Here is a 144,179-nt window from a genome sequence, read left to right on the forward strand (position 1 = left end):
GAAGTAGCAGGGAAGACCCAGAGAGAACAAAATCAAATCTGTGCTATATACATGTCTCTGTCTAGGAAACTTCTATAGAGCATGTCTTATGGGCCGGAAGTTATTCTAAATTTGAGAGTTTGAAAGATGAGTAAGATGTGGTTCTGAGGGGAACTCATGAACAGTTGTTTTCAATATGATACATTGTCATTTAGGGATCTTTGGATGCAAGCAACAGAAACTGACTAAAAATTTTATTGGTGAAGCTACTAACATGAATAATTCCAGATTAATGTTTCTTTAGAAATTTCTAATTAAGGCTAAAGGAAGAAGGTTGTCATTATTGTAAGGGATTTGGGCACTGAAAAACAAAACTGATTTCCTGTTAAATTCAGAAGGAAAATTTTAAAAACTCAGATTTTATAATGATTCTCCTTTGGGAGACCTAGAGTTACTTAAAATATGTTTTGTTTCCTTAACTGATTAATATTCTTTATAGATACTGGCTCTCTATTTCTACTTTAGTCACTGCTGCTTTATCACAACTTGCTCTTCTGCTTTGCACAAGAGTTGATAAAATCTATCTATTGATCTACCTACATATCAGTCAATCATCTATCCATCCATCCATCCATCAGCAAATAAATTGGTATAACTTATCTTTCACCAAAGTGGATCAAATATTCAGATTATAATATCTCCTTAATTAAATGGAGCAAGCTTATAGAGACAATATTAAGTGTTTATATATATGTTAAGTACAAAAAACTCAAATATGTCTAAACTACTGATTCTCAACTGGGAGCAATTTTGTCTCCCCAGGGGACATCTGGTAATATCTGGACATATTTTTGGTTGTCACAACTGGATGTGTGTATGCTACTGATATGTGTTACCTAATATTTTGTGCTTGACTTCTTACCATAATGTTTTTGAGATTCACCTATGTTATTGTATGTATTTTGTTTGTTTGTATTGATGAGTAGTGGTCCATGGTATAGTTATACCACAATTTTTTTACCCATTCACCTCTTGGTGAACATTTGGCTTCCAGTTTTGGGCTATTATGAATAATGTTGCTTTGAACATTCAATTACCTGTTTTGTGTGGACATACGTTTCGTTTCTTCTTGGGTAAATACTCAGATGAGAAGAATTACTGGATCACATGGTAAATGTGTGTTTAACTTTATAAGGTACTGCATACTGTTTTCCAAATTGGTTGTACTATTTTACATCTCAAGGTACAAAATTTCAAGCTGTTACACATCCTTGTCAACACCTAGGATTTTCACTCTTTTAAATTTTAGCCACTCTTTTGGGTATGTAGTAGTATCACATTGTGTTTTAGCTTACATTTTTCTGATGACTAATGTGGAGCATATTTTTACGTGTTTATTGGCTATTTGTAGATCTTCTTTGTGAAATGTCTGTTAAAATATTTTGCCCATTTTGATTTGGTTGTAGGTCATCTAATTATTGAATTGTAAAAGTTATTTACATATTCTGGATACAATTCCTTTGTTGAATATATGTGTGGCAAAAATGTTTTCCAAATGTATGGATTGCCATTTAGTCCTTTTAAAAAAATTTTATTGATTTAATTTATTTATTTTTGGCTGTGTTGGGTCTTCGTTGCTCTGCCTGGGCTTTCTCTAGTTGCGGTGAGCAGGGGCTACTTGTCATTGTGGTGCGTGGGCTTCTCATTGTGATGTCTACTTTTGTTGCAGTTGCAGAGCACAGGCTATAGTCGCATGGGCTTCAGTAGTTGTGGTGCATGGGCTCAGTAGTTGTGGCTCATGGGCTCTAGAGTGCAGGCTCAGTAGTTGTGGCGCACAGGCTTAGTTGCTCCAGGCATGTGGGATCTTCCTGGACCAGGGCTCGAACCCATGTCCCCTGCATTGGCAGGCGGATTCTTAACCACTGCACCACCAGGGAAGCCCGCCATTTAGTCTTCTTAAGTGTGTCTTTGGAAAAAGAAAAAAGTTTTTAATCTTGATGAAGTTGATATTTATCATTTTTTCTTTTATACTTTGTTCTTTAGAATGTCTTGTTTAAGAAATCTTTATCTAACTCAGTGTCACAAAGATTTTATGCTATGTTCTCTTCTATAATTTTAATAGTTTTAACTCATACATTTAGATCTATGATCTATTTTTAAAGTTGATTTTATATGTAATGGAAGAGTTGGGGTTTATTTTTTCCATAGAGAGATCTAATTTTTCCAGCACCATTTTTTTTCTCCATTGGATAGCTTTGGCAACTTCTGTTGAGAATCAAACTATACTACAAATCTACAGTAATTCAAAAAGTATGTTACTGGCATTAGAATAGACAAATAGACCAATCCAATGGAACAGAGAGCCCAGAAATAATCCCCTGCATATACAGTCAACTAATATTTGACAAGTGTGCCAGAACACTCAATTGGGAAAGGACAGTCCCTTTAATAAACCTTGCTGGTAAAGCTGGATTTGCAGAAAAATAAAATTGGACCCCCACCTTATACTGCTCACAAAAATTAACTCGCAGTGGATTAAAGACTTTAACATAAGACCTGATACCATAATTCCTAAAAGAAAACAGGGAGGAAACTTCTTGATATCAGTGTTGGCAATTAACTTTTTGGTATGACATCTAAAGCACAAGCAACAAAGGAAAAAGTTAGCAAGTGAGACTACATCAAACTAAAAAGCTTCTGCACAGCAACAGGAACAGTCAACAAAATGAATGCAATATATGGAATGGAGAAAATATTTGAAAATCATATATTGGATAAAAGATTAATATCCAAAATATATAAAGAACTCATACAACTTAACAACACCAACAAACAACCCAAATAAAGAATGGGCAGAGGAACTGGATAGATATTTTTCCAAAGAAGAAATACAAATGGCTAATAGGTACATGAGAAAATGCTCAACATCACTAATCATCAGGGAAATGCAAATCAAAACCATGATGAGATACAACCTCACATCTGCTAGAATGGCTATCATCAAGAAAAGAAGAACCCTGAGAAAACCATAATTCAAAAAGAGTCATGTACCAAAATGTTCATTGCAGCTCTGTTTACAATAGCCAGGACATGGAAGCAACCTAAATGTCCATCAACAGATGAATGGATAAAGAAGATGTGGCACATATATACAATGGAATATTACTCGGCCATAAAAAGGGATAAAACTGAGTTGTTTGTAGTGAGGTGGATGGACCTAGAGACTGTCATGCAGTGTGAAGTAAGTCAGAAAGAGAAAAACAAATACCGTATATGGAATCTAAAAAAAAAAAAAGGTCAGAAGAATCTAGGGGCAAGATGGGAATAAAGATGCAGACCTACTAGAGAATGGACTTGAGGATATGGGGAGGGGGAAGTTAAGCTGGGACAAAGTGAGAGAGTGGCATGGACATATATACACTACCAAATGTAAAATAGATAGCTAGTGGGAAGCAGCTGCATAGAAAAGGGAGATCAACTTGGTGCTTTGTGACCACCTAGAGGAGTGGGATAGGGAGGGTGGGAGGGAGGGAGATGCAAGAGGGAAGAAATATGGAGACATATGTATGTGTATAACTGATTCACTTTGTTAATAAAGCAGAAACTAACACACCATTGTAAAGCAATTATACTCTAATAAAGATGTTAAAAAAAAAAGAAAGAAAAGAAGAGATAATAAGTGTTTGCAAAGATGTGGAGGAAAGGGAACACTTGTACACTGTTGGTGGGAATGTAAATTAGTTTAGCCACTATGGAAAACTATAGAAGTTCCTCAAAAAATTAAAAATGGAACTACCATAAGATCCAGCTTTTGGATATATATCCAAAGAGTATGGAAACAGGATATCAAAAATATATCTGCACTCCTGTGTTTATTGAAGCATTATTTTACAGTAGCCAAGATATGAAAACAACCTAAGTTTCTATCAGTGGATGAATGGATTAGGAAGATGTAGTATACATATACAATAGAATATTATTCTGCCACTCGTGACAACATGGATGGACCTTGAGGGTATTATGCTGAGTAAGATAACTGAGACAGAGAAAGACAAATGTTGCATGATATCACTTATATGTGAAATGTAAAAAGCTGAACTCATAGGAATGGAGAGTAGAATGGTGGTTACCAGGGTCTGGGGTGTGGGGGAATCGGGGAGAAGGTGTTAAAGGGTACAAATATACAACTAGTAAATGAATAAGTTCTGGAGATCTAATGCACAACATAGTGACTTATCTTTTCCCTTTCTTGATGGTATTACTCACAGAAAAGGTTTTAGTGTCAATGAAGCCAGTTTATCTATTTTTCTTTTGTCACTTGTACTTTGTGTCATAGCTAAGAAATCATTGTCTAATATAAGGTCATGAAGATATACACCTCTGTTTTCTTCTAAGAGTTTTATAGTTTTAACTCTCATTTTATGTGTTTGATCAATTTTGAGTTAATTTTTGTATATGGTGTAAGGTAGGGGTCCAATTTCATTCTTTTGCATATAGATATCCATTTGCACCAAGACCAGTTGAAAAGTCTACTCCTTTCCCATTGAATGATCTTGGCACTCTTGTTGAAAATCAATTGACGATAGAGGGTATGAACTGATATTTGGACTCTCAGTTCTATTCCATTGGTCTATATGTTATTATGCTGGTACCACATTGTCTTGATAATTGTTTCTTGGTAGTAAGTTTTGAAGTTGGGAAATACTAGTCCTTCCATTTTTTTCTTCTTTTTAAAGATTGTTTTGTCTATTCTGGGTCCCTTGCATTTCCACGTGGATTTTAGGCTTAACTTTACCATTTCTGAAAAAAATCAGTTAAGATTTTGATAGGAATTGAGCCAAATATGTAGATCAGTTTAGAGAGTGTATTAGTCTGCTCAGGTTGCCATAACAAAATATCGTTGACTGGGTGTCTTAAACAGGAATTTGTTTTCACAATTATGAAGATTAGACAGCAAAGATGAAGGTACTAGCAAGGTTGGTGTCTGGCAAGACATCTCTCCCTGGGTTGCAGATGACTGCCTTCTCAATGTGTCCTCACATAGGGCTGTAGTGGGGAGAGAGAGAGAGAGAGAGAGAGACTGAGAGATCTTCTTCTCAAAAGGTCACAGTCCTATATCTGATGAGAGCTCCATACTTATGACCTCATTTAACCTTATCACCTCCTAAAGACCCTATCTTCAGATACAATCACATTGGGGGTTAGGGTTTCAACATATGAATTTTGTGAAAGCACAATTTACTCTATAGCAGAGAGCATGACATCTAAATAATGTTAAGTCTTTCAACCCATGAACTTGGGATATCTTTCCATTTATTTAAATGTTCTTTAATATCTTTCAACAATGTTTGTAGTTTTCAGTGTACAAGTCCTTTTGTTAAAATTTTACCTTAGTATTTTTTTTTTGGTGCTATTGTAAAAGAATTGTTTTAGTAATTTCATTTCAGGTTTTCATTGCTAGTTTATAGAAATACAATTGATTTTTGTATACTCTTCCTGTATCCTGCAACCTTGCTGAACTCACTTATTTGTTCTAATAGTTTTTAGTAGATTGTTTATCATTTTTTTTTTGCGGTACGCGGGCCTCTCACTGTTGTGGCCTCTCCCGTTGTGGAGTACAGGGTCCGGATGTGCAGGCTCAGCAGCCATGCTCACAGGCCCAGCCGCTCCGCAGCATGTGGGATCTTCCTGGACTGGGGCATGAACCCATATCCCCTGCATTGACAGGTGGACTGTCAACCACTGCGCCACCAGGGAAGCCCTTGCTTATCATTTTTATATATAAGATCATGTCATTTGTGAATATAGTTTTACTTCTTTCTTTCCAAACTGTTCCCACCATCTAACTCTTCTGTGTTTTGTTCTTGTCATTCCTTTCCTGTTCCCTTCCTTTAGAATTATTTGATTTTTTAAAGATTTTATTTTAATTTTCCTGTTGAATTTATAGCTTTTTAAAATTGAGGTATAGTTGACATATAACATTATATTAGTCTCAGGTATACAACATAGTGATTTGGTATTTGTATATATTGTGAAATGATCACCACAATAAGTCTAGTTAACATCCAGGCCCATATATAGTAGTTAATCTTTATTGCATTTTTATAGGGTTGCCCTGTGGACTTCAATTACATTCATAATTTTCACAGTATAGTTGTAGTTCTATAACTACATATGGTTATATAGAACTATAGTGCAGTTATAGTTATATGCTTCACTTAAAAGATAGAAATATTATAGATAAACAACTTATTGAATATAGTTCCCTGTGCTGCACAGGGAACTATATTTAATATCCTGTAATAAACCATAATGGAGAAGAATATGAAAAAGAATATATATATATATATGTAAAACTGAATCACTTTGCTATACACCAGAAACTAACACAACATTGTAAATCAACTATATACTTCAATAAAAAAAAATTAAAAAAAGAAATCTTGCAAACTTATAAACTCATATCTCTTCACCCTTTATGTTATGATTGTTATATGTGGTATAATAACATACATTAAAACTTCATAAAATAGTGTAATACTTTTAGCTTTAAACAGTTATATGGATTAAAGAATACTAAGAAGAAAAAGGCAAAAATAGGTTTTTTTATTATATTTATCCAGATGTCCATTTCTTTCTTTCTTTTTTTTTCATCAGTGATGTGTTTATTGCTGTGGAAAAATAAAGCTCGGGTTGGGCAAAGAGAACAGGAATTTATCACCAGGGCAAGTATCAGTTCACATAAGAAAGACACTTTTATTTGTCCAGAATGAATCTCTCTGGAATCCACAGCTAGAAATCAGGTTGTGTTAGTCAAGGAAGCAGTGATAAATGGTTAACTGTTTTCAGTAAAGCTGCTTGGTTCAAACATTGGAGGAAATATGGTTTCCCAAACATGCATTTCAGAAAATTACACTTACCCTCCTGATTAACACACGATCATGTATTCATCACAGATGTCTTTGTTTTCATTCAGTTTCTTTTTTTAAATTAATTTTTATTGGAGTATAGTTGATTTACAATGTTGTATAGATGTCCATTTCTGATGCTCTACATTTTTTTCTGAAGATCCATATTTTAATCAAGTATGTTTTCCCTTCAGCCAAAAGAACTTTCTTTACCATTTATTGTAGTGAAGTTATGAATCTTCATAGTTTTTGTTTATCTGAAAATATTTTACCCTCATTATTGAATAATATTTTTGCTGGATATAGTATTCCGGGCATATATTATTTTCTTTCAGCATTTTAAAGATCTCCTCTGATTTACATGTTTTCTGATGAGAAGTTAGCTGTTAATCAGATTGTTGCTCTCCTCTCTATAATGTTGTTTTTATATTGCCGCTTTTATTATTTGTTCTTTATTTTTGACCTTAATAAGTTAAATATGATTTGCTTCAGCATGGGCTTCTTTGTGTTTTTCTGCTTGTTGCTCATTGAATACCTTGAATCTGTCAATTTCTGTCTTTTATCAGTTTGGGGAATATTTCAGCCATTATTTCTTTGCATACTTTTAATGCCCCAATCTGTGTCTTTTGTCCTTGTCTGTTAAGTTGTATAGATTATGGGTTGTATTATTTTTCTCTCATGAATATTATTTCCTTTGTTTTAGATGGTAATTTCCCTGTCTGGTCTTGAACTTCAAACTTTCTTTTGTTTTGTTCAGAACTTTTGTCTTAAGCTGAATTGCTTTGAATCTGTTCTGCATGTGTGCAGATGCGGGTAGACAGAATTTGGGGATTCCCTCTCTGGCTCTTTCCTTTCCAGGAATATGGTAGGTTTTTCCCCATGTGTCTGTGTTGCTGCTGTGTAGATGATTCAGACTGCACTTAGGCCAGACTAAGAGTCTCAGAAAAGAGGAACTTATGCCTATAGCTGTCCACATCCCCCTTCCATGTGAACATAAACTCCCCATCAGTATCTGTCTGCTGCTGTTTATTCTCCAGTACCTTCAGGTAGGTTTTCTTCCTCTTAGGTTTTTTTTTCTTTTATTTACTTATTTATTTATTTTATTTATTTTTTGGCTGCGTTGGGTCTTCATTGCTGCACGTGGGCTTTCTCTAGTTGCGGCGAGTGGGGGCTACTCTTTGTTGTGGTGCGTGGGCTTCTCATTGCAGTGGCTTCTCTTGTTGAGGAGCACGGGCTCTAGGTGTGTGGGCTTCAGTAGTTGTGGCTCACAGGCTCTAGAGCGCAGGCTCAGTAATTGTGGCGCACAGGCTTAGTTGCTCCATGGCATGTGGGATCTTCCCAGACCAGGGCTCGAACCCATGTCCCCTGCATTGGCAGGCAGATTCCCAACCACTGCACCACCAGGGAAATCCTGCTCTTAGGTTTTATCATTGCTTTTTGGCGTGTGTATGTGTGTTTGTGTGTCTGGCAGAATATTAGTCCATCATGATACCTGGTAGCAAATCTCCTTATCTTCATAAAAATGAAGGATATTTTCAATGGATATGAAATTCTTGGTTGAAAAAACTTTTTCTTTCAGCATTTTAAATATTTCATCATCCTCTGGCTTACATATTTTCTGAGAAATCTGTTGTACTTATTGCCTTTGTCCCTCTATGTCTTTTTTTTCTGGCTACTTAAGGTTTTCCCTTTTATCGCTGGTTCTCAGCAATTTGGTTATGAAATACCTTGGTGTGATTTGAGTGTGTGTGTTTATCTTGCTTGAGGTTTATCAAGGTTCTTGAATTTGTAAGATGGGGTTCTCATCAAATCTGGAAAGTCTTCAAATATTATTTCTTCATTTTTTTTTCTGTCACTCTTCCTTTTTTTTATGGGATTCTATCTATTGTTAGACTTTTTGATATTGTCCAACAGGTCACTGAGTCTCCATTCATTTCTTCCTCCCCCTACAACCCCAATCTCATTTTTCTCTGTTAGAAATCTCATAATTCTTTTAGATTATTTTTATTATGATGTCTTCAAATTTACTAATCTTTTCTTGTGAAATGTCTAGCCTATTATTAATCACATCCAGGGAATTTTTCACTTCAAACTTTTTCATTGTTGTAAGTTCCATTCTTATATTTTCCATTTATCTCATTATGTTAATTTTTTAAAAACCTTAAGCATATTGAGTATACTTAAAATAGGTATTTTAGGGTATTTGTCTGTTAATCCAGCATCTCTGTCATTTCTGGGTCTGTTTCTGTTGACCGATTTTCCTCTTGGTTATGTGACACATTTTTTTGCTTCTTGATGTGTGTAGTGCAGAATTAAATTTATCCAAAGAGAGGTCTGGTCTTTGTGCCAGTTCCTTGGGGATAGCCTCTAAACCCTTGGGATAAAGAATTTGGTTAGCCCTTTCCCCAGTTCTGGAAAGTGGCCCCGAAATCCTTGGAATTTCCTTAGTGATAGGAGTATCTTTGCTGTTCATGGGGGCCCTGATAGTTTATACTAAGTAGATGACTCAGAATGGGGGCTGGCCATGCCAGAATGACCAACTATGTGATTAGAGGGTTGGGATTTGAGCCACGTGATATCAGCCTGACCTCTGAGGAGCAGAGCAGGGCTGGAGATTGAGTTCAGTCACATAGCCAGTGATCGATCAATTGTGAATGAAACCTTAATAAAAAATATGGACACTGAAGCTTGGATGAGCTTTCCTGGTAGGCAAGCTACTGCAATTGTCACACACTGATGTGCTGAGAAGGTAGTGGATCCTGACTCCATGGGGAGAGGACAAGAAAACTTCATGTTTGGGACCACCCCCCTTGACCTAATCTCTTCTTTTGGCTAGCTCTGATTTATGTCTTTTTGCTATAGTAAAGCTGTAATCATCAATATATTACTTTCCTGAGTTCTGTGAGTTGCTCTAGAGAATTACTGAACCTGAAGGTTTAGTGGGAACCCTCATATTTGTAGTGAGCTGTTCAGAAGTATGTGTGGCCTGGAGACCCCTGAAGTTACTTGTATCTGAAGTGAGGGCAGTCTTGTGGAGGACTGTGTCCTGAACCTCTGAAGTTTGGCTCAGCTTGAGTAGTTGGTGTCAGAAGTCAACACAACATGTCTAGTAACTTGGGGGATGTTGGATATTGTGAAGGCTACATTGTTACTTGTCTGTATGTAATTGTCTCCCTTTAAAGAGGGTTGGACATTGTTAAATTACTTGTGAATCATCTTGATCTTTTGGGGGGATTGATTGAACATTTTGTTAGGAAGGTAGTCTTCACTGTAAAAATAAATTATTCCTACCACTAAAGCATGACCTTCTGGGATCACTACTGAATTTCCCAGGTGATCTCTTTCTTTCTCTGACACACACACACACACACACACACACACAAACACACACATGCACACACCAGCCATACCCCAATCATCTCTTACATCAAGCTCTGGACCACTATTCGCCTGACTTAATCACCCCAGTGCCAGGTACCAGCCAACTAGAAATAACCCCTACAACCAACAGCCCACTGAAAATATTCAAACTAGCCAATCCTAAGTCTGCTTACCTTACCTTGTCCATTCCTTCCTGCAGAAACCACAATAAAGCTCTTGTCCATGATTTCCTGTCACTCCCTCTGCCTACTGACTGAGCCTGATTCTTCCCTGTGTTGTCTTGTGTGGCTTTCTGTGTCTCCTGTTTCTGGGGATCTGTGAGTATAAACTTCCTTCATGATGGTCATTTCCATGTCTGCATGCCTCACCATACTGATTAAAATAAATTTCCAGTACCATTAAAACACACACGAAAAGTAAATACTGTATGATTATATTATGTAAAGTTCAAAAGCTGGCATAACTAATTATGATGTCAGAAGTCAGGGTGGTGGTTATTCTGGGAGGGGATGTAAGGAGGCCTGAGGGGAGGATGTAAGGAGGTCTGAGGGGAGCTTCTGGTGTGCTAGCAATCAGTTTCTTGACTTAGGTGCTGGTTGCAAGAATGTGTTCAGGTTGTGCAAATCAATCAAGTTGTATATTTCCAATCTGAGCACTTTCTTTATGCATGTAATTCAGAGCAGTTGCATTACTGGTTCCAATTCTCTACCTCTCCCTGTATCCCTGTCCTTTGCCATGTAACTTTGCAATACTTTCCCATTCTGACTGTGGAATCCACGATGTGACTTGATTTGGACAACAGAAAAAGTACAAAATAAGAGTGTACTAGTTCTTGGCCTGAGCCTCAAGAGGTCTTTTGTGTTTCTTGTCCTCTTGTACTTCTGTTATTGAGACTGTGTAGATATGGTGGGGCTAGCTCACTTATGCTAGGACCAGAGCCATGTGGAACAGAGCTGTCTCAGCTAAGGTTCTCCATCCAAACCCAGCCTGGAGCAGGCCTCTCAGTTGCTCAGCAGATGAATGAGTGAGCATAGGCAAGATCAGCCAGGCCTAGCCTAGGACAGCTGACCTCCAGCTGACTCACAGATGCATAATCTGAAGATAACTGACTTTTAGGGTAGTTTGTTATGCAGCAAAAGCTAACTGATACAGTAGTGGAAATAAGATGATGAGGACCAAAATTGGGCAAAGTTGTAAGAAAAGAGAGGAGAGAATTGGGACAGGAGAAATTTCATTAAAAAAAAAAGTATTCCATCAAGTTGGGTTTGAAATGTCACACTGCCTATTATCCTGATACTGTATGTTATCAAGAAATATAGGGACTTCCCTGGCAGTCCAGTGGTTAAGACTTCACCTTCCAATGCAGGGGGTGCGGGTTTGATCCCTGGTCTGGGAGCTAAGATCCCACATGCCTCATGGCCAAAAACCAAAACATAAAATAAAAGAAGCAATACTGTAACAAATTCAGTAAAAACTTCAGAAAGATCCACATCAAAAAAATGTTAAAAAAAAAAAAAGAAATCTAGAATTTCCTGAGTCTGCAAGCCAGCCTCCCAGGAGGCTATGGCTATTTCGGACAGAGAAGAGGTAACCAAGAACACACAGGGAGGATCTGGGTGTGGGTGGAGGAGAGTGGAGGGGAAGATAAATGGGTTTAGTTTTGGGTAGGGTTGAATTTGAGGTCTCTGAAGGACATCCAAGTAGAGTTGTCCAGCAGGGAAGAAACGCAGATGAGAAGCTCCAATCTTTGCTGGAGGTCTAGATTTGGGTGTTCTCAACTAGCAAGTAGTAAATAAGGAATCTGGGACTGGATCTGGAAAGCCAGTGCAAATACAGCTCTAGGTATCTGTGAGAGCTGAGCCTGGCCACTCCATGGAGAGTGCTTCAGCCAATATGGGTGGTTCCTACAGGGTGGTCAACTGAAAACTGAAGCCTATTTACCATTTAATTTTTAACCTAACAGGAAAGTGGTGAATACCTCTTCAGCAAGCAGAGGGCATCACCATACACCACTGTGTCCCAGGAATCAGGAAACAACCTCAAACTGGGCAGGTGAAACACTATGTACCTTTCATTGGAATAGCTGGTAGGACAGGGCAGGAGTGGATGGAGTAATACTGAGTGGGGCTTCTGAGCGGCAGTTAGTGGGAACAAAGGACGAAGGATGAAGAAAGCGCCCAAGAAAGGGGAGGGAGAGCAAGGGAAAGATGGGTGGAGCCTGAAGTAGGGACAAGAGAAGAAAATTAACAGAGATGAAGCAATCAAGGGAGGTGGGACAAGAAGATGAGGAGGCAAACAGCAGGTGGGAAGAGGAGGCCAACCTGGGAGGAGAAAACTGGATTAAAGAAAGAAGAGGGAAAAAGGGGTACAAAATATATGAAGAAGGCAGTTAAGCAAGTCTGGATACTGAATCAGAGAAGGAAAGAGGAAACATAATGAACGAGGGGGTGAAGAATGACAGGAGGGCAGCAAATAGAAGGGAGAGAGAAAGAACCGCGTCTTAGGTGTTCTGGAGCCCAGCTGCACTTCAAAGGGCAACATCATATGGGACTCGATTCATCCGCTCCAGGAGATGGGAGAGGGTGTCCCGCGGCTGAAGCCCTAGACATGAGCCTGAATCTGGACCAGCTCGGGAAGTTCCCAGGAAGAGGAGAGGCTAGGGCAGACAGACAGGATCACTACTCAGGGTCGAAATCCGTGCTTCCACGCCCACGCTCAGTCGACTCGTCTCTTCAAAGCAGAGAGAAAGCAGAGGAAATAAGGGTGGGGAGAGGCTGGTACCTGCCTGGGGGCGAGGTGGTGTGGAGGGGCCACTAATGCCGAAAGTGGCCAAGGAGAGAGGCGCCCCACCGCAGAAGGCCTGGGGGACGCTGGAAGTGGCTGGAGGCTGGGCCCAGAGTCGAAGGAAGGATTCAGGGTTGAGTGGAAGCTGGCGGAGAGTGAAGGAGCACAGGGAACCGGAGGGGTTGGGGAGATTCTGGCTGCGGATGGTCAGAGGGTGGGGACCACACAGAGGGTGTGTGTTAGAGCGGAAGAACTACCCTGGCTAAGTCGTACCTGTAGTTTTCTATTTCCTAGTCCCAGAAGTTGCAGCATCAGAGGTTGATGGGTGAAGAACAAATCTTCGAAGGGTAGTTAGAAGGAGAGAACAGTGGCAGGATGTGGAGAGGGGCGGACGCGCGGGCGACGGCGCGAATATGGGCTAAAGGAAGGGCGCAGGACACTAAGTTGGCTCCACGAAAGCCTTCATCCACTCTCCGCCTGGCTGCTTTCCGAAGTGCCAGCCCTGCGAAAGGGGCATCGCTGCTGAGCCTAGCCAGGGCTGGCCACTTTGAGATGGGAGGTAGGATAGAGGGGCGGGAGCCAGGGCCGAAGGGGCGGACACGGGGTGGCGTCTAGCTCTCCATAAAGGGGCGACGAGGGCCGCGCTCTCTTCTGCGCTGGCAGCGGCCACCAGCGGGGAACAGGGCGCAATGTCCGTTCGCTGCCAGGAGAGTCCGGTGCTGGCAGGCAGCGCCACTTTGGCCGTCCTGGGGGCACTGGTTGTGTGCCTCGCGGAGCCCGCCGGCTACGGGAAGTACACGGAGAGCCGGATGCCCGTGGCTACCCGCCTGTCCGCGCGCGCCGCCTGGTTCCTGCAGGAGCTGCCCTCCTTCGCGGTGCCCGCGGGGATCCTCGCCGGGCAGCCCCGCTCTCTCTTCGGCCAGCCTGCGACTGTGCTTCTGGGCCTCTTCTGCGCACATTACTTCCACAGGTAGCATAGCGTTTTCCCTTGAGGGTGCGGAGCGCAGCGCACTGCCAGGCTCCCGGCGTCCAGGAGCGCAGCGCGCGGCGCGAGCCGCTGCAAGAAACGCGGAGTGCGGCGCGAGGGGAGCACCTGGCCGGGCCGGGGCTGCGGGCCAGACGCGGGCTAGTGGAGGAGAGATCGCGGGCAGACGCCGCCTTCACTCTCCATGGCCCCGCGCGCGTCTCGGGTCCGCTTCGAATCCTTGGCCTGCTCCGGGGAAAGCGGTGGAGCAGGGCGGGAGGCAAGCTGGAAAGCCCAAGCTGGGCAGAGCTCTTGGCTCAGGTACCTCTCCAACTCCGCGCCGTCCCGTGTCACCTGTGGCGTCTTGCCCACCACCCCTTCTCGTTCTTCCTTCACCTTTCCTTTGCAGGGTGGGGGCGGGCTTGTTCTGAGATCTTGAGGGAGTCTAAGTATTGGCATCTCCCGAAGGAAACTAGGCTCAGAGGGACTGGATCAACGTATCTCCGCAGGGAGATGGGCAGACCCAGACCCTGGACTTAACGGTGAGAAAGAGAACGTGATGGGAACCCACTGACCTGAGCAGAGTCCCACTTCTCAGGAAGCACCGAAAAGGGACCGCGCTCACCACCAACTCGTTGCAAGTTCCGCTGGCACTAAAGTGTGGATGGGTTGAAGTTAACTTAGAGCTCAAATGTTCTTCTGAATTAAAAATCCCAAATTCAGGAGAACTTTACCTTCTGCTCTGAGAAGGAAAGACAGGAAAGAAACCAAGGGCTTTCAAGATTCGGAGAATAGATGTTCAAGAGACTCCTAGGGGAAGAGAAGAGCTTAAGATTCAGTTGCCTACCATGCCTAGTCATTTACCGTCTGTCGTCCCATGTAGCCCCATAGTAACCTCGTGAGATATGTATTTACTGTGCCCACTTTATAGACAAAGGAACTGAGGCTGTGTAAGGTTAAGTGACTGAATGAAGATGATACAGCTAGTGCCCAGCCAAATTCAAATCTAAGCCTGTGAAACTCCATGGTTTAAGACTTTCCCACCATGTTAAGCAGGCGGATACTCTGCAAGGAGAAAACAGAATCCATGGACAGAAAAGTTGCCAAACCAAATCAAGAACTGGAACAGAGGCACAGCCTTATTTTGCATAGAGAATTTATGGGGTAAAAAAAATCAAGGAAATCTAGATTAGAAATTAGGGCAAAGAATTCCTCTGGAAGCTGAAAGGCATGATCCTCTCTCATAAGGGAAAAGTGATGCCTCATTTTGGGAAAAGGAAGTGTAGAGAAACAAGTTTTAACCTCTCTTTCCATATAATGCTTTCTTATCTTCTGGATCTTTTTTATTGGTCAAGATTTAATATTTATGCAATTTTAACTGGATTCTCACTTTTTTAATAATTATTGCCAAGCAACCATTTCACAAATGGGTGTCCTTTCTGGAGCTATTTACTAACCATTTTATTTTATCCAGATTTAGGTGGTTTAATTTGCACAGAAAGAAGGATATTGGGTGTAGGAGATGAGACCAGCTTTTGATTTCACTGTTTTTGGAAAAGACATTTGACAGAAAAATGTGATTTTATCAGGCAATTACTTTTAACTTCTAAAACTACTGTCTATTAGCACCATAAACAATATTTTTATGAGTTCATTTCATCTTACAGTATTGATTAGTGCTTTCTGACACTCCTATTAACATAAGTTTTAGACTTGTTTTTAAAGCCAAAAGGTACTTTGGCTTAATAAATTATGACAAGTACATTTAAAAAACCAAGGAAGTAATTACTCATAAAATGAATATCAACATACTGTTCACCTTCTTCAGGGGAAAATTTAAAATGTAAAATTTAGAGGATTTGGGGATTGATTCTGCCTGGGGGAAAATTCCCCACAGAAAACACCACTTAGGGTGAGTGAGTTGTCCCTAAGGAATGAAGATGTGATGTTTGTCCACCATTCCCTTTGTGTGAACTCTTTCTTTGTGGCCACTGGACTGTTGAATCTATTATCATTTTGAGTGCTTACAAGGGGTTACGCTCTGTGCTAAACACTATGTGAGTTATCTACTAATCCTCATACCAGCCCATTGAGGAAGCACTATTATCACCCCCATTTTGCAGGTGGGAAACTGGGGCGAGAAAAGCTTAAATAACTTGCCCAAGGTCACAAAGTAACCAGGGAGCCAGGGTTCAGATCCAGGGAATCTGAATCCAGATCTCAGGCTCTTAGCTACCATGATAAACTGTTTTATATTTGTTCTTGCTGCCTTGTTCTTGCTTTTTAAAAACTATATTTAGGCTTAAAATTATTTTTTAATTATAAAAATAATGAATGTTTACTAAAGAAAAAATGAAAAGTACAAAAGTAGAAAAATTCCCATAATTTCAACACTTAAGTACATTAATTGTTAATGTTTTGGAACATTTCCATCAAGGTTCTTTTTTTTTTTTATCTTTATTGGGGTATAATTGCTTTACAATGGTGTGTTAGTTTCTGCTTTATAACAAAGTGAATCAGTTATACATATACATATGTTCCCATATCTCTTCCCTCTTGCGTCTCCCTCCATCAAGGTTCTAATTTTTCTTGGTCAATTTTTATACATGCTTGCTATATTGAATATATGTAGGTTTTAGTTCGCTTGATTACTGTCTATAATAAATATTTTTCCACATTATCATAGAATCTTAGTAAATATCATCTTAGTGGCTGCTTGTTATTTCATCTAAAAACAATAATTTATCCATTAATCTATAGTTTTTTGATAATTTTAATATTTTAATATTAAATATTTAAATTTAATATTAAATTGGACATTTAATTTGTGTTTCTATTTTGGCTAAATAAAGTTATGATGTACATTTTTGCACCTAAATTTTTTTCAGAAGTCATCACTATTCTCTTAGCCAGGATTCCCAGAAGTGGTTCAAAGTTATGAGCATTTTTGCCTTGAGGTTTTAGGAGTCATTAGGCTTGATAGTGAGGGCACATTAAGGAAAAAGCTCCAGGCTGCCTTGGCTTTACCCTGTGCTGTGTGTAGCTATGACACAGAGAATACGATGGAGGAACAGGGGTTCAGGAGAAAGCTGGCTCAGCTGTGGCTTAGACTCTTTTGCAAAATGTCCCTTGGGGGCTATTCAGAAAAGCAATATGTCCCATTGGATAGAAGGTGAAACTCTGCACTTTTCTCCATACAAGGGTGACATGCTAGAATGTGAGTCCCACAAGGGCAAGGATTTTTATCTCATTTGTTCATGGCTGTGTCCTCAGTGTATAGAAAAGTGCCAGTACATATTTGGTACTCACTAAAATTTGTTGAATGCATGAATGAACTCTACTTCTGACATCAGTACAGGCAGTCAGAATTGTGGGAGGGCTAGCAATTACTTAGGAATCATTGCTGAGATTGCATGGCTAGGTCAACTCAGATCATTCTCTTCCCTTCAGAATCTATTGTTGTGGATATTTGGTTGGTTTAGCTACATGAAAATGACTGCTGTGTAAGCATGTTGTCTAATCCCACATCTAAAGTTGTTTGAAGTCAGAGTTATCTCACCTCTTGTTGACCTTGACTACGGCCTGGAATGATCCTTTCCCCCCACTCTCTGATTCATCATTTTCTCAAGATGCCTTGGTGTCTCACGCAATGGTCATCACAACACCTATGCCTGTGGGAGCTTATGTTTTTTCAAGACCTGGGTGTGACCTTGGTATTTAGGTGAAAAAGAAAACTGTTTTCAAATAAAGGTGACTATTTTGTAAAAAGTTGCTGGCAGTGTGACCTTCCTTGATGCACATGCAGAAGCAGAGGGCAATGCACACATTAGAGTCTGTTTGAATTTGGAAAGAACTTTCCTGGGGTTTTGATGCTGAAAATAGTGACATTTTCTATTCAGCCTAATAAAATGATGGATTAAATGGGAGGCCTTTTTTTTCTTTCTTTGAATTTTATTTTATTTATTTTTTTATACAGCAGGTTATTATTAGTTATCCATTTTATATATATCAGTGTATATATGTCAATCGCAATCTCCCAGTTCATCACACCACACCCCGCCCCCCCACCACTTTTCCCCCTTTGTGTCCATACATTTGTTCTCTACATCTGTGTCTCTATTTCTGCCCTGGAAACAGGTTCGTCTGTACCATTTTTCTAGGTTTCACATATATGCGTTAATATACGATATTTGTTTTTCTCTTTCTGATGTACTTCACTCTGTATGACAGTCTCTAGATCCATCCACGTCTCTACAAAATGAGCCAATTTCGTTCCTTTTTATGGCTGAGTAATATTCCATTGTATATATGTACCACATCTTCTTTTTTTTTTTTGCGGTACGCGGACCTCTCACTGTTGTGGCCTCTCCCGTTGTGGAGCACAGGCTCTGGACACACAGGCTCAGCGGCCATGGCTCACGGGCCTAGCCGCTCTGTGGCATGTGGGATCTTCCCAGACCGGGGCACGAACCCATGTCCCCTGCATCGGCAGGCAGACTCTCAACCACTGCGCCACGAGGGAAGCCCCCACATCTTCTTTATCCATTTGTCCGTTGATGGGCATTTAGGTTGCTTCCATGACCTGGCTATTGTACGTGGTGCTGCAGTGAATATTGGTGTGCATGTGTCTTTTTGAATTATGGTTTTCTCTGAGTATATGCCCAGTAGTGGGTTTGCTGGGTGATATGGTACTTCTATTTTTAGTTATTTAAGGAACATCCATACTGTTCTACATACTGGCTGTATCAGTTTACATGCCTGCCAACAGTATAAGAGGGTTCCCTTTTCTCCACACCCTCTCCAGCATTTGTTGTCTGTAAATTTTCTGATGACGCCCATTCTAACTGGTGTGAGGTGAAAACTCGTAGTTTTGACATGCATTTCTCTAATAATTAGTGATGTTGAGCAGCTTTTCATGTGCTTCTTGGCCATCTGTATGTCTTCTTTGGAGAAATGTCTATTTAGGTCTTCTGCCCATTTTTGGATTGGGTTGTTTGTTTTCTTAATATTGAACTGCATGAGCTGTTTATATATTTTGGAGATTAATCCTTTGTCCGATGATTCATTTGCAAATATTTTCTCCCATTCTGAGGGTTGTCTTTTCGTCTTGTTTGTAGTTTCCTTTGCTTTATAAAAGCTTTTAAGTTTCATTAGGTCCCATTTGTTTATTTTTGTTTTTATTTCCATTACTCTAGGAGGCGGATCAAAAAAGATCTTGCTGTAATTTATGTCAAAGAGTGTTCTTCCTATATTTTCCTCTAAGAGTTTTATAGTGTCTGGTCTTACATTTAGGTCTCTAATCCATTTTGAGTTTATTTTTGTGTATGGTGTTAGGGAGTGTTCTAATTTCATTCTTTTATATGTAGCTGTCCAGTTTTCCCTGCACCACTTATTGAAGAGACTGTCTTTTGTCCATTGTATATCCTTGCCTCCTTTGTCATAGATTAGTTGACCATAGGTGTGTGGGTTTATCTCTGGGCTTTCTATCCTGTTCCATTGATCTATATTTCTGTTTTTTGTGTTGTGTACCATATTGTCTTGATTACTGTAGCTTTGTAGTATAGTCTGAAGTCAGGGAGTCTGATTCCTCCAGCTCCGTTTTATTCCCTCAAGACTGCATTGGCTATTTGGGGTCTTTTGTGTCTACATACAAATTTTAAGATTTTTTTGTTCTAGTTCTGTAAAATATGCCTTTGGTAATTTGATAGGGATTGCATTGAATCTGTAGATTCCTTTGGATAGTATAGTCAGTTTCACAATATTGATTCTTCCAATCCAAAAACATGGTATATCTCTCCATCTGTTTCTATCATCTTTAATTTCTTTCACCAGTGTCTTATAGTTTTCTGTATACAGGTATTCTGTCTCCCTAGGTAGGTTTGTTCCTAGGTATTTTACTCTGTTTGTTGCAATGCTAAATGGGAGTGTTTCCTTAGTATCTCTTTCAGATTTTTCATTATTAGTATATAGGAATGCAAGGGATTTCTGTGCATTAATTTTGTATCCTGCAACTTTACCAGATGCATTGATTAGCTCTAGTAGTTTTCTGGTAGCATCGTTAGGATTCTCTATGTATAGTATCATGTCATCTGCAAACAGTAACAGTTTTACTTCTTTTCCAATTTGTATTAATTTATTTCTTTTTCTTCTCTGATTGCCATGGCTAGGACTTCCAAAACTATGTTGAATAATAGTGGCAAGAGTGCACATCCTTATCTTGTTCCTGATCTTAGAGGAAATGCTTTCAGTTTTTCACCATTGAGAATGATGTTTGTTGTGGGTTTGTCGTATATGGCCTTTAATATGTTGAGGTAGGTTCCTTCTGTGCCCACTCTCTGGAGAGTTTTTATCATAAATGGGTGTTGAATTTTGTCAAAAGCTTTTTCTGCATTTATTGAGTTGATCATATGGTTTTTATTCTTCAATTTTTTAATATGGTGTATCACATTGATTGATTTGAGTATATTGAAGAATCCTTGCATCCCTGGGATAAAACCCACTTAATTGTGGTGTATGATCCTTTGAATGTGTTGTTGGATTCTGTTTGCTAGTATTTCGTTGATGATTTTTGCATCTATATTCATCACTCAGTGATATTGGTTTGTAATTTTCTTTTTTTGTAGTATCTTTGTCTGGTTTTGGTATCAGGGTGATGGTGGCCTCGTACAATGAATTTGGGAGTGTTCCTTCCTCTGCAATTTTTGGAAGAGTTAGAGCAGGATGGGTGTTAGCTCTTCTCTAAATGTTAGATAGAATTCACCTGTGAAGCCCTCTGGTCATGGACTTTTGTTTTTTGGAAGATTTTTAATCACAGTTTGAATTTCATTACTCGTGATTGGTCTGTTCATAATTTGTATTTCTTCCTGGTTCAGTCTTGGAAGGTTATACCTTTCTAACAATTTGTACGTTTCTTCCAGGTTGTCCATTTTATTGGCATAGAGTTGCTTGTAGTAGTCTCTTAGGTTGCTTTGTATTTCTGTGGTGTCTGTTGTAACTTCTCCTTTTTCATTTCTAATTTTATTGATTTGCGTCCTCTCCCTCTTTTTCTTGATGAATCTGGCTAATGGTTTATCAATTTTGTTTATCTTCTCAATGAACCAGCTTTTAGTTTTATTGATCTTTGCTATTGTTCTCTTTGTTTCTATTTCATTTATTTCTGCTCTGATCTTTATGATTTCTTTCCTTCTGCTAACTTTGAGTTTTCTTTGTTCTTCTTCCTCTAATTCCTTTAGGTGTAAGGTTAGATTATTTATTTGATATTTTTCTTGTTTCTTGAGGTAGGCTTGTAGAGCTATAAACTTCCCTTTAGAACTGCTTTTGCTCCATCCCATAGGTTTTGGATTGTCATGCTTTCATTGTCATTTGTCTCTAGGTATTTTTTGATTTCCTCTTTGATTTCTGTAGTGATCTCTTGGTTATTTAGTAACGTAGTGTTTAGCCTCCATGTGTTTTTGTTTTTTACGTTTTTTCCCCTGTAATTCATTTCTAATCTCATAGTGTTGTGGTCAGAAAAGATGCTTGATATGATTTCAATTTTCTTCAAGTTACTGAGGCTTGATTTGTGAACCAAGATGTGATCAATCCTGGAGAATGTTCCGTGCACACTTGAGAAGAAAGTGTAATCTGCTGTGTTTGGATGGAATGTCCTATAAATATTAAATCTATCTGGTCTATTGTGTCATTTAAAGCTTCTGTTTCCTTATTTATTTTCATTTTGGATCATCTGTCCATTGGTGTAAGTGAGGTGTTAAAAGTCCCCCACTATTATTGTGTTACTGTCGATTTCTTCTTTTACAGCTGTTAGCAGTTGCCTTATGTATTGATGTGCTCCTGTGTTGGGTGCACATGTTTATAATTGTTAAACCTTCTTCTTGGATTGATCGCTTGATCATTATGTAGTGTCCTTCCTTGTCTCTTGTAACATTCTTTATTTTAAAGTCTATTTTATCTGATATGAGTATTGCTACTCCAGCTTTCTTTTGATTTCCATTTGCATGGAATATCTTTTTCCATCCCCTCACTTTCAGTCTGTATGTGTCCCTAGGTCTGAAGTGGGTCTCTTGTAGACAGCATATATATGGATCTTGTTTTTGTATCCATTCAGCCAGCCTGTGTCATTTGGTTGGAGCATTTTTCCATTCACGTTTAAGGTAATTATCAATATGTATGTTCCTATGACCATTTTCTTAATTGTTTTGGGTTTGTTTTTGTAGGTCCTTTTCTTCCCTTGTGTTTCCCACTTAGAGAAGTTCCTTTAGCATTTGTTGTAGAGCTGGTTTGGTGGTGCTGATTTCTCTTAGCTTTTGCTTGTCTGTAAAGCTTTTGATTTCTCCATCGAATCTGAATGAGACCCTTGCCGGGTGGAGTAATCTTGGTTATAGGTTCTTCCCTTTCATCAGTTTAAGTGTATCATGCCACTCCCTTCTGGCTTGTACAGTTTCTGCTGAGAAATCAGCTGTTAACCTTATGGGAGTTCCCTTGTATGTTATTTGTCGTTTTTCCCTTGCTGCTTTCAATAATTTTTCTTTGTCTTTAATTTTTGCCAAATTGATTACTATGTGTCTTGGAGTGTTTCTCCTTGGGTTTATCCTGTATGGGACTCGCTGTGCTTCCTGGACTTGGGTGGCTATTTCCTTTCCCATGTTAGGGAAGTTTTCGACTATAATCTCTTCAAATTTTTTCTCGGGTCCTTTGTCTCTCTCTTCTCCTTCTGGGACCCCTATAATGTGAATGCTTTTGCATTTAATGTTGTCCCAGAGGTTTCTTAGGCTGTCTTCACTTCTTTTCATTCTTTTTTCGTTATTCTGTTCTGCAGCAGTGAATTCCACCATTCTGTCTTCCAGGTCACTTATCCTTTCTTTTGCCTCAGTTATTCTGCTATTGATTCCTTCTAGTGTAGTTTTCATTTCAGTTATTGTATTGTTCATCTCTGTGTGTTTGTTCTTTAATTCTTCTAGGTCTTTGTTAAACATTTCTTGCATCTTCTCCATCTTTGCCTCTATTGTTTTTCCGAGGTCCTGGATCATCTTCACTATCATTATTCTGAATTCTTTTTCTGGAAGGTTGCCTATCTCTACTTCATTTAGTTGTTTTTCTGGGGTTTTATCTTGTTCCTTCATGTGGTATGTAGCCCTCTGCCTTTTCATCTTGTCTACCTTTCTGTGAATGTGGTTTTTGTTCCACAGGCTGTAGGATTGTAGTTCTTCTTGCTTCTGCTGTCTGTCCTCTGGTGGATGAGGCTATCTAAGAGGCTTGTGCAGGTTTCCTGATGGGAGGGACTGGTGGTAGGTAGAGCTGGTTGTTGCTCTGGTGGGCAGAGCTCAGGAAAACTTTAATCCACTTGACTGCTGTTGGGTGGGGCTGGGTTCCCTCCCTGTTGGTTGTTTGGCCTGAGGCAACCCAACACTGGAGCCTACCTGGGCTCTTTGGTGGGGCTAATGGCAGACTCTGGGAGGGCTCACACCAAGGAGTACTTCCCAGAACTTCTGCTGCCAGTGTCCTTGTCCCCAGGGTGAGCCACAGCCAACCCCCGCCTCTGCAGGAGACCCTGCAACACTCGCAGGTAGGTCTGGTTCAGTCTCCTATGGGGTCACTGCTCCTTCCCCTGGGTCCCGATGCGCACACTACTTTGTGTATGCCCTCCAAGGGTGCAGTCTGTTTCCCCCAGTCCTGTCGAAGTCCTGCAATCAAATCCCACTAGCCTTCAAAGTCTGATTCTCTAGGAATTCCTCCTCCTGTTGCTGGACCCCCAGGTTGGGACGCCTGACGTGGGGCTCAGAACCTTCACTCCAGTGGGTGGACTTATGTGGTATAAGTGTTCTCCAGTTTGTGAGTCACCCACCCAGCCGTTATGGGATTTGATTTTGTTGTGATTGCGCCCCTCCTACCGTCTCATTGTGGCTTCTCCTTTGTCTTTGGATGTGGGGTATCTTTTTTGGTGAGTTCCAGTGTCTTCATGTCGATGATTGCTCAGAAGTTAGTTGTGATTCCAGTGCTCTCCCAAGGGGGAGTGCACCTACGTCCTTCTACTCTGCCATCTTGAACCAATCTCTCAATAAGAGGCCTTTTTGCTCGAATGCTCAGTTCATTCTCCAGCACCATGAATTCTTCCCCATCCTTCAAGACTCAGATCGGGCATCACTTCCTCCAAGAAGGCTTCTCTGTGCCCTTTCTCCTTTTGTAAGTCAAGGTGTGGTTTTCATAGCAGCCAGTGTGGCCTTCCATGAGGCACTTCACACACTGGATCATAATTCTCTATTTTAAGGAAACGTCACACCTGTCTAGCCTCCTCATTTTATAGAAGCAGAGCACCACAAAGTTAAGACAATTAAGGGCAAAGAGGGCACTGGAACTTGAGTCTCATCATGTGCCGTGTCAATGCTTCTCCAATCTCATAAGACCTGCAGATGTGTCAAATATTCAGAAGTAATCAAACCTCATGAAGGAAATTATTCATTGGCTGAGAATCAGGAGGATGATTAATACGGACATTGGAAACCACCTAGAAAAATCTCTCCTCTTACACACTGAGAAGGAAGTCCCAGGCAGAATAAACTGAATTCTTGTGGTCACTTATTCATGTGTTAAGGACATTCATGAGGCATAATTTGGATCAATTAAACTGGGGGTCAGCAAACTTTTTCTGTAGAAAAGCCAGATAGTAGCTGTTTTAGGCTTTGTCGTAATACAGTCTCTGTCACAACTACTCAACTCTGCTCTTGTAGCATGAAAACAGCACAGACAATTATGTAGACAAATGAGTGAGGTAATGTTCCAATAAAAGTTTATTTACAGAAACAGGTATTGGGCTGTATTTGGCCTGTGGGTCATAGTTTGCTAGCCTCTGCTTAAGAAAACCATGTGTGACATAGCTTTACATTCAGTGCTCTGGTAGTTCTATTATAAAATTTTGTTAAATCCTATAGTAAAGTACTGGGCATAGTCTAGAAAATCTGTGCTACATTTAAATAGGAATTTGGTAGTAAATCTGATTTTCTGTGAATTCCTGGGTTGTAAGTCCTTTATTTGATCCTTTGTGGGAAATAGTAGGACTCTTGGAGTTTACATTCTAAATGGGATGACATCATAAGCACATCTGAAACATATACAGCTATGTTTGCCAAAAATGTAAACAAGATTTAGAGATCTTGACCACTTTTACCACATTGAAGAAAGGTCCAACTTATTGCTCATTTTAAATCTAATTTAATGTCACTTAACAAACAAGATAAGGAAACAGTGATCCAAGCTGGTTAAGTGATGTGTATGAAGTTCCATGGTGAGGAAGGGGCAGAGTGGGGCTTGAACTTAGGTGTCCTAATTCTTTATCAGAGTTCCACATGCTCAGAACTGTGCTGGGTCCTAGGGGAGCACACAAAAGAAACACAAAGCTGGTGCTTGCCTTCCAGGAGAAAGGCAGGAAAATGCATCATAGTGTGTCTGACACTCTTTCTGGTGTGAAAGTTTGGTGGTGGTAATGTCAGTGTGAGAAGCTCAGGACAGGTGGGAAAATGCAAATTCAGGGACATGTGGGCCATGGTCCACAAGGGGGACCATGGTCATGCCACTGAACTTGCTGAGGTCTCTGGTGCCTGTCTGTGTTTGAGTGTGCATGGAAGAGTGGGCAGATGGGTGGGTGGGTTTTGAGGGAACCCAATAAATGGCACCCTTCTTCCCCCACCCAAGTTCATAATCAACTGAGAGACAGATCCAGGAATTAGGCAACTAGAGACAAATTACTACCCTTATTAGTGGTAAAGCTGGTTTGGGGCAACATGGCTTCCATTTTGGATCCTAACACTGTCCCTCAGAAAAACTCAGCGACAACGATGGCTGAATACTATGGGCCTTACCCAGTGGTGCCTGTTCTGGAAAGATAGCAGAATGGAAGAAGGGCTGCGCTGCACACACCCCTTGAGGGGTCCTGCTTTCAAATTTACCAATTGGGTAATTTACTACTCCTTTCCTGAGGATGAGTGAGGGAGAGTGGAAAGGCAAGGAGGTATACTCAAATGAAAGGTCCTTGGCCAGCAGGAGGGAGAACATTAATGTTTTCTGTTACAAGATAGAATATGAAAGTTGTCTACATGTTGATTTTTGCCAGAGCCTGGCAACTTGGTTCTGGAATCTGGGGCACTTCCCTTTCTGCTTTTTGACTCCTTGCCACATATGGCAATGGAGACATTAAAGGCTGGACTCAAGATGTTTAAAAAGTTGCTGGGCTCAACCCAGCAGCCTTTAAGGAGACTCATCGTAGGAGCTCTAGATTTTAAAACCCTCTGAACCAGGGCCAACAGTGCAATTTGCCTTCCATTTGGTTATGGAAGGGGGGATATGGGAAGGAGAAACCAATATTTATTGAGCTCCAGGTGTTCCAGGAATTATGTTACGTGTTTTATATCAGTTATCTCATTTTATCCTTGAGACAATCGCTGTTATTAATGCAGTTTCACAAATAACTGCACTCTGTCTGATTGCAGTGATTGGTGGGAGTGAGGGGGAGTGACGACTAAGCACTTAGCTGGTCCTCTAAAGATGGTCTATGTGGGTGGGAATGAGATGTTCAGTCAGGAAAAGGGGTCTGTTTGGTGACCTATGACTTAAAATTGCCCTGTGTGCCATATGTACTCCGTCTTAGAATACCTTTTTAATACCAAATATCTTTTGTTTCTTTTAACATTTTTATTGGAGTATAATTGCTTTACAATGGTGTGTTAGTTTCTACTTTATAACAAAGTGAATCAGCTATACATATACATATATCCCCATATCTCCTCCCTCTTGCATCTCCCTCCCACCCTCCCTATCCCACGCTTCTAGATGGTCACAAAGCACGGAGCTGATCTCCCTGTGCTATGCGGCTGCTTCCCACAATACCAAATATCTTTTGTATCTATGCCATAATATCTGATCCTACTATCCAAGCCTTAAATCAGGTCTGGGCCATTTTCAAAATTCTTCCATTTACTTGCTTCGTGTTGTCAAAGCTGATCTTAAAAGTTACTGTGAAGAAAATAAGGCAGTTTGCTTTTGACATTTTTCCTATTTGACCATGAAAAACCCCCAACTCCCTTTCTGTGTACAGTCTCTGTTTCTCTCTTCTGCCTCCATCTGTACTCTTTCAACAGCAGTACTTGGCCTCACTTCAGTCTCCCAGTGAATGTTCTTTACTTACCCAAAGTTACCTATCAGATAAACAAATCTAAATACTAGTGTTTGGGGTCCTTTGTTTTCTTACTATTGAGTTTTGAAAGTTCTTTATGTATTCTAGATACAAATTCTTTACCAGATATATACTTTGCAAATAATTTCTCCTACTATGTGTGGCTTGTCTTTTTCATTCTTTTAACCATATCTTTTGAAAAGCAGAGGTTTTTAATTTTGATGAAGTCCAATTTTTCTGTTTGTTTTCATGCAGTTAAATCTAAGAAATCTTTGCCTAGTCTAAAGTCACATGGGTTTTTTTCTTATGTTTTCTTATAAAAGGTTTATTATTTTAGGTTTTACATTTATGTCTATGATCTATTTTGAGTTAATTCTTATATGGGGTTAGAAATATGAATCAAAGTTCTTTCTTTTGCCTATAGATAGCCAATTGTTCCAGTACCATTTGTTGAAAATACTTTTCTTTCTCTAATGAAATTGCTCCTGCACCTCATGATATGAACAGATAGTTTGCTAAAGAAAACATATGAATGGCAAATGAAAACGGAGAAAGATGCTCAACATCATTAGTCATTAGGGAAATGCTAATTAAACCACAGTGGGATACTACTATGCCTCCATTAGAATGGCTAGAATAAAAAGACTGAACATACCAAGTGCTACTGAGGATGTGGAAGACTAGAATTCTTATACATTGTTGATAGGAATGTAAAATGATGACCACTTTGGAAAACATTTTGAAGTCTTTTAAAAAGTTAAACATAAACATACCATGTGACCTACCCATTCCATTGCTAGCTCTTTTCCAAGCAAAATAAAAGCACATGTCTGGGGCTTCCCTGGTGGCGCAGTGGTTGAGAGTCCGCCTGCCGATGCAGGGGACACGGGTTCGTGCCCCGGTCCGGGAAGATCCCACGTGCCGCGGAGCGGTTGGGCCCGTGAGCCATGGCCGCTGAGCCTGCGCGTCCGGAGCCTGCGCTCTGCAACGGGAGAGGCCACAACAGTGAGAGGCCCGCGTACCGCAAAAAAAAAAAAAAAAAAAATCACATGTCGACGCAAAGACTTCTATACAGATGTTTTTAGCAGGTTTATTTGTAGCCGCCAAAAACCAGAAACAACCTAAATGTCCATCAAAAAGTGAATGAGTAAACAAATTGTGGTATAACCATATAATAGAATACTACTCAGCAATAAAAGTGAGTGAACTATTGATGTGAACTACACTAAGATGAAAGTCAAAATAATTATTCTGGGTAAAGAAGCCAAGCAAAAAAAATAGTGCATGCGATTTTGTTTTTTTAATAAATTTATTTATTTTTTATTTATTTATTTTTGGCTGCATTGTGTCTTCATTGCTGCGCATGGGCTTTCTCTAGTTGCGGCAAGCAGGGGCTACTCTTCATTGCAGTGTGTGGGCTTCTCATTGTGGTGGCTTCTCATTGCAGAGCACGGGCTCTAGGCGTGTGGGCTTCAGTAGTTGTGGCACGCAGCCTCAGTTGTTGTGGCTTGTGGGCTCTAGAGCACAGGCTCGGTAGTTGCGGCACGCAGACCTAGTTGCTCTGCAGCATTTGGGATCTTCCCGGACCAGGGCTCGAACCGGTGTCCCCTGTGTTGACAGGCGGATTCTTAACCACTGCGCCACCAGGGAAGCCCAGTACATGCTTTATGACTCCATTTGTATAAAATTATATGGAATTTAAACTAACCTATGGTACATGAAGTACATCAGGGGTTTCCTGGGGACAAAGGGAGAGAGAGAAGGATGAGATCATGAAGAGTATGAGCAAAATTTTGGTAGAGATGGATATGTTCATTATTTTGATATCATGATGGTTTTTAAATTTATCAAATTTCATACTTTAAATACATGCAGTTGATTGTTAATTATACCTCAGTAAAGATTAAAAAAAAAACTATAGGTAGGCCTTTGAAAAAATTGTATGTGTGGCCCTGTGTCACTGAGAATTGTTCAAACTTTCTGTGAAGCTAATCTGGCAATGTTTAACAATAGCTGAAAAGCAGTTCACTTTTTTCCCCCAGGAATTTCACTTAGGGAGAATACTCAAGGGCAATAGTCCAAAAGAAATCAATTTACACAAAGTTATAGTGTTACTATTCACAACTGTAGAACACTGGAAGTTATTACTTAAATGCTCTACTATTAAGGGCTAATTGTAATTAGTATGATTGAATATTACATATAATTCAAAAATATTACCTTCTTGTATCTATATCTGTGATGGAAATAAGAATATAAAGTCATTTAGTGAAAAAATAGCACACAATGAGTATGCTCTAAATAAGTCCACATCAACACATATGAATTAATATAGATAATGATTAGAATATAAAGTGATGTGAATAGCTGATACTTTGGGTTTATAGATTTTTTAAAATAAATTTTTAAATTTATTTTTGTCTGTGTTGGGTCTTCATTGCTGTGAGCGAGCTTTTTCTTATTGCAGCAAGCGGGGGCTACTCTTCGCTGTGGTACACTTGCTTCTCATTGCATTGGCTTCTCTTGCTGCAGAGCATGGGCTCTAGGCATGCGGGCTTCAGTTGTTGCGGCTCATGGGCTCTAGAGCGCAGGCTCAGTAGTTGTGGCGCACGGGCTTAGTTGCTCTGCAGCATGTAGGATCTTCCCGGACCTGGGCTCGAACCCATGTCCCCTGCATTGGCAGGTGGATTCTTAACCACTGTGCCACCAGGGAAATCCCTGGTTTCTAGATTTTTATGTAATATTTTCAAAGTGTTTAATGGCATAACTCCCACTATACCTAATAGAAGAAATAATACTGACATTATAAGATTTTAAGAATTACCTCGCAAACTGAGCATGCAATTAAATGCCAATAGAGATCAAGACATTTCTACAAATAAGCACTGCCTTGAGGGAAAAGTCACCATTAATGTGTAAGATCTCTCCCACTAAGCCACTGTGACATCACTAACTTCTGAAATTGTCATCTTTCATATTGATCCTTTGAGTTAGGATGTTGAAGATCCCTTAAAAGGCAGATGTTACCTGGTAAAGTATCAATACACAAATATTCTTTTAATATGTATAGAATACATGGGGATGTCACCTGTCTGATTCTTGATAATGGTAATGTATGTCTTCTCACTTTTTCCCCTACTCTGTCTAGCTAGAGTTTTATCAACTTTATTGATATTTTCAAGGAACCAGATTTTGGTTTCGTTGAGTTTCTCTATTGATTTTTATGTTTCCTATTTGTTTTCTGATTTGATCTTTATTATTTCCTTCCTTCTTCTTACTTTGGGTTTAATTTGCTCTCCTTTTTCTAGTTTTTTAAGGCAGAAGCTGAGGTTATACATTGAGACCTCCTTTTTCTGATTTGGCATATATTGCTATGAAAATCACAAAATACTGCTTATGGCACCTCACAAATTCTAATATGTTGTTTTTGTTCTAATTCATTTCAAAATACTGATATTTCTCTTTTGATTTCTTCTCTGATCCATGGGTTATTTGGAACGGTACTATTTAGTTTCCAAATGTTAGGGATTTTCCAGATATATTCTGTTATCAATTTCTAATATAATTTCATCATGGACACAGAACATACTTTATATGACTTAAGGCCTTTTACTTGTTGAATTAAAACTTGTTTTATGGCCCAGAATATGGTCTGTCTTGGTAAATGTGCTCTTTAAACTTGAAAAGAATAGGTATTCTGCTGTAAGGAGGAGTGTTCTAAAAATGTCCATAGGTTAATTTGATTGAAAGTGCTTTTCAGATCTTCTATATCCTGCTGATTTTCTGTCCACTTTTTCTCTGAGTACTGAGAGAGGAGTATTGATTTATGTCTGATTAAAATAGGACTTCCCTATTTCTCCTCAAAGTTCTATCTATGTCTGATTAAAATAGGACTTCCCTATTTCTCCTCAAAGTTCTATCTATGTCTGATTAAAATAGGACTTCCCTATTTCTCCTCAAAGTTCTATCAGGTGTTTTTCTTGTATTTTAAAGCTCTGTTATTAGATGCATGAGCATTTAGGATTGCTATGTCCTTGATGAATTGATCCTTTTTATCATTATTCCTTTATTATCACTACTTCATTATCATTACCCTTATTCCTGATAATATTCTTTGCTCTGAAATCTGCTTTTATCTAATATTAATGTAGTCACTATGGTTTTCTTTTTCTGAGGGTTGGCATGGCACATTTTTCCAACATTTTACTTTGAATCTGTCTCTGTTTAAATTCACTGTATGTTTCTTGAAGGCAGTATATATGGTCAAGTCTTGCTTTTTGCTCAATACTGACAATCTCTGCTTTTTAATTGGGACTTTTAGAATGTTTATAGCTAATGGGATTATTTATGTAGTTTGGTTTAAATCTATCACATTGCTATTTGTGTCTTTTTGTCTCTCTGTTATTTGCGTTCATTTTCCCTTTATCTTCCATCTTTTGAATTGAGTGTTATTTTATTCCATTTTATAGCTTTTGTTGGATTATTAGCTATAACTCTTTCTTTTGTTAGTTTGATTAAAGCTTTAAAGCACGTATCTTAAATTTATCACTATTTATTTTCAAGTGATATCATACCACTTCATGTGTACTGTAGGAATGTGAAATAATATACTTCCCTTTCTTCCCTCTTGACCTTTATGCTATTGTTGTTATTTGTTTTACTTATACACATGCCATAAGAAGCTTCAACCTATTGCTGTTATTTTTGTTTAAACAATTATCTTTTATAGAGATTCAAATAATAAAAAACATGTATTTGCCCATGTATTTGCCATTTCTGATGCTCTTTACTTTTGGAGGTTGATCTATACTTCTATCTGATATTATTCTTTCTTTTGTCTGAAGAAATTAATTTTGTTAGAACAGTTTTTTCGTATTTTGAATATCTGAAAATGTCTTTATGTCTCCTTTGTTTCTGAAGGTATATAATTCTAGATATAGCATTCAGATTGACAGTTATTTTCTTTCAGTACTTTAAAGGTGTTGCTCCACTGTTATCTAGCTTGCATTGTTTCCAAAAAGAAACCTGTCGTTCTCCTTATCTTTGTTCCTCTGTACATATGTCTTTGATCTCTGGCTGCTTTTATTTTTTTATTTTTTTTTGCGGTACGCGGGCCTCTCACCGTTGTGGCCTCTCCCATTGCGGAGCACAGGCTCCGGATGCGCAGGCTTAGTGACCATGGCTCACGGGCCCAGCCGCTCTGCGGCATGTGGGACCTTCCCGGACTGGGGCACGAGCCCATGTCCCCTGCATCGGCAGGCAGACTCTCAACCACTGCGCCACCAGGGAAGCCCTCTGGCTGCTTTTAATACCTTCTTCTTGTCACTGGTTTTGAGCAATTTGAATTATATTCCTTGGTGTAGTTTTCTTCATGTTTTTTATGCCAGGATTCTTTAAACTTCTTGGATCTGTGGGCTTAAGGTTTTCATTAAATTTGGGCATCTTTTGTACATTATACTTAATTTTCCCCCTTTCTCTCCCCTATTATTCAGGATCTTCAATTACATACCTTTGAGGCCCATGTATATATGAAACTGTCTTGCAGATCACTGATGCTTTTTTCATTTTTTAAAATTCTCTTTTTTTCAGTGTGTTTCTTTTGGATAGTTTCTATTGCTGTGTCTTCAAGTTTACAATCTTTTCTTCTGTGATGTCTAATGTATTGTTAATCCTATCTGGGGTATTTTCATCTCAGACATTTTAGTTTTCATTTCTAGAAGTTTGACTTTGGTCTTTCTGCTATCTTCTGTGTCTCTACTTAATTTTACATACATACGAAATACAATTATAATAGCTGTTTTAATGTTATTATCTGCTAATTCTAACGTCTGTGTCGTTTCTGTGTCATTTTGACTGATTATTCTTCTCATTATGGGCAATGTTTTCCTGCTTCTTTGCATGCCTGGTAATCTTTTTTTTTTTTTTTTTGTGGTACGTGGGTCTCTCACTGTTGTGGCCTCCTTGCCCGTTGTGGAGCACAGGCTCCGGATGCGCAGGCTCAGCGGCCATGGCTCACGGACCTAGCCGCTCCATGGCATGTGGGATCTTCCTGGACCGGGGCACGAACCCATGTCCCCTGCATAGGCAGGCGGACTCTCAACCACTGCGCCACCAGGGAAGCCCTGCCTGGTAATCTTTGATTGGATGGTCAGACATTGTACCTTGCTGGCTGTTGGATATTTTTGTATTCCTATAAATATTCTTGAGCTTTGTTCTGGGGTGCAGTTAAATTACTTGGAAGTAATTTGGCCCTTTCAGGTCTTAATGTGGTTTATTAGGTGGTTCTAGAAGAGTGCTAGTGCAAGGGCTAATTAATCCCCTCCTCTGAGCTAAGGCCTTTCTGAGTACTCTACCCAATGTCCCATGTATTGTGAGTTTTTCAGTCTGGCTGGTGGGAATGGGTTCTATTCCTGGCCCATTCCAAATGACATCAGGATCCTTCTAAAGCTAGGCTGCAGTATAAAGCCAAACAACTAGAATTAGAAAACCACAGCATCGTTTTTGCAAATAATGAAAAATAAAGGAGACAAAATTACAGCTTAGAGAAATTATGTATTTGTGTCCAACAGTGAATGTGTCTTGTCCTTATCTTACCTTAGTAGCGTTGCTGAACTTTGTACTTCAAGCTGAAGACCACCCCATGTCACAATTTATAATTTATTAACTTGGTCATGACCAGTTAGCATGAGTGGCTGAGGAGATGTGTCTACACCATGCCAAAACCCACACCAAAGCAATCAACTTAAAGAAAAAGAAAAGGTAAACTAGTTATTCAAATTAATTGATTAGTTACTCAGGCCGAGAGATTGATCTGGTTCTATTTGTACACTAAGATTTTGATCTTCTAGGGTATAAATAAATAAGGAAGCAAGCAAACAAACAAATAGGGTCAGTGGTCTGTAGCCTGTCTCTTGTAGGAGGTTGTAGCCTCGATGATTACTCTTTCCATCATTCAGAAGATCCTCAAAGTTTCTTAAAACCTTAGTAATTCATTGGATGTTCAGACTGAACTTCTGCTTTGATGCAGAGGTGGGAAGAAAGAGGAAAATTGAGTGAGTGAGCAGTCCCAGGGTCTCCCAATACTACCAGGACACAAAGATTAAGAAATAATATAAAGAGGAAACTTAAAAATGGTATACTGTATTTTAGGTCTTCATGAGCTAATCATCTCAATGCTTTTCATAATTTTAATATATCTACTGGATCATGACTGCCAGGTGGTTCACACCGGATGACATCTGCAAGGGGTTGACAATGGGGCCTGTCTGTCCTCACTTCCAGGGCATCAGAGCAAGATAAGAAGAAGTCTCAGGAGCTTTGGGGAAAACTTTGTATTGAATTTTTCCCATGGTATCACACTTAGTAGAAAATGATCAACCACTGTATTGCAGGAAAAAGAAATGTAGTTTTATTGAATTGAGTCCCTTAAAAAAAAAACTAGATTTGGCAGTCTAATTTCTCTGTGTGTACATAGTCTTTGGAGAAACCAAACCATCTGGTCACTTCCAATTTGAAAAAGTTAAATTTGCCATTGAAGTTTATGCTGTTAGTGGTTTTTAACCCTGTCTGCACATCAGAGTCATCTGGGGGGACTCGTAAGTGCTACTGATGCTCAGGATCCTATGCCTAAGATGCTGATTAATTTGTCCTCAGTGTGCCTCTTCCCCTTTAGCGTTCCTAAAGCCCCTTAGGTGATTTGAATATAGAACCAGAGGTGAGAACCTCTGATGTAAACAAATGCTCATGAAACTGATGTTTTTCACACAGTGACTGCAATAGAGCAAAGTGCTCAAGAGCATAAACTCTGGAAACAGCTCCACCTGGACTTGGATCCCAGCTGTGACATTTCATAGCTGTGTCAACTTGGGCTAATTTAATCTCACTGTGCCTCAGTTTCCCTATCTGTATAATGGGGATAATAACAATATTACCTATCTCCTAGGGTTACTATAAAGATTAAATGAGTTAATATGTGCAAAGTACTTAGAACATTACCTGGAGCATAGTAAGCAACGTATAAATATTAGCTGTATGTGGTCCTTTGCTGGCAGTTCCCTTACCGGATGTCTGAACTGAAATTAATTTCAATGACCTAATATTACTCTAACAAGGTGTATTAGTTCCCTGTAGCTGCTATAATAAATTACCACAAATGGGGTGGCTTAAAACTACAGAAATTTTTTCTCTCATCATGCTGGAGACCAGAAGTCTGAAATTTTTTCTCTTGTCATTCTGGAGGCCAGAAGGTGCCAGCAGAGCTCCCTGTGGAAGCTCTAAAGGGAGATCTGTTCCTTGCCTCATCCAGCTTCTGGTAGCTGTCTGCATTCCTTGGCTTGTGGTTACATCTCTATGCTCTGTCTTCACATTGCCTTTTTCTCTGTGTATCTTTCTTTTCTTCTGCTCCTTTCTTGTATAAGGATACATGTGATTGCATTTAGGGTCTATCCAGATTATCCAGGATAACACCATCTTCTCAAGATCCTTCATTTAAACTCATCTTTTGCCATGTAAGAATATTCGCTCTTTTGTTATAATGAAGTAGTATTCACAAGTTCTGGGGATTAGGGCATAAACATATTTTGGGGGCCACCATTCAAACCACAACACAAGGTCCATAGTAAAACATAAACTTGGATGGGATGCACCACTGACTCATTCTGTATTTAGTCACCTTTGCATTTGGCCTGCACTTCCCGCTTTCTAATATGTCCAAAACCATTACTTACAATGACGGGTATCATCTGAGTATATAGAAAAATGACTGTTCATTGTCACTGTTTGTTATTTCTTGGGAAGGACTTGGGGAAGTGGGCCAAGGGCTCAGAGGACGGGTTGGCCTAATGCCCTTTGGCATACATAGAGGCTCCAACAAGGAAAGACCTCTTGGTGAGCTCTGCTCCAAGAAAATAATTTTGGGGAAACTCTGTTTTATGATTAAATGCAACTCAAAACCTTCACCAAGTCTGGTTTCAAACTTGGAAAAGTTTGATGCTTATTTCAAAAGAGAACAGTGTGGTGGTTCGTTAATCAGGACTCTTTCAGTTCCAAATGACAGAAAATTCAAGTAGGTTTAAGTAAAACCTGAATTTGTTAACTCTCATGACTGGAAAATTCTAACTTAAGGTCCAGATTGATGTAGTGGTTCCAAAGATAGCATCAAGACCTGGTTTCTCTCTCCAGCTCTTGGCTCTACTTCTTTTACTGGCTCTGTTTTCAGAAAGGCTGTCCTTTGGTGGTGGCAAGACAACTGTAACATCTAAGAGTATATGTACTCTCAGATCCAAGGCATGTGGGAAAAAACAGTTCTAGAAAAAAACATAGGGGGTTTGTTGGGTCATATGCCCATCTCTGAACAACCAGTGTAATAGGGCTGTCACTGTTCTGATTGACTGAGGATGAACCCTCTCATGGGCTAAGATGGAAAGGGAGTGGAGAACCAGGGTAGTTAGCATAAAAAGGAAGAATGAATGCTGGGTAGCAAATACAACCAATGACTACCAGAGATGCAACAAGATCCTTAGACTAAAATGACTGAAAACCAAACATGGATTCTTTTGAAGGGCATGTGAGATGTTTTTTTCCCAATTGTATGTTTTGATGTGAATTTTCCTTTCCAACTGGAAATGAGTTAGTTGTTTTGAAGCAGGAGACCCTCATTTAAATCTCCTCTCTGCTGCCCCTTTGTAGCTGTGTGGCCCTAGGAAAATTACCACACCTCTGTGAGTTCATATTCTTCACTGGCCCAGTAGTAGTAACACACACACACACACGCGCACACGCACACACACACTCAGGATAGATGCCTTCTTATCAGGACAGCAGGGTGCATAAACAGAATAAGCCTACCTGAACACAATCTGATCGGTACCAAAAAACCATCTGCCCCTACAACTCTTTTCTGTGGCCCTGAAACATGTCTGAAATTCCTACCATTCAAGTGTTTTCTTTGGTTTAAAGCAATGTGTCTCCAGGGAGCCAGGTAAAAACTGCAAAAAACCCCCAAGGAGAGGTAACAGGAAATCTCGCATCACTGACTACTCTTTATCTGCCGTCTTGGAGGGGATGAACCAGAGAGAGTCACCTTGTGAGATGATTTTTATTGCCACATGCAAGGCAACAGTTAAGACCTGGAGAAAAATGCTTTCTCTTCCTTCCTCATCTATTTTAGGATTCTTCTCTCACTGTTTCTCCTTTCACTCAGGCAGGGCCTTCATGTTCCCTAGTGATACCCAAAGCCATAGGGAACCTCCACAAGGAAAAACTCTGTGTAGTGTTCTCCTTTCCCCAAGTGTCTCTAGTTGTGAAATGACTCTCTTCTCCATAATCACAATTCTCATTTTCACACTGGAACGGATGTTAGGTAGGGTGAGTGCCATCTGATTACTATTTGATTAAAGTATTTATGCAAAGCATGAATGAGGGATAGGCTCAACTTTCTTTCAGGGGATAAACAATATTTATCTTCAATCTTCTATTTTGGCGTAAGAGGTTTTTTTAAAAATTAATTTATTTTATTTATTTATTTTTGGCTGCGTGGGTCTTCGTTGTTGTGCGCGGGCTTTTTCTAGTTGCAGTGAGTGGGGGCTACTCTTTGTTGTGGTGAGCGAGCTTCTCATTGTGCTGGCTTCTCTTGTTGCAGAGCATGGGCTCCAGGTGCGTGGGCTTCAGTAGTTGTGGCTCACAGGCTCTAGAGTGCAGGCTCAGTAGTTGTGGTGCGCGGGCTTAGTTGCTCCGCGGCATGTGGGATCTTCCCGGACCAGGGCTCGAACCCATGTCCCCTGCATTGGGAGGCAGATTCTTAACCACTGCGCCACCAGGGAAGCCCTGGTGTAAGAGTTTTTGAGAAGGATACTTAGGTCTCTTTCCTAGTCGCCAAAGATCAGTTACAAATGTGCTTATAGCAGGTGCTAACTCCACTTCTGAGAGATTATTGCTCATAGGTTTTAGGTGTTGCTTAGAAGATAATAGGAAGTAGAGCATCCTGAGGGATTAGGACAAAGGAATGGTAGGTTTCAATAAAGGAACTGGAAAGAAAAGATTTGAAGACTGGGAAATTTCCAGGAAAAATAAACATTTTGGGGAACGGTCATGCTTGTCTGTGTCAGGCATGTCTGGGATCCTGAGAACCTAGGGCAAAGAGGGAAGCAGTGGGAGAGAGCCCCACAGGGGATATGATCTGGGCAGACCCAAAGACTAGGGCACAAAGACCATTTTCACCATTGGTCTTAGGCTGACCCTCGGCTTTATACAGAGAAACTCTAATGATATATTTCCTTGGTTGGGGAAAGAAACACTTAGTCATTAAGTTTTAATATGTGCCAGTTACATTAATAATGCCATTTAATTCTTTCAACAACCTCCTGAGGTTGGTTATTATTCTCCTCCTTTTACCAATGGAAAACTGAGGTTCAGAGGAGTTAAGTTGCCAAGGTCATTGTGATAGTTAAATATATATATATATATATATATATATATTTTTTTTTTTTTTTGCGGTACGCGGGCCTCTCACTGTTGTGGCCTCTCCCGTTGCGGAGCACAGGCTCCGGACGCGCAGGCTCAGTGGCCATGGCTCACGGGCCCAGCTGCTCCGCGGCGTGTGGGATCTTTCCAGACCGGGGCACGAACCTGCGTCCCCTGCATCGGCAGGCGGACTCTCAACCACTGCGCCACCAGGGAAGCCCAAAAAATATATATTTTTTGATATGATTTCCTTGAAAAGATGCTGCCTAAGAGAAAGTTAAGAGAGCTCTTTATGCATTCTAAACTTCTAGTTCTTTGTAAGATAGTGGTTTCCAGATATTTTTCCCAATGTGTAGCTTGTTTTTTCATTCTCTTAACAGGGTCTTACAAAAAGAAAAAGTTTAAAAAATTTTGGTTAAGTCCAATTTATGCATTTTTCCTTTTATGGATGGTTCTTTGGGATTTTCTATAGAGACAATCATGTCATTTTCAAACAGGAACAGTTTTACTTCTTATCTGTATGCTTTTAATTTTTTTCTTGCCTTGTTGCACTGACTAGAATTTCCAGCACTTTGTTAAGTGAGAGTGGTGAGAAAAGACATCTTGTCTTGCTCATGATCTTAGAGGGAAAACATTCAGTCATTGACCATTAAGTATAATGTTAGCTGTAGATGTGCTTTATCAAGTTCAGAAAGTTTTCCTTTATTCCTGTTTTCTCAGAGCTTTTATCATTAAAGGAGTTGAATTTCATCATATTTTTTTACAATGATTGATATGATCATAATATTTCTTTTTTTATTCTGTTAAAATGTTGGGTTGCATTGATTGATTTTTCAATATTGAACCAGTCTTGCAGCCCTGGAATAAACCTCACTTGGTCATGCTGTATAATTCTTTTTATATATTGCTGAATTCTATTTGTTAACAGTTTGTTAAAAATTTTTGTGTCTATAATCATTGGCATTAGTGGCTTGTAGTTTTTTTTCTTTGTACTGTGTTTGTCTGGTTTTTGTGTCAGAGTAATATTAGCTTTATAAAGTGAAGAGATTGTGCAGAATTAGTGTTAATTCTTCTTTAAATGTTAGGTAGAATTCTCCAGTGAAACCATCCGGGCCTGGAGATTTCATTTTTGAGGAGTTTTAAAATTATGAATTAAATTTCCTTAATAGTTATAAGGCTAGTCAAATAATCTGTTTCATTAGGATGAGTTATGATTGCTTGTGTTTTTCAAGGAATTAGTCCATTTCATCTAAACTGTCAAATTTATGCATGTATAGTTGTTCATAGTATTTCATTAATATCCTTTTGTTATTTGCTGGTTCTCTAATGTTATCCCCTGTTTCTTTCCTGATTATGTTTTCTCTTTTTTCTTTATTAGTCTCATTAAAGGTAAATTTTATTAATCTTTTCAAAGAATTAATTTTATTATTGTTTTACTATTTTGAATTTTATTGATTTTTTGCTCTTATCTTTTTTATTGCCTCCTTTGGATTTATTATTATTTTTTTTTTCCTAGGTTCTTAAGGTAGAGGTTTTGAGACCCTTCCTATTTTCTATTGTATGTATTTAGTGCTACAAAATTTTCTATGAGCACTGATTTAGCTGTGTCACACGAATTTTGATATATTGTATTTTTCATTTTCATTGAGTTCAATATAGTTTTAAATTTTCCCTTGAGGCTTCCTCTTTGAAACATAAATTATTTGGAAGTGTGATGTTAAGTTTCCAAGTTTTGGAGATTTTCGTATCATCTTTCTGTTTGATTGATATGGTGAGAGGTGGCCAGATCCTGTAAATATTTTGAAGGTAGAGCTGACAGGATTTGCTAACAGATTCTATGTGGATTATGAGAGAGAGAGAGAGAGAGAGAGAGAGAAAGAGAGAGGGAGAGAGAGAAAAGGAGAAGAAGAAGAAGAAGAGAGAAGAGGGAGAAGTCAGTGAGGGTTCAAGTCCTCAGTCTGAGCAAGCAGAAGAATGAACTGAGATGGGGCAGACTCAGGGAGGTGCAGGTTTGGGGAAGAGTAGGGAATCAGGGGTTTGGGTTTGGATGTATTAAGTCTGGGATGTCCTTTAAATTAGATGTCTAGTAGGAAGTTGGCTACATGAGTCTGAGTTCAAGGACAGCAGACATCCTGCCTGGAGGCATAAATTTGGGAGTTGTCATTCTACAGATGATATTAAACGGTATGAGACTAGATGTGATCACATCTACAATGGCTGTAAATAAATAAAGAAAGAGTCCTGAGCCCTGGGGTACTCCCATATTTAGAGGTCAAGGAGATGAAGAGAAACCAGCAATCGAAAATGAAGAGAAATCAGTGAGGAAGGAGAAGAATCAAGAGAAAATGGTGTGCTGGAAGCTGAGTGAAGACAGTGTTTCCAGAAGGATGGAGTGATTAACTTCTCAAATAAGAGGGCTGAAAATTGGCTCTTGGATTTGGAAATGTGGAGGTCTGTGGTGGTCTCGCCAAGATCAGTTTCTATTGGGGGGGAGGGAGGAAATAAGGAGGAAAAGACACAGATGGAAAGTATAGACAACTCTTTGGAGGAGTTCTGCTGTAAAGGAAAGCAGAAAAATGAGGTAGTGGATGAAGGGGGAGATGGGGTTGAGGAAGGAGTTATTACTATACATAACAAGTAAATGTATACATGGAAGCCTTGTATTTATATATAGAACTTGAATTTATTTTGATTGACAATGAAGTCTAAAATTTAATATAGTGAGAAGTCTTCAATAGGCTTGATAATCTCAGCAATAGCATTTATATTTGAAGAAGACTTAGTTAAATATGAGATAGTCTATGCAAGATGTGTAATTTTAAAGGTTTTTCCTTTAGTTTAATTTGGATTTGCAATTTCAGTTAACCCTTTCCAATAAGCATCCCCCCAAATGAATATTTACTTAGCTGTGATAGAAAACTTTATATTTACATAGTGCTTATCAGGCTCTGTATCAGAACAAACACAGAAGAATGAAAATGTACATTAGACGCGTAGGAGGGAATTAAAGGGAAGTTGTTCCAAACCCCAGGGAAACTGAGTCTCAGGCCATATTGGGATCTGAAGGTGAAACTCACCTGCAACGCCCCAGAGCACTAATGGTTATTAGCCTCTTGGGTGGACTCTCCTCCCCTTCCTCTCCACTGTTTTTATCACTTTCTACATGAAAACACTTATTTTAAACAGCTCTCAGTTTTCCAATATCAAAGTTTTTCCAATCAGAAGAATCTTATTTGTTCTCCAGGACTCCTGGCTTTCCAGAGTCTTTTGCCTGTTCAGCTAGGCTGCATTTCCCAGTCGCTGTTGCAGTTGGGTGGCACCAAAGGAATGAAAGTGGGAGTTATATGTGCTACTTCTAGTCCTCAGCCTGGCCCTTAAGAAAACCTTTACACAATCCTCCACGCTGTCTTTGTCTGTTGGCCAGAAGAGGAAGATGCATGGAAAGAGCCTGGATCCTCAATGATTATAGAGCAGAGCATCACCCCTGAACAGCATTGTGCTGTTCTTGACACAAGCAAGAAATGAGCTTTTATTACATAGAAACTCTCTGGAGTTGTTTATTATAGTAGCGAGCCTGTCTTGATGAACATACTCTTTGGATGAGAAGTGATTGAGTACTGACTTTGCATTCAGACTTAGACAGTCTGGGGACTTTCCTCGTCATCCAGTGGCTAAGGCTCTGCGCTCCAAATGCAGGGGGCCAGGGTTTGATCCCTGGTCAGGGAACTAGATCCCACATGCCGCAACTAAAGTTCTATTAAAAAAATTAATTAATTAATTAAAAAAAAGAATTACCAAAAAAAAAAAAACTTATAATATCCAGAAGGTAGAGGTTGGATGGATACATGATTTAATTTGGAAAATGGCTACATGCACTATGTCCTGGATTTTCAAAAGGCAAGGACTTTGCCTTTGGGCTTGTTTTGAGGGCATTGTTGTAACTGACAGGGCCACATTGGGAGGCCAACAGCTATCTTTTAATAGGCTTTCTTTAGCCTTCTAAAACCCTTTCCCTCTAAGAACTTAAGCCACCTTCACACCCTCAAAGCTTCATAACCTATATAAATAGGAGGAGAAACAAATTGTTTAGCAATTATCCTGTGTCAGGCAATTTTTCTTACACCATCTTATTTAATTTTTATAAGAATCCAGTGAGGTAGTAATGATTAACCTCCATTTACAGATGTTTATAATCAACTATGGTCATTATTCTTTTCAATACCCAGTTGGTCACAAATTTGGCCAGTGGAATTCCTTTCCAGTTGGCATCTATGTAATTTTGACAACTCCTGTCTCCTGTTTAATCTTCAATTGTTTCCTTATTTTCCAACACACAAAAAATTTCTGACTCAACCTTGTACTTTTCCTGACTTTGATCTAGAATGAGCTACATCTCTGTGGTGCCCTGCTTCCTTTAGGTAATGGTATTTACAAATGAAGACCCAGTTGCTTAGTGTGTTTTTGTTGCTGGTGTGCCATTTCTTCTAGATCTTCGAGTGGGCCAGTTTTAAAAGTCATGGATCCATACTGGTATTTTCAATTCAAATTTAACATTACAACTTTTCATTTAATTTTATATTTGTGTCTTCTACACTGAAAATCTTAGTTCTTAGTTACAATTCAAATTTAACATTGCAACTTTTCATTTAATTTTATATTTGTGTCTTCTACAATGAAAATCTTAGTTCTTAGTTACATAGCATATTTCCTTGATTTCCCTATCTGACAATATTCATAAAATAATTTATAAGCTACAATACCATTATTATTGGTAAAAATAGAATAAATTAAAATTTATTATATATTTACCATTCTTTCCATGCTTAGAATGAATATAGCCCCCTAAGGCTATATGGTCAGAGCACTATGTTCAAATGTCACTTGAAATTATTCTTTTTGTGTGTGTGTTACTGGTTTTATATACAATTGGGTTCATATCGATATTTTGATTTGTTTTCAGTTTTACAATTTGCTTTCTTCACCTTTTGATATTTGATGTCTTTTTTTGTATTTAAAGGCATTTACATGGTCAAAAGTTCAAAACTATATGAAGAAGGTAAATTCAGCAATGTTTCACTTCATGTCAATCCCTTCCACTCTTTATCCCCTCCCATCCTTCTGCCCTTTATAGGTAAGTATCTTTTAAAATTGCTTTCCCATTTATCCTTTTAGGGTTATTTTTTTTTTGGAGGGGGAAGTAAGCAAATATGGTCACTTTGGTAAACATTCTGTCAATTCCTCAAAATGTTAACCATAAGACCCCAAAATTCCACTCCTAGGTATCTATCTGAGAAAAATGAAAACATACATACACATAAAACTTAGATGTGAATATTCATAGCAGCATTATTCATAGTAGTTAAAAAGTGGAAACAAGGAGGGACCTTCAAGACAGTGGAGGAGTAAGATGTGGAGATCACCTTCCTCCCCACAAATACATCAAAAATACATTTACATGTGGAACAACTCCTACAGAACACCTACTGAACAATGGCAGAAGACCTCAGACTTCCCAAAAGGCAAGAAATGTCCCATGTACCTGGGTAGGGCAAAAGAAAAAAGAAAAAACAGAGACAAAAGAATAGGGAAGGGACCTGCACCTTGGGGAGGGAGCTGTGAAGGAGGAAAAGTTTCTACACACTAGGAAGACCCTTCACTGGCAGAGATGGGGGGTGGGTGGGTGGGGGAAGCTTTGGGGCCACAGAGGAGAATGCAACAACAGGGGTGCAGAGGGCAAAGCGGAGAGATTCCTGCACAGAGGATCAGTGCCAACCAGCACTCACCAGCCCGAGAGGCTTGTCTGCTTACCCTTCAGGGCGGGTGTAGGCTGGGAGCTGAGGCTTGGGCTTTGCAGATCAGACTCCAGGGAGAGGACTGGGGTTGGCTGTGTGAAGACAGCCTGAGGGGGCTAGTGCACCACAGCTAGCCAGGATGGAGTCTGGGGAAAAGTCTGGACCTGCCAAAGAGGCAAGAGACCATGGTTTTGGGGTGCATGAGGAGAGAGGATTCCTCCTCCATGTGCCCACAGAAGGCAGAGCACTGCCTAAGTGAGCTCCAGAGATGGGCGTGAGCCGTGGCTATCAGCTTGGACCCCAGAGACGGGCATGAAATACTAACGCTGCTGCTGCTGCCACCAAGAATCCTGTGTGCAAGCACAGGTCACTATCCACACCCCCTTGGAGCCTGTGCAGCCCGCCACTGCCAGGGTCCCATGATCTAGAGACAACTACCCCAGGAGAACACACAGCAAGCCTCAGGCGGTTGCAACGTCATGCCAGCCTCTGATGCTGCAGGCTTGCCCCACATTCCAACTGAGACTACCATACCCCTCCCTCTCCATGGCCTGAGTGAGCAAGAGCACCACAGTCAGCTGCTGCTTTAACCCCCTCCTGTCTGGGCGGGAACAGATGCCTGAGGGCAACCTACATGCAGAGGTGGGACCAAAACCAAAACTGAACACCAGGAGCTGTGCGAACAAAGAAGAGAAAGGGAAATTTCCCAGTGCCGCCTCAGGAACAGGGATTAAATCCCCACAATCAACTTGATGAACCCTGCATCTGTGGAATACCTGAATAGACAAAGAATTGTCCCAAAATTGATGTGGTGGACTTTGGGAGCAACTGTAGACTTAGGGTTTGCTGTCTGATACTGATTTGTTTCTGATTTTTATGCTTATCTTAGTTTACTTTTTAGTGCTTTTTATCATTGGTGGATTTGTTTATTCATTTGGTTGCCCTTTTTTAAATTTAATTTTTTTATTTTAATAATTTTTAAATTTTAATTTTTTTAAATTTTATTTTTTTCCTTTTTTTTTTTCTCCCTTTCCTCTGAGCCATGTGGCTGACAGAGTCTTGGTGCTCTGGCCTGGTGTCAGGCCTGAGCCTCCGAGGTGGGAGAGCTGAGTTCAGGACATTGGATGACCAGAGACCTCCCAGCCCCATGTAATATCAATTGGCAAGTGCTCTCCCAGAGATCTCCACCTAAACGCTAAGACCCAGCTTCGCCTAACAGCCAGCAAGCTCCAGTGCTGGACGCTGCATGCCAAACAACTAACAAGACAGAAACACAACCTCACCCATTAGCAGAGAGGCTTCCTAAAATCATACTAAGTTCACAGACATCCCAAAATGCACCACCGGATGTGGCCCTGTCCAACAGAAAGACAAGATCCAGCCCCACCCACCAGACCACAGGCACCAATCCCTTCCACCAGGAAGCCTACACAAGCCACTGAACCAACCTTACCCACTGGGGGTAGGCACAAAAAACAACAGGAACTATGAACCTGCAGCCTGCGAAAAGGAGACCCCAAACACAGTAAGTTAAGGAAAATGAGAAGACAGAGAAATATGCAGCAGATGAAGGAGCAAAATAAACACCCACCAGACCAAACAAATTAAGAGGAAATAGGCAGTCTACCTGAAAAACAATTCAGAGTAATGATAGTAAAGATGATACAAAATCTCGGAAACAGAATGGAGAAAATACAAGAAACATTTAACAAGGACCCAGAAGGATTAAAGAGCAAACAAACAATAATGAACAACACAATAAATGAAATTTAAAATTCTCTGAAAGGAATCAATAACAGAATAACTGAGGCAGAAGAATGGATAAGTGACCTTGAAGATAAAAGAGTGGATAAACTACCATAGAGAAGAAAAAAGAATCAAAAGAATTTAGGACGGTCTCAGAGAATTCTGGGACAACATTAAATGCAGCCACATTCAAATTATAGGGGTCCCAGAAGAAGAGGAAAAAGAGTCTGAGAAAATATTTGAAGAGATTATACTTGAAAACTTCCCTAACATGGGAATGGAAATAGTCAATCAAGTCCAGGAAGTGCAGAGACTCCCATACAGGATAAATTCAAGGAGAAACATGCCAAGACACGTATTAATCAAACTATCAAAAATTAAATACAAAGAAAAAATATTAAAAGCAAGGGAAAAGCAACAAATAACATACAAAAGGATCCCCATAAGGTTAACAGCTGATCTTTCAGTAGAAACTCTGCAAGCCAGAAGGGAGTGGCAGGACATATTTAAAGTGATGAAGGAGAAGAACCTACAACCAAGATTACTCTACCCAGCATGGATCTCATTCAGATTCAATGCAGAAATTAAAAACTTTACAGACAAGCAAACGTTAAGAGAAATCAGCACCACCAAACATGTTTTACAACAAATGCTAAAGGAACTTCTCTAGGCAGGAAACACAAGAGAAGGAAAAGACATACAGAAACAAACCCAAAACAATTAAGAAAATGATAATAAGAACATATATATCGATAGTTACCTTAAATGTAAATGGATTAAATGCTCCTGCCAAGAGACATAGACTGGCTGAATGTACACAAAAACAAGACCGTATGTATGCTGTCTCTGTTTAAAAGAGACCCACTTCACACCTAGGGACACATACAGACTGAAAGTGAGGGGATTGAAAAAAGATATTCCATGCAAATGGAAATCAAAAGAAAGCTGGAGTAGTAATTCTCATATCAGATAAAATAGACTTTAAAATAAAGGATGTTACAAGAGACAAGGAAGGACACTACATAATGATAAAGGGATCAATCCAAGAAGAAGATATAACAATTGTAAATATTTATGCACCCAACATAGGGCATGTCAATACATAAGGCAAATGCTAACAGCCATAAAAGGGAAATCAACAGTAACACAATAATAGTAGGGGGCTTTAATACCCCACTTTTTCCAATGAAAAGATCGTCCACAATGAAAATACATAAGGAAACACAAGCTTTAAATGACACGTTAGACAAGATGGACTTAATTGATATTTATAGGACATTCCATCCAAAAACAACAGAATACACTTTCTTCTCAAATGCTCATGGAACATCCTCCAGGATAGGTCATGTCTTGGGTCACAAATCAAGCCTTGATAAATTTAAGAAAATTGAAATCGTATCAGATATCTTTGCCGACCACAACCCTTTGACACTAGATATCAATTACAGGAAAAAAACTGTAAAAAAAGAACCACACACACACATGAAAGGCTAAACAATACGCTACTAAATAACTAAGAAATAACTGAAAAAATCAAAGAGGAAACCAAAATATACCTAGAAACAAATGACAATGAAAGCACAATGACCCAAAACCAATGGGATGTAGCAAAAGGAGTTCTAAGTGGGAACTTTATAGCAATACAATCCTACCTCAAGGAACAAGAAACATCTCAAATAAACAACCCAACCTTAGACCTAAAGCAATTAGAGAAGAAGAACAAAAACCCCCCAAAATAAGCAGAAAGAAAGAAATTGTAAACATCAGATCAGAAATAAATGAAAAAGAAATGAAGGAAACAATAACAAAGATCAATAAAACTAAAAGCTGGTTCTTTGAGAAGATAAACAAAATTGATAAACCATTGGCCAGACTCATCAAGAAAAAAAAGGAGAAGACTCAAATCAATAGAATTAGAAATAAAAAAGGAGAAGTAGCAACTGACACTGCAGGAATAAAAGGATCATGAGAGATTACTATAAGCAACTATATGCCAATAAAATGGACAACCTGGAAGAAATGGACAAATTCTTAGAAAAGCACAACCTTCCCAGACTGAACCAGGAAGAAATACAAAGTATAAACAGACCAATCAGAAGCACTAAAATTAAAACTGTAATTAAAAATCTTCCAAAAAACAAAAACCCAGGACGAGATGACTTCATGGGTGAATTCTATCAAACATTTAGAGAAGAGCTAACACCTATTCTTCTCAAACTCTTCCAAAATTAGCAGAGGGAGGAACACTCCCAAACTCATTCTACGAGGCCACCATCAACCTGATACCAAAACCAGACAAAGATGTCCCAAAAAAGAAAAGTACAGGCTAATATCACTGATGAACATAGATGCAACAATCTTCAACAAAATATTAGCAAACAGAATCCAACAGCACGTTAAAAGGATCATGCACCATGATCAAGTGGGGTTTATCCCAGGAATGCAAGGAGTCTTCAGTATACACAAATCATCAATGTGATACAACATATTGACATATTGAAGGATAAAAACCATATAATAGATGCAGAAAAAGTTTTCCACAAAATTCAACACCCATTTATGATAAAAACTCTCTAGAAAGTAGGCATAGGGGGAACGTACCTCAACATCATAAAGGCCATATATGACAAACCCACAGCCAATGTCGTTCTCAGTGGTGAGAAATTGAAACCATTTCCTCTAAGAACAGGAACAGGACAAGGTTGCACACTCTCACTACTATTATTCAGCATAATTTTGGAAGTTTTAGCCACAGCAATCAGAGAAGAAAAAGAAATAAAAGGAATACAAATCAGAAAAGAAGTAAAACTGTCCCTGTTTGCAGATGACATGATACTATACATAGAGAATCCTAAAAATGCTACCAGATAACTACTTGAGCTAATAAATGAATTTGGTAAAGTAGCAGGATACAAAATTAATGCACAGAAATCTCTTGCATTCCTATACACTAATGATGAAAAATCTGAAAGAGAAATTAAGGAAAGATTCCCATTTATCATTGCAACAAAAAGAATAAAATACCTAGGAATAAACCTACCTAAGGAGACAAAAGACCTGTTTGCAGAAAACTATAAGACACTGATGAAAGAAATTAAAGATGATACAAACTGATGGAGATATATACCATGTTCTTGGATTGGAAGAATCAACATTGTGAAAATGACTCTACTACCCAAAGCAACCTACAGATTCAATGCAATCCCTATCGAACTACCACTGGCATTTTTCACAGAACTAGAACAAAAATTTCACAATTTGTATGGAAACACAAAAGACCCCGAATAGCCAAAGCAATCTTGAGAAGGAAAAACGGAGCTGGAGGAATCAGGCTCCCTGACTTCAGAATATACTACAAAGCTACAGTAATCAAGACAGTTTGGTACTGGCACAAAAACAGAAAGATAGATCAATGGAACAGGATAGAAATCCCAGAGATAGACCCATGCACATATGGTCACCTTATCTTTGATAAAGGAGGCAAGAATATACAATGGAGAAAAGCCAGCCTCTTCAATAAGTGGTGCTGGGAAAAGTGGACAGCTATATGTAAAAGAATGAAATTAGAACTCTTCTTAACACCATAGACAAAAATAAACTCAAATTGGATTAAAGACTTTAATGTAAGGCCAGACACTATAAAACTCTTAGAGGTAAACATAGGTATAACACTCTATGACATAAATGACAGCAAGATACTTTTTGACCCACCTCCTAGAGGAATGGAAATAAAAACAAAAATAAACAAATGGGACCTAATGATACTTAAAAGCTTTTGCACAGCAAAGAAAACCATAAACAAGATGAAAAGACAACCCTCAGAATGGGAGAAAATATTTCCAAATGGAGCAACTGACAGAGGATTAATCTCCAAAATATACAAGCAGCTCATGCAGCTCAATATCAAAAAAACAAACAACCCAATCCGAAAACGGGCAGAAGACTTAAAAAGTCATTTCTCCAAAGAAGATATACAGATTGCCAGGAAACACATGAAAGGATGCTCAACATCATTAATCATTAGAGAAATGCAAATCAAAACTACAATGAGGGGCTTCTCTGGTCGCGCAGTGGTTGAGAGTCCGCCTGCTGATGCAGGGGACATGGGTTCGTGCCCCAGTCCGGGCAGATCCCACATGCCGCAGAGCGGCTGGGCCCGTGAGCCATGGCCGCTGAGCCTGCACGTCCGGAGCCTGTGCTCCACAACGGGAGAGGCCACAACAGTGAGAGGCCTGTGTATCGCAAAGAAAACCAAAAAACAAAAAACAAAACTACAATGATGTATCACCTCACACCAGTTCGAATGGCCATCATCAAAAATTTCCACTTCTGGGCATATACCCTGAGAAAACCATAATTCAGAAAGAGACACGTACCACAATGTTCACTGCAGCTCTATTTACAGTAGCCAGGACATGGAATCAATCTAAGTGTCCATTGACAGGTGAATGGATAAAGAAGATGTGACATATATATACAATGGAATATTACTAAACCATAAAAAGAAACGAAATTGAGTTATTTGTAGTGAGGTGGATGGACCTAGAGTCTGTCATACAAAGTGAAGTAAGTCAGAAAGAGAAAACAAATACCGTATGCTAACATATATATATATATATATGGAATCTAAAAGAAAAAGAAAAAGGTTCTGATGAACTTAGGGGCAGGACAGGAATAAAGACACAGATGTAGAGAATGCACTTGAGGACACGGGGAGGGGGAAGGGTAACCTGGGACAAAGTGAGAGAGTAGCATAGACATATATACACTACCAAATGTAAAATAGATAGCTAGTGGGAGCAGCTGCATAGCACAGGGAGATCAGCTCTGTGCTTTGTGACCACCTGGGGGGGGGGTCGGGAGGGGGGGGATCGGGAGGGTAGGAGGGAGATGCAAGAGGGAGGGGATATGGGTATATATGTATACATATAGCTGATTCACTTTGTTATACAGCAGAAAGTAACACAACATTGTAAAGCAATTATACTCCAATAAAGATGTTAAAAAAAAGTGGAAACAACCCAAATTTCTATCAGCTGACAAATGGGTAAACAAAAAGTCATATATCCATACAATTAACTATTATTTGGCTATAAAAATGAAATTAAGTAGTGATACAACATGGATGACCCTTGAAAACATTATGCTAAATGAAAGAAGTCAGTCATAAAAGACCACATATTATATGATTCCATTTATATGAAATATTCAGAACAGGCTAATCCTTTCAGACAGATATTAGCAATAGATTGCTGGTTTCCAGGGGCTAGGGAGTGGGGGAAATTGGGATTGACTGCCACTAGGTATGGAGCTTCTTTTTGTGGTAATGAAGATGTTCTGGAATTAGATAGTGGTGATGGCTGCACAGCTTTGTGAATATACTAAAAAACACTGAATTGTGCACTTTAAAAGGGTGAATTTTAGGTGTGTTAATTTTATCTTAATAAAGCTTTTATAAAAATAAGCAAATCTGTATATATATTCTTATTTCCCTTTCTTGATTATGAAAAGGGGCCAAATTTTAGATACTATTTTACAGCTTTCTTTTTTCACTAACAAACATGTCTTAGGGCTTGGATGAATCTCGAGGGAGATATGCTGAGTGAAGAAAGCTGATTTCAAAGGTTACATATGTATGAGTCCATTTATGTAATATTCTTGAAATGATAAAACTATGGAAAGGGATAACAGATTAGTGGTTACCAGGGGTCGGAAGAGGGTAGACATACATCTGTGGCTATGAAAAGACAGCATGTAGAATCCTTGTGGTGATGGAGTAATAAGCAAATATACTGAAGTTTAAGAGTGTCATAAAATACTATCTTAGTTTTTTACAGATGCATTCAAAAACTTGAATAATATGCATGATTTTCTATGAAAATATAAATTTTCCAGAATTTATTAGGATGCCCCAGAAGGCATAGATAATCTAAACAAACCGATTACCATGAGAGAAATAGAAATATGATCAATAATATTAACAACTCCTCCTCCCCATAATACAGTCCAAGGTAGATTTCACAAAGGGCTTCTACCAAATATTTAAATATGGGTAATTCTGGTGCTATTTATGTCATTCCAGAGCATGGTCAAAGAACAAATGCGTCCAGATTCTTTTTAAAGAGCGGAATGTAACATTATTTGCAGATGCTGATAGACCTGGAAAATATACTGAAAAAGTATTATAAATAATAAGGGAGTTCAGGATGTGGCTGGGAACAAAATTAATGTTAAAGGCCTTCTTGTATATGTAAAACAATTACAGATGTAAATGGAAAATCCTATTTACAGTAACAATTTTAAAAAGAAAAAACTTTTTAAAACCCTCTTAAAAAACCCTTGGGTTTAAACATTAAAAATGTGCAAAATATGTATGAAAAAACTTTAAAACCTACTGAGGGACGCACAAAAAAAGACCCAAATATGTGGAAAGGAACATCCTGTACCTGAATAGAAAAGTAATGTCAACAACAACCTAATAAAGATAATGTTTACAAAAATAACATATTTAATCAGCTTTTATTATTTGTCCTGTTCTAAGCACTTTGAGTATATTAATTCACTTAATCCTTACAATGCTATGAAATGAGCAGAGGAAGAAACAGACGTATTGAAGTTAAGTGACAGGGTCATCCATCTGGTAAGTGGAAGCGGCCCTACAATTTAACCTCTGGGCTCCACTGCCAGAATTTTCTCTTACTTAACCTAAAAAATGGAGATGTAACTCACATATCATAAAATGCACCATGTTAAATGTACAATTCACTGGTTTTTAGTATATCCAAAAAATTGTGCAATCATTACCACTATCTAATTCCGGAATATTTTCATCACCCCAAAAAGAAGTCCTGTACCTGGTAACAGTCACTCCCCATTCCTTAATTCCCCATCCCCTGCCAACCTTCAATCTACTTTCTGTCTCTAAGGACTTGCCTATTCTGCATATTTCATATAAATGGAATCATAAAATATGTAGCTTCTTTCACCTAAGGTACTGTTTTCAAGGTTCATCCATGTGGTTTATAGTTGAATAATATGCCATCAGTATGGCTTTATAACATTTTTGTTTATCTATTCGTCAGTTGATGGACATTGTTTCTATTTTTTTGGCTAATATGAATAATGCTGCTATGAACATTTGTGTACAAGTTTTGTATTAACATACATTTTCATTTATCTAGGGTAGATACCTAGGAGTGGAATTTCTGGGTCATATGGTAACTCTGTTTAACTTTATGAGGAACTGTCAGGCTGTTTTTTTTGAAGTGGCTACACCATTTTACATTCCCACCAACAATGTATAGTAGTTCTAATTTCTCCTCACCAACACTTGTTCTTTTCTTTTTTGTTTAAATTATAGCCCGCCTAGTTGCCTTAAAGTGGTATATCATTATGGTTTTGGTTGACATTTTCCTAATCTCTAAAGATGTTGAACATCCTTTCATTTGCTTATTGAACATTTGTTTATCTTTTTCGGAGTAATGTCTATTCATATCCGTTGCCCTTTTAATTGAGTTGTTTGTCTTTGTTGTTGTGTTGTAGTTCTTTATATATCTGGATATAAAACCATAATCAGATACTGCTTTGAAAACATTTTCTCCCATTCTGTAGATTGTCAATTTACTTTCTTAATGATGTTCTTTGCTGTACAAAAGTTCTTAATTTTGATGAAGTCCAATATATCTATTTTTTTCTCATTAGCTTTTTTTGAATTTTATTTTATTATTTAATTTACACAACATGTTCTTATTAGTTATCTATTTTATCCATATTAGTATATATATGTCAATTCCAAACTTCCAATTCATCCCACACAAACCCCCCCCACACCCGCTTTCCGCATTGGTGTCCATACATTTGTTCTCTACATCTGTGTCTTTATTTCTGCCTTGCAAACGAGTTCAACTGTTCCACTTTTCTGGATTCCACATATATGAGTTAGCATACGGTATTTGTTTTTCTCTTTCTGACTTACTTCACTCTGTATGACAGTCTCAGGTCCATCCACATCTGTACAAATGACCCAATTTCATTCCTTTTTATGGCTGAGTAATATTCCATTGTATATATTTACCATGTCTTCTTTATGTATTTGTCGGTCAATGAGCATTTAGGTTGTTTCCATGACCTGGCTATTGTAAAGAGTGCTGCAATGAACATTGGGGTGCATGTATCTTTTTGAATTATGGTTTTCTCTGGGTATATGCCGAGTAGTGGGATTGCTGGGTCGTATGTTAGTTCTATTTTTAGTTTTCTAAGGAACCTCTGTACTGTTCTCCATAGTGGCTGTATCAATTTACATTCCCACCAACAGTGCAAGAGGGTTCCCTTTTCTCCACACCCTCTCCAGTATTTGTTGTTTATAGATTTTCTGATGATGCCCATTCTAACTGGTGTGGGGTGATACCTCATAGTCGTTTTCATTTGAATTTCTCTAATAATTAGTGACGTTGAGAAGCTTTTCATATGCCTCTTGGCCATCTGTATGTCTTCTTTGGAGAAATGTCTATTTAGGTCTTCTGACCATTTTTGGATTGGGTTGTTTGTTTTGTGAGCTGCATGAGCTGTTTATATTCTTCCTTAGCTTTTTTTAACATCTTTATTGTAGTATAATTGCTTTACAATGGTGTGTTAGTTTCTGCTTTATAACAAAGTGAAGCAGTTATACATATACATATGTCCCCGTATCTCCTCCCTCCTGTGTCTCCACCCGCACTTCCTATACCACCCCTCTAGGTAGTCACAGAGTACCGAGCTGATCTCCCTGTGCTATGTGGCTGCTTCCCACTAGCTATCAGTGTATATATGTCCATGTCATTCTCTCAATTTGTCCCAGCTTACCCTTCCCGCTCCCCGTATCCTCAAGTCCATTCTCTAGTACGTCTATGTCTTTATTCCCATCTTGTCACTAGGTTCTCCATGACCATTTTTTTCTTAGATTCCATATATGTGTGTTAGCATATGGTATTTATTTTTCTCTTTCTGACTTACTTCACTATGTATGACAGACTCTAGGTCCACCCACCTTACTACAAATAACTCAATTTTGTTTCTTTTTATGGCTGAGTAGTATTCCATTGTATATATGTGCCACATCTTCTTTATCCATTCATCTCCTGGTGGGCACTTAGGTTGCTTCTATGTCCTGCAATTGTAAATAGAGCTGCAGTGAACATTTTGGTACATGACTCTTTTTGAATTATGGTTTTCTCGGGGTATATGCCCAGTAGTGGGATTGCTGGGTCGTATGGTAGTTCTATTTTTTGCTCTTTAAGGAAACTCCATAGTGGCTGTATCAATTTACAGTGCAATAGTGCACCACCCACCAACAGTGCAAGAGGGTTCCCTTTTCTCCACACCTTCTGCAGCATTTATTGTTTGTAGATTTTTTGATGATGGCCATTCTAACTGGTGTGAGATGATATCTCATTGTAGTTTGGATTTCTGTTTATCTAATGATTAATGATGTTGAGCATTCTTTTTTTTTCCTTTTTTTGTTTTTTGTTTTTTTTAACATCTTTATTGGGGTATAATTGCTTTAGAGTGGTGTGTTAGTTTCTGCTTTATAACGAAGTGAATCAGTTATACATATACATATGTTCCCATATCTCTTCCCTCTTGTATCTCCCTCCCTCCCACCCTCCCCATCCCACCCCTCCAGGTGGTCAAAAAGCACCAAGCTGATCTCCCTGTGCTATGCGGCTGCTTCCCACTAGCTATCTACCTACGTTTGGTAGTGTATATATGTCCATGTCTCTCTCTTGCTTTGTCAGAGCTCACCTTTCTCCCTGCCCGTATCCTCAAGTCCGTTCTCTAGTAGGTCTGTGTCTTTATTCCTGTCTTACCCCTAGGTTCTTCATGACATTTTTTTCCCTTAAATTCCATATATATTTGTTAGCATACGGTATTTGTCTTTCTCTTTCTGACTTACTTCACTCTGTATGACAGACTCTAGGTCTATCCACCTCATTACAAATAGCTCAATTTCAATTCTTTTTATGGCTGAGTAATATTCCATTGTATATATGTGCCACATCTTCTTTCTTCATTCATCCGCTGATGGACACTTAGGTTTTTTCCATCTCCGGCTGTTGTTAATAGAGCTGCAATGAACATTTTGGTACATGACTCTTTTTGAATTATGGTTTTCTCAAGGTATATGCCCAGTATTGGGATTGCTGGGTCATATGGTAGTTCTATTTGTAGTTTTTTAAGGAACCTCCATACTGTTCTCCATAGTGGCTGTACCAATTCACATTCCCACCAGCAGTGCAAGAGTGTTCCCTTTTCTCCACACCCTGTCCAGCATTTATTGTTTCTAGATTTTTTGATGATGGCCATTCTGACTGGTGTGAGATGATATCTCATTGTAGTTTTGATTTGCATTTCTCTAATGATTAATGATGTTGTGCATTCTTTCATGTGTTTGTTGGCAGTCTGTATATCTTCTTTGGAGAAATGTCTATTTAGGTCTTCTGCGCATTTTTGGATTGGGTCGTTTGTTTTTTTGTTATTGAGCTGCATGAGCTGCTTGTAAATTTTGGAAATTAATCCTTTGTCAGTTGTTTCATTTGCAAATATTTTCTCCCATTCTGAGGGTTGCCTTTTGGTCTTGTTTATGGTTTCCTTTGCTGTGCAAAAGCTTTGACGTTTCATTAGGTCCCATTTGTTTATTTTTGTTTTTATTTCCATTTCTCTAGGAGGTGGGTCAAAAAGGATTTTGCTGTGATTTATGTCATAGAGTGTTCTGCCTATGTTTTCCTCTAAGAATCTGATAGTGTCTGGCCTTACATTTAGGTCTTTAATCCACTTTGAGTTTATTTTTGTGTATGGTGTTAGGGAGTGTGCTAATTGCATTCTTTTACATGTAGCTGTCAAGTTTTCCCAGCACCACTTACTGAAGAGGCTGTCTTCTCTCCACCGTATATTCTTGCCTACTTTTTCAAAGATAAGGTGACCATATGTTCGTGGGTTTATCTCTGGGCTTTCTATCCTGTTCCATTGATCTATCTTTCTGTTTTTGTGCCAGTACCATACTGTCTTGATTACTGTAGCTTTGTAGTATAGTCTGAAGTCAAGGAGCCTGATTCCTCCAGCTCCGATTTTCTTTCTCAAGATTGCTTTGGCTATTCGGGGTCTTTTGTGTTTCCATACAAATTGTGAAATTTTTGTTCTAGTTCTAGTGAAAAATGCCAGTGGTAGTTTGATAGGAATTGCATTGAATCTGTAGATTGCTTTGCGTAGTAGAGTCATTCTCACAATGTTGATTCTTCCAGTCCAAGAACATGGTCTGTCTCTCCATCTGTTGGTATTATCTTTAATTTCTTTCAACAGTGTCTTATGGTTTTCTGCATACAGGTCTTTTGTCTCCTTAGGTAGGTTTATTCCTAGATATTTTATTCTTTTTGTTGCAGTGGTAAATGGGAGTGTTTTCTTAATTTCACTTTCAGATTTTTCATAACAACTGTATAGGAATGCAAGAGATTTCTGTGCATTAATTTTGTATCCTGCTACATCACCAAATTCATTGATTAACTCTAGTAGCTTTCTGCTAGCATCTTTAGAATTCTCTATGTATAGTATCATGTCATCTGCAAACAGTGACAGCTTTACTTCTTCTTTTCCAATTTGGATCCCTTTTATTTTTTTCTTCTCTAATTGCTGTGGCTAAAACTTCCAAAACTATGTTGAATAATAGTGGTGAGAGTGGGCAACCTTGTCTTGTTCCTGATCTTAGTGGAAATGGTTTCAGTTTTTCACCATTGAGTATGATGTTGGCTGTGGGTTTTTCATATATGGTCTTTATTATGTTGAGGAAAGTTCCCTCTATCCCAACTTTCTGGAGGGTTTTTATTATAAATGGGTGTTGAATTTTGTCGAATGCTCTCTCTGCATCTATTGAGATGATCATAGGGTTTTTCTCGTATGGTTTTTCTCCTTCAGTTTGTTAGTATGGTGTATCACATTGATTGATTTGCCCATATTGAAGAATCCTTGCATTCTTGGGATAAACCCCAGTTGATCATGGTGTATGATCCTTTTAATGTGCTGTTGGATTCTGTTTGCTAGTATTTTGTTCAGGATTTTTGCATCTATGTTCATCAGTGATATTGGCCTGTAGTTTTCTTTCTTTGTGATATCTTTGTCTGATTTTGGTATCAGGGTGATGTTGGCCTCGTAGAATGAGTTTGGGAGTGTTCCTCCCTCTGCTATATTTTGGAAGAGTTTGAGAAGGATAGGTGTTAGCTCTTCTCTAAATGTTTGATAGAATTTGCCTGTGAAGCCATCTGGTCCTGGGCTTTTGTTTTTTGGAAGATTTTAAATCACAGTTTCAATTTCAGTGCTTGTGATTAGTCTGTTCATATTTTCTATTTCTTCCTGTTTCAGTCTTGGAAGGTTGTGCATTTCTAAGAATTTGTCCATTTCTTCCAGGTTGTCCATTTTATTGGCATAGCGTTGCTTGTAGTAATCTTTCATGATCCTTTGTATTTCTGCAGTGTCAGTTGTTACTTCTCCTTTTTCATTTCTAATTCTATTGATTTGAGTCTTCTCCCTTTTTTTCTTGATGAGTCTGGCTAATGGTTTATCTATTTTGTTTATCTTCTCAAAGAACCAGCTTTTAGTTTTGTTGATCTTTGCTGTCGTTTCCTTTATTTGTTTTTCATTTATTTCTGATCTGATCTTTATGATTTCTTTCCATTTGCTAACTTTGTTTTCTTTCTCTAATTGCTTTAGGTTTAAGTTTAGGCTGTTTATTTGAGATGTTTCTTGTTTCATAAGGTAGGATTTTATTGCTATAAACTTCCCTCTTAGAACTGCTTTTGCTGCATCCCATAGGTTTTGTGTCATCATGTTTTCATTGTCACTTGTTTCTAGGTATTTTTTAATTTCCTCTTTGATTTCTTCAGTGATCTCTGGTTATTAAGTAGTGTATTGTTTAGCCTCCATGTATTTGTATTTTTTACAGATTTTTTTCCTGTAATTGATAGGTAGGCTCTTAGCATTGTGGTCGGAAAAGATACTTGATATGATTTCAATTTTCTTATATTTACCAAAGCTTGATTTGTGACCCAAGATATGATCTATTCTGGAGAATGTCCCATGAGCACTTGAGAAGAATGTGCATTTTGTTGTTTTTCGATGGAATGTCCTATAAATATCAATTAAGTCTATCTTGTTTAATGTACCATTTAAAGCTTGTGTTTTCTTATTTATTTGCATTTTGGATGATCTGTCCATTGGCGAAAGTGGGGTGTTAAAGTCCCCTACTATGATTGTGTTACCGTCGATTTCTCATTTTATGGCTGTTAGCATTTGCCTTATGTATTGAGGTGCTCCTATGTTGGGTGCATAAATATTTAGAATTGTTATATCTTCTTCTTGGTTTGATCCCTTGATCATTATGTAGTGTCCTTCTTTGTCCCTTGTAATAGTCTTTGTTTTAAAGTCTATTTTGTCTTTTATGAGAATTGCTACTCCAACTTTCTTTTCATTTCCATTTGCATGGAATATCTTTTTCCATCCCCTCACTGTCGGTCTGTATGTGTCCCTAGGTCTGAAGTGGGTCTCTTGTAGACAGCATATATACGGGTATTGTTTTTGTATCCATTCAGCCAGTCTATATTTTTCGGTTGGAGCCTTTAATCTATTTACATTTAAGGTAATTATCGATATGTATGTTCCTATTACCATTTTCTTAATTGTTTTGGGTTTATTATCGTAGGTCTTTTCCTTCTCTTGTGTTTCCTGCCTAGAGAAGTGTCTTTAGCATTTGTTGTAAAGCTGGTTTGGTGGTGCTGAATTCTCTTAGCTTTTGCTTGGAGAAGATTTTAATTTCTCCATCAAATCTGAGTGAGATCCTTGGTGGGTAGAGTAACCTTGGTTGCTGGTTTTTCTCCTTCATCACTTTAAATATGTCCTGCCACTTACTTCTGGCTTGCAGAATTTCTGCTGCAAGATCAGCTGTTAAAGTTATGGGTATTCCCTTGTGTGTTATTTGTTGTTTTTCCCTTGCTGCTTTTAATTTTTGATAGTTTGATTAATATGTGTCTTGGCATGTTTCTCCTTGGATTTATCCTGTATGGGACTCTCAGTGCTTCCTGGACTTGATTAACTATTTCCTTTCCCATATTAGGGAAGTTTTCAATTGTAATCTATTCAAATATTTTTTCATTTCCTTTCTTTTTCTCTTCTTCTTCTGCAACTGCTATAATTCGAATGTTGGTGCGTTTAATGTTGTCCCAGAGTTCTCTGAGACTGTCCTCAATTCTTTTCATTCTTTTTTCTTTATTCTGCTCTGCAGTAGTTATTTCCACTATTTTATCTTCCACGTTACTTATCTGTTTCTGTCTCAGTTACTCTGCTATTGATCCCTTTTAGAAAATTTTTAATTTCATTTATTCTGTTGTTCATCACTGTTTGCTCTTTAGTTCTTCTAGGTCCTTGTTATATGGTTCTTGTATGTTCTCCATTCTATTTCCATGATTTTGATTATGTTTACTGTCATTATTCTGAATTATTTTTCAGGTAGACTTTCTATTTCCTCTTTGTTAGGTCCGGTGGGTTTTAACCTTGCTCCTTCATCTGCTGTGTGGTTCTCTGTCTTCTCATTTTGCTTATCTTACTGTGTTTGGGGTCTCCTTTTCGCAGGCTGCAAGTTCGGAGTTCCCATTGTTTTTGGTGTCTGTCCCCAGTGGCTAAGGTTGGTTTAGTGGGTTGTGTAGGCTTCTTGGTGGAGGGGACTAGTGCCTGTGTTCTGGTGGATGAGGCTGGATCTTGTCTGTTTTGCAGGTCCATGTCTGGTGGTGTGTTTTGGGGTGTCTGTGGTCTTATTATGATTTTAGGCAGCCTCTCTACTAATGGATGGGGTTGTGTTCCTGTCTTGTTAGTTGTTTGGCATAGCGTGTCCAGCACTGTAGCCTGCTGGTCGTTGAGTGGAGCTGGGTCTTGGCATTGAGATGGAGATCTCTGGGAGATTTTCACTGTTTGATATTACGTGGAGCTGGGGGGTGTCTTGTGGATCAGTGTCCTGAACTTGGCTCTCACACTTCAGAGTCACAGCCCTGACACCTGGCTGGAGCACCAAGAGCCTGTCATCCATATGGCTCAGAATAAAAGGGAGAAAAAGAAAGAAAGAAAGAAGAAGATAAAATAAAATAAAAGTTATTAAAATAAAAAATAATTATTAAAATTTTTTTAAATGAAAGAAGAGAGCAACCAAACCAAAAAACAAATCCACCAATGATAACAAATGCTAAAAAGTATACAAACAAAACAAAACAAACAAAGAAACAAAAAAACCCAAAAAATGGACAGACAGAACCCTAGGACAAATTTTAAAAGCAAAGCTATTAATACAAAATCACACACAGAAGCATAAACATGCACACTCACAAAAAGAAAAAAAGGGAAAAAATATTTATATCATTGCTCCCAAAGTCCACCTCCTCAATTTGGGATGATTCGTTGTCTGTTCAGGTATTCCACAGATGCAGGGTACATCAAGTTGATTGTGGAGATTTAATCCACTGCTCCTGAAGCTGCTGGGAGAAATTTCCGTTTCTCTTCTTTGTTCGCACAGCTCCTGGGATTCAGCTTCGGATTTTGCCCCGCCTCTGTGTGTAGGTCGCCTGAGGGCGTCTGTTCTTCGCTCAGACAGGACGGGGTTAAAGGAGCAGCTGATTCGGGGGCTGTGGCTCACTGAGGCAGCGGGGAGGGAGGGGTACGGAGTGCGGAGCCTGCGGCGGCAGAGGCCTGCATGACGTTGTAGCAGCCTGAGGCACATCGTGTGTTCTCCCCGGGAGGTTGTTCGTGGATCCTGGGACCCTGGCTGCGGCGGGCTGCACAGGCTCCCTGGAAGGGGGGTGTGGATAGTGACCTCTGCTTGCACACAGGCTTCTTGGTGGCGGCGGCAGCAGCCTTAGCGTCTCATGCCCATCTCTGGGGTCCGCGCTGATAGCCATCGCTTGCGCCCGTCTCTGGAGCTCCTTTGAGCAGTGCTCTGAATCCCCTCTCCTCGCGCACCAGGAAACAAAGAGGCAAGAAAGTCTCTTGCCTCATCAGCAGGTTCAGAGTTTTCCCCGGACTCCCTCCCGGCTAGCTGTGGTGCACCAGCCCCCTTCAGGCTGTGTTCACGCAGCCAACCCCAGTCCTCTCCCTGGGATCCGACCTCCGAAGCCCGAGCCCCAGCTCCCAGCCCCCACCCGCCCCAGCTGGTGAGCAGACAAGCCTCCCGGGCTCCTGAGTGCAGGTCAGCACTGATCCTGTGTGCGGGAATCTCTCCGCTTTGCCCTCCGCACCCCTGTTGCTGCGCTCTCCTCCGTGGCTTCGAAGCTCCCCCCTCTGCCACCCGCAGTCTCCGCCCACAAAGGGCCTTCCTAGTGTGTGGAAATCTTTCCTCCTTCACATCTCCCTCCCACTGGTTCAGGTCCCGTCCCTTTTATTTTGTCTCTGTTTTTTCTTTTTTCTTTTGCCCTACCCAGGGACGTGAGGAGTTCTTGCCTTTGGGGAGGTCTGAGGTCTTCTGACAGCGTTCAGTGGGTGTTCTGTAGGAGTTGTTCCACATGTAGATATATTTTTGATGTATTTGTGGGGAGGAAGGTGATCTCCACGTCTACTCTTCCGCCGTCTTGAAGCTCCCCACCTCCTTAGCTTTTAAAGGGTCGTTTTCCCAGATAAAAAATTATTGTTTGGCAGGTTTGTTTTTTTTTTTGTCAGCATACTGTATACATCATTCCACTGCCTGCTTGCCTCCATGGTTTCTGATGAGAAATCAGCTAGTATTCTATTGCATGTGGAGAGTTGCTTCTCTTTTGCTGTTTTCAAGACTCTCTTTGTCTTTCATCAGTTTGATCATGATATACCTACATTTGGATATCTGTGAGTCTATCTACGTGGAGTTCACTGAGCTTCTTGGATGTGTTGATTAATGTTTGTCATCAAGTTCTGAAGTTTTTGGACATTATTTCTGCACATATTCTTCTGTCCCTTTGTCATTATCTCTGTGTCCTACAGACTTCTGAACCTCTGTTTATTTTTCTCCATTCTTTTTTCTCTCTATTCCTGACTAGAATAATTCAATTAACCTATCTTCAATTTCATTGATTGTTTCTTCTGCCTGCTCAGGTCTACTGCTAAGTTCCTCTAGTGTAAATTTCATTTCAGTTGTTATACTTTTCAACTCCAGATTTTTATTTGGTTCCTTTTTATAATTTTTATCTCTGTTGATATTCTCTATTTGATAGTCTCTCATTCTTATACATTCATTTAGTTCTTTAGACATGGTTTCCTTAGCCCTTTGAACATATTTAAAATAGTCAATTTAAAATTTTTGCCCAGGAAGTCCAATGTCTGGGTTTCTCAGAGACAGTGTCAATTGGTTGCATTTTTCCCTATGTATGGGTCATAGTTTCTTGTTTCTTTGCATGTTCCATATTTTATTGTTGAAAACTAAGCATTTCAAATAATACTGTGTAGCAACTCTGGAAATCAGATTCTCTCTGCCTCCCAGGGTTTGTTGTTGCTGTTTGCCTAGTAGCTTTTCTGAGCTCATTCTATGAAGCCTTCCTCTTGGTTGTGTGGCCACTGAAGTCACTACTTGGTTTTCTTAATGACCAGTTAATGATCAGACAGAGATTTCCTTAAACACCTGGGACCAATAAGTCTCCCAGTCTTTGCCAAGGGCCTCTGTGTGCATCTTAGAGAAGTCCTTCAACAACCACTCATGTAGATTACAACTCTGCTTTGGCCTCACTTGCTACTTTCACAGACCTCAAGGCCAATCAGACGTGAGACCTTAGGACATTTTCAGGTCTTCTTTTGAGTATGTGCATGGCCCTATGCATGTGCATGACTGTCTAGATTCCCAGAAATATGTATGAGATTTTCAAAGCCCCTATGGGCATCTCATTCCTCAGTCTTTCCTTTTAAGCTTTTTGATTAGTCTAATATTTGCCCCACCTGTTATCCATTACCTTGGGGCACTGTGCTGCTAAAACATTCAAAAACATCCCCCCATCCCCAGAAAGTTTTAGCACTAGGTAGGTTTGAGTGAGGTGGGCTAAAGACAAGCCTTTTGAGTGGAGTCTTTCAGGGAACTACCAGACAGGTAAAACAATGACTTCTCTTTGGAAATGGGGCTTTGAAAGAGCTCAAGCCCTGTTTTGCTCCCTCCAATCCTGGGAATGGAAGCTGTTACTTTTCAACGCTGTGCAGAACTGGAAAGTGGGAGATGGGATTAAGGTTAGTTGAAAATGCCACAGAGCTTGTTGTCCTTCCTGAGATTTAGCCTTTTTCTTGCCTAAATGCTCCCTGGGTTGCTGCAAGCCTTGGTTGGTTCTCAGAGGTCTGACATTTTTTTTTGTCAGTTTTTTTTTTATGGAGGAGTGCTCTTGGAGGTTCTCCTTCTGCAGTTTCACTCTTTTAATTAATTTTTAAATTTAAGAGTACAGTTGACCCTTGAACAATATGGGTGTTAGGGGAACTGACCCTCCAAGCAATTGAAAAATCCATGTGTACCTCATAGTCAGTCCTCCATATCTGTGGTTCCTCAGTAAACGCCATTCCTCCTTATCTGAGGTTCTGTATCCCTGCATTCAACCAATCCTGTATAGTGTAGTACTGTAGTATTTACTATTGAAAAAAATTCATGGATAAGTTTACCTGGGCAGTTCAAACCCCCATTGTTCAAGGGTCAATGGTATTTCTAACATTAGTGAGATTTGGGAGTGGGTGTTTCACAAGTTAGTTTTAAAGTTCACATGAAAAATAAACAGTGAAGAGTAACTTGAAAATCTATAAAAAAAGGAATGATATAAGAACAGCCCCTCCTAGTATTAAGACATATTTTAAAAGTACAATTATTAAAATAACATAGTACTGGCAATAAATAGATCAATGGAACAGAAACAAGAGTCTAGAAGAGAAACCAATATGTATGATAATTTAGTGTATAATATCAATGGCAATGCGTGTCAGTGAGGAAGAGATATTTAGTAAATTTACTAACATTAGGAAAAAAATTAGGTTGGATTCTTATCTAATTTCTTGCAACAAAATAAATTCCAAATGTATAAACATTTGGAATGTTAAACATAAGATGAAATGTTAAAACATAAAATGAAAAATCATTAAAATAATCTTTCCTATTTTAACATCTTTATTGGAGTATAATTGCTTTACAATAGTGTGTTAGCTTCTGCGTTATATCAAAGTGAATCAGCTATGCATATACATATATCCCCCTATCTCCTCCCTCTTGCGTCTCCCTCCCAGCCTCCCTATCCCACCCCTCTAGGTGGTCACAAAGCATCAAGCTGATCTCCCTGTGATATGCGGCTGCTTCCCACTAGCTATCTGTTTTACATTTGGTAGTGTATATATGTCCATGCCACTCTCTCACTTCGTCCCATCTTACCCTTCCCCTTCCCCGTGTCCTCAAGCCCATTCTCTAAGACTGCATCTTTATTCCTGTCCTGCCCCTAGGTTCATCAAAACCATATATATATATATATATATATATATATATATATTTTAGATTCCATATATATGTGTTAGCATATGGTATTTGTTTTTCTCTTTCTGACTTACTTCACTCTGTATGACAGACTCAGGTCCATCCACCTCACTACAAATAACTCAATTTCATTTCTTTTTATGGCTGAGTAATATTCCATTGTATATATGTGCCACATCTTCTTTATCCATTCATCTGTTGATGGACACTTAGGTTGCTTCCATGTCCTGGCTATTGTAAATAGAGCTGCAGTGAACACTGTGGTACATGACTCTTTTTGAATTATGGTTTTCTCAGGGTATATGCCCAGTAGTGGGATTGCTGGGTCGTATGGTAGTTTTATTTTTAGTTTTTTAAGGAACCTCCATACTGTTCTCCATAGTGGCTGTACCAATTTACATTTGCACCAACAGTGCAAGAGGGTTCCCTTTTCTCCACACCCTCTCCAGCATTTGTTGTTTATAGATTTTCTGATCATGCCCATTCTAACTGGTGTGAGGTGATACCTCACTGTAGTTTTGATTTGCATTTCTCTAATGATTAGTGATGTTGAGCATCCTTTCATGTGTTTGTTGGCAATCTGTATATCTTCTTTGGAGAAATGTCTGTTTAGGTCTTCTGCCCATTTTTGGATTGGGTTGTTTGTTTTTTTGATATTGAGCTGCATGAGCTACTTGTAAATTTTGGAGATTAATCCTTTGTCAGTTGCTTCATTTGCAAATGTTTTCTACCATTCTGAGGGTTGTCTTTTGGTCTTGTTTATGGTTTCCTTTGCTGTGCAAAAGCTTTGAAGTTTCATTAGGTCCCATTTTTTAATTTTTGTTTTTATTTCCATTTCTCTAGGAGGTGGGTCAAAAAGGATCTTGCTGTGATTTTTGTCATAGAGTGTTCTGCCTATGTTTTCCTCTAAGAATTTGATAGTTTCTGGCCTTACATTTAGGTCTTTAATCCATTTTGAGTTTATTTTTGTGTATGGTGTTAGAGAGTGTTCTAATTTCATTCTTTTATATGTAGCTGTCCAGTTTTCCCAGCACCACTTATTGAAGAGGGTGTCTTTTCTCCATTGTATATTCTTGCCTCCTTTATCAAAAATAAGATGGCCATTTGTGTGTGAGTTGGGAAAATTATCTTTGAGTAAGTAAAACACTATGGAAGGAACTCAGATATTCATCAGAGTAAAATAGATAAGCACATGTGGTATATTCATACATGAAAATAATATACAACAATGAAAATAAATGAACTATAGCTATCCACAACAACATGCTTGAGTCTTAGAAACATGATGAGTTTCCTTTCATATGGAATTAAATATGAGCAAAATAAACTATGTTTTTAGGGATGCATACAAATGAGGTAAAATTGTAAAGAAGCAAAAGGAAATGATTATTACAGAAATCAGGATGGTGGTGACCTCTGGGGTAATGGTGGCACTGTGAACAGGAGGGACCCATAGGAGGCTTCCGGGTGATGGCAATATTCCGTTTCTTGACTTGGGTTAGTGACATTATGGGTGTTTATTTGATAGTAATTCATTAAACTATTCACATAGGTTTATGAACTTTCCTGTATGATGGTTATATTGCACCATAAAAGAAGAAAAATCAAAAACAGGACATAGTTTGCTGTCTAGTATTTAGCATTATATCTTGGGCAAATTTTAATTTTGACATTATTTATATTTTTTAACGTCTTCCTAGATTCCTCTAGATTCATAGTTCCTAGCATTTAAAGGAATCTCTCACTTTTCTCAAGGGGTTCTGCAGCCCACTTTCTAGGGAATGCTACAATATCAGTAATTAAATCATATTAGAGAAACATATGGAAAGCCATATATGTCTGAACGACTCCTATCACAATTCCATTCCACTGCTACATGGGATAAGCCTGGCTTTATCTTTCTTCCAGTATAATCTGGATTTCACTTCTAGATCCATGTAAAGCTGATCTCCAGTCCTGTGTTTATAGGATTGAATTTATTAACTTAATTTATAAGGATGAAATTTACCTTTCAAGGCTGTTGTGGCTTGAAATGCATGGTGGCTACTGTGCATTTTAATGAAACAAGACAAATAATAGCCTAAATGATTGCTCTAGAACCAGATAATGTCCTTTCATTGCATACATTTAAGGGAAATGGTTTTTAAAAATGGGCTTGATGTGATTGCCTGTTACTTCATCTCAGTGATTGATTTTTTTTTTAACAATGGATCCTGACCTTTCTCCCCCATATACCCTAGGACATTTGTTTACTCACTGCTCACTAGAGGGAGGCCGTTTCCAGTTGTATTCCTTTTCAGAGGCTTTGTCTTCTGCATGGGAAATGGACTCCTCCAAGGCTACTATCTGGTTTACTGTGCTGAATACCCTGCTGACTGGTACACAGACATACGGTTTAGCTTGGGTAAGTGAATCTGACTACTTCTCACCCATACCCCAGTTAACACCCCTTCCCACAGGCTAAATCACCATTACCTCTCCCTATCCTACTGCAATAACCTTCCAAGGATTCCATTCCCCCCACCCCCACCCCACGACCGCCTCCACCCTGGTCTTTTCTCTGTATAGCAGCCTGAGAGATCTTTGAAAAACATCATGTCATTACCCATCTCAAAACCCTCCAGTGCATTTCTGTTACTCTCAGGATAAAATACAAATTTCTTACCACTGCCTATGAAACCCAGATGTTCTTGGTCCTGCCCCATTTCCTGACTTCATTTCCTATCTCCATCCATCTCACTGTGCTGTAGCCTCAGTGGCTTTCCTGCTGGGCCTGGAATACTCAAGTTTGTCCTGCTCCAGAGCTGTCGTACAGACTACACCCTCTGTGTAGAATGCTCAGTCCCTGTATACTCGGGGAGCTTGCTCCCTCCCTTTATTTAGGTCTCTATTAATTCACACCTCCTCAGAGAGACTTTTCCTGACCACCTATCCAAAATAGTATAAAACACTGATCATTGAATGTTTTTCATTATCTGCAAGAGGAGCTAAAGTTCTTTACTAAAGTAAAGGTTCAACTGTTTGTACATTCTTTTGGCTCAAAGGAAAAAGGCAGAGATTATCCTTAATCCTTCTCCTTACATCACATATCACGTTCCCTCCATCAGCTTAGTACAGCTGCCTCTAGTTCTAAAACATGTGCCGACTGAGCTCAGCTCTCCATGACTGCGCTAACGTCATCCTGGTCTGAGCCAGGATGACCTCTTGCCTGGACTGCCACGGTGACCTTCAAGCTAAACGTCCTACTTCCAGTCCTGACCCTCAGTAGCTCCTTCTCCACACAGCGGTCAGAGGGAACATTTGAACACACGAATGACCGGAGGATTAGTTGTACGAATGCTGGTACACACACCCAGTGGAGTATTCTGGAGCCACAAAAACAAAGCAGAACAAAAGCAAGGACTGTCTCTGTGCTCGTCTGGAGACATCCCTAGAGCATGAGGTTAAATAAACATAAAGTGTGCACAGTGTGTATAGTGTGCTGCTGTTTGTGTAAAAAATTGGAGGAGGACCTCTTGGATTGATAAAAGAGAAACTGTTTTTAAAAAGCGTATCTGTAGGGTTTGGGGTAAGGAGAATGGGATGGTGGGCAGAAATTTTCTTTTAATACAGTTTTGTCCTTTGAATCGTGAAACTTCATAACTTAATTAAAAATCCAAATGAAAGTTGCTCAACACTGAGAACAGATAAATAAATGTACCTAACTGTTTAGTTATTAAACTGATCCCATAACCACACAAGAAAATGATTTATGCCAGTTTACAGGAAATACAGAGAATCAAATCAGTTAGATGCCACCGTGAGGAAGTAAGCCAGTCTTATCTAGAAAGGGGGGCTTTCTGAGGGACACCCGTCTGGTCTTTTTAAGAAGTCAGTGTCCTAAAAAAAAAAAAAAAAGACAGGGGTGGGCTAGATGAAAATGGCCTTAAAGGATGTAATGACCAGATGTCGGGTGTGGTCCTATATTGGACTTTGGTTTACACGAACCAGCTAGAAGTGGTATTCTGGGGACATTTGAGGAAATTGGAATATGCCTACATGTTACATAAGATGAAGATCTGGAAGGACATGCACCAAAGTGTTTAATGGTGGTAGTTCTTGGGTGGTAGGAACAAAGTGTCTTGGTTTTCTTATTTCTGCTAATTAGCATTTCATCTTCCACAAAACATATATACTTCTTTTGTAATGATAATAAACTAACATCAGATCCTATTCTCTCCTGCTTAAAACCTGCCATCGGCTTCCTGTTGCAGTTACAAATCCACATTCCTCACCATATCCTGTAGAGCTTGATGGGATTTTGAAAGTTCCATCCTCTTCTCATCTCCTCATTACCACTACCACCCCCGCCCCCCACCATCTATCTTAAAGCATTAACTGTAGCACCTTCCTTCTGTTTCTTAGACATGCTAAACCTATACTAGCCTCAGGACCTTTGCATCTGTTAGTCCCTCTACCAGAATGCTCTTCCTCAGATCTTTGTATTCTCATTATTCAAATCATAGGACAGATGCCAGATCTTCAGAAAAGCTTTCCCTATTGACCTCATCTAAAGTAGAGATACTTCCTCCCCACCCCAATTCATTCTTTTTTATCTCCTTATCCTACTTTGATTTTCTGCTTTGTAGTGATATTATGTGATTTAAAATGTTTCATTATTTTAATTCATTTCTGTGTTTCTCCACTGAAATGTAAGCTCTATGAGAAGAGACACCTTGACTGTTTTTTTCACTACTGTGTCCCTGGTGTTTAGGACAGTGCTTGGTACATAGTAAGACCTCAACACCTGTTATCTGAATAAATGAATGAAAGAATCAACACATGAATGAGTCTCATACCATCCTTTTAAGATAGGTACTGTTGGAATCTACATGTTACAGATAAGAAAAGTGAGGCTGAGAGAGGTTAAGTGACTTGTCCAAGGACACACAGACAATCGAATCTAAGGTGCCTGCTTTTCTACTGCTGTGCATGCTATCTCCCCTCCCTCTCCCACACCCTTGTCCTCCCTCCACTGGTGTCCCTTCCCAGGTTTCCTTTCTTCCAGGCTAATAATCTTTTGACAAGACAACAATCATTATTTCATATCATAGCAAATGAGGTGAGAGTAGATGTGACTGTTTTTAATTCAACTGTTCTTGCTTTTTGCCTGATGTATTTTGTTTTTTTTTAAATTTATTATATTTTTATTTTTGGCTACGTTGGGTCTTCGTTGCTGCGTGTGTGCTTTCTCTAGTTGTGGCAAACGGGGGCTACTCTTTGTTGCGGTGCACGGGCTTCTCATTGTGCTGGCTTATCTTGTTGCAGAGCACGGGCTCTAGGTGCGCAGGCTTCAGTAGTTGCAGCATGTGGGCTCAGTAGTTGTGGCACATGGGCTCTGGGGCACACAGGCTTCAGTAGTTGTGGTGAATGGGCTCAGTAGTTGTGGCTCGCGGGCTTAGTTGCTCCGCGGCATGTTGGATCTTCCCGGATCAAGGATCGAACCCATGTCCCCTGCACTAGCAGGCAGATTCTTAACCACTGCACCACCAGGGAAGTCCCCTGCCTGATGTATTTTGATCAGCACAAATACACTTGGCTGAGAGCTGGGGTTGGGCGTCTGTGTGGAACAGTGTGATTCTGGGCCCATTGGGACATAATACATAGCATCCCTGACCCCAGCTCTCCTCATCTCAGACCAGGGCCCTTTCTGTACCTGTGAATGGGGAAGGGGAGTGTATGTGTGAACTGGCCGTGGTGGAAACCAGTTTGCTAGGTGCCAAGCTCTCCAATTACTTCCATGAGCGTGGGTATATCAATCAGTAGTGCTCTCAGCAATAAGTCACAGAAACCCAACTCTTAGTGAAATAATTAAGAATTTATATTTCCTACATAACAAGATTGTCCTAAGGTAGGTGGCTTCTGCATTCCTTCAGCTGCTTGCTGGTGTCATTAAGATCCCAGGCACTTTCTGTTCCGCTGTTGTGAGAATATTTACTTCTAGTCCTCATCACAGTCACGTCATGGTTGCAAGACATTTCCTGTAGCTCAAGGTATCGCATCTGGCAACAAAGGAAGAGGGAGGCCATAGAGACACTGGTCCCATTTAGCCCCCTTTATCAGAAAAGCAAAAGATTTCCAAGGAAACCTCCAGAAGACTTCCCTTTACATCCTCTTGGCAGAACTAGGTCACAAGACCGTCTCTCAGCCTCTGTAGTGGGGGTGGCAAAGGAGAAGGGATTAGAGTTGGCTGTTGAGTTTGCCGACCATGTTTTGATTATCTGTGAATGGGCTGAAAGCTTGCTATTTATTCATTCATTTATTTGTTTATTTACTTATTTAAGTATTGCACGATGGTAGGGCCTCCCTCTCTCCTTTCCCGCATGCCTCTATCACATGACACTGTGCATTTTCAGCCCTTTGGTTTATGAAACAGCACAGCCCCTTCATTCAAGTTTAGGACCAGGGTTAGTTGTCCCCTCCCCCCCTTTTTTGCCTTAGTTTCATTCTTAAAATTCGAAGTCAAATGCCCTTCCCTTCATTTTTAGAAAAACAACAGCAACAACAAAAACTTTAGATTGTGAGAAAAACACCAAAAACAGGATATATTCTTAACTTCTCCCTCTCTTCTTTGCCAAGGTGTCTTCTTATTTATTTTGGGAATGGGAATCAACATTCATAGTGACTATATATTGCGCCAGCTCAGGAAGCCTGGAGAAATCATCTATAGGATTCCACAAGGTAATGTCTCCCCTGCCCTCCAGATTCCCACTCCTCCTTGAGAGCCTGTCTCAGGAATTACACTATGAGTAACAAAGGGACAGGGGGCAGAGAGGGCCCATATGACACAATATATCCCAATATGTCCCTGACTTCTCCTCCACATTCCATCCTACCCCACAGCACATTTGCAGTCCTCATCTGAACCTGGAAGTTCAAGAGAAGAGCCCCCAGGAAGGTTCATGACCACAATACCCTGCAGGTGGGGGGAGGGAGGGGTTTGGGGTAGGGTGAAAGTAGGCTGCCTCTTAGTTGCGGTAGGTAAGATTATTATGTGCTGTACTGGGGTTCTCCAGAGAAACAGAACCAATAGAATATAGATTTAGACATTGATAAATAAAGAGATTTGTTGTGAGGAATTGGCTCACATGACTGTGGAGGCTGAGAAATCCCATGATCTTCCATGTACAAGGTGGAGCCCACGGAGAGTAGGCAGTGTAATTTCCAGTCTGAGTCCCAAGGCCTGAGAACTGGGAGAGCTTCCGTGTAAGTTTCAGTCCTAATGCAGGAGAAGACCAATGTCCCAGCTCAAAAACAGAGCGTGAATTCTCCCTTACCCTGTTTTTTGTTCTATTCAGGCCTCCAGTGGATTGGATGCCCATCAACCCTGGGGAGGACAATCTGCTTTACTCATTCTGTTGATTCAAATGTTAATCTTATCCAGAAACACCCTCACAGGCACACCCAGAAATAATGGTCAACCAAGTATCTGGGCACCCCATGGCCAGTCAACTTGACACAAAAAATTAACAATCATATGTACGGAGTGTCGATCCTTCCTAGGTTAGCAAATGAAGCCTAATCATGCATGACCAACAAATTGGTCCCCTTCAATAAGTCTCACTAGACTTACCTAGTGAGTAGTCAGGGGGTAGTATTTGTTTATTTCCTGCCACTCGTATGTTCTAAAAGGTGGAGGGAACCATATTTACTTAATCAAAAATTAGGATGGGAAGCCTAACAAGTACAAGTGCATTTTCAGAGATAAAGGTGCAGAATATTTGAAATCCTAACTGTTCCCAAGTAACAAAGGTGTGAGGTTGACAAGTATAAGCAGGTGGGAGTGAATTCGTCCAAGTCATCCTTCAACATTTTTAGGTGGGTATTTGTGTAGGTCAATGGCTCTCACCCTTTTTGATGTAAATACAACTCTTTATTTACATTTAAAAATTACTGAATTATGACGTGATGTTGGCACAGACTAATATCCACTGATTAAAAAAATAATGACAAAGCTACTTTGAATTAGGTAACACTTAAATGAATTTGAATGTTGCTAACATCCTTTCAGTACCTACATCAAACAAAAATAATACTGTAGGTTGAGATACACCATTTGCTATATTCACAGACTATTTATAGACCCTTTGCAGTAGGCCAGTGTTAACTCCTGGGGAGTTACAGGTCAGGAGCTGCTGATGCAATAGCATCCTTCAGGAAGATAGCTTTAAGGGGCTTTGATTTTTTAAGTCTTCATTCGGTAACTAGACAAATAGAGAAGAGCAGAGAAAGCTCTTAAAAGTGAAATTGCCAAGGCTAGTCTCCAACTGTTAAGTTAGATAATGACTTAAAAACAAAATATTCTTTGTATAAGTATGGAAAGAAAAAATTGTTTGGGGTGAAACTTCCCCAGTTTAGTGTGGGGCAGAAATATTGAGCGTAGATATATTTCCTAACATTATAAATGTGTTGATTTCTAGATACAGTTTTGAGGTCAGAAATAGAGGTTGGATAGAAAAGGAAATCTTTAAAATCAATAGAAACAGACTTCACCAGCCTCCAGTAGGGCAAAACCCTTGCAGCTCCCACTCTGTCCTTTAAACTCGAACGAGTGTACTGCTTTGCAGAAGTGGGAGGGCAAATGCCAAAGGAGAGTCTGACTAATTCTCACATCAGTTCAGGTTATTTTCACGTGGTGTGTTCTTTTAACTTGTGTGCGGTGGACGTGCTGTGTGGGTGTCCAGGGAAGGAGTGAGAAGGTGAGGTAGCTGGAAATGTTGCTTAATAGAACGAAACCATCCCCAACCTCCTGTACCTCATCCTTGTCCTGTCCAGAGCCAGTAGCCCAGCAGTTGTTGGAGATTTAGATGGAGCCCATCCAGCAGTTGGGGCCACTCCTCACGATTCCAGGATGTTCTGAGGGCTACAGGATGCTGATGGTGTTTTCCCTTCTCCCCAAGAGGATTCCACCAAACTCCCATGACTGAAGGCAGTCTCCAGCCCCACATTCATCCTAGGTTCCCTTATGTATTTTGGAACAAAGCACAGGGGTTTTAATGCGGCACTGATCTAGGACTGATGATTGACTTGTTGATTCTTCTGCACGCAGGTGGCTTGTTCACGTACGTTTCTGGAGCCAATTTCCTTGGCGAGATCATTGAATGGATCGGCTATGCCCTGGCCACTTGGTCCCTCCCAGCACTTGCATTTGCATTTTTCTCACTTTGTTTCCTTGGGCTGCGAGCTTTTCACCACCATAGGTAAACTTTTCAATCAAGGTGGCAGCATCCATGTAGCTTTCTTCTCCAAATAGGCTTTTATTAACACATGGAGTCAGATATAGACACGGAAGAGAATTTTTTTTTTTTTTTACAAGGTAAGGTTGATACAATTATCCAGACGGATGAATTCTGACTTTTTGGATTTTCACTGAAGTTGAAATTTAGCTGGATGACAGTAACAGTAACATTTTTTTTTCTTCCTATGAGCAAAACCAAACCCAGGTAGACAGGAGCACCAAAGTGACTTGGGAAGCCACACGCCCCCTTGTTGAAGAAGGCTTCCCAGAGAGAAGCACTCGGTGTCCACATGAGTTAGTTGACCCCGGCTCTGTGCCCTCCTATCAGGCTTATCTGGCAATGGCTGCTGTTTGGCAGTGGGCTACAGGTAAGAGGAGGTACAAGACGTAGATTCCATTTCCGTGCTTCAATTCACTTCTGCCACATCTCTCCAAGTGTGTTCCATAGGTGGGAGCCCAGGTTGCACTTTCCAAAGCTTCACAGGTAATTCTGAGGTACAGCCAGGATGGATAACCACTGGGGAAAAGTACTAGCCCTGTACCTAGTGTGCCTACTATTTTTAATTCTAGGTTTGGTGCTAACTGTTCAGGTAATCACAGAGCCCTGGAAACTCTAGGATTATTTTCTTGGAATCTGTGTAATACCAGGGCTTATTTTGGTACTCTCCTCCTTCCTCTACCTCCACCCTCCATAAATCATTACCAAGGTCATTGCTGGCTTCCTGGGAAGATAGGGTCAACAATTATGTACTTGTGTGGTGCAGTTGCAGGACTGTGCCATCTGTCGGGGAATGCTGGGAATTGCAGGGGTTTAGACCCATTCCCCTGTAGGTCTAGCCTAAAGCTTTACTAACGCCTCCCTCCCTCCCAATCCCTGAGACTGGGATGGGGTGGGGACAAAAGAGTTAAGGAAAAGTATCACTGGAAGGGAAAGGGTTACATACTAAGTTGCTATCAGGCTGTAAAGGCAAATGTCAGATCCCTTCGCTGAAATGGGGCTGGAGGAAAGAGAAAGCCTGTGGTTACTGGTGACAGAGGGGATGGATGCCCAAAGAGAGAACGGCCTTGGAACCAGGACCCTGAAGGAACCCTTTATACTCCTGCATAGGTGTTTTAGTCCCGCTAATGATTAATTTCAAAGTTTTGAAGGTTTAAATAAGAATGTGTTCTTTTCCTTGGAGTGGAATTTATGCAGAGACCTGCGAGAAATGAATGAAACAGCAACTCCTCATGATCTATTCTTACCCCCTCCTTTGCTTGGTGGGGAAGGGCGCCGGAGGGTCCCCAGCCTGGAAGGGGGTCAGTGTAATAGTTCTTCCCCATTCAGGAAGGCCTGTTGCCCACCAGAGTCAGAGGGGCGGGGGAGAGGACAGGGCATCAGCCAGCAGTTGGAGGGGCCCTGAGAAGGGTGGCCTGCGCTGGGCTTGGTCAGGGGAGGGATAGCAATCCCACCAGAGGGTTCTAGCTAGTACAACAGCAGAATCCAAACTGAGGCCCTGTCCTATTATGTCAGCCTTCTTCAGAGGGAAGGGCGGAGGGCATCTTTTCACAGGGCTTACTGGGGTTTGTGAGAGGCAGCTCAGCAGACCTCAAATCACAGCACGGAAAACCAGCCACCTCCTGTGGCATATTAATACTATTTGTCCCTCAGTTCAAACTATGGTACTTGAACAGAGTGTATCATCTTAATTATAAATTGAGAGCTTCCAGCTTCAACTAGGTAAGAGAACAGCCTGGTCACTTAAAGGGAAAGCCTTTTTACAAGATGTATTAGTCTCCCTGGGCTGCCGAAACAGATGACCACAAACCGAGTGGCTTAAAGAACAGAAATTTATTCTCTCATAGTTCTGAAGGCAGAAGTCTGAAATCAAGGTGTGGGCAGGGCCACGCTCTCTCTGGAGGCTCGAGGGAAGAACCCTTCCTTGTCTTTTCCTAGCTTCTGGCAGTGGCCGGCAGTCCTTGGTGTTCATGGCTTATAACGGCCTCACTCTAATCCCTGCTCTGTCTTCATGTGGCCTTCTCCCGTGTGTGTGTCTCTGTGTCTCTTCTTCCCCTTCTCATGAGGACACCAGTCATATTGGATTAAGGGCCCACCCTGCTCCAGTATGACCTCATCTTAATAAATTATATTTGCAGTGACCCTATTTCCAAAATAAGGTCACATTCTCAGGAACTGGGGGTTAGAACTTCAGCATATATTTGGGGGGAACACAATTCAACCCATAATACAAGGTAACATTTTCTTGGCGTTTCCCAGGCCTCACGAAGGGATATTTTTCCTGGGAACATGACCAGTTCTCTGGGGTTAACGTTACCTATGCTCTTTGGGGTCTCTGGTTCCCTGTATTTCTCAGTTGAATCCACTGAGTACTTCTTTCTGGCTATGATGTATTTTTTATTGGGTAAAATATACATAACAAAATCTACCATTTTAACAATTTTAAGTGTATAATCCAGTGGCATCGGGTACACCCATCGTATTGTGCAGCCACCACTGCTGTCCTCTGGCTATTACTTTTTATTTCTCAACCTGAGAAGCTTCAACATCTACAAGAGATAGGATGCAGGAGGGAGGAAGAAGATAGATGGCCATCTGGAAGAGTCAGACCCTGAACAACTGCAGGCTGGTTTGTAACAGGGATTCCAAACAGATCAAACCTCAGTCGTTGACCACTGCTCGGTTGTATTTATAATTATTCCTCTCTTGTCTTTTAGATTCTACCTCAAGATGTTTGAGGACTACCCCAAGTCTCGGAAAGCCCTCATTCCAGTCATCTTTTAAAGAAACCAAATAAAAAGGGAACAAAGCTCCCACAATCTTTTCGAAAACCATCAAGCTGCTGAACCTATAAGTTTTTTTTTTGTTTTTCTTGTTTTTTGGTTTTTGGTTTTTTTTTTTGCGGTACGTGGGCATCTCACCGCTGTGGCCTCTCCCGTTGCGGAGCACAGGCTCCGGACGCGCGGGCTCAGCAGCCATGGCTCACGGGCCCAGCCGCTCCACGGCGTGTGGGATCCTCTCAGACCGGGGCACGAACCCGCGTCCCCTGCATCGGCAGGCGGACTCTCAACCACTGCACCACCAGGGAAGCCCTGAACCTATAACTTTTTAAAGTCTCATCGTGTATATGTAATAGGCCTCTGGTGTTCTGGCAGCTGGCCTGAGGATTCTGCATGGGCCCCCTTAGTGTTTCCTGCCATCCTCCCTGTCCAGATCTCCTACTGAAGCTTCAACAAGGCCCTTTTTTTTACGCAAAGACATCTACTTAGCTATTCCTCCTAGAAAGTGCAAAGTTCCCTATGTATTTTTTTCTTTGAAAGACCCAAGTACAGGTGGCTTTATACCTGCTCTGTATCCGTGTAAGACAGCTCGGTAGTTGAGAAAGTTTTGAGTTGAGGGCAGTGCTTATAGAATTTATTAAAGGTGCACATTTGACACGTATACATATCCGCAGCGATTTAAATTCTGAAGCTGCACGGACCCAGAGCAGTTTTTCTTCCAAATGAAAACCCACTCACGTGGGTTTTCCTTAGTTAACTGTGAAAAATGTGAAATGATTACGTAGACTTTTAATAGGGGAGCTCTGTCTTCATATTGCTGAAAATGCAACAACGCATTGACCCCATTTCAAATTTGTGCATTGTCTTAGTGCCTCTGTCTTCCTGAAGAGTCCACAATCCCTGTTAGAGATATTATAGGCTAATCCAGAAAACTGGTGTGGGTTTTATTGAAGGTCAGACTTTAATGACCACAGAGAAGAAGAGATGACTCTGGTTGACTACAAAGAGCAGAAAAGTGTTTTAGAATAGACCGCAAATTCTTATATTCTTAGAAACTGGTGGGAATATCCAAATAATGAGTGTCAGATAAGGAATCGCCGAATAAGAGCACATGTTGTTTGCCTGGACAAGACATGTACAATGATGGTAAAGCATCTCAGAAGCACCCAACAACTCTTCCCTTCTGGAGTTTCTGCATCACAGTCCTCAGGATCTGATCAAGAAGGCGTTCCCTAGGGGTGCCTTGAACATCAGTTCTCAAAAGTCCTGGGAGCAGAGGCTGAAAATTGCAACCGGAGGGACGCCTTTAGGCAGAAAACCTGCTTTGTTTGGCTCTGACAGTGTTTCTCACATAGTCTGGTTTTCTTTTCTTTTCTTTTTTTTGTGGTATGCGGGCCTCACTGTTGTGGCCTCTCCCGTTGCGGAGCACAGGCTCCGGACGCGCAGGCTCAGCGGCCATGGCTCACGGGACCAGCCGCTCCGCGGCATGTGGGATCTTCCCGGACCGGGGCACGAACCCGTGTCCCCTGCATCAGCAGGCGGACTCCCAACCACTGCGCCACCAGGGAAGCCCCAGTCTGGTTTTCTTTTTTTGTTTACAAAGTTTCCAAAATTTAAAAATTAGGAGGTTTCTGCATTCTCTAGTGTCCTTTAAAAAGTTGGAGGATCTGGACCCACGGAGCCAGCTAAGAGCTGGGACTAATCAGCTGGTAGACATCAGAATTTGCAGCCTCGTGGAGGGGTCACCCTTGCATGGGTGCTGAGACTTTGGGCTCTTTAAGGAAGGGCCTGGACATTCATAATTAGAATGTATGATGATACTTGTGTATGTAGGTCTAGGTTTGTACTCAGCATTGGTAATATTTAGCAAACCCCTTTGAGAATGAGCACCAGTTTTATTAGATGTAGTGCTAAGTGCAGAAATCCACTAGGATAAAACACACAGGACACTCAAAAGATCTGAAGATGATGTACATTACTGAAAAATATAAATTATAATCATATATATACATGTTTTGCTGTTTAAATGCCTCTCAAATCATGGATGTTAAGTAATTTTTTTGAATTAAAAGATCCCCAGACCCACGAAGATTTTCATAAAGTGTTGAGCTGTGTTTGTTCCCCCTTTATTTTTTTTTTCCTCCAAGTGTTGCTTCCTTTTTTTCTCTTCTCTCTTCATTTTGCCAACTTGAAATTCAGGGCTCTGAGCTGAAAATAAAAGAGAAATACGACTTATAGAGCTTGTCACACAGCTAAGAACTCCAAGCAGGTGCAATAAAGGCGCAGGAGAATGTGCTGAGGCTGGATGCCCCTCCTCGTGTTCAGGCATACACGGGGGAGTGGGAGAAACACACTCAGTGAAATAAATCTTAAAGTGTAGCTTGGCCTCTGTGAAATAAAAGACTCCCTGTTTTCTCCGTGACATTGAAAAGTGCCTTTATTAAATCCTTTATCTTATTACCATGTAAAACATCCAGGCCAGTCCTTGAAATGTAATGAGTGCTCAACAAATGGTAGCTACTATTTGCCCAGTGTGTGCAATCTCAGGACGAAACTGCTATTCAGCAATTGCATTTTTTGCCACTAGAGGGTGCTCTCTAGAATTTTATTTAGGCCAACCCTGATTTACTTAGGAAACGCATGTCTGGAAATTTAAGAAATTCTACTGTCATTTCAAGTTAACATGATCGTGGACCTCCTTAGTTTAAAAATAGGGTAGAATAACTTTTATGTAATTTTAAATATTTTCTTGATAACTGAGGTATTCTCTGCTGTAGGGCTATTCAACTCGATTTCTCTGTTTAGGTCTAGAATATGTATGCAGAAGGAATACAATAAAGGTCTGGAGCCTTGCTCATCCCTAAACGTATTTCCCCTTTCTCCTAAAACTGGAGTGCAGCAAAAATATGGTTAATTTAGGCTTCTGTGGACTGGTTTTTGAAATTAGGGGCTAAAATATGACAGTGGTTTTTCCTGGTGGGAATGTTTTACTACTGGCCAGTAGGAGGTGCTGTAATGTTTTGTTTTCAGAATTAAAGAGCCAAAGCATATTTAAGACATCAGCTAAGATTGGGATTGACATATACACACTACTACCTATAAAATAGATAACTAATAAGGACCTACTGAATAGCACAGGGAACTCTACTCAATACTCTGTAATGGCCTATATGGGAAAAGAATCTAAAAAAGAGTGGATATATGTACGTGTATAACTGACTCACTTTGCTGTACGCCTGAAACTAACACAACATTGTAAATCAACTATACTCCAATAAAAATTTTTAAAAAATTAATAAAATTATAAAATAAAAAGATAAAAACAGGCAAAAAAAAAAAGTAAAACAATCAAAACAAAACAAAATAGTTTAAAAAGAAAAGACATCAGCTAGGTCCACCCCTTTGTATCACAGATGCAGACACTAAGACCCAGTGTTAAATGCCTTCCAAGGTGTTGCATAGCTGGTCTTAACTTGTCCGTTTAAGGATCAGAAGTCTTTTTTGCTTTGTAAAGCACAGCAGACTTACAAGAGAGACCCAGCAGAGCCTACCCAGATAGGTGTGAATTTAAGGCCTGAACATGCTCATGCACTCAGCAATCATTTTTGAGTATTTATGATGTGAAAAATGGTAAGGGGTGGGAGGATATTGTTGAATTAGACATGATTCTTGCCATTTAGGGGGTGCCATTTGGATTTCTGAAGAACTCCTGCAGGAGAAAAATAGCCAGAGCTTAAGTGCTGTGTCACAATTCAGATACACACTGACTGTCCTGGGCATTGGGTGGAAACTGTTTTTTTCACTCTGTGGGGGAGGATCTGGCTGATGCCCTTATCTTGAACCTATTTGATAAAATGAAGGTGTAGTAGAGATGACATTTGTGTTCAGCATGGAAAAGATGTTAAGTCACAACTTCCCCTTATCCCAAACACTTATCTTCATACAGAGCAGCATTGGTTCTGTGATGTTCAGAAGGAGAAAAGACTGCTAATGAGAAATTTGCAATTAAATAGTGACTTAGGTGGTTTAAACTCTTTCAAAAGCCAACAAATAAACCTATGATTTTACTGTCCTGTAGTTTTGCAGTATCGATCTTTTTTTTTAAACATCTTTATTGGAGTATAATTGCTTTACAATGGTGTGTTAGTTTCTGCTTTACAACAAAATGAATCAGTTATATGTATACATATGTTCCCATATCTCTTCCCTCTTGTGTCTCCCTCCCTCCCACCCTCCCTATCCCACCCCTCCAGGCGATCACAAAGCACCGAGCTGATCTCCCTGTGCTATGCGGCTGCTTCCCACTAGCTATCTATTTTACGTTTGGTAGTGTATATATGTCCATGCCTCTCTCTCGCTTTGTCACAGCTTACCCTTCCCCCTCCCCATTTCCTCAAGTGCATTCTCTAGTAGGTCTGTGTCTTTATTCCTGTCTTACCCCTAGGTTCTTCATGACATTTTTTCCCTTAAATTCCATATATATGTGTTAGCATACGGTATTTGTCTTTCTCTTTCTGACTTACTTCACTCTGTATGACAGACTCTAGGTCTATCCACCTCATTACAAATAGCTCAATTTTGTTTCTTTTTATGGCTCAGTAATATTCCATTGTATATATGTGCCACATCTTCTTTATCCATTCATCCAATGTTGGACACTTAGGTTGTTTCCATCTCTGGGCTAGTATAAATAGAGCTGCAATGAACATTGTGGTACATGACTCTTTTTGAATTATGGTTTTCTCAGGGTATATGCTCAGTAGTGGGATCGCTGGGTCATATGGTAGTTCTATTTTTAGTTTTTTAAGGAACCTCCATACTGTTCTCCACAGTAGCTGTATCAATTTACATTCCCACCAACAGTGCAAGAGGGTTCCCTTTTCTCCACACCTGCTCCAGCATTTGTTGTTTATAGATTTTCTGATGATGCCCATTCTAACTGGTGTGAGGTGATACCTCATTGTAGTTTTGATTTGCATTTCTCTAATGATTAGTGATGTTGAGCATCCTTTCATGTGTTTGTTGGCAATCTGTATATCTTCTTTGGAGAAATGTCTGTTTAGGTCTTCTGCCCATTTTTGGATTGGGTTGTTTGTTTTTTTGATATTGAGCTGCTTGTAAATTTTGGAGATTAATCCTTTGTCAGTTGCTTCATTTGCAAATATTTTTCCCATTCTGAGGGCTGTCTTTTGGTCTTGTTTATGGTTTCCTTTGCTGTGCAAAAGTGAAGTTTCATTAGGTCCCATTTGTTTATTTTTGTTTTTATTTCCATTTCTCTAGCAGGTGGGTCAAAAAGGATCTTGCTGTGATGTATGTCATAGAGAGTTCTGCCTATGTTTTCCTCTAAGAGTTTGATAGTTTCTGGCCTTACATTTAGGTCTTTAATCCATTTTGAGCTTATTTTTGTGTATGGTGTTAGGGAGTGATCTAATTTCATACTTTTATATGTACCTGTCCATTTTCCCCAACACCACTTATTGAAGAGGCTGTCCTTTCTCCACTGTACATTCCTGCCTCCTTTATCAAAGATAAGGTGACCATATGTGCATGGGTTTATCTCTGGGCTTTCTATCCTGTTCCATTGATCTATCTTTCTGTTTTTGTGCCAGTACCATACTGTGTTGATTACTGTAGCTTTGTAGTATAGTCTGAAGTCAGGGAGCCTGATTCCTCCAGCTCCGTTTTTCCTTCTCAAGATTGCTTTGGCTATTCGGGGTCTTTTGTGTTTCCATACAAATTGTGAAATTTTTTGTTCTAGTTCTGTGAAAAATGCCAGTGGTAGTTTGATAGGGATTGCATTGAATCTGTAGATTGCTTTGGGTAGTAGAGTCATTTTCACAATGTTGATTCTTCCAATCCAAGAACATGGTATATCTTTCCATCTATTTGTATCATCTTTAATTTCTTTCATCAGTGTCTTATAATTTTCTGCATACAGGTCTTGTCTCCTTAGGTAGGTTTATTCCCAGATATTTTATTCTTTTTGTTGCAATGGTAAATAGGAGTGTTTTCTTGATTTCACTTTCAGATTTTTCATCATTAGTGTATAGGAATGCCAGAGATTTCTGTGCATTAATTTTGTATCCTGCTACTTTACCAAATTCATTGATTAGCTCTAGTAGATTTCTGGTAGCATCTTTAGGATTCTCTATGTATAGTATCATGTCATCTGCAAACAGTGACAGCTTTACTTCTTCTTTTCCGATTTGGATTCCTTTTATTTCCTTTTCTGCTCTGATTGCTGTGGCTAAGACTTCCAAAACTATGTTGAATAAGAGTGGTGAGAGTGGGCAACCTTGTCTTGTTCCTGATCTTAGTGGAAATGGTTTCAGTTTTTCACCATTGAGGACGATGTTGGCTGTGGGTTTGTCCTATATGGCCTTTATTATGTTGAGGAAAGTTCCCTCTATGCCTACTTTCTGCAGGGTTTTTATCATAAATGGGTGTTGAATTTGGTCGAAAGCTTTATCTGCATCTATTGAAATGATCATATTGTTTTTCTCCTTCAATTTGTTAATATGGTGTATCACGTTGATTGATTTGCATATATTGAAGAATTCTTGCATTCCTGGAATAAACCCCACTTGATCATGGTGTATGATCCGTTTAATGTGCTGTTGGATTCTGTTTGCTAGTATTTTGTTGAGGATTTTTGCATCTATGTTCATCAGTGATATTGGCCTGTAGTTTTCTTTCTTTGTGACATCCTTGTCTGGTTATGGTATCAGGGTGATGGTGGCCTCGTAGAATGAGTTTCAGTGTGTTCCTCCCTGTGCTGTATTTTGGAAGAGTTTGAGAAGGATAGGTGTTAGCTCTTCTCTAAATGTTTGATAGAATTCTCCTGTGAAGCCATCTGATCCTGGGCTTTTGTTTGTTGGAAGGTTTTTAATCACAGTTTCAATTTCAGTGCTTGTGATTGGTCTGTTCATATTTTCAATTTCTTCGTGTTTCAGTCTTGGCAGGTTGTGCATTTCTAAGAATTTGTCCATTTCTTCCAGGTTGTCCATTCTATTGTCATAGAGTTGCTTGTAGTAATCTCTCATGATCTTTTGTAGTTCTGCAGTGTCAGTTGTTACTTCTTTTTCATTTCTAATTCTATTGATTTGAGTCTTCTCCCTTTTTTTCTTGATGAGTCTGGCTAATGGTTTATCAACTTTGTTTATCTTCTCAAAGAACCAGCTTTTAGTTTTATTGATCTTTGCTATCGTTTCCTTCATTTCTTTTTCATTTATTTCTGATCTGATTTTTATGATTTCTTTCCTTCTGCTAACTTTGGGGTTTTTTTGTTCTTCTTTCTCTAATTGCTTGAGGTGCAAGGTTAGGTTGTTTATTCGAGATGTTTCCTGTTTCTTAAGGTAGGATTGTATTGCTATAAACTTCCCTCTTTTAACTGCTTTTGCTTCATCTCATAGATTTTGGGTCGTCGTGTCTCCATTGCCATTTGTTTCTAGGTATTTTTAAAATTTCCTCTTTGTTTTCTTCAGCGATCACTTCGTTATTAAGTAGTGTACTGTTTAGCCTCCATGTGTTTGTATTTTTTCCAGATCTTTTTCTGTAATTGATATATAGTCTCATAGCGTTGTGGTCGGAAAAGATACTTGATACAATTTCAATTTTCTTAAATTTACCAAGGCTTGATTTGTGACCCAAGATATGATCTATCCTGGAGAATGTTCCATGAGCACTTGAGAAAAATGTGTATTCTGTTGTTTTTGGATGGAGTGTCCTATAAATATCAATTAAGTCCATCTTGTTTAATGTATCATTTAAAGCTTGTGTTTCCTTATTTATTTTCATTTTGGATGATCTGTCCATTGGTGAAAGTGGGGTGTTAAAGTCCCCTACTATGAATGTGCTACTGTCGATTTCCCCTTTTATGGGAGTTAGTATTTGCCTTATGTATTGAGGTGCTCCTATGTTGGGTGCATAAATATTCACAATTGTTATATCTTCTTCTTGGATTGATCCCTTGATCATCATGTAGTGTCCTTCTTTGTCGCTTCTAATAGTCTTTATTTTAAAGTCTATTTTGTCTGATATGAGAATTGCTACTCCAGCTTTCTTTTGGTTTCCATTTGCATGAAATATCTTTTTCCATCCCCTTACTTTCAGTCTGTATGTGTCTCTAGGTCTGAAGTGGGTGTCTTGTAGACAGCAAATATATGGGGCTTGTTTTTGTATCCATTCAGCCAGTCTATATTTTTTGGTGGGAGCATTTAGTCCATTTACATTTAAGGTAATTATCGATATGTATGTTCCTATTCCCATTTTCTTAATTGTTTTGGGTTTGTTATTGTAGGTCTTTTCCGTCTCTTGTGTTTCTTGCCTAGAGAAGTTCCTTTAGCAGTTGTTGTAGAGCTGGTTTGGTGGTGCTGAACTCTCTCAGCTTTTGCTTGTCTGTAAAGGTTTTAATGTCTCCATCAAATCTGAAGGAGATCCTTGCTGGGTAGAGTAATCTTGGTTGCAGGTTTTTCTCCTTCATCACTTTAAATATGTCCTGCCAGTCCCTTCTGGCTTGCAGAGTTTCTGTGGAGAGATCAGCTGTTAACCTTATGGGGATTCCCTTGTGTGTTATTTATTGTTTTTCCCTTGCTGCTTTTAATATGTTTTCTTTGTATTTAATTTTTGACAGTTTGATTAATATGTGTCTTGGCGTGTTTCTCCTTGGATTTATCCTGTATGGGCCTCTCTGTGCTTCCTGGACTTGATTAAATATTTCTTTTCCCATATTAGGGAAGTTTTCAACTATAATCTCTTCAAATATTTTCTCAGTCCCTTTCTTTTTCTCTTCTTCTTCTGGAACCCCTATAATTCGAATGTTGGTGCGTTTAACGTTGTCCCAGAGGTCTCTGAGACTGTCCTCAGTTCTTTTCGTTCTTTTTTCTTTATTCTGCTCTGCAGTAGTTATTTCCACTATTTTATCTTCCAGTTCACTTATCCGTTCTTCTGCCTCAGTTATTCTGCTATTGACCCCATCTGAGTATTTTTCATTGCATTTATTGTGTTGTTCATCGTTGTTTGTTTCATCTTTAGTTCTTCTAGGTCCTTGTTAAATGATTCTTGCATTTTGTCTATTCTACTTCCAAGATTTTGGATCATCTTTACTATCATTCTGAATTCTTTTTCAAGTAGACTGTCTATTTCCACTTCATTTGTTAGGTCTGGTGGGTTTTTATCTTGCTCCTTCATCTGCTGTGTGTTTTTCTGTCTTCTCATTTTGTTTATCTTACTGTGTTTGGGGTCTCCTTTTTGCAGGCTGCAGGTTTGTAGTTCCCGTTGTTTTTGGTGTCTGTCCCCAGTGGCTTAGGTTGGTTCAGTGAGTTGTGTAGGCTTCCTGGTGGAGGGGAGTAGTGCCTGTGTTCTGGTGGATGAAGTTGGATCTTGTCTTTCTGGTGGGAAGGTCCACGTCTGGTGCTGTGTTTTGGGGTGTCTGTGGACTTATGATTGTAGGCAGCCTCTCTGCTAATGGGTGGGGTTGTGTTCCTGTCTTGCTAGTTGTTTGGCATAGGATGTTCAGCACTGTAGCTTACTGGTTGTTGAGTGAAGCTGGGTGCTGGTGTTGAGATGGAGATCTCTGGGAGATTTTCGCCGTTAGATATTATGTGGAGCTGGGAGGTCTCTTGTGGACCAGTGTCTTGAAGTTGGCTCTCCCACCTCAGAGGTATAGCACTGACTCCTGGCTGCAGCACCAAGAGCCTTTGATCCACACGGCTCAGAGTAAAAGGGAGAAAATGTAGAAAGAAAGAATTAGTAGAAGTAGAAAGAAAGAAAGAAAGGAGGGAGGGAAGGAGGGAGGGAGGGAGGAAGGAAGGATGGAGCAAAGGAAGGAAAAAAGAAAGGAGATAGAGTAAAATAAAATAAAGTAAGATAAAATATAATAAAGTTATTAAAATAAAAAAATAATTATTAAGAGAAAAGAAAAAAAAAAGGACGGATAGAGCCCTAGGACAAATGGAAGCAAAGCTCTACAGACAAAATCTCACACAGAAGCATACACATACACACAAAAAAAGGAAAAGTGGAAAAAAATCATAAATCTTGCTCTCAAAGTTCACCTCCTTAATTTGGGATGATTCTTTGTCTATTCATGTATTCCACAGATGCAGGGTACATCAAATTGATTGTGGAGCTTTAATCCGCTGCTTCTGAGGCTGCTGGGAGAGATTTTCCTTTCTCTTCTTTGTTCTCACAGCTCCCAGGGGCTCAGCTTTGGATTTGGCCCCGCCTCTGCGTGTAGGTCGCTGCAGGGCGTCTTTTTTTTGCTCAGACAGGACGGGGTTAAAGGAGCCGCTGCTTCGGGGGCTCTGGCTCACTCAGGCCGGGCGGAGGGAGGGGCACGGAGGGCGGGGTGAGCGTGCGGCGGCAGAGGCCGGCGTGATGTTGCACGAGCCTGAGGCGCGCCGTGCATTCTCCCGGGGAAGTTGTCCCTGGATTCTGGGACCCTGGCTGGGGCGGGGTGCACAGGCTCCCCGGAAGGGGGTGTGTGGATAGTGACCTGTGCTCGCACACAGGCTTCTTTCTGGCGGCAGCAGCAGCCTTAGCGTCTCATGCCTGTCTCTGGGGTCCGCGCTTTTAGCTGCGGCTCGCGCCCGTCTGTGGAGCTCCTTTAAGCAGCGCTCCTACTCCCCTCTCCTTGCGCACCAGGAAACAAAGGGGCAAGAAAAAGTCTCTTGCCTCTTCGGCAGCTCCAGACTTTTACCCGGACTCCCTCCTGGCCAGCCGTGGCGCACTAACCCCCTGCAGGCTGTGCTCACGCCACCAACCCCAGTCCTCTCCCTGCCTCCGACCGAAGCCCGAGCCTCAGCTCGCAGCCCCGCCCGCCCCGGCGGGGCAGCAGACAAGCCTCTCGGTCTGGTGAGTGCCGGTTGGCCCTGATGCTCTGTGCGGGAATCTCTCCGCTTTGCCCTCCGCACCCCTGTGGCTGTGCTCTCCTCCACGGCTCCGAAGCTCCCCCCTCCGCCTCCCAAAGTCTCCGCCCGCAAAGGGGCTTCCTAGTATTTGGAAACCTTTCCTCCTTCACGGCTCCCTCCCACTGGTGCAGGTCCGCCCCTATCCTTCTGTCTCCATTTATTCTTTTTTCTTTTGCCCTACCCAGATACGTGGGGGGTTTCTTGCCTTTTGGGAGGTCTGAGGTCTTCTGCCAGCGTTCAGTAAGTGTTCTGTAGGAGTTGTTCCACGTGTAGATGTATTTCTGGTGTATCTGTGGGGAGGAAGGTGATCTCCGCGTCTTACTCTTCCGCCATCTTCCCGGAAGCCCTCGCAATAGCCATCTTGACTTCTTGTGGTAACCTCATGTTAGTCTCACCAAGAGAAAGCTCTTGGCATGTGAAAGAATGGACTTGTGAAGAGTCGTTTCCATTCTTGCCTGCCTTTTTGATTCTCTAATAGGCTGTGGGCTGAGATCCGGGCATGGCAAATAAGCAGGGTAACAATAAATGTAAGGCAAAACCTTCTAGAGAAGGCTGCTGATTGTTTTAAAGCATCTATACTGTCTCATGATAAAAGAAAGAGGCATGGTGCCACCTGGTAATGTGGGTGCTTGGATGATTTAATAGCCATTGAATGGATTTAATTTCTAAATAAGAGATTTGCTTTTTCTCTCTGTAAGTCCACTGAGCCTTGATCTTAAAAGGGTCTGTGTTACCTCTGTCTTATTTCTTCCCACTAACCATAGCTTGGGATTTGGATGAGTGAAATATGTTTTTGGGGAAGGTTAAAGTATGTACTAAGCTGTGTTAGTTCCTTTTGTTCTAACCTTTGTGGGTGCAGGGCTTGGCTTTGCTCACTGTAGTCAGAGTCTAAGTGAAGGATATCTGGTATCCTCTCCCACGTGGCAGCCTGGCTGGGAGGAGGAGGGGAACAGAGAGAGAAAGTGGAGGAAGGTGGGGACTTATGTGGGAGGAATGGGCTGCGGTGGCAGAAGGTCTGCAGTGAAGTGAGGCAAGGGGCCTTGGGAGAGGGTGGCCTCTCGTGACAGAGTGGCTTCTTCTCTTTCCCTTGTGTCCAGGTCTGCATAAGCCAGATCCTTTCCTTATCCTCGCAGGGAAAAAAAATCCCTCTGAGAGAGAAAATAAGCTCTTCTTGGAGCTCGTTTTTTATAAGGGAAGAAGCTGAGTTTCTTTAAACACAAGCCATATGGCTGTGCCTCACGATAAATAATTTTATTGTATTTCTGTCCGCTCACCTCATAAAGATGGTTTTAAGTCTGTGCAGAAGTGACACTTGTGAAAAAGAGGTGAAGGAGTTGTTCTGAGAAGCGTATGGCAGCATCCAAGTTCCGTGAGGCCAGTGGGGAGGGAGAGCAGCCGGAGGAATCAGCATCCATCAGGGTTTTCCCTTGTAATGGTCTTTGTTTTCCGTTACTCCAGAGGCCTTAGAGAAGAGGATCCTTTTGGGGTGCATTTTTCAGCACTGACTAGAAAGCAAATACCATAAAAATCCATTACATTTTGTTAATTCATTAATGCATTAATTCATTTTCAATAATGTAAGATTCTTAAACTATCCAGAGAGAGGTATAAATATAAATGTAAACTGTGTTAAGTTAAAGATATATATATTGTACAAACTCTAGGGCAACAATTTAAAAAAGAGATATAAATAATAAACTAATAGTTGAAAAGAAAAACAATCACAAAAAACTACTCAATACCAAAATAGTGCAGTAAAAGCAGAAGAAATTAAAAAACAAAACAAAACAAAACCCAGAAGGGGAGAATAGAAAATAGTGAGATGGTATTTGTGAGGAGTCTGGGAAGGGTTCACAGGGGCAGTCACATAAACTGGGCCCTCATTATGTCCATTATGAAACTAGAGATGAATTTAAAATATGGACAAAACTCTCAATATATTTTATTGAAAATTTGAGATAGAAAAATTTAAGGGATGAAAATGAGCCTTGTAGCCTTCTATACAGTAGTCATTTGGACTCTGGGGGCTCTATCTAATCCTTATCTGGTCTTCTCAATGCAACTGAAGTCTACTCTTCCCTGACATGAGGCATTACTCTTCCCAAATTTATTGGTGCTAGGAATGCTCTAACCCTCTCCATCCCCCACTTGGCAACTAGCAGAATTATTAGCAGAGTCTCATGTAGCTGAAACACCACCACACTTTATCAACAGTTCTAATGCACTCTCCACCCTAAAAGGCATAGAAATATGTTAGGTAAAAGCAGATTTGTTCTGCCCTGTACTAGTTTGATAGATTCATCATTTTCCTTTAGCCTATAAGAACTGTAAGAAAAACCCAGATGCCTGGTGATTGCTGAAGACACGTCATATCAAATTTTTCATTCACTAAGCTAAGTTATATTGAGATAATTGGATATCCACATGCAGGAGAATGGATTTGAGTCCCTATCTTACACAATGAACAAAAATTAACTCACAGTGAGTCATAAAGCTAAAGGTAAGAGCTTAAATTATAAAACCCAATGGAGCAAACAGGAATAAATCTTTATGATGTTGGATTAGGCAATGATTTCTTAGACATGATGCCAAAAGCACAAGCAATAAAAGAGAAGATTGGCAAGTTGAACTTTATCAAAATTAAAACTTTTTTTTTTTTTTTTGTGGTACGCGGGCCTCTCACTGTTGTGGCCTCTCCCGTTGCGGAGCACAGGCTCCGGACGCGCAGGCTCAGCGGCCATGGCTCACGGGCCCAGCCGCTCCGCGGCATGTGGGATCCTCCCGGACGGGGGCACGAACCTGCGTCCCCTGCATCGGCAGGCGGACTCTCAACCACTGCGCCACCAGGGAAGCCCCCAAATTAAAACCTTTTGTACCTCAAAGGGCACCACCAAGGAAATAAAAAGGCAACCCACAGACTGGGATAAAATATTTGCCAATCATACCTGATAATGGACTTATATCCAGAATATATAAAGAACTCTTACAACTCAATAATAAAAAGACAGATAACCCAATTAAAAATGGACAAAGGATTTGAATAAACATTTCTTTAAAAAAGATATACAAATGTCCAATAAGGACATAAAAAGATGCTCAACATTATTAGTCATTAGGGAAATGCAGATCAAAACCACAATTAGATGCCATTTCGCACACACTAGAACAGCTATAATCAAAAAGACAGATAAGAATGAGGGTTGATGAGGATGTGAAGAAATCAGAGCCCTTATACATTGCTGGTAGGGATACAAAATGGTGCAGCATCTTTGGAAAACAGTTTGGCAGTTCCTGAAATGTTCCTGAAAATGTTAAACTTAGGTTACCCTATAACCCAGCAAGTCTAGGTATTTACCTTCTTCTAGTTGGGTTAAAGCACCAAGTGACCTGAAATGACACTCGGTTAAATATCTCTTGGCAGGGGTTACTTTGGTTGACCCTTTGTCACGGGGTCGGCCTGCAGCAGGGCAAAGAAATGGAAGCAGAGGAGGAGCCGACAGAGGGGAGAGACTGGGCAGTGCTTGGAGTGCCCTCTGGTGGGGATTGTTTAGACGTGCAGCAGGGGCTGTGGGCAACTGGGGGTTGGGATGAGGATTATGGGCACCCCATGGACTGGGGGAGAGAGGCCAGAAATGAACCAAAGGGTAAACCTCAAAGGAGAGAGATTTGATTAACTATAAGGAAGACAAAGAACCTGGCTGTGAATTCCCCATCACTGGAGCATTCAAGATGAGGATGGACTATGGAGAACAGTATGGAGGTTCCTTAGAAAACTACAAATAGAACTACCATACGACCCAGCAATCCCACTACTGGGCATATACCCTGAGAAAACCATAATTCAAAAAGAGTCATGTACCACAATGTTCATTGCAGCTCTATTTACAATAGCCAGGACATGGAAGCAACCTAAGTGTCCATCAACAGATGAATGGATAAAGAAGATGTGGCACATATATACAATGGAATATTACTCAGCCATAAAAAGAAACGAAATTGAGTTATTTGTAGTGAGGTGGATGGACCTGAGACTGTCATACAGAGTGAAGTAAGTCAGAAAGAGAAAAATAAATACCGTATGCTAACACATATACATGGAATCTAAAAAAAAAAAATGGTTCTGAATCACCTAGGGGCAGGACAGGAATAAAGATGCTGATGTAGAGAATGGACTTGAGGGCACGGGGAGGGGGAAGGGTAAGCTGGGACGAAGTGAGAGAGTGGCATGTACTTATATATACTACCAAATGTAAATAGATAACTAGTGGGAAGCAGCCGCATAGCACAGGGAGATCAGCTCGGTGCTTTGTGACCACCTAGAGGGATAGGATAGGGAAGGGGGGAGGGAGACGCAAGAGAGAGGAGATATGGGGGTATATGTATATGTATAGCTGATTCACTTTGTTATAAAGCAGAAACTAACACACCATTGTAAAGCAATTATACTCCAATAAAGATGTTAAATGAATAAAAATTAAAAAAGGAAAAAGAAGAGGCTGGAAGATGACTTGGGGAAGGTCAGGTTGAATGGAAGCCAGGGTTTAGACTAGTGTTCTCTAAGCCCTTCAAAGTTTCTGACTCTAAGCGCTAGGCATTGACAAAATTCCTGGTTGACAAGTTTTCCTGGGCCAACCTGGCCTACAGTTCCCATTGGTTTATGGAAATCAATCCAGCCCTGCCTAGGATCTCTCAAGGCATCAGTAATTCAGTTGCATCGGGTTCTGGGTCTGAGCCAGTAACACCTGGATGTGTGTGGATGGAAAAATGCAGGACTCAAGAGGCTTAGCTCAGTTCCAGGGAGAGCTGTACCTCCTGGAGCACCAGATTCTGGACAACAGCTATGGAACTTCTGTCTACAGAAGTGGGGTTAGTGCTCCAAAACACTTGTACTACTTGCATTCAAGGGAACTAGTGAAGGAAAAAAGATGGAGAAACTGTGATAGAGGAGAAGAGGCTCTAGAAAGATGATATATCAGTGACTTGATTATGTAAATCACTTTATTAGACAAACGTTTTCATTCATTTTTAGGAGAAAGAAGAACATAAGAGAGCAAAATGATAGTAGAGATATCTTTTCCTTATCAACTTGATCAGAAATAATTTATTTACAACAAATTGCATCTGTTTCAAGTGTATATATGATGAGTTTGACAGTCATATACATCAGTGAAACTACAACTGTAATCAAGATACAGAATATTTCCTCATCCTCATAAAAGATTCCTTATGCTTCTTTGCAGTCCATTCTTCCCTTCACCGCTAGTCACAGACAACCACTGATGTGATTTTCCTCACTACAGGTTAGTTTGTGTTTTACCTAAATGGAATCATACAGTGTATACTCTAGTATGTGTTGGTTCCTTCACTGGGCATAACACAGCAGTCATGAGACTCATCTGTGTTACTGTGTGGATCAGTAGTTCATTCCCTATTATTGCGAAGTAATATTGCATTAAATTTGCCAAAATATATACATTTTATTTATCCTTTCACATGTTGATGGATATTTGAACGGTTGCTAGTTCTTGGCGATTATAAATAAAGCTGTTATAAACATTTATGTGTAAATTTTTGTACAAACAAAAATTTAATTTCTCTTGGGTAACTGCATAGGAGAGGGATTGTTGGATTATGATATGCATATGTTTACAGGAAACTGTTTCTGAAACTGAAATGGGTGAACGGTTTTTGTTTTTGTTTTTTTAGTTTAAACGGTTTTATTTTTTAGAAAAAGAAGAAACTGTCAAACTTTTTCCAAAGTGGCTGCATCATTACTTTTTTTCTAGACGTTTTGTAGTTTTATGTTTTTCATGTAGGTCTGTAATCCATTCTGAGTTAATTTTTTGTAAGATGTGAGATATGAGTTGAGATGAACTCTTTCACATATGAATATCAAATTGCTCAGACCCCATTTGTTGAAAAGGCTCTCTTCTCCATTGATTTGTTTTGTATATTTGCCAAGAACCTGTTGACTGTATTTGTGGTTTCTATTTCTGCACTTTCTATTCTGTTTCACTGTTCTGTGTGTCTATCTTTTTACCAATACCACAATGTCTTGATAACTTTAGATTTATAAGTTTCAATATCAAGCAGTGGGATACTCCAACTTTGTTTTCTTTTTCAAAATTATTCTGGCTATTGTAAATCACTTGCCTTTCCATATAAATTTTAGCATCAGCTTATTATTCTCTACAAAAAACCCCTTTTTTATATTTTTATTTGTATTTCACTGTAACTAGAGCTCAATCTGGAGAGAATTGATATCTTAATAAGATTGAGTCTTCCAATCCATAAATATTGATTTAGATCTTACTTGATTTCTTTTATCAGTGTTTTGTAGTTAACTGCATACAAATCCTGTACATATTTTGTAGAATTTATATCAAAGTAGTCCATTTTTGGATGCTATTGTAAATGGCACTGTTTTATAAATTCTGGATTCTGTTTTGAACTCTAATTTACTTTTCCTAATTTTAAAAAGTAGAATTTTAGATTTCTTATTTTCTAAGTATTTGATGCTATAAATTTCCCTGTAAGCACTGCTTTACTGTATCCCCACAAATTTTGGTATCTTGTATATCCATTATCATTCAGTTCAAATATTTTATTTCCTTTATGTTTTCTTCTTTGGCCTTGGACTGCTTAGAAATGTTTTATTTAGTTATTGATTTCTAATTTGCTTCCATTGTGGTAAGAACATACTTTGTATGGATTGAATCCTTTTAAATTTATTAAAACTGTTGTTATGACCTAACATGTTCTATGCTTGTAAATGATCATGTGCACTTGAAAAGAATGTGTATTCTGCCATTGTCGGCTATAGTGTTTTACAAGTACAAATTAAATGAAAATGATCAAAAACAGGTTCTACTTTTTAAAGTGATTTTTTGGACTAGTTATTCCATAAATTACTGAGAGAATGTTAAATTCTCCTTTTATAATTATGAGGTTGTTTATTTCTAAGTCCATCAGTTTCTGCTTCTTGTATTTTGAGGCACTTTGTGTGTGTGTGTGTGTGTGTGTGTGTGTGTATATACATATGTATGTTTTATTGTTATATCTTCTCAATTAATTAAGCTAAAAAGCTAATAGATAACATTAACATTATGAAATGCATCTCTTTATATTTGACAATACTCTACTCTTTATCTGAGAGTCTGTTTTATCTGATTTAAATATATCCATTCCAGCTTTCTTAAACTGGCTTTTACATGCTATATCTTTTCCCATGTATTGCTTTCAGTCTTTCTGTGTCTTTATATTTAAAATATGCCTCTTGCACAGTGGTTGAGAGTCCGCCTGCCGATGCAGGGGACACGGGTTTGTGCCCCGGTCCGGGAAGATACCACGTGCCGCGGAGCAGCTGGGCCCATGAGCCATGGCCGCTGAGCCTGCGCGTCCAGAGCCTGTGTTCCGCAACGGGAGAGGCCACAACAGTGAGAGGCCCACGTACCGCAAAAAAAAAAAAAAAAGCCTCTTGTAGGCAACATAGGTTTAATCTTGCCTTTAAAAAAATCTAGTCTGATAATTTTTGGTATGTTTAGTCCATTAGCATTTAATGAAATTATTATGATGATTGGATTTAGGTCTACCAGTTTATTATTTATTTGATTTGTTCCCTCTGTTCACTGTTCCTCTATTATTCTTTTTTTGCCTTGTTTATATACATTTTAGAAATCCATTTTAATGTTATATATTGGATTTTTAGCTATATTTCTTTGTGTTATATTTTTAGTTAATGTTTTAGGGATTACATATCCCTCCTTAGCTTTTTATGGTCCTAGAATTAATCTTAGACTTAGTAACTTAGAGTTAACCTTATATCACTTCGTCCAGCTATCTATATTCCTTGCAATTGTAAAGGTCCATTCATTTATGCCCCCACCATGCTTTATGTTGTAGTTGTCATATGTGTTACATCTACATTCATAGTAAAGTCTGTAAGGCAATGTTAAAATTTTTTCTTTAAATAGCCATCTGTATTATAAAGGACTTAAGAGAAGAAATAGTCTTGTACCTACATCTCTATATTTACTCTTTCCTGATTTTTCTTGTGGTATTATTTTCCTTCAGCCTAAAGAACAAACTGCAACATTTCTTATAGTGCAAGTGTGGTAGTACCCTTAGTTTTCCACTATTTGAAAGTATCTTTATTTCACCTTCATTCTTGAAAAGTATTTTTTGTGGGATACAAAATTCATAGTCAACAGTTTTTTTTTTAACCTGTCAGTGCTGTAAAGATGTTTCACTGTATGCTGGCCTCCTTGGTTTCTGATGAAAAGTTGTGATCATTCAAATAATTGTTGAACGTTATGTGTCATTTTTTTTCGGAAATCATACTTCATGATTTTCTCTTTATCTTTGTTTATCAACTGTTTGAACCTCATGTGCCTCTTCAAATTTATCCTGTTTGGGGTTCATGAAACTACAGAATTTGTAAATTTAAATCCTTTACCAAATTTTGGAAGTTTTTGGACATTATTTCTTCAAATATTTTTTTCTGCTCCCTTTTCTCTCTCTTCTTTGTCTTTAATTACATTTACACATATGTTAGACCTTTTGAAATTGTTCCATATATCCAAGAGGTTGTGTTGACTTTTTTTCCTGTTGTTTAGACTGTATACTTCCTATTGATCCATCTTCAAGTTACTGCTTTCAGAAGAAAGTCACAAGAAGGGGATGTTATTGTTTTCCATGCAGCAGACTTCAACTCTCCTCCAAAAACTGCCTGCTTTTGTTCCATCTCTAGAGTCTCAGGTAGTTATTTTTATATTTTGTCCAGATTTTATAACTCTTACTTGCAGCAAGATCAGGTTTTTAGGTGTTCATTTTCCAATACAGTAAGCAGAAACTAAAGGTAATATTTTACCTTGAAGTCAGCATGGGTTTAACCCAACCACTCACGATTTATACAGCCGTATTTCACAGATGGTTCTCAATGAATCAAGAGGTATAATGACTTAAAGTATGTAAAAAATAATTAAAGAAAAATTAAAAACTGTTCATTATTAACACTTATTAATGAAGAAAAGAACTCATACATCTATAACATTTTTCATTGACTTACTCCTAGTTAACTAGAAAGATCTTGCCGACTCTTAATGCCTCGGTTTCATTACCAGTTTAAAAAAAAGTTAGACTATACTGACCTTCCCTGAAAAATATTCTACAGTGATAAGAGATGTTGCTTGCAAAATTGTTGGGTGGTTAAGTATGTTCGGAATCTGTAGGATTAAGCAAAGTTTAATAGGGTTCTTTTCTGCAGTATTTTTCAAAGCCTTTAATATGCTAATACATGTTCTGAGTTTCCAAAAAGAGGACAAGATATTACTTATTTTTGCTTTTGTCTCAGGCTTTAATATGGCTCAGTGTGCCACTGTTACTGATTCTGCCTTTATTTAAAACCTTGAGGGCTTCCCTGGTGGCACAGTGGTTGAGAATCTGCCTGCCAATGCAGGGGACACGGGTTCGAGCCCTGGTCTGGGAGGATCTCCCGTGCCGCGGAACAACTGGGCCCGTGAGCCACAATTACTGAGCCTGCGCGTCTGGAGCCTGTGCTCCGCAACAAGAGAGGCTGCAATAGTGAGAGGCCCGCGCACGGCGATGAAGAGTGGCCCTCGCTCGCCACAACTAGAGAAAGCCCTCGCACAGAAATGAAGACGCAACACAGCCATAAATAAGTAAATAAACAAAACAAAAAAAGTGCTGCATTAGAATATTGATTACTGAGTTTTTTGTGCCTTCTTAAATTTTGCAATAGAGGCAAGTGCCTCGTTCACCTCACTTGCCTCATTCTAGTCCTGGCCCTTATAGCAGCTAAATTGATAGATTTACTAATAAGGCTTTGTATTTCCCCAAACATGAAATCAAACGAACCTATCAGCTTACAAGATCTTCTATGGCTTGACTCTTATGAACCCCTTATCCACTCTTTCTATACTTTACTTCCTTCTTGTCACATGAACATTCTGCACTCAATTACCCCTTCAAGTTTTTGTTCCTTTTCTACCCAAACTAGGAATGTCTCCCCCACTGCATTTCTTCTCAGCTAATTCAAATTCTTCTTCAGAATCCTGCTCAAGTGTCACTCCCTTCTTTCAAGTTCCCCAGACGCCCTCCCTCTGCTGATTTGTAGTTCATGAGTTTCCCAGTGGTCCCACACAACTTGGTCATGATTTACATCCTGCGTAGGATGGTTTCTCCATCGTTTTATGGATCCATGTCTAGTCCCCTCTGAGTTCTAGAGCATATGTCTCACACTTCAATATACTTTTAGCACAAAGCATTGTGTGAAGGCATACAGGGCTCAGTAACTGCTGCTGATTTGATAGGTTGCTTCAGAATTCCCTCAACTCACTCTTCTTCCCTTGCCTCTCTGCTCTTCTCTTTTTCTTTTTCTAAGTTTCAGGTGTTACAGCATTATAATTTGACATCTGTGTATGCTACAAAGTGGTCACCACCACAAGCCTAGCTACCATCTATCACCATACAGTTGACCCCCTTCACTCATTTTGCCCACCCTCTAATCCCCGCACCCCCTGGTAACCACTAACCTGTTCTCTGTATCTTTGTTTTTATTTTATTTTGTTTGTTCACTTATTTGTTTTAGATTCCACATATGAGCGAAGTCATACAGTATTGTCTTTCTCTGTCTGATTTATTTTGCTTAGCACTGTACTTTCAAGGTCCATTCATGTTGTTGCAAATGGCAGAATTCCATTCTTTTTTATGGCTGAGTGGTAGTCCATTGTATATTTATACCACATTTTCTTTATCCGTTCATTCGTTGGTGGACACTTAAGGTTGTTTCCATATCTTGGCTACTGTAAATAATGCTGCAGTGAACATAGAGGTTCATATATCTCTTCAAATTACTGGTTTCGTGTTCTTCAGACAAATACCTGGAAGTGGAATAGCTGGTAACTCTATTCTTAATTTTTTGAGGAACCTCCATGCTGTTTTCCATTGTGGGTACACCAATTTACAGTACAACCAACAGTTTATGAGGGTTCTCTTTTCTCCGTGTCCTATCCAACATTTTTATTTCTTGTGTTTTTGATAATAGCTACTCTGACAAGTGAGAGGTCACATATCATTGTGGTTTTGATTTGTATTTCACTAATAATTAGTGATGTTGAACATAGTTTCATGTGCCTGTTGGCCATCTGTATGTCTTCTTTGCAAAAGTATCTATTCAGATCCTCTGCTCATTTTTTAATCTGGTTGTTTGTTTTTATCTTGTTGAGTTGTATGAGTTCTTTATATATTTTGAATATTAACCCCTATTGGATATATGATTTGCAAGTATCTTCTCCCATTCAGTAAGTTACCTTTTCTTTTTTTGACAATGGTTTCCTTCTCTGTGCAGAAATTTTTAGTTGGATGTAGTCCCATTTGTTTATTTGTGCTTTGTTTTCCTTGCCTTTAAAGTCAGATCCACAAAAGCATCACTGGGACCAATGTCACTGCTTATGTTTTCTTTTGAGAATTTGTAGTTTCAGGTCTTAGATTCATTATCCATTTTGGATTAATTTTTGTGTATAGTGTAATATAGTTGTCTTCTTTCATTCTTTTGCGTGTTGCTGTCCAGTTTTCTCAACACCATTTATTGAAGAGTTTATCCTTTCTCCATTGTATGTTCTTTGCTCCTTTGTCATACATGAATTGTATGTATGTATGGGTTTATTTATGGGCTCTCAATTCTGTTCCACTGATCTGTGTATCTGTTTTTGTGCCAGTACAATACTGTTTTGATTACTATAGGTTTGTAGTATAGTTTGAAATCAGGGAATGATACCTCCAGATTTTTTCTTCTTTCTCAAGGTTGTTTTGGCTCTTTGTGATCTTTTGTGATTCCATAAAATTTTAGAATTATTTGTTCTGGTTCTGTGAAATATGCCATTGTAATTTTGATAGGGACTCCACTGAATCTGTAGGTTGCTTTGGGTAATATGGATATTTTAATAATATTAATTATTCCAGTTGATGAACACAGAATATCTTTCCATTTATTTGTGTCTTCTATTTTTTTCATCAGTGTCTTATAGTTTTCAGTACACAGGTCTTTCACCACCTTGGTTAACTTTATCCATAGGTATTTCATTCTTTTTGACGTGATTTTAAACGGGATTGTTTTCTCTTTCTGATACTTCATTATTAGTGTATAAAACCACCATAGATTTCTGTATATTGATTTTTTATCCTGGAATTTAATGAACTCATTTATTAGTTCTAAGAGTTTTTTGGTGGAATCTTTTTTTTTGTGTGTGGTACGCGGGCATCTCACTGTTGTGGCCTCTCCCATTGCAGAGCACAGGCTCTGGATGCACAGGCCCAGCGGCCATGGCTCACAGGCCCAGCCGCTCCGTGGCATGTGGGATCTTCCCGGACCAGGGCACGAACCCATGTCCCCTGCATTAGTAGGCAGACTCCCAACCACTGCACCACCAGGGAAGCCCCTGGTGGAATCTTTAGGGTTTTCTATATATAGTTTCATCTCATCTGCAAATAGTGACAGTTTTACCTCTTCATTTCCAGTTTGGATTCCTTTTATTATTTTTCCTGCCTAATTGCTCTAGCTAGGACTTCCAATACTATGTTGCATGAAAGTGGTGAGAGAGGTCTTCCTTGCCTTGTTCCTGATCTTAAGGAAAAACTTTCAGCTTTTCACCTTTGAGTATAATGTTAGCTGTGGATTTGTCATATATAGCCTTTATTATGTTGAGGTACCTCTAGACCCACTTTTTTGAGAAGTTTTATCATACATAGATGTTGAATTTTGTCAAAAGGCTTTTCTGCATCTATTGAGATGATCATATGATTTTTATCCTTCATGTTGTTAATGTGAGGTATCGTGTTGATTTATTTGTGGGGGTTGAACAGTCCTTACATCCCTGAAATAAATACAATGTGATTGTGATGTATAATCCTTTTAATGCATTGTTTTATTTGTTTCCTAATATTTTGTTGAAGATTTTGTACCTATGTTCATCAAGGATATTGGCCTGTAACTTTCTTTTTTTGTGGTGTTCTTGTCTGGTTTTGGTACCAGGGTAATGTTGGCTTTGTAAAATGTGTTTGGAAGGATTCCCTCCTTTCACTTTTTTTGGAAAGTTTGAGAAGGATAAGTATTAAATCTTCTTTGAATGTTTTGTGGAATTTGCCAGTGAAGCCATTTGGTCCTGGGCTTTTGTTTATTGGGAGATTTTGGTAACTGTTTCAATGTCCTTACTAGTAATTGGTCTGTTCAGATTTTCAGTTTCTTCATGATTCAGTCTTGGAAGATTGTGTTTCTAGGAACTTATGCATTTCTTCCACGTTGTCCATTTTTTTGGCATATAATTGTTCATAATAATCTCTTATGATCCTTTGTATCTCTGTGTTGTCAGTTGCTGCTTCTCCTCTTTCATCCCTGATTTTATTTATTTGAGTCTTTTCTTTTTTTTCTTGGTTAATCAAAGGTTTGTTGATTATGTTTATCTTTTTAAAGAACCAGCTCTTAGTTTCATTGATTTAAAAAGTTTTTTCAGTCTCTCATTTATTCTTGCTCTGATCTTTATTATTTCCTTCCTTCTACTAATTTAGGCTTCATTTGTTCTTCTTTTTCTAGTTCCTTTAGATGTAAAGTTAGATCGGTTATTGGGGATTTTTCTTGTTTCTTTTTTTTTTTTTTTTGAAGGAATTGCTAATATTTTTAATGAAATCAAATTTAATATTTCAATTAGTTTTTTTAAACATCTTTATTGGGGTGTAATTGCTTTACAATGGTGTGTTAGTTACTGCTTTATAACGAAGTGAATCAGTTATACATATACATATGTTCCCATATCTCTTCCCTCTTGCGTCTCCCTCCCTCCCACCCTCCCTATCCCACCCCTCCAGGCGGTCACAAAGCACCAAGCCGATATCCCTGTGCCATGCGGCTGCTTCCCACTAGCTATCTACCTTACGTTGGTTAGTGTATATACGTCCATGCCTCTCTCTTGCCCTGTCACAGCTCACCCTTCCCCCTCCCCATATCCTCAAGTCCGTTCTCCAGTAGGTCTGTGTCTTTATTCCTGTCTTACCCCTAGGTTCTTCATGACATTTTTTTTCTTAAATTCCATATATATGTGTTAGCATACGGTATTTGTCTTTTTCTTTCTGACTTACTTCACTCTGTATGACAGACTCTGGGTTTATCCACCTCATTACAAATAGCTCAATTTCGTTTCGTTTTATGGCTGAGTAATATTCCATTGTATATACGTGCCACATCTTCTTTATCCATTCATCTGATGATGGGTACTTAGGTTGTTTCCATCTCCGGGCTATTGTAAATAGTGCTGCAATGAACATTTTGGTACATGACTCTTTTTGAATTTTCGTTTTCTCAGGGTACATGCCCAGCAGTGGGATTGCTGGGTCATATGGTAGTTCTATTTGTAGTTTTTTAAGGAACCTCCATACTGTTCTCCATAGTGGCTGAAGCAATTCACATTCCCACCAGCAGTGCAAGAGTGTTCCCTTTTCTCCACACCCTCTCCAGCATTTATTGTTTGTAGATTTTTTGATGATGGCCATTCTGACTGCTGTGAGATGATATCTCATTGTAGTTTTGATTTGCGTTTCTCTAATGATTAGTGATGTTGAGCATTCTTTCATGTGTTTGTTGGCAGTCTGTATATCTTCTTTGGAGAAATGTCTATTTAGGTCTTCTGCACATTTTTGGATTGGGTTGTTTGTTTTTTTGTTTTTGATCTGCATGAGCTGCTTGTAAATTTTGGAAATTAATCCTTTGTCAGTTGTTTCATTTGCAAATATTTTCTCCCATTCTGAGGGTTGTCTTTTTGTCTTGTTTATGGTTTCCTTTGCTGTGCAAAAGCTTTGAAGTTTCATTAGGTCCCATTTGTTTATTTTTGTTTTTATTTCCATTTCTCTAGGAGGTGGGTCAGAAAGGATCTTGCTGTGATTTATGTCATAGAGTGTTCTGCCTATGTTTTCCTCTAAGAGTTTGATAGTTTCTGGCCTTACATTTAGGTCTTTAATCCATTTTGAGCTTATTTTTGTGTATGGTGTTAGGGAGTGATCTAATCTCATACTTTTACATGTAGCTGTCAAGTTTTCCCAGCACCACTTATTGAAGAGGCTGTCTTTTCGCCACTGTATATTCTTGCCTACTTTATCAAAGATAAGGTGTCCATATGTGCGTGGGTTTATTTCTGGGCTTTCTATCCTGTTCCATTGATCTATATTTCTGTTTTTGTGCCAGTACCATACTGTCTTGATTACTGTAGCTTTGTAGTATAGTCTGAAGTCAGGGAGCCTGATTCCTCCAGCTCCGTTTTTCCTTCTCAAGATTGCTTTGGCTATTCGGGGTCTTTTGTGTTTCCCTACAAATTGTGAATTATTTTGTTCTAGTTCTGTGAAAAATGCCAGTGGTAGTTTGATAGGGATTGCATTTAATCTATAGATTGCTTTGGGTAGTAGAGTCATTTTCACAATGTTGATTCTTCCAATCCAAGAACATGGTATATCTCTCTATCTATTTGTATCATCTTTAATTTCTTTCATCAGTGTCTTATAATTTTCTGCATACAGGTCTTTTGTCTCCTTAGGTAGGTTTATTCCTAGATATTTTATTCTTTTTGTTGCAATGGTAAATGGGAGTGTTTTCTTGATTTCACTTTCAGATTTTTCATCATTAGTATACAGGAATGCCAGAGATTTCTGTGCATTAATTTTGTATCCTGCTACTTTACCAGATTCATTGATTAGGTCTAGTAGTTTTCTGGTAGCATCTTTAGGATTCTCTATGTATAGTATCATGTCTTCTGCAAACAGTGACAGCTTTACTTCTTTTCCAATTCGGATTCCTTTTATTTCCTTTTCTTCTCTGATTGCTGTGGCTAAGACTTCCAGAACTATGTTGAATAAGAGTGGTGAGAGTGGGCAACCTTGTCTTGTTCCTGATCTTAGTGGAAATGCTTTCAGTTTTTTACCATTGAGGATGATGTTGGCTGTGAGCTTGTCATATATGGGCTTTATTATGTTGAGGAAAGTTCCCTCTATGCCTACTTTCTGCAGGGTTTTTATCATAAATCGGTGTTGAATTTTGTCAAAAGCTTTCTCTGCATCTATTGAGATGATCATATGGTTTTTCTCCTTCAATTTGTTAATATGGTGTATCACATTGATAGATTTGCGTATATTGAAGAATCCTTGCATTCCTGGAATAAACCCCACTTGATCATGGTGTATGATCCTTTTAATGTGCTGTTGGATTCTGTTTGCTAGTATTTTTTTGAGGATTTTTACATCTATGTTCATCAGTGATATTGGCCTGTAGTTTTCTTTCTTTGTGACATCCTTGTCTGGTTTTGGTATCAAGGTGATGGTGGCCTCGTAGAAGGAATTTGGGAGTGTTCCTCCCTGTGCTGTATTTTGGAAGAGTTTGAGAAGGATAGGTGTTAGCTCTTCTCTAAATGGTTGATAGAATTCGCCTGTGAAGCCATCTGGTCCTGGGCTTTTGTTTGTTGGAAGATTTTTAATCACAGTTTCAATTTCAGTGCTTGTGATTGGTCTGTTCTTATTTTCTGTTTCTTCCTGATTCAGTCTTGGCAGGTTGTGCATTTCTAAGAATTTGTCCATTTCTTCCAGATTGTCCATTTTATTGGCATAGAGTTGCTTGTAGTAATCTCTCATGATCTTTTGTAGTTCTGCAGTGTCAGTTGTTACTTCTCCTTTTTCATTTCTAATTCTATTGATTTGAGTCTTCTCCCTTTTTTTCTTGATGAGTCTGGCTAATGGTTTATCAATTTTGTTTATCTTCTCAAAGAACCAGCTTTTAGTTTTATTGATCTTTGCTATTGTTTCCTTCATTTCTTTTTCATTTATTTCTGATCTGATTTTTATGATTTCTTTCCTTCTGCTAGCTTTGGGGTTTTTTTGTTCCTCTTTCTCTAATTGCTTGAGGTGCAAGGTTAGGTTGTTTATTCGAGATGTTTCCTGCTTCTTAAGGTGGGCTTGTATTGCTATAAACTTCCCCCTTAGAACTGCTTTTGCTGCATCCCATAGGTTTTGGGTCATTGTGTCTCCATTTTTATTTGTTTCTAGGTATTTTTTTATTTCCTCTTTGATTTCTTCAGTGATCACTTCGTTATTAAGTAGTGTAATGTTTAGCCTACATGTGTTTGTATTTTTTACAGATCTTTTCTTGTAATTGATATCTAGTCTCATGGTATTGTGGTCAGAAAAGATACTTGATACAATTTCAATTTTCTTATATTTACCAAGGATGATTTGTGACCCAAGATATGATCTGTCCTGGAGAATGTTCCATGAGCACCTGAGAAAAATGTGTATTCTGTTGTTTTTGGATGGAGTGTCCTATAAATATCAATTAAGTCCATCTTGTTTAATGTATCATTTAAAGCTTGTGTTTCCTTATTTATTTTCATTTTGGATGATCTGTCCATTGGTGAAAGTGGGGTGTTAAAGTCCCCTACTATGAATGTGTTGCTGTATATTTCCCCTTTTATGGCTGTTAGTATTTGTCTTATGTATTGAGGTGCTCCTATGTTGGATGCATAAATATTTACAAGTGTTATATCTTCTTCTTGGATCGATCCCTTGATCATTATGTAGTGTCCTTCTTTGTCTCTTCTAATAGTCTTTATTTTAAAGTCTATTTTGTCTGATATGAGAATTGCTACTGCAGCTTTCTTTTGATTTCCATTTGCATGGAATATCTTTTTCCATCCCCTTACTTTCAGTCTGTATGTGTCTCTAGGTCTGAAGTGGGTGTCTTGTAGACAGCATATATAAGGGTCTTGTTTTTGTATCCAGTCAGCCAATCTGTGTCTTTTGGTGGGAGCATTTAGTCCATTTACATTTAAGGTAATTATCGATATGTATGTTCCTATTCCCATTTTCTTAATTGTTTTGGGTTTGTTATTGTAGGTCTTTTCCTTCTCTTGTGTTTCTTGCCTAGAGAAGTTCCTTTAGCAGTTGTTGTAGAGCTGGTTTGGTGGTGCTGAACTCTCTCAGCTTTTGCTTGTCTGTAAAGGTTTTAATGTCTCCATCAAATCTGAATGAGATCCTTGCTGGGTAATCTTGGTTGCAGGTTTTTCTCCTTCATCACTTTAAATATGTCCTGCCAGTCCCTTCTGGCTTGCAGAGTTTCTGTGGAGAGATCAGCTGTTAACCTTATGGGGATTCCCTTGTGTGTTATTTGTTGTTTTTCCCTTGCTGCTTTTAATATGTTTTCTTTGTATTTAATTTTTGACAGTTTGAATAATATGTGTCTTGGCGTGTTTCTCCTTGGATTTATCCTGTATGGGCCTCTCTGTGCTTCCTGGACTTGATTAAATAGTTCCTCTCCCATATTAGGGAAGTTTTCAACTATAATCTCTTCAAATATTTTCTCAGTCCCTTTCTTTTTCTCTTCTTCTTCTGGAACCCCTATAATTCGAATGTTGGTGCGTTTAATGTTGTCCCAGAGGTCTCTGAGACTGTCCTCAGTTCTTTTCATTCTTTTTTTCTTTATTCTGCTCTGCAGTAGTTAATTCCACTATTTTATCTTCCAGGTCACTTATCCATTCTTCTGCCTCAGTTATTCTGTTATTGATCCCATAGAGTATTTTTAATTTTATTTATTGTGTTGTTCATCGTTGTTTGTTTCATCTTTAGTTCTTCTAGGTCCTTGTTAAATGTTTCTTGCATTTTGTCTATTCTACTTCCAAGATTTTGGATCATCTTTACTGTCATTATTCTGAATTCTTTTTCAGGTAGACTGCCTATTTCCTCTTCATTTGTTAGGTCTGGTGGGTTTTTATCTTGCTCCTTCATCTGCTGTGTGTTTTTCTGTCTTCTCATTTTGCTTATCTTACTGTGTTTGGGGTCTCCTTTTTGCAGGCTGCAGATTCGTAGTTCCCGTTGTTTTTGGTGTCTGTCCCCAGTGGCTAAGGTTGGTTTAGTGGGTTGTGTAGGCTTCCTGGTGGAGGGGACGAGTGCCTGTGATCTGGGGGATGAGGCTGGATCTTGTCTTTCTGGTGGGCAGGTCCACGTCTGGTGGTGTGTTGGGGTGTCTGTGGACTTATTATGATTTTAGGCAGCCTCTCTGCTAATGGGTGGGGTTGTGTTCCTGTCTTGCTAGTTGTTTTGCATAGGATGTCCAGCACTGTAGCTTGCTGGCCGTTGAGTGAAGCTGGGTGCTGGTGTTGAGATGGAGATCTCTGGGAGATTTTCGCCATTTGACATTATGTGGAGGTGGGAGGTCTGTTGTGGACCAGTGTCCTGAAGTTGGCTCTCCCACCTCAGAGGCACAGCACTGACTCCTGGCTGCAGCACCAAGAGCCTTTCATCCACATGGCTCAGAATAAAAGGGAGAAAAAGTAGAAAGAAAAAATTAGTAGAAGTGGAAAGAAAGAAAGAAAGGAGGGAGGGAGGGAGGAAGGAAGGAAGGAGGGAAGGAAGGAAAAAAAGAGAGAAAGAAGATAAAGTAAAATATAAAGTTATTAAAATAAAAAATAATTATTAAGAGAAAAAAAGAAAAACAATTAAAAACAACAACAACAATGTACAGATAGAACCCTAGGACAAATGGTGGAAGCAAAGCTATACAGACAAAATCTCACACAGAAGCATACACATACACACTCACAAAAAGAGGAAAAGGGGAAAAAAATCATAAATCTTGCTCTCAAAGTCCACCTCCTTAATTTGGGATGATTCTTTGTCTATTCATGTATTCATGTATTCCACAGATGCAGGGTACGTCAAGTTGATTGTGGAGCTTTAATCCGCTGCTTCTGAGGCTGCTAGGAGAGATTTCCCTTTCTCTTCTTTGTTCTCACAGCTCCCAGGGCCTCAGCTTTGGATTTGGCCCCGCCTCTGCATGTAGGTCGCCGGAGGGCGTCTGTTCTTTGCTCAGACAGGATGGGGTTAAAGGAGCCGCTGGTTGTGGGGAGGGAGGGGCACGTAGTGCGGGGCGAGCCTGCGGCGGCAGAGGACGGCGTGATGTTGCAGCAGCCTGTGGCACGTTCTCCCGTGTGAGTTGTCCCTGATTCCTGGGACCCTGGCAGTGGCGGGCTGCACAGGCTCCCCAGAAGGGGGGTGTGGATAGTGACCTGTGCTCACACACAGGCTTCTTGGTGGCGGCAGCAGCAGCCTTAGCGTCTCATGCCCGTCTCTGCGGTCCGCGCTTTTAGCCGCGGCTCGCGCCCGTCTCTGGAGCTCCTTTAAGCAGCGCTCTTAATCCCCTCCCCTCGCACACCAGGAAACAAAGAGGGAAGAAAAAGTCTCTTGCCTCTTCGGCAGCTCCAGACTTTTCCCCGGACTCCCTCCCGGCCAGCCGTGGCCCACTAACCCCCTGCAGACTGTGTTCACGCCGCCAACCCCAGTCCTCTCCCGGCGCTCCGACCGAAGCCCGGGCCGCAGTTCCCAGCCTCCGCCCGCCCTGGCGGGTGAGCAGACAAGACTCTCGGGCTGGTGAGTGCTGGTCTGCCCTGATCCTCTGTGCGGGGATCTCTCCGCTTTGCCCTCTGCACCCCTGCTGCTGTGCTCTCCTCCGCGGCCCCGAAGCTTCCCCCCTCCGCCACCCGCAGTCTCCGTCTGCAAAGGAGCTTCCTAGTGTGTGGAAACATTTCCTCCTTCACAGCTCCCTCCCACTGGTGCAGGTCCCATCCCTATTCTTTTGTTTCTGTTTTTTTTTCTTTTGCCCTACCCAGGTATGTGGGGGTTTACTGCCTTTTGGGAGGTCTAAGGTCTTCTGCCAGCGTTCAGTAGGTGTTCTGTAGGAGTTGTTCCATGTGTAGATGTATTTCTGGTGTGTCTGTGGGGAGGAATTTGATCTCCGCGTCTTACTCTTCCGCCATCTTCCCGGAACCTCTGGCATGCTGTTTTTGTCCACATGGTGACTTTGTTGTAAAAGTGAGCGTGAGTTTGGGGAATGAGAATTAATTCTTATGTAGCTGTTCGTTTAACTGAGCTGACCATTTGCCAACTCCCAGGATCCCCCAAGATTAGCCACAGTGGCCAGCACAGGTTCTCCAGGGAGCTACACAGAGGAAAAGCTCCAGGCAATAACACTGTATTATTGCAGTTTTTCCCTCAAATACGTGGTGAGCTGGCTGACTACTCAGCTTCAGAATGGGTTAATACTGACATCAAAAGCAGGTAAGGGGGTCTTTTGATCCCTTGTCCTGGGACATTCCCTATTCTCAGTCTCCCCAGTGAGGAAAGTTTAAGACATGTAAAGTCAAGGAAAAGCCCATTAAAGGCTAAAGGAGGAAGAGGTTTTCCTGCTAAGGTCTGGTTCAGAGGTCACCTAAGTGAATTTATTTGTGCCTTCTTACTTCGTGTCCAAATTTCCCAGCAGGTCAGAGGACAGAGTAAGGGGTTTCCAAACAAGAGGAAACAACAGAGTGATCTTACCAGCCCAAACCACTCACAAGACAATGAATACTAAAACCCAAGAGAGATGCGTAGAAATAGAAGGTTGGTATCCAAGGCTGGTGAACATGTGACCAACCATTTACACCCTGCTGACACAGATTCACACAGGATACAGCTATATATGCAGATTCACCTATAGTTTCGTGCGTATCATTAATTTATTATTTTTAATGACTATTTTATGGTATGAATATACTGCAATTTATTTTTCTTATTTCACTTGTTGATGGACATGGGGGTTGTTTCCGTTTTTGGCTATTGTGAAAAAAGCTGCTATTAGGAAAAGACCTTTTGTGGACATATATTTGCATTTCTCCTAGCTATATACATGGAAGTGGAATGTTTGGATAAGGTGGGTGTATGTTTATCTTTATTAGAAACTACCAAAGAGTTTGGACCATTTTACACTCACACAATGAGTTTTAATTGTTTAAATTTAATTTAATGGGAGTTTTAATTGCTCCACATCATCATAGCACTACTTTCTCAAATCTTTTTAATAGTAGCCATTCCAGTGGGTTAGAAGTGGTATCTCATAGTATTTAAAAAATAAAAGCTTATGATAGTATATTTACACACAATAAAATATAGTTTTAAGTATACAGCCAATGAGTTTTGAAAATTTATGCACCTATATAACTATCACCACAACCAAGATATATATATATGTGTGTGTATATATACTGATATACATATACATGTATATGTATGTTTCCATCATTCTCGTACCCCTTTCTAGTCAGTAATGATCCCACTCTTACCTCAACTTCAGACAACCGCAGAAGTGTTTTTGTTACTATTGATTAGTTTGTTTTTTCTAAAATTTCGTATGAATAGAATCATAAAGTATTTACTCTTTTTCAATCAGCATGATGTTCTTGAGTTATAGCCATACTGTTGTGTATATCAATAGTTTTTTCTTAACTGAGTAACATTTTATTGAATGAATGCACCATAGTGCATTCACTTGTTGATGGACATTTGGATTGTTTCCAGATTTTGGCTACTACAAATAAAGCTGATACTATCTTATTTTGAAGGTACAGATATTAAGGTAAGCATGCAATAGAGTTGGGGAGAAACAACTAGGCTACTGGAATAGAATGTGGACCTTGAAACAAATAAATTCACGATGATGATGATGATGAGTGTTTTTTATATATTTATTTATTTACTTGTATATATAAATAAAATCAGAAATGGCAGTTCATATAAATGGGGGAAAGATGAGCTCTTTATATACTTTTCTGGGATAATTGACTAATTGTTCATTTGGGAAAATAATTAGCTTCCTAACTCACTTCATACAAAAAAAATTACAGATAGATTAAAGGTCTAAATGTGTGAAAAGTACTTTTTAAAAAAATATAAAAGGATATATTTATGAATTTGAAATAGAAAAAAAATTATTTAAAAAAATCACCAAAAAAAAGTGCAAGAAAGAAAACAATTGATAACATCTTAACTTTTTAAAAAACCCCGCAACTTCTGTGGAATAAAGATACCATAGAGAAGGTAAAAAGATAAACCATAGCCTGAAAAAACATATTAGCAATAAATAAATCCAATAAGGAACAGTAATCAAGAATGTATACAAAATTTTCACAAATTAATAATCCTCCAGTGGCAAAGAACTTGAATAGGCAATTCATGGAGGAAAAATCTGAACTGACAATTAACATATGATTAGAAGTTCAACTTCATGACTGATCAGGGAAAAACAAACAGAAATGAGATATTTAGCACCCATCAAATTTCCCAAAATTAAAAAATCTTTCAATACTAAATTGTTGGCAGGGATGTGGAGAAACGGAAACTTCCGTACATTCCTGTTGAGAGTGAAACTGGGACAGTTGCTTTGAAGAGCAATTTGCAATACTTGGTAAGGTCACTTTGCTTACATTACAATTCGACAATTCTACTTTTAGGCATGTGCCCTATAGCTGCACTCTTTGTTACGGTAATCTCTAGCCACATGTAGCTATTTGAGCACTTGAAAAATTAAGATGTAATATAAGTGTAAAATAAGCATCAGACTGAAAAGACTTAGTATAAGAAAAAGAATGTGTAGTATCTGATTCATAATTTTATATTGATTATTTATTGGAATGATAATACTTTGGATATATTGGTTAAATAAAATATAGTATTAGAATTAAAATTCAACCTATTAGTTTTAATTTTTAAAATGTGGCTACTGGAATATTTTAAATTACATGTGTGTGTTGCATTATATTTCTACTAGACAGCACTGGTCTAGGGGAACTCTCACACATCTACTCAAGAAGACAGGTACAAGAACGCTTATAGCAGCATCGTTTGCAGTCACAAATTTAGAAACAACCTCTATGTTAATCAATAGGGCTATGAATAGTTTGTCCCCATGAAATGAAATTCTATACAGAATTAAAATAAATAAATTAGAGTTACATATGTAAGCAAGGAGAACTCAGAAACATGTGTTATGGAATATTATGCAGAGTACATTAAGCAAAAAATACAGGTTATAGGATATTATATAAAGTGTTATACCATTCATTTAATGTTTTAAGAACTCCACAGAAAAATAACAAATGTTGTTTATGAATATACATATACAGTGAAAGTATAAAAACACAGGAATGATACAAACCAATTTAAGAATAATTATTGCCTCTGGGACTGGAAGGAGGAAAATGAGATTAGGAAGAGTTATATTAGAGACTTCAACTGTATTATTAATGTTTTATTTTCTTAAACAGATTGGGAGGAAAAATGGCAAATTGTTAGAATTTGTTAAAAGTTGTCATTGGGTACATAGATTAATCTTGTGCGTTATTCTCTATGGTATTCTCTATGTTAAAAATTGTGAATCATAAAAAGTAAATGAGAAAACTATATTGTGTGAGACAGTTTTTGAAAAGACTAAATTTCAAAGACTTGGTGAAGATATTGCAAAGTAATAAAAGTACAGGGAAGGGGGTTCTATTTACACCCATGAACTGGAAATACAGTAGCTTGATGTAGTGGCAAATGGTAAACCTTTGGAGAAAGACCACCCAGGTTCAAATCCTAACTGGGCTGTTTTTAAACTATGTAACCTTGAGCAATGTGGTTAAATTTTCATGTTTGTAAAGCAAGGATCACAATATTTGCCCTTCAGGGTTGTTATGAGGGTCAAAGTGACATACACATCAAGTGTCTGGCACAGTAGACATTCTATAAACTGTAGGCTCATGTACATTAGTGCAGATTTTCATTCCCTTCCTTTTTGTCTGAGACCTTCCATGTACCTCCTGCTTTTCCCCCAACTTTAAAGCAGGGAGAAGCAGAACTCTGCTCAAATAAGAATAACACCATAAGCACATGTGACTGTGTCCCTGAAAAAAGTGAAAGGCTACTAACATAATGAATATACCTACAGTAAGTCCCATGCATACGGACGAGTTCCATTTGGAGAGCACGTTCTAAGTCCAATTTGCTCTTAAGTCCAACAAAGTTAGCCTAGGTACCCAACTAACACAATCGGCTATATAGTACTGTACTGTAATATATTTATAATACTTTTCACACAAATAATACATAAAAAACAAACAAAAAGTAAAACATTTTTAATCTTACAGTACAGTACCTTGAAAAGTACAGTGGTACAGTACAACAGCTAGCATACAAGGGCATGTTCGCATCTTTGAAAGCTGGCAACTTGAAGGTTCATATGTAGAGGACTTACTGTATTTTTGGCAGAATGGAATTTAGTCAAAGCTTTGTTGTGTAATGGGATTAACACTTGCCTAACTGGTCTCACACAGTAGCTATGAAAACGAATTGTGATGACTAGGAAAGCCTTCTCTGAATGCTGACAGATTCTTGCCTCTTCTGCAGCAGTCGATTTGTGGGACTTGTTCTCATTTTGGCAGGTTTGAAGTGGAAAACACACAGCCATGGGGGCCTCTGAAACCAAGAACTGGAACTGCAGAGATATTAGATGCTTATTATCAGGATGACCTTCACCTAATTCCCAATGAGTGACAACTAGCTGTCAGGACTGAAAATTATCTTTAATGCCATTGTCTCATGTGTTCCCCACAGATATGCAAAAATGAAGTAAGATAATCCTAAGGGATACATTCTACTTATGGGGGTGCTCCAAGGATAGACAAAATTTCCAGAGTTCCTTTCTGTCAGTCAGTCCACACATACATTTATCCACTCAGAAATTCATCCTTCCATCTGATGCACAGACCAACCTGGCACAATGTGAGAGGGACCACACGGGGTGAATACCAGCAGGTGGGGTCAGTGGGTCCATCTTTCAGTCTGTTCACCACATTCACTAAGGTCACCACTAAGGACCTCTTACTGGCCCAAAACAGCAGACATTTAACTATCCTTTTCAAGTACTATGGACTGCATGTTTGTGTCCTTCCAAAATTCATATGTTGAAGCCCTAATCCCCATTGTGATAATATTAGGAGGTGGAACCTTTGGGAGGTAAATATGTCGTGAGGATGGAGCCCTCATGATGGAATTAGTGCCCTTATAAGAAGAGACGTGAGAGAGCTTGCTTCCTCTCTCTCTCTGCCGTATGAAGACATAATCAGGAAGAGTGTTCTCACCAGGAACTGAATTGGTTGGCACTTTAATCTTGGACTTCCTAGTCTCCAGAACTGTGAGAAATACATTTCTGTTGTTTAAGCCACCAAGACTATGACATTTTTGTTACAGAAGCTCAAACTGAGTAAGATACCAAATAAGGGATTCTACCCCATGTATGATTTCTCTCACCTGACCATTCCCTCCTTAACCCCCTCTTCTCTCTTGATGTTTGTCCCCTGCCTTGGTTTTCTTTCCACTTCTTGGGTGGTTAATTCTGTCTACATTCCTCCTCCTCCTGCTTCCTAAGTCTTGGTGGGCTCCCAGGAAAATGCCCTCAGGTCCCTAATTTCCTCTCCCAAACTCGGTGGCCCCAAACTGAACTCATAATCTTCCTTTCATACCTTGTCTTCCTGTGGTCACCATCAGTGACTGGTCTGGGACCTCAACTGCTCCCCAACATCAGGGGTCTCTGCAAAGTCAGAGTGATTGGCTGAATCAGAGGTTGCAAATTATGGAGCCTCAGGAATATTTTGTTTGTTTAAACTAAATAGTGTTTACAATAAATGAAAAATCACAAAAATCCAGATTTTCATTTACCCTTTAAACCTGAATTTCCACATGACAACAATAAGTGGGAGCTGATTGGCAGCTACCCCCTTTATTCTAAGTACACACTGTCCAATATGCTGTGCAGTTTGTCATGGTCCCCAGTACTGCCTATTGATCTCCAGCAAGATACCTGACATGTTTTGCTTTTTTAAAATTATTATAACTTGCACAGACCTTGTAGTAAGTTGTGTCATAGATTTGTGTGGAAACATGATGGTGCTTTTGCAGAATTTTTCACTGCATGTGCAAAGAATATAGATACTATTGCACTAGTATAGGAAATGTGGGATTTACCATTGCTCCAGCTCAACCTCTAAATGAAGGAAAATGAAGCCAGGTTTCCTATGAATGAAGACTTGTTCCTTTTAGTATCTGTGGTAGCTGCTCTCTGCCCTGCTGTTTTTAATTATGTTGTTCATTAAACATGGCAAATAAGCTGTGTGTTAGAGCATACTTAGTCCAAAGACTGTAGTTAAGATCCCACCTGAGCTCAATGAACAAGCCACTCAAGTTTGTTCAGTGATTTCTGCTCTCTTAGTTGGACCCACTTATTTGAGTTGCTTGGGTTGTTGCTGAATACAGCTCTCCAGGTCATCTGTTTTGATAAGAGGTGTGTCATTTTTTTACACCACAGATTTATTCCAGTGGGTGCGGAGTCAAGTGCCCAGGAAGTGGGGCAGTCGCTCACACTTTTTGGAGATTTAGCTCCTTCCTGAGCTGTGCTTTCAGGTAAGAGATTGTGCCAGGCTTTGGAAACACTGGGTTATGGGTTAGTAGCCTCAGCTCCATGTAACAGGGTTTTCCAGGGCCCACACCTGAGCCCGAACAACTGTTTCTTTATAAATGGAACAGAAAATGATGCTTTTGAAAACTCCAAACAATAATTTATTATATTATTAAATCAGGGATAAGTAACATGTAGGAATAGATTATAAACAAAGAAAACTGCTACTAAGTGGTAGATGGTCTGTTTAATCTGTTTCGGTCCCCTGATAACATTTTGCAGGTGTAATCAGGGTTCTGCTCTGCTAAACTGAGCCACAAATCACCTTATCTGCCTGCAGTTTGCTGTTTGTATTTACAATCGTATTTTTTCCACATATAAAGATCTTCAGGAACCTAATTTTTTCAGGGCCCTCCAGCAGTATATATACTGCTCCCCCATTTCCTGTCATAAAACGGGGGAAACATTTTAAGAATAGGTTTATTTGAGAGGGTGTGCCTATAATAGCTTTTTCTCTTTTTCACTATACTAAGCTATATTATATAAATAAAAATATGGTGTGAGCCAAATACATTCATATTTCAACAAAATAGAGTTTCTTGGCAGGCATTGAGATTTAAGTATCCTATCAAATGAAATCAACTCCACATTGACTTCCCCTCTCTGAGCCACCATATTTCTGAGATCTTACTACTTTTGGCAACAGAAGAAACTGGTCATTTTTACAGTAATTCAGGTTGAACAGGTTGGGGCGTAAAACCTGGTCTCCTCAAATCAAGTGAAGCCAAAGAATTAAGTGAGTCTCAAATGGCACCATTTGCTGCTTTAACCTGGGAGTCTTACTTCCCATCATTAAAAGTAGGGTTTGAGAATGTCAAAGCAACTTGGCCATCTGCTTCAGTTTCCTTTTTATCTTGGCAGATCTCCTCTGGCTGAGTGTATACAAAGTTGACTCAATTCAAGAAGAAAGCAGGATAAAAAAAGAAGAAAGGGAGAGTAAGTAGATATTGGGGTAAGGGAGTGGGAAAGGAAACCTTTATTGAGAACTGACTATAGCCAGGCATTTTGTATATTTTATCCTATTTAATGTCATAAAACCCTGATAAGTAGGTATTATGTCCATAATATTGATGAAAGATGTGAGATTTGAAAGACTGGCTAACTACCAAACCTGTATTCTTTCTGTTACTACCTGGAGGATAATAAAAGGTGAGAAGGATTATGACCCATTCACTTAAGGGATTTGTCGAGAAGATGGTGCAAGAGAGGTGTGGAGCTCAAAAGGCTAATGTGAGGATGAAAGACTAAGAAGTATCATTTTATTTTAAAGGCTGAGAATCAAATACAGGGAGATTTGGCAAACCTCCTGATGCCTAGGCTTACTTTTTGATGGTTTGGAAGTGTTTGGAAGAATTTTGTGGTTCCTTGAGTTAGCCTCAGGTGAATGGTGAGCAACGGAGAACGCAGTATGTTCTATCCATTAAGGCGCTCAAGTGGACAGGTGCCAGACATGAGCAAACTTAAGTGTTAAAAGAATGACTCTGATTGCTTTTTGGAGAATAGACAATAAGGACTCAAATATAAAACAAAGCAAACCAGCCAGGCGTTAGGGCAGTTGTCTAGGGGAGATAGGGTGGTGGCAAGAACCAGAGTGGTAGTGATGGAGAGAGTGAGGAGTGCTTGGATTTACATTATATTTTAAAGGTAGAGCCAATATCATGGCTGATGGATTGGATGTAATGTGTGAGACAAATAGAGAAGTTAAGGATAATGCTAAGGTTTATGGGTTTTTTTGACCTGAGCAACTGATTGGAACTGTGATGGGGGACTATCTGAGGAGAAACATTTTTAAAAAGGTAGAAGAGGAATTGAGTCCAGTTTAGGGTAGAATAACTTTGATATATCTAGTAGTTATTCAAGTGAAATTATTGGGAAGCCAGTTGGATGCACACGTCTGAAGATACTGTATATGAGTTGGATATCAGGGCTGGAGGTATATACAGAAATATATGGCATTTAAATCCATAAGATTGGGTGTGATCACTATGGGCGTGAGTGTAGAGGGGTCAGAGAAGAGATCTGTGGATCAAGGGCACTCTGGCTTTTGTTGTAAAAATTGCCACTGAGCCATCTTGGAGCTATCCAGAACTTTTCTCTCTTATAAACTCCACATCCAATTCATCAACAAATCCATGTTCTAACCACTGCCACAGCTATTACCCCAATCACAGCTGCCGAGGTCACTCCCTGTGATGATTACAGTAGCTTTCTAGCTTTATTATGGCAGCCGGAGCAGACTAATACAGATGATAGTGACTTTTGTAGTGCCTGATCTCTGGGTGACAGAACCTCTCCCCAACTCTCCCCACTTTGGTTCTCTACGTCCTTTTTAACACTTTTAAGCAATATCTCCTGCATTAAATACCTTTGAGCTGAAAACACCTAAGGTGATTTCCATTTTTTTCTGGATAAATCCTGATGGACACAGTATTTGCTACCAAGGATGATGGCATTCATATTGGATCAAACTGCATCTATTGATATAGATACAATTGCCAGAGATTTTGAAAACTCTTTGTTATTGTGAGCAGCTGGAGTGATTGCTATCAGCTTGCTTGTTTAGTTGACTGAAACCTGGACTCAACAGTGGCCTAATTCAATGAATCTGAGGTGCTATAACTTCTTTGGTGAAACAGAAAGGAAGAAATCCTAAAGCTTAGGGAGAAGAAAGTTGGAATACATTTTTCAGGTGTGAACCTCGTATATTCCACTGTGTCTCGAGGAAGACCCAAAGCATTTAGAAACGCATTGATGAGGGAAACACCATAATTTTGTAAAGCTCTGTACTGTCTGTCTCTTGCTACCTGGGCATGAAAGTGATAGATGCCACTTTACAATACACCCCCAGAGTGGCTGAGACCAAGTGCCAGCACTTAACTGCCTGAGACAACATGGGCCCAGGTCCTGAAATTGTCAGTAGGGATGGGACAGCAATGTGAATATTGTGACCCATTGTGACAATTTGATCTGTGTCCTTAGGACTGATAGATGGGCATTCAACGAAAGTAATAAATATAATCAGAAACATTTGAGACCTGGACACAGATCTTGTAGAACTGTGTGCTCTCACCCTGATCCCAGACTCAAGCCAGTTCAGTGACTTGTAGCCTCTTGAATGAAGAAGGGACTGAGTCTCCTTGAGGAAGGAGCCCGTGACAGGACCAGAGTTATAGAGTGTAAATATTCCTCCAAGATTTCCCCCAAAGGGCCTGCATCCATATAGCATGATGACAGTAAATTGAGGAAAGAAAAATAACAGTATCTTTAGGAATTGTAGACAATAATTTGGAATGAATGTTAATCCCTGGGGACCTGAAATGCATCCATAGTCTGCCAGAGTGGGGGCCTGTGGAGGTTGGGTGATAAGCGGAGTTTTAGTCTAAATTGACCTCACAGTGGGTCTAGAAAGTCTGAATTTACCTCAAGTTATTTCCTAAGTTCCCAAATGCATGATTAGAATAGACACACTGGTAAGTGGCAGAATCACCAAGTTTGTTCCTTCACTTATGGGCTGAGGGTGATTAAAGTAGGGAGATCCAAGCAGAAGATGCTAGGGCTTCCTCTCCCTACTAATCCCTGGGTGAACTGCAGTTGTTGGTACTACCATTAAAGGCTGGAAAGATGCAAAAATGATGATTCCATCCATATCCTTACTTAATTTTCCTGTTGGTCTGACCATAAGGCAGATGCATCTTGGAGAATAACTGTACATTTTTGGAAAGTTAATCAGATGTAATTCCAATTGTAGCAGCAATACAGCTGGAGTAGGTGCCATGGAAGACTGAGCCACCCATCATCAAACTTGCTTATGTTTTAGAACCATTTCTACTCAGTTACAGCTTGGTGTCATGCATGCCGAATGCTATAAACTGGGATTCAGATAATACCCAGCTCACATGTAAAAGAATGAAATTAGAACACTCCCTAAAACCATACACAAAAATAAACTCAAAATGGATTAAAGACCTAAATGTAAGGCCAGAAACTATAAAACCCTTAGAGGAAAACATAGGCAGAACACTCTTTGACATAAATAACAGCAAGATCCTTTTTGACCCACCTCCTAGAGAAATGGAAATAAGAGCAAAAAAATAAACAAATGGGACCTAATGAGACTTAAAAGCTTTTGCACATCAAAGGAAACCATAAACAAGATGAAAAGACAGTTCTTCTTGAGAGGTTGAACCAAGATGGTGGAGTAGAAGGATGTGATTTCACTCCCTCTTGTGAGAACACCAGAATCACAACTAGCTGTTGGACAATCATCAACAGGAAGACACTGGAACTCCCCAAAAAAAGATACCCCACATCCAAAGACAAAGGAGAAGCCACAATGAGATGGTAGGAGGGGTGCAACACAGCAAAAACAAATCCCATAATTGCTGGGTGGGTGACTCACAGACTGGAGAACACTTATACCACAGAAGTCCACCCATTAGAGTGAAGGTTCTGAGCCCCACGTCAGGCTTCCCAACCTGGGGGTCTGGCAACAGGAGAAGGAATTCCTAGAGAATCAGACTTTGAAGGCTAGTGAGATTTGACTGCAGGATTTTGACAGGACTGGGAGAAATGGAGACTCCGCTCCTGGAGGGCACACACAAAGTAGTGTGCGCATCGGGACCCAGGGGAAAGAGCAGTGAACCCAGGGGAGACTGAACCAGACCTACCTGCTAGTGTTGGAGGGTCTCCTGCAGAGGCAGGGGGTGGCTGTGGCTCACCATGGGGACAAGGGCACTGGCAGCAGAAGTTCTGGGAAGTACTCCTTGGCATGAGCCCTCCCAGAGTCTGCCATTAGCCCCACCAAAGAGCCCAGGTAGGCTCCAGTGTTGGGTTGCCTCAGGCCAAACAACCAACAGGGAGGAAACCCAGCCCAACCCATCAGCAGTCAAGCGGATTAAAGTTTTCCTGAGCTCTGCCCACCAGAGCAACAGTCAGCTCTACCCACCACCAGTCCCACCCATCAGGAGACCTGTACAAGCCTCTTAGATAGCCTCATCCACCAGAGGACAGACAGAAGAAGCAAGAAGAACTACAATCCTGCAGCCTGTGGAACAAAAACAACATTCACAGAAATATAGACAAGATGAAAATGCAGAGGGCTATATACCAGATGAAGGAACAAGCTAAAACCCCAGAAAAACAACTAAATGAAGTAGAGATAGGCAACCTTCCAGAAAGGAATTCAGAATAATGATAGTGAAGATGATCCAAGACCTCGGAAAAACAATAGAAGCAAAGATGGAGAAGATGCAAGAAATGTTTAACAAAGACTTAGAAGAATTAAAAAACAAACAAACAGAGATGAACAATAAAATACCTGAAATGAAAACTACACTAGAAGGGATCAATAGCAGAATAACTGAGGTAGAAGAACGGATAAGTGACCTGGAAGACAGAATGGTGGCATTCACTGCTGCAGAACAGAATAAAGAAAAAAGAATGAAAAGAAATGAAGACAGCCTAAGAGACTTCTGGGACAACATTAAATGCAACAACATTAGCATTATAGGGGAGCCAGAAGGAGAAGAGAGAGTGAAAGGGCCTGAGAAAATATTTGAAGAGATTATAGTCCAAAACTTCCCTAACATGGGAAAGGAAATAGGCACCCAAGTACAGGAAGCACAGCGAGTACCATACATGATAAACGCGAGGAGAAACACGCTGAGACACATAGTAATCAAATTGGCAAAAATTAAAGGAAAATTATTGAAAGCAGTAAGGGAAAAATGACAACATACAAGGGAACTCCCATAAGGTTAACAGCTGATTTCTCAGCAGAAACTCTACAAGCCAGAGGGAGTGGCATGATACACTTAAAGTGATGAAAGAGAAGAACCTACAACCAAGATTACTCTACCAGGCAAGCATCTCATTCAGATTCGATGGAGAAATCAAAAGCTTTACAGGCAAGCAAAAACTAAAAGAGTTCACCACCACCAAACCTGCTCTACAACAAATGCTAAAGGAACTTCTTTAAGTGGGAAACACAAGAGAAGAAATGGACCTACAAAAACAAACCCAAAACAATTAAGAAAATGGTGATAGGAACATACATATCGATAATTACCTTAAACGTCAATGGAATAGTGCTCCAACCAAAAGACACAGGCTTGCTGAATGGATACAAAAACAAGACCCATATATAATCTGTCTACAAAAGACCCACTTCAGACCTAGGAACACATATAGACTGAAAGTGAGGGGATGGAAAAAGATATTCCATGCAAATGCAAATCAAAAGAAAGCTGGAGTAGCAATACTCATATCAGATAAAATAGACTTTAAAATAAAGAATGTTACAAGAGACAAGGAAGGACACTACATAATGATCAAGGGATCAATCCAAGGAGAAGATATAACAATTATAAATACATATGAACCCAACATAGGAGCACCTCAATACATAAGGCAATTGCTAACAGCTGTAAAAGAGGAAATCGACAGTAACACAATAATAGTGGGGGACTTTAACACTGCACTTACACCAATGGACAGATCATCCAAAATGAAAATAAATAAGGAAACAGAAGCTTTAAATGACACAATAGACCAGATAGATTTAATTGATATTTATAGGACATTCTATCCAAAAACAGCAGATTACACTTTCTTCTAACTGTGCACAGAACATTCTCCAGGATTGATCACATCTTCGGGCACAAAATAGCCTCAGTAAATTTAAGAAAAGTGAAATCATATCAAGCATCTTTTCTGACCACAATGCTGTAAGATTAGAAATGAATTACAGGGGAAGAAACGTAAAAAAACAGAAACACATGGAGACTAAGCAATACGTTACTAAATAACCAAGAGATCACTACAGAAATCAAAGAGGAAATCAAAAAATACCTAGAGACAAATGACAATGAAAGCATGACAATCCAAAACCTATGGGATGCAGCAAAAGCACTTCTAAAGGGAAGTTTATAGCTGTACAAGCCTATCTCAAGAAACAAGAAACACCTCAAATAAATAATCTAACCTTACACCTAAAGGAACTAGAGAAAGAAGAACAAACAAAAACCAAAGTTAGCAAAAGGAAAGAAATCATAAAGATCAGAGCAGAAATAAATGATATAAAAACAAAGAAAACAATAGCAAAGATCAATAAAACTAAAAGCTGGTTCTTTGAGAAGATAAACAAAATTGATAAACAATCAGCCAGGCTCATCAAGAAAAAGAGGGAGAGGACTCAAATCAATAAAATTAGAAATGAAAAAGAAGTTACAACAGACACCACAGAAATACAAAGCATCCTAAGAGACTACTACAAGCAATTCTATGCCAATAAAATGGAAAACTTGAAAGGAATGGAGAAATTCTGGGCCTCCCTGGTGGTGCAGTGCTTGAGAGTCCACCTGCTGATGCAGGGGACACAGGTTCGTGCCCCGGTCCGGGAAGATCCCACATGCCACAGAGTAGCTGGGCCTGTGAGCCATGGCCGCTGAGCCTGTGCATCTGGAGCCTGTGCTCCGCAACAGGAGAGGCCACAACAGTGAGAGGCCCGTGTACCGCAAAAAAAAAAAAAAAGAGAAATTCTTAGAAAGGTATAACCTTCCAAGACTGAATCAAGAAGAAATAGAAAATATGAACAGACCAATCACAAGTAATGAAATTGAAACTGTGATTAAAAATCTTCCAACAAACAAAAGTCCAGGGCTAGATGGCTTCACAGGTAAATTCTATCATACATTTAGAGAAGAGCTAACACCCATCCTTCTCAAACTTTTACAAAAAATTGGGGAGGAAGGAATACTCCCAAACTCATTCTATGAGGCCACCATCACCCTGACACCAAAACCAGACAAAGATACTATAAAAAAAGAAAATTACAGACCAGTATCACTAATGAATATGGATACAAAAATCCTCAACAAAATACTAGCAAACAGAATCCAACAACACATTAAAAAGGATCATACACCATGATCAAGTGGGAACTATCCCAGGGATGCAAGGATTCTTCAATATATACAAATCAATAAATGTGATACACCATATTAACAAATTGAAGAAGCGAACCATATGATCATCTCAATAGATGCAGAAAAAGCTTTTGACAAAATTCAACACCCATTTATGATAAAAAAACTCTCCAGAAAGTGGGCAGAGAGGAACCTACCTCAACGTAATAAAGACCATATACGACAAACCCACAGGCAACATCATTCTCAATGGTGAAAAACTGAAAGCATTTCCTCTAAGATCAGGAACAAGACAAGGATGTCCACTCTCACTGCTATTATTCAACATAGTTTTGGAAGTCATAGCCACAGCAATAAGAGAAGAAAAAGATATAAAAGGAATACAAATTGGAAAAGAAGAAGTAAAACTGTCATTGTTTGCAGATGACATAATACTATACCTAGAGAATCCTAAAGATGCCACCAGAAAACTACTAGAGCTAATCAATGAATTTGGTAAAGTTGCAGGATACAAAATTAATGCACAGAAATCTCTTGCATTCCTATACACTAATGATGAAATATCTGAAAGAGAAATTAAGGAAACACTCCCATTTACCATTGCAACAAAAAGAATAGAATACCTAGGAATAAACCTACCTAGGGAGATAAAAGACCTGTATGCAGAAAACCATAAAATACTGATGAAAGTAGTTAAATATAATACCAACAGATGGAGAGTATACCATGTTCTTGGATTGGAATAATCAATATTGTGAAAATGACTATAGTACCCAAAGCAATCTACAGATTCAATGCAATCCCTATCAAAATACCAATGGCATTTTTTACAGAACTAGAACAAAAAATCTTAAAATTTGTATGGAGACACAAAAGACCCCGAATAGCCAAGACAGTCTTGAGGGAAAAAAACGAAGCTGGAGGAATCAGACTCCCTGACTTCAGACTATACTACGAAGCCACAGTAATCAAGACAATATGGTACTGGCACAAAAACAGAAACATAGATCAATGGAACAAGATAGAAAGCCCAGAGATAAACCCACGCACCTATGGTCAACTGATCTATGACAAAGGAGGCAAGAATTTACAATGGAGAAAAGACAGTCTCTTCAATAAGTGGTGCTGGGAAAACTGGACAGCTACATGTAAAAGAGTGAAATTAGAACACTCCCTAACACCATACACAAAAATAAACTCAAATGGATTAGAGACCTAAATGTAAGACTGGACACTATAAAACTCTTAGAGGAAAACATAGGAAGAGCACTCTTTGACATAAATCACAGCAAGATCTTTTTGGGCCCACCTCCTAGGGTAATGGAAATAAAAACAAAAATAAACAAATGCGACCTAATGAAACTTAAAAGCTTTTGCACAGCAAAGGAAGCCATAAAGAAGATGAAAAGACAACCCGCAGAATGGGAGAAAATATTTACAAACGAATCAACGGGCAAAGGATTAATCTCCAAAATATATAAACAGCTCATGCAGCTCAATATTAAGAAAACAAACAACCCAATCAAAAAATGGGCAGAAGACCTAAATAGACATTTCTCCAAAGAAGACATACAGATTGCCAAGAAGCGTGTGAAAAGCTGCTCAACATCACTAATCAGTAGAGAAATGCAAATGAAAACTACAATGAGGTATCACCTCACACCAGTCAGAATTGGCTTCATCAGAAAATCTACAAACAACAAATGCTGGAGCGGGTGTGGAGAAAAGGGAATCCTCTTGCACTGGTGGTGGGAATGTAAACTGATACAGGCACTATGGAGAACAGTATGGAGGTTCCTAAAAACAGTAAAAATAGAACTACCATACGACCCGGCAATCCCACTTCTGGGCATATACCCTGAGAAAACCATAATTCAAAAAGAATCATGCACCACAATGTTCACTGCAGCTCTATTTACAATAGCCAGGACATGGAAGCAACCTAAGTGTTCATTAACAGATGGATGGATAAGGAAGATGTGGCACATATATACAATTGAATATTACTCAGCCATAAAAAGAAACAAAATTGAGTTATTTGTAGTGAGGGTGGATGGACCTAGAGACCGTCATACAGAGTGAAGTATGTCAGAAAGAGAAAAACCAATACTGTATACTAACACACACACACACACACACACACACACGTATGGAATCTAAAAAAAAAATGGTTTGAAGAACCTAGGGGCAGGACAGGAATAAAGATGCAGACATAGAAAATGGACTTGAGGACACAGGGAGGGGGAAGGGTAAGCTGGGACGTAGTGAGAGCGTGGCATGGACATATATACACTACTAAATGTAAAATAGCTAGTGGGAAGCAGCCACATAGCACAGGGCGATCAGCTTGTTGCTTTGTGTCCACCCAGAGGGGTTGGATAGGGAAGGTGGGAGGGAGAGGAAAGAGGGAGGAGCTATGGGGATGTATGTATATGTATAGCTGATTCACTTTGTTATACAGCAGAAACAAACACACCATTGTAAAGCAATTATACTCCAATAAAGATGTTAAAAAAAATTAAAAGATAATACCCAGCTCATAATGAATAGCCATGATGGAATTGTACCTTGAGCTCCATGGTCAGGCATTCAGTCTCAACTAGGGCTCAGTAGTAAGCCAGAAGCTGTTTCTCAAAGGCGAATAGACATTTGAAGAGGAGGACATGGCTTTGCTTCAAAACCTTAGGGTTCTGTACCTCTACTGGGGCTGGACAGAAATTCCATTCAGTATCCTTACCTGCTGCAGACACTGTGATCATTGCAGGATCTTTGGGTTACCAGGCCCAAGTGGCCAAGCAGCTTTCATTAATCGGACTAATTGCAGAGGCTTCTCTTGCTCTTGGCTGAATTTGAATGAGGCAACCTTGTGGGTTTCTCAATGAGTCAGAGTAACTAATGCAATTAAATGTGGCATATGTGTAGCATGACCTTCCATTCCAATCTGCCCAGGCCAGTCCCAGTTGATTCTAAAAGATAAAATCTCAACCACCACAGCGTCTTTAATGTTTTATTCTCTTGGTTGCTTTTACTTTTATATAGATCTTCACCATTTTACTCTCCTGGTAAAATACTTTGACTCTTTTATAGATTTTCAATACTTTACTCCCTTGGACAAATGTCATAGACCTTTATAGATGTGTATTATTTATTGGGCAAATACATGTCTTCTTTTGAATGTTTGCTATCAGCACCCATTTCAAATAGCTTATTTGGAAATTATCTAATTTATGATGGCAAAATCTAATCCCACCCTCCTGCTGAGGTCTTATCTCCCCTTTCTGGGGCCTCCTCCTCTTTTGACCTCAAGGAAATTCTCAGAGGATTCTTGGATTATATTTATGTAGGAAGGAAACATGAATGTGTTAAGGGTGTGGTAGTTAATGCCCCAAGCTGGTAAAAACTCACCACCTTTTTTCCTGCAGACAGTTTTTACAAATACGAGTCTTATTTTTTAACATCTTTATTGGAGTATAATTGCTTTACAATGGTGTGTTAGTTTCTGCTTTATAACAAAGTGAATCAGTTATACACATACATATGTTCCCATATTTCCTCCCTCTTGTGTCTCCCCCCCTCCCACCCTCCCTATCCCACCCATCCAGGTGGTCACAAAGCACAGAGCTGATCTCCCTGTGCTATGCGGCTGCTTCCCACTAGCTATCTATTTTACGTTTGGTAGTGTATACGAGTCTTATTTTTAAATTTGAAGTCTGGAGATTACCTGTAACAGTTGCTACCTGCCATTCCCATGCAAATGCTTTTCTAAGCCTACATGGAAAGTCTTGGTTAGGAAATTAAAATTTTTTTTTTTTTGCACTTTGCCAAACGATTGTACTTTAGGCCTTGGGAAAAAATGCTTTGCATTTCAGGTTAAATATAAAAGCCTGTAACCATCAGTGACTCAGAACAGTAGAGTAGATCTGTAAATAACAGCCTTTCTGTTTAGGAAAAATAGTGCTTTCTCTCTGCAGGTGTAGAAAAGTCCCACGTCAGATGTGTAAGGCATCATTTTATACATGCATTAAGAATGCTGGTTTATAGTACTTTTAATAAGAAAATGAAAAGAAGTGTTCATAATGTAAAGGTTTATTTAAAGTGTAGCTGAGTTCCTTCATTACAAACAGTACTCCTAAAAGCATGCTTACCATATCCTTCAAATTTTACTATATATATATATTTATCCACAAACTTCCAAGAGAATCTTTAAATATTACATTTCCCATTTTTAAGACAGATTATTTTGTGGATCGAAAAACAGTTATCTTTTTCGTAGCTCTGTTCAGAAAGCATTTCCTTTAGTTTTCCCCTCAATTTCTCAGTAAGTCATATTGTCACAGTATCACTGACACTGACATAGACTGAGGAGTACTTTCTTTTTTTTAAAACAGTGTCATTCTTTTATTTATATATTTATTTTTTAACATCTTTATTGGAGTATAATTGCTTCACAATGTTGTGCTAGTTTCTGCTGATCAACAAAGTGAATCAGACATATGCAAACATATATCCCCATATCCCTTCCCCCTTGCGTCTCCCTCCCACCCTCCCTATCCCACCCTTCTAGGTGGTCACAAAGCACTGAGCTGATCTCCCTGTGCTATGTGGCTGCTTCCCACTACCTATCTATTTCATATTTGGTAGTGTGTATGTCACTGCTACTCTCTCACTTCATCACAGCTTACCCTTCCCTCTCTCCACGTCCTCAAGTCCACTCTCTACATCTGCATCTATATTCCTGTCCTGCCCATAGGTTCATCAAAACCATTTTTCTTTTTTTAGTTTCCATATATATATGTTAGCATATGGTATTTGTTTTCCTCTTTCTGACTTACTTCACTCTGTATGACAGACTCTAGGTCCACCAACCTCACTACACATAACTCAATTTTATTTCTTTTTATGGCTGAGTAATATTCCATTGTATATATGTGCCACATCTTCTTTATCCATTCATCTGTCGATGGATATTTAGGTTGTTTCCATGTCTTGGCTATTGTAAGTAGTGCTGCAATGAACATTGTGGTACATGACTCTTTTTGAATTATGGTTTTCCCAGGGTATATGCCCAGCAGTGGGATTGCTGGGTCCTATGGTAGTACTATTTTTAGTGTTTTAAGGAACCTCCGTACTGTTCTCCATAGTGGCTGTATCAATTTACATTCCCACCACCAGTGCAAGAGGGTTCCCTTTTCTCCACACCTTCTCCAGCATTTGTTGTTTGTAAATTTTCTGATGAAGCCCATTCTAACTGGTGTGAGGTGATATCTCATTGTAGTTTTGATTTGAATTTCTCTAATAATTAGTGATGTTGAACAGCTGTTCATGTGCTTCTTGGCCATCTGTATGTCTTCTTTGGAGAAATGTCTACTTACGTCTTCTGCCCATTTGGGGATTGGGTTGTTTGTTTTTTTGATATTGAGCTGCACAAGCTGCTTGTATATTTGGCGATTAATCCTTTGTCAGTTGTGTCATTTGCAAATATTTTCTCCCATTCTGAGGGTTGTCTTTTTGTCTTATTTATGGTTTCCTTTGCTGTGCAAAAACTTTTGTTTCATTGGGTCCCATTTTTTTATTTTTCTTTTTATTTCCATTTCTTTAGGAGGTGGGTCAGAATGGATCTTGCTGTGATTAATGTCCTAGAGTGTTTTGTCTATGTTTTCCTCTAAGGGTTTTATAGTGTCTAGCCTTACATTCAGGTCTTTAATCCATTTTGAGTTTGTTTTTGTGTATGGTGTTAGAAAGTGTTCTAATTTCATTATTTTACATGTAGCTGTCCAGTTTATTAAGTCCCACTTATTGAAGAGGCTGTCTTTTTCTCCATTGTGTATTCTTGCCTCCTTTATCAAACATAAGGTGACCATATGTGCATGGGTTTATCTCTGGGCTTTCTATCCTGTTCCATTGATCTACATTTCTGTTTTTGTGCCAGTACCATACTGTCTTGATTACTGTAGCTTTGTAGTGTACTCTGAAGTCAGGGAGTCTGATTCCTCCAGCTCCGTTTTTCTTTCTCAATATTGCTTTGTCTATTTGGGTTCTTTTATGTTTCCATACCAATTGTGAAATTTTTTTCTAGTTCTGTGAAAAATGCCATTGGTAGTTTGATAGGGATTGCACGGAATTTGATAGTAGATTGCTTTGGGTAGTATAGTCATTTTCACAATGTTGATTCTTCTAATCTAAGAACTTGGTATATCTCTCCATCTATTTGTATCATCTTTAATTTATTTCATCAGTGTCTTATAGTTTTCTGCATACAGGTCTTTTGCCTCCTTAGGTAGGTTTATTCCTAGGTATTTTATTCTTTTTGTTGCAACGGTAAATGGGACTGTTTCCTTAATTTCTCTTTCAGATTTTTCATCATTAGTGTATAGGAATGGAAGAGATTTCTGTGCATTAATTTTGTATCCTGCTACGCTACCAAATTCATTGATTAGCTCTAGTATTTTTCTGGTAGCATCTTTAGGATTCTCTATGTACAGTATCATGTCATCTGTAAACAGTGGCAGTTTTACTTCTTCTTTTCTGATTTGAATTCCTTTTATTTCTTTTTCTTCTCTGATTGCTGTGGCTAAAACTTCCCAATGTATGTTGAATAATAATGATGAGAGTGGGCATCCTTGTCTTGTTCTTGATGTTAGAGGAAATGCTTTCAATTTTTCACCATTGAGGACGATGTTTGCTGTGGGTTTGTCATATATGGCCTTTATTATGTTGAAGTAGGTTCTCTCTGTGCCTACTTTCTAGAGAGTTTTTTATCATAAATCGGTGTTGAATTTTTTTTTTTTTTCGGTATGTGGTCCTCTCATTGCTGTGGCCTCTCCTGTTGCGGAGCACAGGCTCTGGACGTGCAGGTTCAGTGGCCATGGCTCACGGGCCCAGCCGCTCCGCGTCATGTGGGATCTTCCTGGACCGGGGCATGAACCCCTGTTCCCTGCATCGGCAGGTGGACTCTCAACCACTGCACCACCAGGGAAGCCCAGAATTTTTTCAAAAGCTTTTTCTGCATCTATCGAGATTATCTTATGGTTTTTATCCTTCAGTTTGTTAATATGGTGTATCACATTGATTGATTTTTGTATAATGAAGAATCCTTGCATTCCTGAGATAAACCCCACTTGATGATGGTGTATGATCCTTTTAATGTGCTGTTGGATTCTGTTTGCTAGTATTTTGTTGAGGATTTTTGCATCTATGTTCATCAGTGATACTGGCCTGTAGTTTTCTTTATTTGTGACATCTTTGTCTGGTTTTGGTATCAGGGTGATGGTGGCCTCATAGAATGAGTTTGGGAGTGTTCCTCCCTCTGCTATATTTTGGAACAGTTTGAGAATGGTAGGTTTTAGTTCTTCTCTAAACGTTCGATAGAATTCACCTGTGAAGCCATCTGGTCCTGGACTTTTGTTTGTTGGAAGATTTTTAATCACAGTTTCAATTTCAGTGCTTGTGATTGGTCTGTTTATATTTTCTTTTTCTTCCTAGTTCAGTCCTGGAAGGTGGCGCTTTTCTAAGAATTTGTCCATTTCTTCCAGATTGTCCGTTTTATTGGCATATAGCTGCTTGTAGTAATCTCTCATGGTCCTTTGTATTTCCAGACTCAGTTGTTACTTCTCCTTTTTCATTTCTAATTCTGTTGATTTGAGTCTTCTATTTTCTTTTCTTGTTGAGTCTGGCTAATGGTTTATTTTGTTTATCTTCGCAAAGAACCAGCTTTTAGTTTTATTGATCTTTGCTACTGTTTCTTTCATTTCTTTTTCATTTATTTCTGATCTGATCTTTATGATTTCTTTCCTTCGCTAACTTTGGGGATTTTTTGTTCTTCTTTCTCCAATTGCTTTAGGTGTAAGGTTAGCTTGTTTATTTGAGATTTTTCTTGTTTCTTGAGGTAGGCTTGTATTGCTGTAAACTTCCCTCTTAGAACTGCTTTTGCTGCATCCCATAGGTTTTGGGTTGTCGTGTTTTCATTGCCATTTGTTTCTGGGTATTGTTTGATTTCCTCTTTGGTTTCTTCAGTGATCTCTTGGTTATTTAGTAGCATATTTTTTAGCTTCCATGTGTTTGTATTTTTTAGAGTTTTTTTCCTGTAATTGATATCTAGTGTCATAGCATTGTGGTTGGAAAAGATACTTGATACGATTTCAATTTTGTTAAATTTACCAAGGCGTGGTTTGTGACCCAAGATATCATCTATCCTGGAGAATGTTCCATGAGCAGTTGAGAAAAAAGTGTATTCTGGTGCTTTTGGATGGAATGTCGTATAAATATCAGTTAATTCCATCTTGTTTAATATGTCATTTAAAGCTTGTGTTTCTTTATTTTATTTTCATTATGGATGATCTGTCCTTTGGTGAAAGTGCGGTATTAAAGCCCCCTACTATGATTGTGTTACTGTCGATTTTCCCTTTTATGGCTGTTAGCATTTGCCTTATGTATTGAGGTGCTCTATGTTGGGTGTATAAATATTTACAATTGTTATATCTTCTTCTTGGTTTGATCCCTTGATTATTATGTCGTGTCCTCTTCATCTCTTGTAATAGTCTTCATTTTAAAGTCTATTTTGTCTGGTATGAGAATTGCTACCCCAGCTTTATTTTGATTTTAATTTGCATGGAATATCTTTTTCCATCCCCTCACTTTCAGTTTGTTTGTGTCCCTAGGTCTGAAGTGGGTCTCTTGTAGACGGCATATATATGGGTTTTGGTTTTGTATCCATTCAGCTAGTCTATGTCTTTTGTTTGTAGCATTTATTCCATTTATATTAAAGTAATTATTGATATGTATTTTCCTATTACCATTTTCTTAATTGTTTTGGGTTTGTTATTGTAGGTCTTTTTCTTCTCTTGTGTTTCCTGCCCAGAGGAGTTCCTTTAGCATTTGTTGTAAAGCTGGTTTTGTGGTGCTGTATTCTCTTAACTTTTGATTATCTGTAAAGGTTTTAATTTCTCCATCGTATGTGAATGAGATCCTTGCTGAGTAGAGTAATCTGTTTTTTTGTTTTGTTTTTTTTTTTTCAGTACGCGGGCCTCTCACTGCTGTGGCCTCTCCCATTGTGGAGCACAGGCTATGGACGCGCAGGCTCAGCAGCCATTGCTCATGGGCCCAGCCGCTCTGCGGCATGTGGGATCTTCCTGGACCGGGGCACGAACCCGTGTCCCCTGCATCGGCAGGCAGACTCTCAACCACTGTGCCCCCAGGGAAGCCTGGTAGGGTAATCTTGGTTGTAGGTTTTTCCCTTTCATCACTTTAAATTGTCCTGCCACTCCCTTCTGGCTTGCAGAGTTTCTGCTGAAAGATCAGCTGTTAACCTTATGGGAATTCCCTTGTATATTAGTTGTTGCTTTTCCCTTGCTGCTTTTAATATTTTTTCTTTGTATTTAATTTTTGATAGTTTAATTAATATGTGTCTTGGCATGTTTTTCTTTGGGTCTATCCTGTATGGGAGCCTCTGCACTTCCTGGAGTTGATTGACTATTTCCTTTCCCATGTTAGGTAAGTTTTCAACTATAATCTCCTCAAATATTTTCTCAGTCCCTTTCTTTTTTTCTTCTTCTTCTGGAACCCGTAAAATTCGAATGTTGGTGCGTTTGATGTTGTCCCCGAGGTCTCTGAGACTGTCCTCAATTCTTTTCATTGTTTTTTCTTTATTCTGCTCCCTGGCAGTTATTTCCACCATTTTATCTCCCAGCTCACTTATCCGTTCTTCTGCCTCAGTTATTGTGCTGTTGATTCCTTCTAGAGTACTTTTAATTTCAGTTGTTGTGTTGTTCATCACTGTTTGTTTGCTCTTTAGTCCTTCTAGATCCTTATTAAATGTTTCTTTTATTTTCTCCTTTCTGTTTCCAAGATTTTGGATCATCTTTACTATAATTACTCTGAATTCTTTTTGAGGTAGGTTGCCTATTTCATCTTCATTTATTTGGTCTTGTAGGTTTTTACCTTGCTCCTTCATCTGTAACATATTTTTTTGTTGTTTCTTTTTTTTGCTGGGTGGGGCTGTATTCCTGTCTTACTGGTTGTTTGGCCTGAGGCGTGCAGCACTGTAGTTTGAAGCCAGTTGGATAGAGCCTGGTGTTGGTGCTGAGGTTAGGACCTCCAGGAGGCCTCACTCCAATTAATATTCCCTGGGGTCTGAGGTTCTCTGTTAGTCCAGTGGTTTGGACTCAGAGCTCCCACCACAGGAACTCGGGCCTGACCTCCAGCCTGGGAACCAAGATCCCACAAGTTGGTGGCTTGGGGTTCCTCCTGTCCCTTTTGGTGTCCATGGTCCCTCATCCCCCACTGGTGCCTGGTAGGTGCCCTAGTTGTGCAGAGAGAGGAATTCTGCATCCTCCTAGTCAACCATCTTGTCTCCGCCCTCTGCTGAGTACTTTCTTTCTTCAGTTTCTGACATATCAGTTGCCCTGTCCGCATAGAGGCTGCTCTTATGCCATACTGTCTCCTCGAATGTGCATCCACTGTGTGCAAGGAGCTACGCTAAGTCCTGTAAGAGCTACCAAATAATGAGATCCTACCAGGTGCTAGGCTTCGAGCCATCAGGCAGGCTGGCTCCTGACTGGCAAGCACAGTCTGTGCTGGTAGTTGCCAAGTCCAGAATTCCGCACCTGGAGAAATTTTTCGGCCAGCGGGGCAGCCGCAGGGAGGTGGACGGGGAAGGAAATTAATTTTAAGGATCCAGTTGGAGGGCATTTTTATTAAGGTTAAGTAATGGGAGCATACACTGGCCCCCACTCTATTGCCATTTTCCCCATGGATAGAATAAAAGATGTGGATGTGGACGCTGGAGAAGAGTTATGATGAAAGAAGAGAAGGAATCTGGGGGTGGTGGACATTTGTAGGCAGAAAAAGTGACAAAGAAAGGGTTGGGAGAAAAAGCTGCTGAGGCTAAACCCTCCTGTTCCTTTTCCACCTGCAGAACAGGACATTTGAGAGGAAGATGATCTATTTTGAGGGTAACACACCACCTACGTTTGGCAGGAAACCAGACCCTGGCTAGGTGGTTGTGGGCCTGTCCTACTTGCTGTCCTATGTGGAAAATTGATTCTCCCATCGCTGTGAAAGCTGGCGTTGCTGGCTCTTGCTCTCATTTCCAACACTGGACTCTCAGCCTCCTGAAAAACACCCTCTCCACCTCTGGTGTCCAGTCCATTCAGTTACCTTGTAATTTTCATCTCTTTCTCCCTCTCCTCTTCTGCTTCTACTCAGTGCTGTATGAAGCGGTAACTGTGACTTTGGGGACCTCTTGAGTGTCTCCCTCTGTCTCTGCTCCAGGGGTCCTGGGGGCCAAAGCTGAGTCACATTCTTCCTCCTTAGCCAAAGCCAGCACCATGCTGAGCCACATCAGTGCCCGGGCCCACAGGAAAAACGTGCACCCCTATAAATAGGTTTTGACCACTCTTTTAATTTTTTTTTTTTTCCTGGAACATTCAAGAAGTTGAACCAATATTGAAAAATTAACCTCTCTGTGCCTCAGTTCAGTCATCTGTAAAATGGGAGTTAATTACAGTCCCTGTCTCATAGCGTTGCTGTGAGGTTAAAGGCCTCTGGCTGACTGAGGCTGCTGCCTTTCTGCAATTCACTTGTAAGGTGCTGGAGAGGCAGGGATGAGCTGACCGGGTGCAGTCCTACTCTCCTGGAGCTGACAGTCTGGGAGGGAAGAGATAATTAAGCAATAACAGAGTAACTCATGGGGTAAATGGCTTCATTTTTCTGACAGAGAACAAGCCTCCACAAGCCCTCTGGGGTCAGAAAACTTAGAAGATCTACTTCACTGTCTTTCTCACCTATCTTTCTTCAGTAGATCCTGATACTGCAGTGAGCAGATCTTTGTAGAAAAGCTTAGGGCTGTGCTGTAAAGTTTTACAGGGTGGGGCTGCTGGTGGTGGTGGCAGGAAACCAGGCACTGTGTCATGGGTTCTGCTTTCATGCTTCCCTGTTTTATCCTGAGCAAGAGGTTAGTTTACTTGCCAGGTCTATGATATATTGGGTGGTGGAGTTCCGTGTGAGGGGGGTTCTTAACTCTCTTCTTCCCATTTCTTGCTGCCCTTTCCCTTAATCCCTTTTACACGACACTTGCACACACCCTGCATACATACATACCTTTGCCATAAGACATGCCACATTTCCCTAGAGAAGTAGTCAAGCCTAAGTTCTCATCAGCCCCCTCTGGGTCTTGAAAAGTCCTAGTCTCAGGTGGTCCCTGTGTGTTTGCAGCTTTTCCCTTTCCTTCAGTCATGGCTGTTTCAAGGAGGGGGCTTGTAGCTACATCATTCCAACCTCTGCCTCCATCTTCACATGACAGTATTCTCTGTCTCTATGTCTTTTCTTCGGTCTCTTATAAGAACATTTGTCATTAGATTTAAGGCCCATATGAATAATCCAGGATGATCTCATCTCGAGATTCTTCACTTAATTATGTGTGCAAATATCTTTTTTTTCCCAAATAAGTTCACATTCACAGGTTCCAAGGGTTAGAATGTAGACATACCTTTTGCAGGGGTGGAAGGATGCCATTCAAACCACTATATACACAATTATTTCTTACCAGGATCAGTGCAATAGCTTTTTTACTGGTCTCCATGTTTTAATTTTTGTATTTCCCTAAACACACACACAGAATTTATTTTAGAATAAAATGTAACTTCTTACCATGGCCCACAGAGTAGGTAAATCTAATCTCTGACCTCATTTATCAGATACTACTGATATCAACCAGGCTAGTATGTGACCCTCAGACAGGGAAAAACAGGGGCCAATCAGATTCTCATGAGCATGGGAGGCCAGCCATTCTAAGGAGAGGTATGTAAATAACACACACACAAAGCTGAAATCAGTATGTACATTTCACAGAGGAGAGAGGGAACAGGCAGGGAGTGAGATGGCTGGGAACACTTCCAGGGGTTGGGACTCAGAAGGAGGTGGGCAGAGTAGACATCAGAGGGCGAAGTCAGAGACACACGTACGGGGTTTAGCATTAGGTGGGTGAGTCCATGAAGAGGCTCAGCATTGTTACAGCAACTGAGGTCAGTCTATTCCTTCCTCCTCTGCATTCCTGGGTCCTGCACAAGTGTAGTACCACCAAGGGGCAAGACTCCATTAGAGGGTGGTAACTGAACTGCAGCAGTCACCTTGTGTTCAGGGAATAAAGCCTTTGCAAAAGTGAATTATCCAGATATGTGAATATCACAGCGGTGGAGTAAAAAGAATATGAATTAGACACCTGCTTTTAAGTTCCAGTTCTTCCACTTACTAGACTTGTTTAAGTTACTTTCCCTCTTTGGAAAATTCATCTGTAAAACGGGCATAAAAGCATCTGTGCTGGATGCTCTGGATTGGGTCACCCAGTCTCCATTTTAGCATTCTTCTCACTGGAGAGGCTGGAAGACTAAAAACTACATTTCTCAGATTTCTCAGTTCAAAATATGAATTTGATTTTACCAATTTGATACACTTGTATGATTTTTAGAAAGTTAGAGGTAAAAGGAGGCCATTATCTGGGAAAAGAAAATGTAGAAACACATGACATCCCTACAGGTAGTTCGAGGGTCAAGTCTCCAGTTTCCTGGGGATAGAGAAAGAGTGGTAGTGTCCACGGCTTCTTGGTATGACTTCTAATCCTGATCACAGATTGGCCTGTCCATTCTCCAATTTTCTGAGCATAAGAAGTAGTTGGCAGGGCAGTGGCTTTTTGCTTCTATAGCTACAGTGACAGTCTCAGAGGAATAGCTCCCATGGTGGATCAGTTCTCCATTTCTGGGGATTATTTCAAGAGGACCAGTCTGAAACCTGATCCTTAAGCCCTTCTGATGATTTTGAAAAAGGCCTAATCTTAGGAGCCAAATCCTTTCTTGCTTAAAATTCTCAAAGTAGTTTCTATTTCCTGAATTGGAGAAAGCAACCCTTAGAAAGGCATGAGGGGTGTTGCCTGGGAAAGACTAGTTCAGCATGAAGAAGACTCACAATATACTACAGCATTTACCTTGCAGAGTACACTGAGGTGCAGGCCTGGTCTTTGGCTTACCGTCTTAGGACCTGATGTATTAGGACTGATGGGGCTTGGACACTGACTCATGCTAACAAATCTCTCAAGATGAGAATTTATGAAATCAGAACGCTGATTTAATCATTTATAATGAGAAAGGCACTGCCAAGAAGACTAGATGCAAGTTTTAGCCTGACTAGAAACTCTGTCAGTTGTGGTCAAGCCACATGAGAATTTAAATTATCAAAGGCTGCTCAGTGAACAGGCTATAGAAACAAAGAAAGAGCCACACGGAGATGGAGTTGCCTCCTGTGCCAGACTAACCATGGGTCTCGGGCACCTGGACGGTGCTTGGAGGGGACTCTCCAAAATGGTGTCCCTGAGGTCCTCCTTTCCATGCTTTTAAGGCAGACCAGAATTCCTTCTGATTCTAAACATCACAAATCCTAAGACCTAGGAGGAATTCTGCTCCTTAGGTAATGCCTAAGAATATCTCTATTCTGTTTCATAATTAGTGGATTCTCAGTTTTACATCTCATAAGATAAACTTACTTCTCCAATTTCCAAGGTCTTAGAGAAAAACTACCCAAAGCACATACTTGTCAAGGTTGTTGTGAGGATTAAATTAAGTAAAATCAGTGTATGTATTCAAAATACCTACCGTAATATCTGGCATATAGCTGCATATTTAATAAAATTAATTTTCTTTTTATGATCCTTTTTTCCTCTCCCAGATTTCAGCATAACTTTAATAATATTAAACATCTTAATATAAATCTTTGGAGAGTACATTGTTTACTTATCTGCCTTCCTAAAGAAAGAATACCAAACTTAACTTGGCTTTTTCTTATTGACTTTTGGTTTTCAGTATAAACAGCCATTACTTTTAATGTAATGATACTCTCTGGGGTTCATTTGGATATAGATTAACTTGTTTCGAAGTCAGATGGCTCTCCCTGCCTTTGTTTTTCTTGTTCCATGTCTCCTACTTAGGATTTATAGTCTCCTCCTTTAGAGATAACTGGTACTTTGTTACTTCTAGGTACTGCCAATTTGCCTGTCTTTATCAACCATGACCTACCTGTAGGTTACACATCAGGTACTAAGCCTTGTCAGAATTGCATATCAAATAAGCTCTGAGTGAGCTCTGAGTGAGCATCTAAGCATTGCCTATGAGTGAGCATCTAAGCATTGCTCTGAGTGAGCTCTGAGTGAGCATCTAAGCATTGCCTATGGGTTCTAGGCAGATGAGAGAAATTCTAGGTGGAGAAGAAGCAGTAAGTTTGAGAGCTCTAGACAGGGTGAATACAGGGAGGCCAACCAAAAAGTACATGCAGGTGTCATAAGTCAGTCCAAAAGCATCCTGAAATCAAGAGGTCAGTGCTAACAAGTATAGCTGAAGTCCTATTGGAGCAGAGGCTGTTTTCTCTCTGCTGCTGCATACTGCCTGCCAATCAGGTGGAATTTATCATAAATATGAAAGAACTGCAGAAAGCAGGGAGAGGAGCCCAGATGAGTCAGTAAGAAAAGTCTTTTGGAAATTACCCTGTGGGATTTTAATCCTACAGCCTCCACCAAAAGAACAGAATGTCTCTTTGTAATTTCCAGACTTGGTTTTTGGAACTGCACCTCTTCTTCTTCAAGTCACCCTTATGTATTTTGAAGACATGAATATTAGCACTTCTTCTGGCATCTTAACTTTGCCTTGGGTACAGAGGTGAAGGCCTTCAATCAGCAGCCCTTAGAAGTCCATGCTCAATGAGAAAATGTAACTGGGCTTCCAAGAGGGGGCTAGGAAGTGTTGACACAGAGACAATGTTAGCGCAAGTCCATGTGCCTGAAGCACAGTGAGGCCAAACAAACCGAAACGTTGGACTTTGGAGCAGAGAAAGTTTTATTGCAGGGCCACGCAAAGAGACAGGTGGCTCATGCCCTAAAAATCCTTGAGCTCCCCAAACAATTTTGGCAAAGCATTTTTAAAAGCCAGGTGAGGGATGGGGGTCACAGGGTACGTGATCAGCTCGTGCACAAGTCTCTGATTGGCTGATGGTGAGGGAACAGGGTAGTGTCACAGGGGTTAACATTATTAGTCCTTAGGCTCCAGGACGTGTGGGGGCTATGTGCTCAGGGTTGTTATGTAGTTAACATCTTCCACTTGGGAGGAGGGTTCACATCTGTAAAACAACTCAGGAAATGTGCATGAAATACTGTTATCTAGGTACTTCAGAGAGGAGCTAAGGCAGAGGATATGGTGGAAGAGCCTGTCCTGGGAAGGCCCCATAGGGTCCTGCTCCCTTACAATTGGACTTGGAGGTGCAGGCAGGCAAGGGGGAGATTGCAATGTAAACATAGATTGCACCTCTCTAGGCAATCTGCCAGCAAAAGACTCAACCAGGACTTTGCCCTAATTTCTGTCTAACTCCCAGTATCTTTAGAAAAATATGTAAGATCTGAGCAAAGGTCAGTTATCATCAGGAAGAGTAGGCTTAATATTGATGAATGAAGAGTAAACTCAGACTCTCAGAGAAAAGATTATATTTAGCAAAACATCTTGATAAGCTATGTTTTGACATGAAAGAGTAGCCCTCAAAGAATTTTCTAGACTGGCTGGCATCAATCAAAGAAGACAAAACCATTTCTGCAGAAATGAAAGCAGAATTTTGAGTGTCCAGGGGCAACCTAAGAAGGAAAAAGGTGAGGACAGACCCGTCCCCTTTATTTTCCTCCTTCCACCAAAGGCACAAGGAATAATCAAAGGGAAAGGGAGAGGGGGTATTGGGGAGAGGACTTAGCAATATGCACACAGCTGAGGAGAGGCATGTAGAGGTTCTGTATCCAACCTTGGGTAATTTGTAGGGGCTGCGACCTCCATGTCTGTGTCCCAAGATCCTTAATAAAACCTTTCTCTTCATAACTGCTTATGTGGTGTTGCTTTGGAAAAACAAGGGAAAGGGACTGAGCTCTAGGTTTGGGTTGCTGCAAGATGGAGAAGAAAAAGCACTCCACGAGGGAAGATGGCAGAGAGTACGAGAATTCTGTGAAAGGAGGGGGTGAATTAAGCAGTTGAAGCCAAATCTGGCCTCTGTACCCCAACACTGAATTAAATCTCGGAGACGGAGTTTTGGGTAAAGTAGAAAAGAATAGCTTTGTTGCTTTGCCAGGCCAAGGGGGGACACAGTGGGCAAATGCCCTCAAAACTGTGTGTCTCAACCTGGAGGGGGTAGTGAGGAGTTTTATAGTAATGGTTCAAAGAGGGTGTGATCAGCTCATGGACATTCTTCTGATTGGTTGGTGGTGAGGTAAGTGGGAGTCAACATCATTTAACCTTCAGGTTCCAACCGGTCTGGGCAGCATACCATTAATTTCTCCCACCTGGTGGGGGTTTCAGTATCTGCAAAACATCTCAAAGATATTGTTATGTGTGTCCCTTGAGGGGGAAACAGGACCCTGCCCCAAGGCGGCACTGTTGTTTCTTTTGACTGTTCCTCCCTTGTCTCCACATCCCCTCCCTTCCTTAATTAGCAACTGTTTGAACCTGCCCCTTGGAACTCAGGGAAGGTCATGGAAGCTGAATGAAGCCTATTTCCTGTAATCAAGAAATGGGAGAGACAGAAAGGCTTTTGCACCCAGGAGCCCCACAGGGTCCTGCTCAGTATCACAATGACTGGAATACATAACTCCCTAAGAATTTCCAGTGATCATGGTGGACGGAGAGTGCTGTGTGTTCATACTATGCAGGATCAAGTTCAACCCTTTTTTTTTTTTTTTTTTTTGTGCGTTAGGCGGGCCTCTCACTGCTGTGGCCTCTCCCGTTGCGGAGCACAGGCTCCGGGCGCGCAGGCTCAGCGGCCATGGCTCACGGGCCCAGCCGCTCCGCGGCATGCGGGATCCTCCCGGACCGGGGCACGAACCTGCGTCCCCTGCATCGGCAGGCGGACTCTCAACCACTGCGCCATCAGGGAAGCCCAACCCATTTTTATTTAAATCTCAAAGGACTGGCAATCTGGGTGGGATCGAGAGCACAGGGCACCCAGAGTCAGTGCAGTCAGGAGCTACAAGGTTTGGCTTAAAGAAGAGGAGGGTGTCAAGTACAAGACAGCATAAGTAGACCCTTGTGTCCTGCCTTTGGAACAGATATTTCAACTTCTTACAGTTCCCCTTGACCTCTTGGAAGATGTTAATAACTTAACTTTCCAGAAGCCAGAGAGGGAAGCTTTTCTTCTAGTACTTCCTAGACTTGTTTCCTCCCGCAGTATGTTGTCTGACTGGCCAACACGGTTTTCTGCTAATTCCTAAAATAATCCCTGTACTTTCTTCCCATTGTGTTAATACACAACGGGAGATCATACTGACTCATGCTTCTCAGGCTTTAAAAAGCCCATAGCACCAAATAGTACTTACTCTTTGTTCTCTAAGTCTTAAAAGACCTTTGATGGAGATCAGTAAAATTCTGTCCCACTAAATATGTTAACTGCAGGGTTTTAACTACTTGATGAAAGGCCCTTTCCCTTGAGAAGAAAATATCTTCTTCCAATTAGAAACAACTGATCCTCAAGGATAAGTCACACAGCTCACTGCCTGGCGCCCACGTGAGGCGTCTAAGGACTCGCATTTGGGTTTGAAGTCACTTTGTATAAGGGACTTCTCGTTATGGAAGGGGACTAAGCTGAGTGGAGGAGTAGGAACATGAGCTCTCTGGAAGGTTCTATGCTGCTGCCAAATGCTTCCCCTGAAAGAGTGGAACAGAGTGTCTGTGAGACATTTTGACACCGGATTACCCAAAGCTTTTAAGAGCCTTAGTCAGGGCCAGAAACCCTTACTCATGAGTAAGGATCTTGTGTGTGAAAGGAATGTTCTGGCCTAAGTTTTTTCAACTTCATAAATAGAACCAGAGTGAAATCTGAGGTAAATAAAACTTAATGGGTTATAGCCGTGTTATTCACAATAGCCAAATGGCAGAAGTAGCCTAAGTGTCCATCGACAGATGCATGGATAAACAAACGTCGTATTGTTTGGCCTTAAAAAGGAAGGACACTCTGATACAGGCTACAACATGGATGAAACTTGAAGACATTATGCTAAGTGAAATAGCCAGTCACAAGCATGCTGCATGATTCCACATGCATGAGGCACCTAGAGTAGTCACATTCACAGATACAGAAAGTAGAGTGGTGGTTGCCAGCATCTCGGGGGAGGGGAGAATGAGAAGCTATTATTTAATGGGTGCAGAGTTTTAGTATGAAAAGATGAAAATAGATCTGGAGATGGAGGTTGGTGATGGTTGCACAACTATGTGAGTATACTTAATGCCACTGAACTGTATATTTAAAAATGGTTACAATGGTAAAAATGATAAAATTTATGTTACGTATATTCTACCACAATAAAAAAAAAGTTTAGTGAGAAAGATATTGTGCTGTTTGCAAAATTTTGCATTTCTTTAAATCATATTTTTCCACGTGTGTTCCATGAAAGCACTCATGAGAAAAAGATTCTGTTGTTTGAATCAGCTAGGGAACTCTCCATACACAAAGCACATTAAGTACAGAAAAGTCGCTGACAAGACCAGCATTGAAATTTTTAAAGCTTTGTTTAAGCCAGCTTTTCACATATGTATTTGACCCCGGAACACCTTTTTCTCAGAGATCCCTTAAATACCTGTTAGAACTGGTATTCCATAAAACATCAGCTTGGAAAGCACAATTTATTTATTTTTTAAATATTATTTATTTTTTCATACAGCAGGTTATTATTAGTTATCCATTTTATACTTATTATTGTATACATGTCAATCCCAATCTCCCAGTTGATCACACCACCCCCCACCTCCCCACCGCTTTCCCCCTTTGGTGTCCATACATTTGTCCTCTACATCTGTGTCTCAATTTCTGCCCTGCAAACCAGTCCATCTGTACCATTTTTCTGGGTTTCACATATATGCGTTAATGTACGATATTTGTTTTTCTCTATCTGACTTACTTCACTCTGTATGACAGTCTCTAGATTCATCCACATCTCTACAAATGAGCCAATTTCGTTCCTTTTTATGGCTGAGTAATATTCCATTGTATATATGTACCACATCTTCTTTATCCATTTGTCTGTCGATGTGCATTTAGGTTGCTTCCATGACCTGGCTATTGTAAATGGTGCTGCAGTGAATATTGGTGTGCAGGTGTCTTTTTAAATTATGGTTTTCTCTGGGTATATGCCCAGTAG

At 39.7% G+C, this 144,179-nt stretch overlaps 1 protein-coding gene across 1 annotated transcript; it reads left to right on the plus strand.

Annotated features, from left to right (window-relative positions):
* Window positions 1-12,246: 12,246 nt before the first annotated feature.
* On the plus strand, window positions 12,247-77,831 carry SRD5A2 (steroid 5 alpha-reductase 2). Its single transcript, XM_022573846.3, has 5 exons — window positions 12,247-14,022; window positions 67,930-68,093; window positions 72,308-72,409; window positions 74,778-74,928; window positions 77,682-77,831. The coding sequence occupies exons 1-5, from the start codon at window positions 13,742-13,744 to the stop codon at window positions 77,746-77,748; spliced, it is 765 nt and encodes a 254-aa protein (XP_022429554.1). The 5' UTR covers window positions 12,247-13,741; the 3' UTR covers window positions 77,749-77,831.
* Window positions 77,832-144,179: the final 66,348 nt, after the last annotated feature.

The sequence above is a fragment of the Delphinapterus leucas genome, chromosome 13 (assembly GCF_059928025.1).
Source record: "Delphinapterus leucas isolate spDelLeu-1000000601 "Yukka" chromosome 13, BTC_Dleu_Yukka2, whole genome shotgun sequence".
Taxonomy (NCBI): domain Eukaryota; kingdom Metazoa; phylum Chordata; class Mammalia; order Artiodactyla; family Monodontidae; genus Delphinapterus; species Delphinapterus leucas.

Bases quoted from the DNA above. Each gene is read 5' to 3' on its own strand.
- SRD5A2 (XM_022573846.3), top strand. From the start codon at position 13,742: ATGTCCGTTCGCTGCCAGGAGAGTCCGGTGCTGGCAGGCAGCGCCACT. The intron at 68,094-72,307 runs GTAAGTGAATCT...TTCTTTGCCAAG, and splicing joins AGACATACGGTTTAGCTTGG to GTGTCTTCTTATTTATTTTG. The intron at 74,929-77,681 runs GTAAACTTTTCA...CTTGTCTTTTAG, and splicing joins CGAGCTTTTCACCACCATAG to ATTCTACCTCAAGATGTTTG.